At 54.4% G+C, this 139,602-nt stretch overlaps 1 protein-coding gene across 1 annotated transcript; it reads right to left on the bottom strand.

Annotated features, from left to right (window-relative positions):
* Window positions 1–21,293: 21,293 nt before the first annotated feature.
* NKD1 (NKD inhibitor of WNT signaling pathway 1) lies at window positions 21,294–105,841 on the bottom strand. Its single transcript, XM_058527784.1, has 10 exons — window positions 105,741–105,841; window positions 105,575–105,607; window positions 104,747–104,880; window positions 48,617–48,683; window positions 33,250–33,356; window positions 29,856–29,951; window positions 25,614–25,761; window positions 24,998–25,082; window positions 23,643–23,770; window positions 21,294–22,863 (listed from the first exon to the last, which is right to left on the bottom strand). Exons 1-10 carry the CDS (start codon window positions 105,763–105,765, stop codon window positions 22,274–22,276), a joined length of 1,413 nt encoding a protein of 470 aa, XP_058383767.1. The 5' UTR covers window positions 105,766–105,841; the 3' UTR covers window positions 21,294–22,273.
* Window positions 105,842–139,602: the final 33,761 nt, after the last annotated feature.

Below are 139,602 nucleotides of genomic sequence, written 5' to 3'. Positions count from 1 at the left end.
TCCTCAGCCAGGCAAGCTGGAGACTAGAAATCATTGTCTGCTGTGAAACCTGCCACCGACCGCCTTTCCCACCTTCTGCTCAGCAAATCTTCGCAGGCCGTGTTTTAAATCCTCTTTCTCCTTTTGCTGTGATCAAAGGACTTGCTTGTTCCCCTGATAGGTGACAAAAGACGGCAGAGACACTAATGAGAGAACGTGGTCGCCGCCCCCTCCCCTTCTCCGGGAGGAGCGAGGATGGCAGGGCGGCTGGGGCTGGGTGGTCTTTGGAAGTTGGGCAGTGGGAGCAGAGACGAGGGCGGAGGTTCCAGGGAGGGGTGGAGGGGACCTCAGGCAGGCTGATAATTTGTCAGCCAGTAGCTGACACGGTTGGGTGGGCCTCCCAGAACGCATTTCCCCTTCTTCTGGGCAGAGCTGGCCAGCTCCGCCTTGTGGGCACCACGCTTCCGCCACCTCGTCTGGTTCGCGAGCGTCGACTCCAGCCCCAGCTGTGGGCTGTGTGTGGCTCGGCCCGGGCGCGGCAGGGTCTTGTGTTCTCCTGGCCCCAGTGATTGGTTTCGAGGTGGGTGTGTGAACCAGTCAGAACCACGGGGGAGCAACGCTGGGGCTCGGATTGGACTGACGGCTGGGCGAGCGGACAGCACTTCTGGCCATCTTGGTGGGGAAGGGAGCAGGCCTGGAGCTGCCAGGAAGCTTGCCCAAGAGGCCCTAAACCCGTGGAGCCAAAAAACGTAGGGAGAAAGGGACAGACTCTGAGTCCTGACGATCTCAAGCTCCTAGATCAAACCACACCTGGCTATGGAAGCAAACAACTCCCTTTTTTTGCTTAACCTGTTGAGTTGAGGTTTTTCTCTCATTGTGACAAAAGATGGCCATTTCACGCTCATCTCTTATCCCTGAACACGTGTCTTCAGGCACCTGACTCCCCACAGTGCCCCCTCCCTCTCCCAAGGACTTGGCAAATACCATTCCCTCCATTCGCCACGTTGTCAAGCACAATTTCAGCCCCTTCCAGGCTCATCACACACCGACACTGGAAGACTCTCTGTGAGAGGGCACAAGGCCAGATGGGGAAACCGGGGCCCACTCAAGTGGATACCACAAGGAGAGGTCCCGGGATGGGTCGCACCTCTGGGGCTGTCTCTGCCTGTGTACCTTCCCACCCAAGAGACAGCCCAGAGGAGTGGATAAAACGTCCTCACAGCCCTGTGACTCCTGCAACCTCTGTCACTCTCCTTGAACTTGACAGTCCCATTTTACAGGTGAGGGGACAAGGGACATCTGACACTCCTACTCTCATCTCCTCATCTTGACACACACTCAGCACTTAACCCTCCGCCTTACAGCTAGGAGAGAGGGAGGCTGAATGCTGACAACACTAATTGTGCTCCTGGATCCAACTGTGCCTGAAGGCGCTAGACCTATTTCTTGGATCCTTCAAGAGCCAATAAATCCTCTTTGGGGCTTAAGCCAAGTTGAGTTGGGATTCTGTCAGTTAACCAACCAACTGTCCTGATTACATAGCTGCCTTCAAATCTCTGAGGGGCTCTGTGTCATGGAACAAATGGAACAGCTGTATCCAGGCAGCCCCAGAGGTCAGGAAGAAGACCTGTCTCAGGAAGCTCAGGCATTCCGTGGACCTGCCCAGTTACCCAGGCCGTAGATGCCTCAGACCAATGGTTCTCAGAATGGGGTCTCTGGACCAGCAGCGGCAACAGCATCGCCTGGGAACTCGTTAGAGATGCAGATTCTCAGACCCCGCCCAGACCTGCTGAAGCAGAAACTGGGTGGGCCAGCGAACTGTGTTCTAACAAGCCCTCCAGGGGATTCTGATGCTGAATACAGCTTCAGCGCCACTGCTTTACACATTTAAATACATTAAATATGCGCAGTGAAGAGAGCAAGTTATTTACTATCGAGAAGAGATGTGGGGAGCCCAGAGCCTAGCTATGAGATTTCCTGCTCACACGTGTCTCAGGGACCCTCAGCAGCGATACAGGCTGGTTCAGGGACCCCCGTGCCTCTCCCGTGGGCCCACACCAAGCAGGTGGCAGGGCAAGGGACGGCCACCCCCTCACGCCCCTCCAAGCCCCTCTGCCTTGGCCTGTTCCTGGGGACCCTCCTCCTGAGGACCCTCCTCCTGAGGAGCCCCAGGCGGCAGCCTGCCAGGCCTGGCACACAGAGAGGAGACGGCCCACAGGGCGGGGGTTGACCAGATGACCTTCAGCCGGACACGCTAGGACCAGTGCCAGCCAGATCCCTGACGGCAGCCCTGTCCCTCCTCCAGGTCAGCAACTCCTCCTCGCAGGACTCAGGACAAGGCTGGGTTATGTGGCAGGAACAGACTAGCCTGACACCCCAGGGGCTTGATACATCACACCTTCCTTTCTGGTTCTCACACAGGCCAGGGCAAGGCGAGTGACTTTCTCGGACATTTTTCTTCCGTGCAATGTCTCAGCAAGCCCGGCCGCTCCTGCAGCTCTGCCATCTCAGCACAAGGCTTTAGGGGCAGAGAGAACTGGAGGACACACACGGGCTCCTAAATCCCACCCAGGTCACTTCCACCTGCAGCCCACTGGCCAGAACCTGCCTCATGGCCTCGCGTAGCTGCGAGGGGACTGGGACACGTGGAGACCACGCGGGGGAGCTGGTGATCGGTAGACATCTCTGCCATCTACCCGTTGGACACCCCCGGCTGTGGTCCACTCTGCCACCTCCCTGGTGGCAGGTCATGCCCTCAGCAAACACCTGCTGAGGACTGACAGAGGCCGGGCACCGTGTGCAGCACCGGGTCCCCTGCTGTGAACGGGACAGAACAGTCCCGGCCCTGAAGGAGCTCACACCAGGGGCTGGGGGACGGTGGAAGACCAAGCAGACCCTCACCAAAGCCCCCAGGCCCCCATTCCTGTGTCCCCTCTTTGTCACAGCATCACTATCCTTCCTGATGCACCAAGTTTAGTCAGCTCTCAACCTTGAATGAGCCTCAGTTTCCTCATCTGTATAATGGGGACAATAAGAGACTAACAGAAGTCACCAAGGATAGCGAGAACAGTGAGTCTCAGGGTGGTGAAGCCTCACAGCCGCGAGCAGCAGAGCCAGGATTCAAATGCCATCCATCTGATTCCCATGTTTGCATCTCTTCAATGGCCCTGCCTCCGCCTCCCTGGGTGAGTGGCCCCTGCAGAGTTTCCCTCAACCTTTTAAGCTTTCTATAAGAAGGAAGCGATCTGAGGGCCCAGCCTTCCAGCCACAGCCAAGTTAGCCAGGCCTGGCCTTGAGCCAACTTGGTCCCCTGAAGACAACTTGAGCCAGCCAGACCTGATCTCCGAGGCATCTCTGGAACCAGCCCCTAGCTCAGGTTGCTCCAGGAGGGCCATAGCAGCTCTCCTGCCACCCGGGACGAGGACAGGGCCAGCTCCAAGCCCCTCGCCCCCCACTGCCCTTCCTCCAGACTTAGATGTGATTGAAAAGCTTACCACGGGGCCAGTAAGCCCACCACCACCACCATTAGAAACCCGATCCCGAGTCGCTGATTAAAACCAGGAGGGGGTTTAATCAGCCGGGGCCATACGCTATTTAGCGGAAGATGAAAGCACAAACGATAAGCATCCTCTCAGAAAGAATGTCGTTAACAGAAGAGCAGAACAGCGAGTGGCATCTTTCATCATTACAGCAGCCCCGCGCAAAGCTCTCGTCAGGGGCTGTGAGGACCATCTGGGCCCCGTCTTTCTTCCGCAGCGCTGATGGTGTCATTGTGTTTGAGGGCGGCTCCCGAGCCCGCACCACGCTAAACTCCCAAATATACAATTAATGCCCGTTAATTACAGTTTTCAAACCGGCAAAATGATCCTTCATTAACTTAATCGCCTCTTCTATTTTATCAGGAAATTGTATTCTGTCTTTTCATAATCCCTGCATCTGAAGCCACCCGTGGGCGGGTGGCACGTGATGCCCGGCCGACTGTTTATGGGAAGGCCTGCCGGTCCTCTGGCCATCTCAACACCCCTCCCCCGCCAACCCTCAGCCATGAGAAGGGGAGCCAGGGAGGCTTCCAGAACATTCCACGAGGTTGTCTGAGCAGGCATGGAGTCGGGGGGATGGCGGTGGAGTGGGGCCAGGGCGGCTGCCATCCGTGGAAACTGGTCGAGCTGGACCCCGGGTCAGATGGAACTGGCTGTAAATCAGCGCGGGGGAGTGATGTGGAGTCACGGCCTTCCGCATGGCTTTCGACTGTGCGCGGCCCCCCTCCCATCGGCGGCCCCAGAGGCCACCCTCCCAGCTCACACTAGCCGGTGACTTACGGCGTTGTTAACCCCCTTGCGCAGATGGGGAAACTAACACCCACAAAGGGGAAATGATTTCCTCAAGACGGCAGAGCAAATGGGCAGCCGGGCTGGGATCACTCAGTTCATCCAACGCCCAGGAGCGGCCTCCCGCCGAGTTCCCACGCGTGACAGACGCGCGGCGGGCCAGCGGATTTTCATCCCCCGCCCCCTTAGCGTGGAGCGGGCTTCAGCCGACGGGATGGGAGATGTGAGGCTCCCATGGGGCGTGCGTGGTCAGGAGATGCTCAGGGAAGGAAGGGAGGCGGGAGGGCAGAGGAGAGAGAGAGAGAGAGAATGCCACAGGCCGCGAGCTTTGCGACCTGATTGGGTCAAATGCCTTAGAGAAATCACACGTCCTCCCAGCCTTACCTGGCTCCTCTGTGAAATGGACGTGTAGGAACCCACCCCAGAGAGTCGCTGTGAGGGCTCAACCAGCCGTGCTTTGCCTAAAGCGCCGCTTTGCCTCCAGCAGGATTTTGGCCCCGTGGCTTCTCAGAGGGCCCAGAGCACAGAGGAGGCTGCTTCCTCACCGCGACCCCAGGGCTCCGCAGGCCCCTCTAGACTGTTACTGCCCCACGACAGCTTTCTATAAATGTAAAGCATCGCCACGGTGCCCTCCCTCTGCCCCGACTTGGCTTCCACAGCCTTACCTGCAGCCCTATCACCTCATCTCATCTGTGCCTTAAAGCGGTCACAGCCAAGCAGGGACAACAGAGAAGCGGTTGTGACGTGGAGGACATGCGGGAGGCCCAGGAGGGGCACCTGCCCGGCCGTGGGGGTCAGGGAGGGCTTCCTGGAGGAGCTCGTCTTGAAGCAAGAGTGCGGCAGATGCACCGCAGACCCACAGCCGCCTGCAGCTTCGGCTCTGGCTGCCAGGGACCATCCAGGAGGCTCAGCTCACCCCGCCCCGGCAGAATCACATCTCGTGCTGTTCCCTGTCTCCCTGCAGGTTCGCAGGGCCGTCTCCAGGCCTGCAGGAGCCTGCTGGCAAGCACACGGGCCCGGAAGTGAGGAGGCATCAACACCCCTGGCAAGGCAGCCAGGAGACACAGGCTGGGAATGGTGAACACATGCTCCCGCCTTCCGTCCTAGGTGGACCGCCCCGAGCGCTCTGCACACATCCCAAGCCCACCGCCTCCAGCGGCAACCTTGGCAACACACCTCGTGTCAGCTCGTCCCTTCCCTCCCACTGCCCTGCTCCCCCCCTCCTCTTCCGGGCATGGCTCTAACAAGGCACCAGCTGCCCCGTGTCCTTGTCTCAGGGTCCGCCCTGGGGAAGCCAGGCTAAGACCAGGGGCACGAACAGGTTTGCAGGGAGAAGGAGCAGCATCCTCTGGGGTGGAAGGGGAGGCGGAGGCCTCCATATTTCAAGGGCCACCAGGTGCGGCAGGGCAGACAGGGAAGGTGGGAAGTGCCGGGAGGCGAGGCGGGAAGTGGGCAGGGGCAGTCCACCGAGGGCTGGGAGTTGGGACCTTGTCCTGAGGGCAACGGGATGGGCTTGCAGCAGAGAAGTGGCCTGGTCAGACTGGTGTTTGAAAAAGCACCTTCCGTCTGCAGTGTGGGGACCGAGGGAGGGAGAAATGCTGGAACAGGAGGTGACCGGGCCAGGGGACAGCTGCCAGGCTCTCCACCAGGGTCGGTGCAGCTGGGATGGAGGGGCTGGGTAGAGGTGAATTCTCTTCAGGGTGTAGACCCTGGTGACTGGATTAGGGGTGAGGGAGGGGAGGCATGGAGGAGGACACCGGGCACCAGCTGGCCTACTGGGTGCACTGTCTTGCCATGTACTGAGCTCGGACAAGTTCTGGGGCGGGAGGACACGCTCGCTTCGGGACCGGTAGTTAGAACTCCTTGTCAGCAGCCTAAGACGGTCATCGAGGCCACGGCGGTGGATAAGACCAAGGAAGTGAGTCCATGGAGAAGACGAGGGTGCCAGGACTGAGGTCAGAGCAACACTACCACTTCAAAAGTTCTTTATTTTGAAATACTTACAGATTCTGCAAAGACAGTACATAGAGGTCCCATGTACCCAGGTTCAATGCTGCAGTTTTTAAAGGAGGATTAGGCAAAGCCGATGGCTTAAAGTGGCCCAGGGAGGCTCGAGAAAATCCAACAGGGCTGGATGTCAGCAAAGCAGTTTCAGTTAGGATTTAGTTTGGCTGCAAGTGAGAGCGGTTTAAACAAGTGAGAGGCTGAATTCTACTTCATTTAGTAGTCTACATGTAGGCGTCCAGGGCTGGAATAGAAGCCCTGTTCCTCTAAGCCCTCAGGGACACAGGCTTCTTTCAGCTACTCCAACATCTCTAGGGTATTGTCCTTGTCCTCGGGGTCCAAAATGGTGGGTAGAATTCCAGCCATCGCATCTGCTTTCCAGGCAGCAGAATGGAAGAAGGGATGGAGAAGAAAAGGGACAATGGAAATAAATAAGCTCTCTCCTAAGGAAGAGTCCCAGGAGCTGCCACGTGACACTTCCTGTTGACTAGAATTTAGTCACAAAATGTAGTTGCAAAAGAGTCTGAGAACTATAATCTTTATTCTTGAACTCAGAACCAGAGGCTCTACGACCAAGAACAAAGGGAGAATGGATACAGGGGAGAAACTAGCAGCCTGTTCCCAGAATCCAAGGGCAGAGCGTGTTCTGAAAGGGGGGATATGCTCCCCACCGTGAAATACAGCCAAGAAGTCCAGAAAGGCAGCTACTGAAACACCCACTGGATTTAGTGACAAAAACGCCAACGGCAACTTGGCAGGGATAAAGACAATTGTCCATCTGACCACACAGCCCCGGAGCCTGAGCGCTCCACTTCTTCCAGAGGGCGCTTTGGTCAGGTGGGTGGGACGGAAAGAGGAGGTGATGGAGGGGAGGGTCTTGGTCAGAGAGCGGGGGACCCAGACCACGGGCTACCGCAGAGCAAGCAGGACGTGGAGATGGGGAGCCAGGGGGAGCTGGTGTGCTGGGAGGAGCCAAGAGGGGCTGAGAAGATCAGGAGTGAGGACACAGGGAGGTGACAGTGCTTGTGGCTTCCGAGGGGGGCACTTCTGGGTCCACAGAGGGGTGAGGCGGGGATGGCTAGAGAGGAGAGGAAAAGGAGGTCTTTGGAGGGGGGAGGTGACAAAACCGAGAGATGGGGTCCAGGCAGGTGCTAGCCCCCAGGAGGCCCGCAGGATGTGGTGGAGGCAGACCCCGGGCTTCCTGAGAGCAATCCCAGGCGCCCCCAACACACCCCGCTCTTCTACGTGCTCGTGGTCCTTAGGATGCAGCCTAAAACCTTGAGTGGGTTCCCAGGGAAATGTCCAAACCCCGCACCCTCCCCTTGAGCCCTCAGTGATCACCCGGCCTGGATTAGGATGCTTCTCGCAGCAGAAACCCCGAGGCACAGTGGACGGCAGCGTCCGGCCGAGTCCCGCATGGATCATTCCTGCACCTGCGGGTCCACCTTGCTTTCCACGCTTTGGGGAAGGAGGGCTCCAGCCAGCCAGCAGAGCCCGCTCCTGCGGGTGCGAGCAGCCCTCACCCAGGGCGGGCAGGGAAGGGGCACAGATACCCCGGCTCCCTTGCTCGCAGGTGGGTAACTCAGGGGTGCTCCACCTGGGTCCCCGGGGCTCCCATCGGGATCAGGCTCCCGTCGTCCGCAGTTCCTCCTCTGTCTCTCTTCCTCACTCCCCTACAGCCTTTCCCAGTGGACCTCAAAATAAACGCCTTGCTCTCGAATCCTCATCTCAGAATCTTCCCCCCAGGAAAGCCAGGCCACTGGAGCGCAGACGCCGAGTGGCTGCCAGCTGCCCTACAAGCGGCAGCTCGAGGACATCCTCTGGGACGTGGGGTCTCTGCGCACCTGCGCTCTGCGGTTCTCGGGCAGGGAGCAAGATGGCGGCCACCACGACGCCTTCAAGGCCCTTAACAGACAGCCCTTCGGGTCTCATTGGCCAGAATAGGGTCACATGACGTTCCTTGAACCAATCACTGCAAAGGGGTGGCTTTGCCCGGACTGGCTTAGGCAAACTAAAATTAAGAGAGAAGACGTCCTACTCCTGTGAATTTGTTAAAGAAGGAGGAGGAGAAAGAGGAAGAGGAGGAAGAGGAAGGGGGGGGAGGGAGAAGAAAAAAAAAGAAGAAAAAGAACCCAAATTTGTAATGCCAAAAGAACAACTTGATAAGCTCAAAAATTCATATTTGGTTAATTTGTAAATATTTAAACCAAACTGTAGTAAGTCAAAAAAAAAAAAGACTGGCTTAGACTAATCATCTAGGGGCAGAAAGGATGTTGGGGTCAACCACAGGACCAAAACATGCCCTGCCTTCCCTTCCAGTCTGAATCTTCCACCGCAGACAGGTGAAATAGTGAAAAGAAGTGCTGGTTGACCCTCCATGCCATTCATTCATTCATTCATTCATTCAACAAGCATATATTGAGGGTTTACTCTGTCCCTGCCCTCAAGGAGCTCACAGGCTACTTCTGGGGGGTGAGGCCGGGGAGACGAGGAAAGCACAGAGCGCTGAGTGTGGTGGGGCCTGAGTGGCAGGCATAACCCCAGGGATCCCGTGATTCAGCCGTCTCACCGTCTAGAATGCCCTCACCCCAGGATCATACCTGCCCCATAGAGCCACTCCCCTCCAGGAGATTTCCTGATGTACCCAGGCTTCCAGGCTCCGCCCTGCCCTGAGTCCCCTTGGACCCTGGATGGACCTGGCCCTGGGCTGGCTCTGCAGTGTCCTTGTGTGCGTTTGTCTCTTCTTCCCCACGAAGGGTGAGGGCTCCTACCGGGACAGGGCTGTGTCCCCAGCCTGGGCTGACCAGCTGGGCCCCAGGCCCAGCCCCAACCTGCCTCATGGCCTCTCCTCCTCCTCCCCTTGTCTCTCCCATCACTTTCTTATTTCATGAAAATCAATTTCTGTCCCGTTTTGGCCGTGTACATAAAAGACTGTGGCGTCAATTAGCCTTCGTTCCCTCTCTCCCCTTCTCTCTTTTTCTTCCTCGTCTTTTTTGGAAACCTCTTTGTAGGGAAAATCTCATATTTCAGCAATTTGCATTATCCACACACTCAGCTTTGAAGTTTTAAGTTATGGTAAGAAAAGGACCCACTTATCTGCCTATAAAAAATGTTCAAAGCTTATAAATTCCCTGAAACAGATGTACATTATCATTGGATTTGCCTTTCTTTTTGCTAGAGCATGCCTAATAGAGTTTCAGCCGCCCCCTAGCCCCCTTCCCCCGCCCCCGTTAGCATCTTGTCTCCACAGAAGCCCGCCCCCCACTGGGTCAGGCCGACTTCAAAGGTCCCAGGCTGTCTGTTAGAAGCCAGGCACAAAGTGGGAACATAGGGGCCTTTTAAATCCCCAACGTTTAAGTCAATATCATGCCTCCCTTCTCTCCCTTCTCCTGGCAGAGGCACAGAAGTCAGCGGCCCTTTCCTGCCTTCACGCACGCCAATTCAGCAATTACCAGAGAGGGGAAATGGAAGCCTCTTTCTCCCTCAGTCTCTGCCCTCTTGTTCTGTCCAACTTTGCTTTCTGTTCCTTCCTCCACTTAAGATGTTGTTCAACACAGGGAAGGTATTGCTGATCCCAGGTGTAGACAAACAAATGGATCCTTAGCACTTTTATGGGTAAGAACGTTCTATCCATCAGGCCGCCTTTGTGTCCTATGATGAGAGCCCCCTCTCCAGGCTGCTGTTTCCAATCTCTTCTCCATGCAGTGGCCAGGGGGGTCACATCTTGTTGTCCCCCTCACCCCCCCAACCTTCCAATTTCTTAATGTGTCCTCAGGGTCGTGAGCAAACTCTCTACCATGGGCCCCCTACCCGGGCCCTGACCGCTCTGTCTCCCCCTTTCTGTCTGCGCTCAGCCTCACTGGGCTCCAACAGTTCGTCCAATGGCCCACCCTCTCTCCCACCTCAGGGGCTTTGCACGAGCTGTTTCCTCTAGCTTTTCACCTGGCTAATTCCTCCTCATCCTTGAGATTTCCACCTAAATGTGGCTTCCTGGAGAGGCCCTCTCCAACCCCCAATCGCAATCATATCCTCTGTTATTCCCTCACACGTCTCCCCAGAAGTTATCACAGTTGATTACAATGTTGTTTTTGTGTGACAGCTGTCTACCTACTAGACTAAAAGCTCTGTGAAGGGAGGCGGGGGGATGTCTGTGTTCCTTAGTGCTGAGCATGGTTCCTGACACATAGTGGTTGACGAGTAACTGTTTGAGAGTACGAATGGACAAAGGAATCTGGAGATGAACCTGGGACAGGTGTGGGCCAGGGAAGGGCCAGCTGGCTTGAGAAGGAACTCCTGAGCAGTGAGTACCAAGTTTGGGTCACCCTTTGCTCTGCCCGAGCCTTGACCAGGCTCAATTTTGGCAGCTCCCTGTCACCAGGTAGAGGTCAGACCCAAGACTGACTTGCAGTAACTAAACTGCACAGCAGAACTGAGCGAGATACTCAAAGGCTCAATTCTTTCTCCGTGATGAAAGAAGAAAGGAAGGAGGGAGGGAGGGAGGAAAAAAGGTCATGTGGACCACACTAGAATATTCTGGCTAGAGACTTCTGAACAAATCACAATCAGATGCTGCTGTTTGAGGACAGAGTCAGAGGAAATGGAATCAGGTGACCTTGGTTAAGATGGCCAGGTGCCCCTCTCCATCTGGAGGGGATCTGGGCGGGGGACTGAGCCACCCAGAGGCACCCAGGGCCCGTGTACCTGGACTGCGCTGGGAGCCTACAGGCCGAGCCCCATGGTGCTGCCCCTTTCCTCCACGCCACCCAGAGCATCCCCAGTGCATTCCTGGTTTTCAGTCTGTCCAAATGCTGCTACCCCTCCCTGCAGGTATGATCAACATGTTAATGAGCATGAGAGTGACCCTGCGAGAGGGGATGCTGCCCCTTCATGAACCCAATCAACAGAGACGTGCTGAGTGCTCAGGGCAGGCCGTATGCTGGGTCTCCCGTGGGGCTGGGTCTGGAGGCCAGGAACGTGCTGTTGTTCAGTCACTCAGCAGGTATTTAACAAGCACCTATCTTTGTGGGTCTTTGGGATTACAAAACAGTCTTTGGGGAAGAAGGTAGTGCTTTGGTGGAAACAGATGTTAACCAAATAATCAGAGGCATAAGCAAGTATATACAGTCGGTTCTGATTATTCACAGAGTCTTTATTTATGAATTCGCTTATTCACTACAATTTAGTTGTAACCCAAAATCAATACTCATGGTGCTCTCACGGTCACGTGCAGAGCAGCAAAAATGTGAGCCACTCGACGTGCGTGGTCCCAGCTGAGGTCAAACTCAGTCTCAGCTCCCACATGACAAGTCAGTGTCCTTTTCGTGGTCTGTTGAGCGCCACGCTTTTTGCATTTTTGTGCTTTTTGTGGGTTTTGCTGCTTAAAATGGCCCCCAAGCATAGTGCTGAAGTGCTGTTTCGTGTTTCGAAGCACGAGAAAGCTGTGACGTGCCCTACAGAGGAAATACGTGTTAGATCAGCTTCGTTCGGGCATGAGGTATAGTGCTGTTGTCCGTGAGTTCAATGTGAATGAATCAATGATACATAGTAAATCAGGTGACTTGAAACAGAAACTCACACAAAACAAGGTTATGTCTTGATTGGTTGATGAAAACGTTGTGACTGGGGGCTTGTAGGAACCTAACCCTGTGTTTCGCCTAGGAGCAATGGTTCAGCAGGGCTAATTCAGGGTTAGCCACGACTTTATAGAACATGAGACTACCACAAATAACAGGACGACCGTAATTACGGATGTGATCAGCGCTATGAAGTAAGGGGACCGGCTGGGCACCACGAGAACTTGGGCACCATCTCGCTGCCATGGAGGCCTCGGGCCAGGCCGGTGGTCCCATCCTCCAGAGCTTCCTTCAGTCACTCATATTCCCCTGGACTTGCTGGGGTGATGGTGGAGGAGGAGGTAGGACCGTCCTTGCTAATCTTTGTCAAAGCCTGCAGGATCCTGGGAAGGGAGGGCCGGGGGCTAACAGCTTGTCCCCACCGACAGGTGTCAAGCTTATGTTTAACCCACGACACATTAACCGTGACCTTGGCAAGTGGCTTAGCTGAACTGTAACTCAGTTTCCCCACAAAGCTGTTCTAAAGACTTCAGCAAATGCAACTGAGCGTACAGTAGGTGCTCCATAAGTGGAAGATATGGCAATTTAGACGCCTCAGCAATCCTAGGGCTGGATTCCTTGAGGACAAGGAGAGTCCCAGATGCAGGGCAGCCAAGAACTGTTCCAGGGGCTTCCCTCCTCCCCGACTGGAGGGGGAAAGAGCTGCTGGGCATGGCTTTAGGCTGCCAGGCCCACCACTGCCCCATCCTTTTAGGGCATAGAGCTGCTACCCCATAGCCTGGCTTGTCAGAGCCAGAGGCAGCAGTCTCATGGGAAGGTGACATTTAAGGCCCAGAGAGGATGAAGGCTTGCCTAAAGCCACACAGTAGGTCAGGTCTGGAAGGACTGGAGTGACCCCTCTGAACGGGGAAGGGAAAAGCAACAAGGCAGGAGGCGTGGCCCTCGAGGGTGCAGCAGAGGTGGCACACTGCAACAGCTGTCCCCCGGGGGGCTCTGCAGCTGGGGAGGGGCAGGGCACCCTCCATCAGTCAGGACTGCGCCTCCTTCCCCATAACCTTGTGGGGTCAGATTCTCATAACAGCAGCTGCCATTTCCTGAGGGCCTCCTCTGTGCCAGGTTCTGAACTGAACACTTCACACCCATTGAGATTACTTAATCTGATCCTCACAACAGCCCGGTGAAGGGGGTACTCTGATTAGCCTCATGTTATAGAGAAGGAAACTGAAGCACAGAGAGGTCAGGTCACTTGAGCAAGGTCACACAGCTGGGAAGTAGCAGAACCAGGACTCGGTTCGGGTCTGCCTGACTCCAACGTCCATAGTCTCAATCACGGGCCATTCTGCCATCTGAGCCGAGCCCCACGCCTGCATTCTGTGGGCCGGCTGCCAGGCCCCATCACCTTCTCAAACTCCATCCACTAAGCCGGATGTGCAGGATCTGGGAATTCAGAGCCACGTCCTCCCAGATCTGCAGATGGAAGAGGACCAAACTCTAACCTAGATAGCGAGATGCAGCCCATTGAAGGGGGAGTCCCAGCCGTGCCAGGCCTGGACAGGGCAGTGCTGGGCTTCCCCACGGGCCCACCTTGAGAGCCCCTCCACATCTCAGCCTTTCTGCCCCCCTCCAAGAGAGCTGGGGGCATTTGTCCAGGAGATTCTCACCTCACTTACATCTCCAAAGATGCTGGAGCCACAGCAAAGCAGGCCACACTAGGCCCACTTTACAGAAAGGCAAACTGAGCCGCCGAGAGGTGAAGTCACTGGCCTGTGCTCAGCAGCTCAAAGTAGCAGAGCCAGATGGAATCCAGCCCTGGACTTTCGAGCTGGGGCTCTTCCCACCACCTTGTCTCTTTAAGGAGTGTCAGACAGGGTCTCACAGGCTGGATCCTTTGCCAGGGGATCCCAGCCAACCCCACCCCACCTAAAGGAGCAATGGGTCCATGTGGTGAGGGAGGGTCTCTGGGCCTCAGTCACCAGCCCGTGACTGCCCCAAAGACCTCCCCACGAAAGACCTACACACCCACCAGCATCCTTCTCTATAAAACTCTGCCTTGAACAGACCCAGGATTTAATTGGCATAGCTGACCCCCAAAGGTGAGTGCTTCACTGTCTTCAGGGTCCTGAGCTGAGATGCTGCAGGGGCCGGCTAGGGACGGCGTGAGTGCAGCAGGTTGAGAGGGGTGCACTGGGGAGCATGCACACCGTCCGAAGTGGGGGATGCTGTCAGCTCCTGCAGATTGTTGCTTTGTGGGAATGCGGGCCTGACAGGATCACATTTTTTGGTCTTTATGAGAAAAGTCAAAAATCCAGATTTTCTAGGTGAAATCTTCAAGTTTGGGAAATTAATTCAAAGTTTTTGAAACCCCAGAGGGGTCAGACATGACGTGTTGGTGGGCCAGGCTGAGTATGGTTCCTGGGATCAGAGGGTGGACTCCTGGAGGCTCACAGTGGACAGGGAGCAGGAAGGACGAGGGGGCTGGAGTTCTGGGGGAGTATCACTCTGAGCAAGTGGGCTCAGCCCCACCCCGACCCCTCCACCACACTCCGGGGGCACAGCACGTGGCTGGACCACTGGACTGGCCGTGACAGGCCTGGAACAGCCTGGCTGCAGCTGGGCCCTGTCCAGACAGGCAGGATCACCACAATGACCCCCACAGAGTCACTGGCTGGTGACGGAGGCCGTGGAAACCCCCCTCCCCAGATATCACAGATGCCAGCCCATGCCCATGCCGCCCAGCCGGCAGCCGAGGCCACAGACGGAAAAGGGGCCTGAGTGCTGGTCTGGACCCAGCTTCTGGAACAAGCGTCCATTTGGACGACACACCCCCTCCTCGAGTCTGCCTTCTCTCGTCTCTAAAGTGGGAGAGTGATTCTGCCCAACCACAATTAGTTCTTGAACACAATGAACATTTGGCCACATTTCCACTGGTTTCCAAGGAGGAAGAAACACAAAGCAGTGAGAGTGTTTTCTTTTTAAATAAACCTAAATTATGTTCTTTCTTTTTTCAATTTTTCTTTAAACAGTAAGAGACTGCAGTTTTCTTTTTCATTCTCATTTAGCAAAATTAAAAGTTGGCGATGCTGTGTTGCTTTCCCAAACTCCTATTTGAAATGTTGCTGCTTTGTAGAACTCCACAATCAAGGACTCTAGGGATGAGGATGCCCTGAATCCTCCAGTTGTGGAGCAAAGGATGTGAAATCCTCAGTCTTCTCCCTCCTGCCCTCCTTTATCTGTCATTCCCCCTCTTCCGTTTATTGAGCACCTACTGTGTGCATGCCCTAAGGACACAGCAGTACAGAAGTGCCTGCCTGCGAGACTTCACAGACGGAGGAGGAAGGATGCTGGTGACCACAGCTGACGGCCCCGCTGTCTGGGCACCAGCGAAGCTGGCTCCGGGAAGTGAAGCCTTGCTGGAGAAGAAAAAATAGAAATGGTCAGCTTTGATGAACTTATCCAGAATTTTGCAACCGGAAATATCTAGGAAAGAGTTCCTTTAGTGGAGCAGGAGGAAGTGAAAGCTAGTGAAAGCTTTGAGTGAAGGTGGGGGTGGGAGTGGTAATCCTTTTAGTGTTCAGGGGCCCTTAAGGTCTTGATCCTGCTCTGCGTGTCGCCCTGAGATCTGAGCGGTGGTCCAGGGGCCCAGGACTGCTCTCCTCCTTCAGTGCTCGTCCTGGGACCCCGGCAGGTATGCCGAGGCTGCTTGTACCTTCTTCTAAGTCCTTCTAACGCCCCTCCCTGCATACCTCTTCCCTCCAGAGGTGCGGGCTTGGGAAGAGCCCGCTGACATGACATGACAAAGGAGACCCTACTAAGGGTGGGGCAGGGCGCCCGTAAGCTGCAGAACCAAGCCTGGGCTTACAGTGCAGCCAAGCAGGACAGCTGGTGGTTGCAGCAAGCCCCCATTCCCCAAGACAGGCCTTGAGCAAGGGTGCAAGGGCCTCCCCAGGAAGCAAGGGCCCCAAAGCAAAGCGGGAAGATTGGGAAGAGGCCACTCGCCTCTCCCTTAAGAGCCAAGGGAGGAGAGAACATGCAGTCGACACGCCAGGGGTCACTGCCAGTGGACCCGCCCTTGTTGGAAGCATGCTTGGGAGTCTTACTAAAGCTGGCTCTTTGGGTGCCTGTAGTTTTATAAGGGGCAGGGCTGGAGGATACTGAGGCCCCGGGGGCAGGGCACTAGGAGAAGAGTTCAGCGCACGCCGAGGCTGGCAGTGAATTCTCCAGTCCCGTCCTCCGGTGTGGTCACGGCCACTTGCTCCAACATCATGTGTGGAGGTTCCTGGTGAGGCGGGGGCGTGGGGCCTCTCTCTGCCTCCCCTACACCTTAATGCACATGCTCCTTAAGGCAGGGCCTCTAGGGCTCCCCTCTGCTTGTGCCAAGGCACAGGCCACTGGGCTTCTCACACTGTGGTCTGTGGGCCCAACAGCAACACCATTTCCTGGGATGGGGGGGCGAGGCAGGGGGCTTGTTAAAAGCACTGATCCCTGCTCCCACCCCCAGAACCAAGTAGTCTCACTCTCTGGGGGTGGGCCTGGGTATCTGCAGTTAACATGCCACTCAGGGAGATTCTTATGGCCCTGAAGTTAGGAATTTCCCTCAGTGGGGCCCTCTGAGGTCATCCTGGGGAAACGTGGAGTCTGGGTTCTCAGCCTGGCTGCACAGGAGGTCACCCGGGAGCTGGGAACATCTTGATGCCTGGGCCACACCCCAGACCAGGAATCAGCATCGTCAGAGGTGAGGCCTGGGCACTGGTGTTTTTAACCATCTCCCCAGGCGATTCTGAAGCACTCATGGGATGAGAATTACCAGCTGTGAGCATCTCGCTCTGCTCGCCCCCACTCCCCACCAACAGGCTGGTCTGTGCCCAAGTCACGTCTGGAGGGTCCATATCGAGGTCAAGACCCTCTTGTCTCTGCCGGGCCCGGGGAATGAATGCACCAGGATTCTTCCCCTTTGCAGGGAGAGAGTGGAGCGGAGAGGAAGCCCATGGGTGGGTCAGCAGCAGATGAGGGTCTAGGCCAGCCTCTGCCATTCCTCCCCAGAGTCACCTTCTGCTCCAGAAAATGGGTCTCACATCCATTCCCCCTTCTCATGCCAAAGGAAGCAGCCGGGTGGTAGAAAGCGCTTTACGGGGACGTGCATTATCAGTAAAATCACTGCAGGGCGGGCGCCCCTGAGAAGAGGGGTCGAGTTCAGAGGTCTGCTGGTTTGGGAGAAGGTGACAACACCAAACACCAGATCAGAGCCCCAAACAAGGGGCACGACTTAGGAAGTGATCAAACTTTAATGATCGGGGAAGGGTGCCCTTGGACAGCTTTTATAAGTCAATAAGGCATTTGGCTGAACCACCTGCATGGGGGTCTGCAAAACACAGCCCCACACATATCGGGAGAAGAGGAGACACTGGGGCCATGCCGCGAGCCTGGGGACCAAAGGCAGAGGCTGGGATGGCCATGCTGGGGCTGATGAGACAGGGCAAGGCCGCCTGGGGTCTTTCGGGGCATGCAGTCCCAGGCATCTGCTGGGTGGCAGGCTGCCCTACCCTCAGTGAGGTGAGGGCGGTGGGGGCGGCACAGCCCGCTGGCTCTGAGCACATCTCAGGGGTCCCTTTTCATTCCCGCGAGCGCTGACAGGCCTCCCAGAAGCTGGGTCATTAGTGCCGGCGTCTGACAGAAAGGGTACCTGAGGTGCCAGCAGCCTTCCCCCTCCTCTTGCCCGCTCCGAGGCTGCCCTCCCTCTGGCCCAGAAATGATTTGAGATCCAAACGCTGAGAGAAAGGTGGGGAAAGCAAAAGACTGCTCCCGGCTGTTTCCTTTGCCAAAAAGTGTAATTGGCACAGCTGGCCGTGAAGCCACGAGCCCCCAGACTCCCCGACCCGTGGCGCTGGGAGACAAGAGCAGGCCACAGCAGCTGCGAGCCTCATGGGCCGGCTGCCTTAACACACCAGTGCTCAGTGCCCAGGGGCAATCAGCAGAAACGGGGCATCCTAGCGACCAGCTAGTCCTCGTGCACACGTGTGCATGAGGCCGGAAAGGCCGGGAGTCCAGTCACCCCTACAGCTTCTCCAGGCCCCAGAGGAGCGCGGGGCTCAGAGCTCAGGGTCTTGGGGAAGCTGCAACAGGTCCTCTGGAATGAGCGTCAGGAGATGTGCAAACAAGACAAAACTCACCCACAGCAGCCTGCAGGAATGTGCTCAAAGCCTCATCAAGGAGCATGGTTGACTCCTTCTAGTGTGTGTTTCTTTCCTTCCTTCCTTCCTTCCTCCCTCCCTCTCTCCATCTTTCCTTTTCTTCCTTCCTTCCTTCCTTCCCTCCCTCCCTTTCTTCTTCCCTCCCTCTCTCCCTCCCTTCCTTCTTCTCTCCCTTCCTCCCTCCCTCCATCCTTCCCTTCCTTCTTCTCTCTCTTCTTCCTTCAGCTTCTAGTTATCTGGTACAACTGCTCTTGGAGGTCATTTACAATAGCATCGACAGTGCAATCACATGTGCTCCTGAACTCAGCAGTTCCGTCCGCAGCCTCTGTCGCCGGTGCTCCGGTTGGTGGGCACCGGGACCAGCCAGGCACAAGGGCCCACTGTGGCCTAGGATGAGAGACCCACACGCCTGTCGGGAGCGGTGGGGCAAGTCGGCGACAGCGCCTCCAGCAAGAGAAGGCTGAGCAGCTGTTCCAGAGAAGGGGGCAGAGCTCTGTGATGAGGGGAAGATCTCCAAATGCATTAGGTCACAGAGGAGAAGGCCCCAAGTATGCATACTATGCTACTCCTTGGGTAAAAATAAAGGGGCGGGGTGGGAAGGGGATTAAGCAGTAACCGCAGTATTTTCTTTCCTAAAAATAGACCTGAGATAAATATTGCAAAATGCCAGCATTTGCAAAATCTGGGTGGTGAGCTCGCAGTTACTGTTACACAGTTTTCCGTTTCAAACTTTGAAATATTTTTAAAAATAACACAATTGGAGGTGGGGGAGAGATGTCTAGGCCGAGCACAGGGGATGTTCACGGCAGTGGAAATAGTCTGAATGATGTTATAACGATGGATTGCGTCACTATACATTTGTCCAAACCGGTGGAATGTACACCCCCAGGAGTAGACCCTAAGGTAAACTGTGGACTTTGGGTGATAATGATGTGTCAGTGTAGGTTCATCTTTGGTAAAAAATGTGCCATTCTGGTGAGTGATGTTGATAATGGGGGAGGCCATGCATAAGCAGGGGCAGGGGGTTTGCGGGAAATCTCTGTACCTTCCTCTCAATTTGGTTGTGAACTTAAAACTGCTCTGAAAACAATCAAGTCTTTAAAAAATAAGAAAATTGAAATGGGGAGCTCTTATATAAATGCGTTTATTCACGTAAATAACGGCAGCTGACACTCATAGTGCTTAGACGGGCCAGCCACATTTTTAACTGACGGAATTCTCACGACAACCGTCTGAGTTAGGTTTCTTACGATCCCCCTCTATACAGGGGAAACTGAGGCTGGAGAGGTACAGTTTTTCAGGTGCAGCACAGAGCTACTAAGGGAGAGGTCGGCATTTGAACCCAGGCAGCCTGGCACCAAAGTCTGTGCTCACAGCCGTCATGCACACTGAACAGCCCGGGGAAGGCATCCAGGAGGCTGGAGTCAGGGGGGCTGAGGGAAGTGTACTGTTGACTGCACCTTTTTTGTACTATTTGAATCGTTTACGTGTGCACATGGTACTATTTTTTTTAATGATTTTTTAAAGTTAGGTAAATCCCAGTTACCACAAAATAACAGAATCCTGACAGGCGTGGGGCTGGGGGAGACGGCTGGGAATCTCCTCTCAGGGGCTGAGGGCTCTAAAGCCACCAGGCCACAGAGACGCTCCCGGCGTGGACCCAACTCCTGGCTCGTCCCCCGAATCGTCCCCCCAGTCGCAGCAGTTCCGGGCCCCGGGGGCCCTCAGCTCCCGTCTGCTCAGCATCTCTCCTCCCCTTTCTTCTGACACAGACCCCGCCCTCTTGCTGCAGGTTGGACATGTGACCCCAGGTGGGCCACGGTGATTGGTCTAGGGGACAGGCACCGGATCTGAGCCCAGCCAATCAGAATCCTTCCTTGGCTTCCTTTAGTGGAAGCTCCTTTTCCTTGGTGGCAGATCCTGGTTGTGCAGCCCAGGGTGCCAGCAGGTCCCCCACCACGACGAAGTATGTGGGGCAGAAGTATAAACCCAGAGAGGGAGGGGCAAGAACCAGCCAGTCTCAGCTTCATTCACATCCTGGATGCTTCGTCTCAAAGCCAGCTCCCTCCCTGCCTTCCCTGGGTTGGTTACATTCCATCAGTTTGCATCAGATCCTGACTGACAGAAGCCTACAGCCCAAAACTAGGGAAGCCCAAACCTGATGGTGACGGGATCATGGGGAAGACGAGAATCCCACCCCTGCCACCTGCTGTGTGGTCTCAAGAGAGTTACTTAACCTCTCTGAGCCTGATGCGCTCCCTGAGCTTCCACTGGCCACTCATAATCCTCAAATGTAAGGATTAACTGTACTAATCCAATCCTAGGCACACTGGTAACTAGTAAAATTAATAATATGGTGACAACAACTAAGTCCACTATCTTCAAAAATAAGTCCTCACCAACAGCATTCAACCAAAACCACAGGCCGTGGAAAAGGGGATGCCAGCTGGGAGACTGAGCAGCAGAAAGGCAGGCAGCTGGCATCCCTTTTTCTTCTTGTGTCCCTCCAGATTCACCTCCACTCTCCTCTCTGCCCTGGAAGAAGGATGTGTGACCTTCATCACCAGCTCCCTTGCCCTCTGGCTCCCGGGGGCTTCAGCCAACGCGGCCTCAGTGGGATGCAGGGTGGGCAGGGAGTGAGGCCAGGATGTTGATTTCCCTGTAGGGTCCCCAAGGCTGGCTGAGTCCCTGACGCAAATGTCACGGCTCCTTCAGGTGCCCTCCCCGCCCCCACCCCTCTGCCTGCTGATGGGTCCCCCTACCCCGTCCACCCCAGGGATGCAAGTGGCACTCACAGTGCTGGCCCAGAATTCTGCACTCTTTCAGGAGGCTTTGCCCACACTTTGTAAATATTCCCTTTTTAAGCTCTCCTCAAATTACCCAGTCGGAGTGTGCGGGTCATCTGTTTTTCACGGGGTCCCCGAATGGCTGGTGGTCCTTTTCCTGGTCTCCCCAGGTCCTCATCAGACAAGATCCTGTTCTGCAGAGGACACTGCTCTGGGGTCCCCACTCTGGCCACTGTCCCCATTTCCCTTCAAGCTTCTGTACTCCAGCCAGCCTCTCCAAAATCTATCAGATCCCAAAACCCGAGAAAGGGCCCTGATGAGAAGCAAGTGGCTGCCAGCACCTGATGGACAGCGGCCCCAATGGGAGGCACGCGGGGTCACGCCTGGGCTCAGGAAGTGTCTGGGGAAGCAAACCACCGATTTCTGTACACCAGAGAAGGTACCTGAGAGTGTATATTTATAGAAAGATACATAGAAATGGACAGATGGCATCTACCTATCGATACAGAGAGCTCTGCCGGAGAACCATGTAGGTACGTAGCTACGTATATATTTGCCAACGGTAGAACACGAGGTTTCCACATCTTCGGTCACAACCGACAACACACAATTGCCCGATCTTGGAAAACCACGCTTGTTCATGTGGTTGGTTCCCTCTCCAGAGGTTTCCAAAATGGGAAGGCTGGCTTCAGAGGCAGTCTTTAAATATATGTGTGTGTGTCTTTCTAAAGAAGAGAGGAGAAGGAGGGAAGGAGGAGAAGTGTATTTTCGTGTTGTACATGGCAGAAAGATGGGGCTGGTTTTGGGCAAGGGCATGATCCCACTGGAAAGGCGTGAATGATAACTCCAGAAAGGATAGCTCAGGTTTCTAGGTTGGAACACAAAAATACAACAGCCGGGGAGGTCGTGTGCCTGTAGTCCGCTGAAATGCCTTGTAGCACGTTACAAGTTAAGGGCAAAATAAAATCAGAATAATACTAAGAGGTAGTAGCTGTTTGTCTTCTCGGAGGTTTCGAGGGTCTCTGGAAGCTGGGCCAGGTGAGGGTGTTCTCCCGGAAGAGATAGGGGTGGGCAGAGTTCTGGCGGAGGGCTCCCCAGGGCTGGGAAGGGTGTGGGCCCTCCTTCATGGACACTGCAGCTCCAGAGCCCAAGGGAGCTTCTGCCACTTAGAGGCCACTTCCACACCCAGAGTCATTTCTTGGGTAAGTTATGCAGTCCCCACAACATATAAATAAAAGTTTACTTCTGTGTTTCCATATATCTTCTACATGGAGGCTAGCTGAATATTAGTGGAGTAACAATAATTATTAATAACAATAATCGTCATAATAACAATAATTAATAGAATAATAATGCCTTGGGGGTGTGGGGGGAGGGGGTCCTTCATATGGTGGGCGGGGCTCCGGGGAGGGACTCTATGTCTGGTAGAAGTGGTGGTAATGGTGGTGGTGTTCGTGATGATGGTGATGCTCGTGTCTCTGGACCGCCTGGCCGGCCTGGCTCTCGTACACCACCACGGTGGGCAGCTCCCTCACATGGTCCCGCCCCATGACAGCGCCACCTGGGGCCAGTGGCGCCTGCAGGCCCCGGCACCCCTGCTGGCTCTCCTTGGCTCGATGCTTGGGCTTCTTGTGCCCGAGGGGTGCCAGAGTGGGGAGGAGGGCCGGGCTGGCAGCGAGGTGGGCAGATGGGGACACCGCAGGGATGGTGGGTCCCAGAGGGGGTTTGCTTCTTGCCCCTCTGGCCATGTGGCCCACACCCACACTCTTGCCCTGGGCCTTGGGGGACCTCACAAAGTGCTTGCTCCCGTCCTGGGTGCCCCGGAGCTGCTGCTGGACCTCCGAGACCTTGGCGAATGGGGTGTCAAGGAAGTGGAAGGAGCCAGGGTCCATGCCATGGGGCTTGCGGTGGGGGACATGGAGGACTTCCGGCTCATGGGAGCGAGATCGAGTGGGGTTGGAGATGCGGGAGGGCAGTTCTGACTTCTGGGCCACTGATGGGGAGCCTAGGAACAAAATGCAACAGATATTTAATGAGCACCTACTGTGTGCTGGTGTGCCCCGTGCCCCAGAAATCACCCCCGCCCCTAGTACTCCAAGACTGATAAACACCAGCTGTTCCTCACTGGCACTCCCCCTGACTGCTCCTGGCTGCCTTGCAGGAAACCTCTCCGGAATGGAACTTGGCCATCTGCTAAGTGAGAAGAACTGTTTCTCTGTTAGGTCGTAAAAAAATGAATTCTCTTTCGAGAGAGAAGCGAAAGAGAGAGCCAGAGACATTGATAACTGTCTGAGGTCACTGGGCACGAAGGAAATCTATAGGCATGTTCCTTCACCCATGGAGGGAACCCACAGAGGAATTAACACAGGAGGAGGAAGGGGAGAAGGGAGTTGGGGAGCGAAATTCAGTGGGTTACGTCTTCATTTACCTTAGCAAGAGCTAAGATGTCAAGAGCTCATAAAGACAGAACAGCGTTTTGCTTAGCAAAGCGGGGGTCCTCATCGGAAGAAACGGCCAGACAGGGGGCAGGGCGGGGGTGGGTTGGGGTGCAGCAAGGACCTGTTGTTTTCCATTGTAATATAAGCCCTCAGATGCTATTTGATTTGGTTCAACTTTGTGCACATATTAATTTTTAAAATGTTTTAAATGTCATCTCCTCCAATAATATCTTTAACCTGTCTAATAAAAGCTCCATCTTCCCCCATCCCCCGGGGAACAGCGACCACCACCTGCCCACCAGCCGCGCCCTGCTCTCCCCGTTCACAGGGGCACAAGGCGCCTTACCGGGCCCAAACTGGGACGTGTAGTTTTCTATCCCGGCGAGATCTAAGTAGTGGTTTCTCCTCTCGATGTTCTCATCCACGCAGTGGTGGTAGCAGCCAGGCTGCTCCAGACGGCTGTCGCCCTGGAACCTGGGGTGGGAAGGCAAGTGAGCGGGTGGGCATGGGCTCCTGGGAAGACACCAGGACAAATCCTTCTGGACCCTTCGGGGTCTTGGGAAGGGGGTGGGGAGAGAGTGGCCATCTCGGCATTCTGTGCCTCCATTTCCTTCCCTGCTGATGAGACACAGACCCCTGCCGGCTGCCCTGGGTCTCCCGGAGGACTGGATAGGCCACAGCCAAGGAGAGGGGTTACTGGTCAGAACTTAAGGATGCCCCAAAGCCAGCCTTCGAACCCTGGTTCCCTGGGGGGTGCAGGCAGCAGAAGCCCCCAGACCACTGGAGTCGAGGCTGGCAGACTCCATAACCTGCCCAACGGCCGGAGTGGGCCTTCCCAGTGTGTGTGCAGAGGGGGCGGGGAGAGAGGCTCTGCCAGAGGCCACCATTCTCCCCCTGCAGGATTCTGGGCTCCCTGCCCCTCCCCTTCAAGGGCCTCTGTGAGCTGCCCCCTGACCTCCCTGCCTCCCCACTCACCCCAGCACAGCCCCACATCTGCAGCCAGCCTGGGGGCCCCTGGTTCTTAGCCCTCTCTCTTCCCCCATAGCTAGTGCTTCTCCAACACCCGTCACTTCCTTTCCATTCTCACGATAGGTTACCATATCCTCACGCCTCCTACGTTACTGTCATTGCATGTTGCTGTTTGCTCAATGCTTGTCTTTAAACAGTCTCTCTCTTTTCTTCCTTCCCTCCCTTCCTCCCTTGTATTTAAAGAAATAACAACAGGTGAAAGGTAATTGCAGCCTTATAATCGTTTATCCACAATTTGGAAATCCACAAAGCCTGAAAACAAAGATTTTTCATAACCCATTTGGCAGTCCTGCCCTAAAAGGACGTGACGGTCGCTCGAGTCTTCATGTCGTGTGTGTGAACAGGCACACGTCTCCCTGCAGAAATACCAACGTGCTAAATCCTGAGGGGCTGACAGATCCCAGATATAATGCATGAGAAATACACCAAGCACCTTCCCCAACTCCACAAATGCTGAATTCCAAAGCAATCTGGCCCAAAGCGTTTCGGAAGAAGCAAGTGGACCTACATTTAACCATTTTTAAAAACTGAGTTTGATTTGTGAGCCAGTCTCCCTGAAGAGACTGAGGACTGGAACCTCCTGCTCAGAGTCCCTCAGATGCAGGTAGACAGCTGGTGCTCAAGACGTGCTCAGCTGCGCTGGGCCGCTGCCGCCGCCCGTGCCCACCATACCTGAGGGGGGCGCGCTGCTTCTTTTCCCAGCTTCGCAGCTCCTCGGCGGGCTTGGTCTCCGCTCTGGGCCTGGTGCTCTGTAGATCTGAGTCCCGCCCGAGAAACAGCCCCGTGAGCAGCCTGCTCCTGTGCCCACCAGCCTCCTGGTTTTCCAGGTTTGCCCTGCCCAGGTTTTCCAAGCTGCCTGGCATGCAGCCCTGGAAAGCTGGCCCAGAGCAGCTTCACAATGGCTCTGTGTGAGGGTTCACAGAGCCAGGACTAGAGAGAGGGGTCTCACAGCTACCTGTACTGTTTACCTCCTCCCCCAGACTCACCCCCTCCCCCAGACTCCTTAGCTGGCCCTCAAGGCCCTGTGCCTCTCCACCCCCATCACGACACAAGCCTTTGCTGTAGCCCATGCCCACCTCCAGTGCTTTGCTTATGCAGGGCCTTCCATCTGGAACCCCCTCCCTACCCAAACCCTACTCCTTCAAGGACCCGCTCCAGTCCCACCTGTCCACAGAGTAGCTCCCGGAGAAAGCCCCCAGGACTGCCCTCCACTCCTCCCAGGTGGGGATTTGATCCCTCCTGAGAGCTGGGGGAGGACCGGCCCCTGGGATGCCCTCCAGCCCCTCACCAGGGTGACTGAGGAGGACGCTCTTCTTGCCCTGGCTGCCATCGGGGGCCACGGTGAGCTTCACCCGCAGCGTCCTGCTCGACGCAGGGGAGTGGTTGACGGAGGAATCGACCACCTCGTAGATGGTGTGCAGCAGGCTGGTGATGTCCTGGATGGGGAGGGAAGCAGAAACCCACACATGTGCACTTAAAACACGGGTATCAGAGGGCCCGGTGAAACCCCTCTGGTCCCCCCAGAGCTGAGCCTAAGGCCAAAACTAGGATGTAAGAGGTCCATTTGGAAGGGAATCTGAGGATGTAGGAGTGAGGAAGCAGGGAGAGCGAATGACCTGGAAGTCCCGGCACGGCCGCGGGCAACCAGGCTCAGGCATACTGGGGCCCTCGGAGGGACTGTGAGGACCCCGCCTCAGGGAGCTCTCATCCCTCGCTGGTTGAGAGCTTCCCCCAGGGTCCCTACATCCTCCAGACTTCTGGGCTGTCCCGCAAGGCTGCACCAGCTCCCAGCACCAGAGAAAGCCCCTACGGTGGGCACTGTCCCCCAGAGACACAGGCAAACTCCGAGGTGGGCAGGGGGTATTGGGGGTGGGGCAGCCACAGCATCTGCTTCAGGTCTGATGAGCACCTTCTGAATGAAAAGTGCAGAAGTAGATGTGTCCCTAAAGATAAACCATTCTGTGAGAACCTGACCAATCTCATCTTCACTCCGGCCTCAGTTACCCCTCAACCAGAACAGTGGTGTCCAATCCGTGCTCTCTGAGGCGTCTCAAAGACTTCTAACTGGGGGATAGAGGGGTGACCGGGTCTCCCGGCATCTGCTAAGGTCGTTTGTCTGAGGGAAGACTTCCTGCTTTAAATGACGTTGGAAACCTCTGGAAAAGGTATTTGTTCTCTATAGGTCAGGTCCATAGATGGCCAATTATCTGCCCAGCAACTCTTCATGAACACGGATGGACTCAGCCATCCCTTGATCCCCACCCATAGCTCTTAGAGGTGACACTGAGCACTGCCGTGGCCAGGCAGGTATGTGGATGGGTGACTGGGAACGGTGGGGCCAACTGGAGCACTGGCCCCACCCACAGGAGGTGGTGGCCACACAGCTCAGCTGACTTCCCTGTGGCAACGTGGGCTGAGAGTCATCCCAGAGAAGCCAGAGATCCAGAATCTCTTTAAATCTTCAGAGTCTTTGGTACTGGCAACTACATTAATTTTTTTCAATACTATTCCTCTCTCCCCCCAGCCCCTGGCAAGCATCATTCTATTTTCTGTCCCTATGAATTTGACTACTCTAGGAACCTCATACAAGTGGAATCATACAGTATTTGTCTTTTCGTGACTGGCTTATTTCACTTAGCATAATGTCCTCACGGTTCATCCATATTGTCACGTGTCAGAATTTCCTTCCTTTTTAAGGCTGAATAATATTCCACTGTAGAGATATACCATATTTTATTCATCAACCTAGTGTCCATTCATCGATGGACACTAGGTTGCTTCTACCTTTTAGCTGTTGGAATAGTGCTGCCATGAACATGGGTGTACAAGTATCTCTTGGAGACCCTGCTTTCAATTCTCTAGGGTATACACCCAGGAGTGGAATTGCTGGGTCATGTGGTAATTCTGTTTGATCTTTTGAGGAACCACCATACTGTTTTCCACAGCAGCTGCACCATTGTGCATTCCCACCAACAGAACACAAGGGTTCCAATTTCGCCACATCCTCATCAACACTTGTTATTTTCTTTCTGTTTTGTTTTTATAGTAGCCATCTTAATGGGTGTAAGGTGGAATCTCATCGTGGTTCTTATTTGCATTTCTCTAATGATTAGTGATGTTGAACATCTCTTCATGTGCTCATTGTCTATTTGTATGTCGTCTTTGGAGAAATATCTATTTAAATCCTTTGCCCATTTTTTAATTGAGTTGTTTGGTTTCTTGTTGTTGAGTTGTAGGAGTTCTTTGCATATTCTCAATCTCAATCTCTTATCAGATAGATGATTTGCAGATATTTTCTCCTATTCCGCAAGCTGTCTTTCACCCTGTTGACTGTGGCCTTTCATGCGCAGAAGTTTTTCACTTTGACGTACTCCCATTTATCTACTTTTACTTTTGTTGCCTGTGATAACTTAGTTTTTAACAAAACCCTCTAGGGGGCTGGGCCCGAACATCTGGGGGCTAGATTGGGATTGTGGGGGCCGCCAGTTTGAGACCCAGGCTCCAGCCACTCACTTGCTGGCTCGCTCAGCAATCCTGGCTCTTCCGGCGAGGCCCACAGATGTCTCCTTTTCTCCCTTCCTCCCCTTCTCTTGAGCGGCTCTGCACAGCCACGTGTGCCACTCTCTCCCACCATCTTAGGAGGCCCATGAAGGTCACGTCATTATCTCCATTTTATGGATGAGGAAGGTGAGGTCTGCCAACACTGCCCACCAAGCATCATATACCAGCCTGGGGCCCTGGTGTGTGGTCCCAGCAGGTCCCGGCTGGCTCAGGGCAGGAACAAGCGTGCTTTGGCAATGCCAGCTGGAAAATCAGTCCAGTACAGGGTTGCGCACTGGCACACAGGACGAGGTGCTAGTGAATGCACGCTGCACGAATGAACGCCTGAAGACGAACAGGTACTTCCTCCTGGGTTGGGAGATCGGCCCAGACACCAGCTCTGGGCTGCGGCTGCAGTGAGCTGGGGGCCCACCCGCCCTAGCACACAGGAACATGCATGCCGACGGCCAGAGAGCGCGGAGGGGAGCAGTATTTATAGCCAGATTTGAGGAGTGGCTTTGGGGCTAAAAATAGACCAGGGGAAACACCAGGCTGGGTCCTCCCTCGACTGGAAGCCAACTTTCCCGCTCCTGGGCAGGAGGAAGACACGATCCAGGGAAGGCTTTCTCCAGGGTGGGCTAGGGCACCCTCACTTCCTTGTGGGTTCTCTCGTGGCCAAGGGGTAAAGGAGGGCGGATGCAGAATCAGAAAGCAGTGCCTGCCGGCAGGCTTCCACGAGGCCTCCCGGGTGGGGGCACCCCTCTGTGGTCAGCGCGTGAGGCTCCTCAGCATGTTCTGCACCAGAAAGAAGGGAGACGGCAGCTCCCAGAGGCGGCGTCTTGGCCGCTGCACGTGTCAGAAGAGAGGGCAATGCCCCCACACCCCCGAGAAGCCCAGCCTGGCTGTCCCCCGCGCGGCCTTCCCAAACAGCCGGGCCACCCCAACCCAGCTCAGTGACTCAGGTTTCAAGTCCGTGACATGTTTCTCTCTGAAGACAATGGCACCCCAGCTGCCATTCCCAACAGGCTGGGGAGGAAGAGCGGCTCCTCGCTCTGGAAAACAGTAACCCCTCCCACAGAGCATCACAGCTGGAGGGGACTTGGGGGGTCACTTAAACCAGCCCCCATCTCTGTGGGGTCCCAAACCAGGAAGGGTCTCCACCGCTTCCCAAGCACCAGGCCCCTCTGGGGCTTTGCCTGTGCAGAACCCACCCCCTTCCCCTAATGACTGTACCTTGATTTTATTTTGGGAGCCAAATCTATCCCCTTGCCCACTTTCAGTCCATGTGGCTCCTGTATCAAATAACTTCCCTCAGCTCCAGAATGAGCACATGACCCAGAATTGGCCACTGAAAGCATCACAAACTCATGGCAAAACAGTTGGAGACTGTGTCTGTGCTGTTCCCTGGTGTCCTCACCCCTAGTACATAGTGGATGCACACAGCAGGTGCTCAATATGAAGGGGGGGGGGAACACAGGGAGGAGAGACGTGGGAGGAGGGCTGAGGGCAGGGCGAGGAAGAGCAGGCCGTGACGAGGCCATGGACAGAGCGGCTGGCCGCGCCCTGAGGGCTGGGGTGCTCATTCCTGTAGCAGTGGAGGGAGCCACTGCCTGGCCTTCGCGTGCCCACCCAGCCGGGGCAGACTGGCTGAGGTGGGAAGGAGCCTGGGGTGGTCCCAGCCTCGCCCCAGAGCTCCGGGACCACAGAGAGCCCTCCTCCGGGGAGGCCTCGGGGCTCTGCGCCTGCCTCCTGCCCCTTCCTCTCTGTCACCTCTGCCCACTCACCAGCAGCTCTGGGAGCCCCTGCAGGTCTCCCTGAAGCCCCAACAGCCTTGCTCCACCCTCCCTCCCCATGGCTGCCTGTCACCCTGCCCTTAGGAGCAGGACCCACTTCAGGAGAAGGGGATGGGGTAGCCATGGCCAGTCTCACGATGAATGTTCTTGTGCCCAAGGGCGTGGCCAGCGGCCGGAGGCCAGGCAGACACACTCACCTCTCGGGTGACCTTGCCATTGTTGTCAAAGTCATACAGGGTGAAGGTCCACTCCTGCCGGCTGTCCTCCTCCACAGACACGTCACACTGTAGCTCCTGGACACAAACAGACAACACACGGGCGTGGCTGGTCACCCAGTGGCTGTGACACCCAGAGGCCAGGTCACGGGGCTGCCCTCCCCCGACCCTGCGTAAGGAAGAGCACAAGGAACAAGACATGATGGGCCAGGTAGAGATGCCAGGCCGGGCAGGGGAGAGGAGGGGAGGGGAGGGGAGGGGAGGGGAGGGCAGGGGAGGGGAGGTTTGGCCTGGGGAGAGATGCCTGCAGGGGTGCCAGACAGTTCCTGGGTCTTCAAAGGCAAAGGAAACACAAGGGGGAGGGGTCTGAGGCCTCAGGAAGACTGAACTTGGACCAAGGGCTAGAAGCTCCTGGAAGACACAGGGAACAGTAACTTGGGAAGCTGTGGGGGGACCCCCAGGGTGGCACCTGACCTGGAGGCAGGTAAGGGTAACCAGTAAGAGCCAGAGTCAGCCCCAGGTGCCAGCCCCTGCATGGCCCTCCACAGCTGCATGACCCTGGGTGTGTCTTTTCTGTGCCTCAGTTTCCCCTCAGGTAAATTATGGAAAACGACAGCATCCACCTCATCGTGTTGTTGGCAGCATTAACTGACCTACCCCATGTCCATCCGGCCCACCTCGGCATTCCCCCGTGGCTGTGGTGGACAGATCCTGACCTCCTGCTCCGAGGGCAGCCCTAAGGAGCCGGGGACTGAATGCCCAGGCCAGACCTGACCAAGGGAGGGGCCGAGCCGCTAGATAAGACCCCAGCCTCCTCGCCCCCATAGGGACAAACCTGAGCGCGCTCTGCATGGCTCTTGGAGGGTCCCCAGGAGACTGAGGCCCAGCTGCCCTGGTGGTGATCCCCTCTTTAACCTGTTATTGGCTTCCCTCCTTCCCTGCTCCCAGCATCACCTCCCAAGTCCTTGTCCCGGGGTCTGCTCTGGAGGAATTGGAAACAAGTACGGAAACTGCTGGGCAGAGAAAAGCCCGATCAATGGCAGTAGCTGCTACTGTCTTTGCTGTCATGATTAACAGAACAATGACTTCATTACCATGGCTCACACAACCCGAGGTGTCCAACCACAGGGACTCTGGGAAGTGTGAGCTAAGTCACCAGCGTTACGTATGCAGGGGCCAAACACCAGACAGAGAGTTCTAGAAAGGATGGCCATTTGGGGAAAGAGACTCCACAAAGGGCCATTAAGATGCACGAGATTCTACGAAAGCAAGCAAAGATGCTCCCAGACCATTCTGTTCCACATCTTGCCTCGGCCCACCTCTCCTTTCCCTGTGCCCCGGCTGGCCCGGCATGAGGACAGGCTCAGGCCCCGAGAGAAGATGGAACCTGGCCTCTGAGCGCCGGCGGGCGTGTGCCCGAGCACGGCAACCCTGCCCCGGCTTCTGCAGCTCCAAGCCAGTTCCTGCCCGCAGCTCTCGGGCGGCCCACGCTGAGTTCAAAGTCAGCCTTCCTTCGGTTGTGACATGCCCGTTGGTGCCTGCCAAGTGCCCACTCTGCTCTCCGAGGCACCGTTTCATGTGGCACAGCACTTGCCCCGTACACACATCTGCACACATGCTCCTGCACACACACACACCCCCACCCCACCGTGTTCACCTGACTCGCTCTTCCCGGCCCCTCCGCTCGGCTCCACAGACAGCTGGGGTTTGAAGTTCAGAAACTCTCCCCACCTCCCCCACTCCTATCACGCGCGTCTTCTTGCCCCCCACCAGGACCCCTCAGGTGAGTCCTCCTCATGGGCCATGGAGGAGTCCCAGGCAGTGAGCCTGCCCCCTTCCAGAAACAGACCCACTCGGGCTTCCAGGGAAGTGAGCCATCCAGTCTGGGCCCTCCCTCTGCCGCTGGGCTCGGGCCTCGGCTTTGCTAAGCATCCCGAGACGACCTGCAGGGACCCGGGTGCACTCAGGAAGAAGCCAGCAACTCTGATCCTCAAGTGGACGCTGCCTGCCCCTCAGCTCCTGCACTGAGGGCCCTTTGTCACCCGTCTTACTCCCTTTCCAGTGTCACCTCCCCCCACTCCCCACCCTCCATGTGCCAGCCACACAATGCAGCCTGTTATTCTCACACAACATGTGGGCACTTTGCTCCTGCTGTTCCCTTGGCCTGAAGTGCCCTCCTTATCCCAAAGGTGCCCCCGTGTGTCTCCTCTCCCAACTCTTCCTCTTCCACTCAGAGGCCAACTCAGACACTCGCCCTCCCCAGACAGAGAGTCTGGAATTGCCAAAGTGTCCATCATTCACACCCCTCCGCCCTGACTTAGGTGACCGCCCCCACTCCCATGCTCCCAGATCCCCGTCACATCACCAACTGTGCAGTTTCTGGGTCCGGGTCACTCATCTGTCCCCCTCACCACACTGTGCTCCGCGAGGGCAGGAGCCACCCCCAGGTCACTGCTGGGTCCCGTGGTAATGAGCAGGTATCAATCAACATTGGTTGGAAGGAAGAAGGAAAGCGCTTACTCGGTCCTGGACACCCCCGTATGCACTTCACATGCATCAACTCATCATGTTACACCATCCCGATGAGATAGATATTGTTACTGTCCCCACTGCACAGGGGAGGAAAGTGAGGTGGCGGCATGGCTGGGATATGAACCCCGGCCTGTGGCCCCAGAGCTGCACCCCAATGGTCTCATGAAGGAAGACAGGGGAGGAGGGTGGGAGGGAAAAGGAGAGTGGAGAGGAGCCGGCAAGCTCCGGCGGGCAGGTCTGGGTCTCGCTCTCAGCATGGGGCCCTGTGCTCAGTGCACAGAAGGAGCTTAACACACTGTTCAGGGGTGGGGCGGGATGGACAGTGAGTCCTGGGAGGTCACGTCCCTTTTGTTGTTAACCGTGTGGGGAAACTGAGTCTCAGACAGAGTCAGGGACTCGCCCAAGGCCTCCTGCCTCCTGGCTGTCCACCCACCCGAGAGCCCCCACACGTTCCCCAGAACAGCCTCGGGAGCTGGAGAAAAGGTTTATTTCACCCACCAGGAAACTGAGGCCCAGAGAGGAAGTGGTCACCGGGTACAGTAACAGCAGCGCCAGGGCCAGAGCGAGGTCTCCCCTGTCCACTCTCACATCCCTCCCCCAGACTACCGGCCACAGCCCCGTGGGACACTCTGGCCACCACCCCACGTTGAGAGGCTGGAGGCCGGGGCTGACGGGGGCAGGCAGCAGGGGTCCTCAGGGCTCGTGCTGAGCCGAGGCGGCCCCAGCTGGGGCAGGAGGTGAGGGGCCTTCCCACCCAGATGGGCCTCAGTTCCCGCCCTTGAAAACCACCACCGAGAAGAGAAACTCTCCTCTCCAGGGCCCGGCGCCAGGAAATGAAACTTACTTCAAATTTCAGCTGCTTCTTGGAGCCCGGGCAAGATTCGCTCGACTTCTCCATCCTCTTCTCATCTCCGCTGGCCAGCCCGTCCGTCTTCTCGGGCGGCAGGGCCACTGCGGGGAGGCAAGTGAGGCAGCATGAGGAGGAGAGTTCCGGGCCTCCCCACGCCCAGTCCCCGGGCTGCGGGGCCATCACACTCGCTGTGGCTTTGTCTGGACCTGTGTGGAGGACCACCGCCAGGGCACTGGGGCCCCTTCCTGCCCTGCCCGTTTGCTGGAGTCAAAAATTGCTCTGCTCTCCGGCCTCTGGGAATGTCCAGGCAGAGCCCTTCCCAGGGGGTGTCCATGCTGGCCACTCAGGTTACCCTAGTGGGCCTCTCAGGCCTCCGTCCTCTGCTCTGACTCTGCAGCCCAGAGAAGCAGCCTGCGGCCCCCAGGGCAGTGTCGGGTGGATGAGGGCAGAGGGGTGCTCCTGGAGGCCCGAGAGGGAGCACGTGGACCACGGTCGCTTTCTGCAGAGTCTCGCTGCCTTCAGTGCTGTCATTTTGGCCTCCTCGAAGACTCCGGCCGCCCAGGCCCAGCATAGAGCACATCGGTGGGTGGTTAGGAGTGGGGACAGGAATTGAGTTCAGCTGAGATGGTGAAGGGCATGTGTGTGCACCAGCACGTGCACATGCACGTTCACACACACACACGCACACGCAAAATGGGATCTGCAGGAACAAGCTCACCCATGCCTTTCATTCAGACTCTGCTCACCCAGGGGGTCCTCCCCTCCGCCAAAAGTCACGGCCCTTTGTGTGGCCTTCCAGGAGCAAAGGGAGGGAGGGTGTGACAGCCCGTGACCTACGGACACCGTTTCCCACAAACACCCCCAGGAGGAGCCAGGTGGGCAGCCCAGGGTGGCAGCCGTCATCCCGACTGAGGGCCCAGCCTACAAAGCTCCATCAAATCTTGAAATGTCTCACCAGACTCCTGCGGCCCCTTCTGCCCCTTTCATCTCGGCCTGATAAGGGACCTCGGGTCTCCCCGGGCCATGCTTTTCCAGAACACGTTCACAGCCCCTCTCTCTTTAGATCCCTCAGCTCCCCAGGACGGTGATCCCATTGTCCTGCCTCACAGGTGAGCAGACGGAGCCCGCCTCCCACTCAAGGGGCCTCCCCCGATGCCCGACCTCAGGGGGCCCAGGAGGGCCAAGTGGGGAGCTGAGACGCCTGGGCAGTGGCCCCAACCATGGGTGGACTTTCTTGGGAAGTCAGGAGCCTGGAGAAAGGAGGCCACCAGGCCAGGAAACTAGGCGGGGGCTTTGCATCTCCCCCCAGCCCGTCCCCCCGACACTCACACACCCCAGCTCTGCAGACTAGGACCCACTGCAGATTAGGAGTGGAGCAGGGGAAGGTATGGTAGGGGCTCCCCAAGTCGGGCCTGGGCCCACGCTCTCCCGCTTCGCTCCTGGCCCTTTCCGGCAGTTATCTGAAGCACTTCCCATGGCGCCCCTCACACCTTGGTGGCCTCCCTGCATAAAGACGAGGCGGTGACCTCACGCAGGCCCAGGCCTGAGGCAGTGCTGACGAAACACCTGCCATCCATCGACTCGCTGGGTCCTCAGTGCAACCCTGTGAGGCAGGTACTGCCAGTAGCTCCACTTCCCAGGTGGGAAACCGAGGCACAGAGAGGCTGAGTGCTTTGCTAGTAAATGGCGAGGCTGGGATTTGAACCCAAGCGGCCTGACTCACACCCACGACCCCTCCGCGAGGCGGCCCCTGGTGCTATTCCTGGCATCGTTTCTTTCAGCCAGCCTGGGAGGGGGTGGTCTCTGCTTGGGTCCTGAGCCTCCCTCCACCATGTGTGGTCCAGAGCAGGTCACATGACTTCTCTAGCTGTCTCAGTTTCCCCAACTGTAAAATGGGCATGACAGTCCCCTCCCCAGAGGATTCTATGTGACCCAAGGAGCTAAGACTGGAAAGGGCTAGGAACAGCCCCGGCCACTAGTAGGAACAGTCAGGGAGTGAGGTCCCCTCCGCATTTGATTTTTTGGGAATCAGGACATTTGGTCTAAAACCTGAGGCCTTTGGAATACAAACAGACACAAAAGCATCATATCACATACGGCAGCCCAGGGTGGGGAGCAGGACAAGGGAGCAGGAGATAAAGATAAGGATGCTCCGGTCACCAGTCCAGACAGGCGGGGACAGGAAGGCCACGGCAGCCACTGGCTGACCCGCCTCCATCCTCAGCTGCCCTCTCAGCTGGGCCTGGGGGCCGGGGCAGCCATGCCTGTGTGCCCCCTTCCTTCTCTTCATCCAGGGCACACCCAGCAGGATGCGGGGAGCGCCCAGCCCACGGTGCCCCCACAGCAAGGCAACAACTCCCTAGAGCTGTCAGGGGCTCTGACCAGAGACCCCGTCACCACCACAGACCCCAGCTCCTCCCTGGTGGTTTCACAGAACGAGGCCAATGAGCACAAACCTAAAAGATCTGGCTCCTCGGAGACCTCCAGGGTGGCCCAAGGCATCCTCCCGTTGGGGTGGCTGTCGGGGGAAGGTCCTGTTGCTGACCACTTCTGACGCAGCGGATAAAACCAAATCTGGCGCTTCCTGCTTCTCCAAAGCGAGCACCTCGATGGCCAGGAGGTGTCTCCAGGGTGACGCCAAGCTCCGGGGAAGTCAGGTGGGTGATTAGGCAGTGACCCAAGCATAGCCGAGCATACAGCCTGGGCCACCCTGACTCCTCCATCCCAAATCTACTGGTGTCCTGCTGGGCCAGAGCTGTCACCATCATGGGACCAGCAGGGTGTGATGCGCAGTGTGTCCACCAGCCCACAAAGCAGTAGGTACCTCCGTCACCCCCATTTGAAAGATGATAAAATGAGACAAAAAGGTCCAGAGGCTTGTCTGCGCCAGTCAGGAAGCCGGGTCTCCCCCCGCTCCCAGCATAAGGGAAGCCCTCAGCTCTGCAAGCCCCCAGCAGCTGCAGTGGGCGCAGCTGAGCTCGGCGGGAGAGGCCCAGTGGACAAGCACATCTGGACTCCCATCCTGGGCTCATCTCCCGACTCTACCGCTGATTGGCCTGGGCGGCCTGGGGTAAGGTGCCTGACTCCTCTGGATCTCAGTCTCCTCATCTGTAAAATGGGGGTGCGACGGTCTGTCCCTCATGTGGCTACTGGGAGGGCGATGAGAAAAGTGCCTCTTAGCACCGTGGCCTGCACGCAGTGGTGTTCAATAAATGCTGGCTTTGCCAAAGATGTGGATGAGCCAAGCTCCCAGCTGACGGTGCTGTCAGGGCCTGCAACATCCTCTATTCACTCCTCCCCCTCCCCGGGGTGGGGAGAAGAAGAAGACAAAGAAGAAAGAAAAACAAAAGCCAGCTCCACCTTCACAGCTGCTGCCTGCCTCCGCAGAGGTCCTGGCTGGAGGCATAAGCAGGCCAGGCTTATCGCAGCCGAACTTCAAGTTCAAAGGGAAGCTATCAGAACACCAGCTTCAGGTTCCATGCTGCCTTTCAAGTTCCACTTGATAAAACCCAAAGAAAAGAAACCTCTGTCCCTGCTCTCTCCTCCTCCGGGGCACCCTCCTCCACACACGCATGCGGACAGCCTGTCCTCCCTCAGGTCCTCCCTGCCTCCCTTCCTTTCTCCTCTCCCAGGCAGCTGGAAAACGTCCCCCTCGACCCCTCACCCTCTTCCTACGTCTTCTCCAAAGACCAGGGTGGCCTGGATGGTCCTCTCTTCACCAGGGGGTCCCTCATTCCATCTCAGCTCAGAAAACCACCCAGATGCCCACAGGGGGCCCCTTCCCAGCGTGGGGCTGGGCATGAGGACAGTCAGCACTCCTTTGCCCCCACAAAGAGGGCCTTTCACCCTCTCACTGCCCCTGCCCAATGGCCAGAGAGGCGGCAGATAATCGATCAGAAAGCCACGCAGACCCCAATGCCAGAGGCAGGGGCTGGCACTCTGGGGCCCTGCTTCTACATCCACCTCCAAAACCAAACGATGTCAAACCGCCACCGGCCCCAGCCATCCCTGTGCAGAACAGACCCCCTGTTCACGGGCAGCTGGGAGAGGGGTGAACGGTGCTCGCTGCTGGCTGCCCAGGTCCAGCCAGCCGGCAGCGAGAAGGATACTTTGTCGAGACCGGCTTGGCACCAGGGCCCGAGCCCATTCTCTCTCTTCCATTGCTCAGCCCAGTGATATTCTTCCCAGAGCTGGTTTTTGGGGGGCGTAATCTCAGGGGACTCTGATCACCCTTCAGTTGCAAGTCGCAGTAACAACAGGAGATACTGCTGATTTGAAAGAAGAAAGAAAAGCAGGGGGAAAGGTAGGAGAAAAAGGAAGGGAAGGGAGAGAGTGAGGAGGAGGCAGAGCCCTGCACGGGCCTCTGAAGGATGTTTGGGTGGCCTAGAGCAGGGGTCAGCAAACTGCCCCGTGAGCCAAACCCGGCCCACCACCTGTATTTGTAAATAAAGTTTTATTGGGACACAGTTATGCTCATACGCATCGTCTGTGGCTGCTTCACTCTACAATGGCAGACTTTAGTCACAACAGAGACTATATGGCCCACAAAGCCTAAAATACGTACTCTCCTGGCCCTTTACTGAGTTTGTGAACTGCACTTTGGTAAATGCAGCCCTCCACCCCCACCAGGGTACACACTTGATAAGCAGGGTGCAGGCCGGATTTCACGTGCTGCTCACCTGCTTACTTGGAAACCCTTGTGCAGTACACAACCTGCCCAACCCTACACAGTAGCCATGGAAGAAAGAAAATGTCAACTCTGCTTTCTTAACACCAGTTCTCAGCCCAGATGAGCCTGGGGCAGCGTACGGAGCTCCTTCTCTTTGGAAGCTGCTCCCTGCCCCTCCTCACACCCCAGCCACGAGGAGCCGGAGGGCTGTGTTTACCAGATGATGGTTCTCTCCCACATTAGCTCCCAGCCTGGCATCTCTCCACCCCCAGCAACTGCCAGATTAAATGCATTACTTGACCATCTTCACCCGGCTCCCTTTGATGTTCCCTTCTCAAGCTTCAAAATACCTTTTGGAGGGAGATCAGACAGCATTAAACAGAATTACTAATTAATTAAGCAAAGTTAAATTTTAAACACTGTTTGTTGTGTTAGCCAAAAGCCTGAACAGAACAGACTTTTTTCCTCCGCTGAGATCAAAGACAGTCTCTTCCCTCTCCCCTCCCCCAGTTTAGAAAAAAGAGGGAGGGGTGGGGAGGAAGACAGAGAAAGAAGACAGTGCTTGAGGAGGACTGGGGAGAGGGGGCAAAGACCTGAATGGTGGCAACTCTGATCAGGGGTCTAGACTCCCATTGCCATGCCCCCACCCCGGGCCCAGTGGGAAGCATCCCCGGCTCACTTGGGACTCCAAGCTGGGAGAAGCATGCCACTTTCTCGGGACTGTTTACCCTGGCAAATAGCAGTGACCCAGGGCGCAGGGTGGCACAGCCCACCCAGCCGGAGCCACTGACAGCTGGCGCCACCCAAACAGCACGAGAAGAAGGACCGTCAAATAAAACAGACCCACCCTCCCGCAGCCCCCCCTCCTGAGCAGGATGGGCACCTCAGGCTCTGCCCCTGGGCTTGGGGTCAGGGTCATTTGGGGTCACTGGGAGGCGGGCTCTGGGACACAGGCTGTGCTCTGGACAACTCCAGGAGGCGCTGTTCACGTGCTGGACATCACAGGATGGTGTATTGCTTACATTTTTCTGACAGATGGCAGAAAGGTGTCAGGAGGAGGGGCCCCCTCTTCTAATTTGCACAAGGGTGTTTGTTGCTAGCAGAGTGCTGTCTAAACCCATTCAGTCTAGCACTTTATTCTGTGCAGTCCTATCTGGGACCTTCCGATTGACCCGCAGGAGCCTGCCACATCCACGCAGCCAGGACGTAAGTTGCTTGATTGCTGGGACCCTGCTGGCTACCGGCCGCGGGCTGCCCACAGTATACAGCACGGACCATACGCGCACAGAGCAGATATTCCAGTGCAGCGTGCGAGGCTGCAGCAAATCCCCCAGGGAGACACGAGGAAGGCCGCACGACAAACACACCAGAAATTCTGGAGGGACTGAGACTGGGAACTGGCAAGGGAGAGGGGAGGGTTGACAAGGGGCAAGTCTTTTCCCGCATCCCAAATTTGGCTAAAATCCAAACCCTGGATGATACTGGCAAATGCCAGCTTGTTTTAACACGATCCAGAAAGGCCTGGTTGATATTAAACTTTGGAAGAAGAGACAAATTTGAAACACAGTTATGACTAAATCAGCCCCACCAAAAGCCTGAAATGACTAACACTCCAGGGCGTAGCAGACACCTCTCTTAGCCCAGTTACCTGACCAGTTCTCTGTTGATACAGCAGACAATTTAACACAAGCCAGAGCTTCCTGGCTGGAGCTTGGACGCTCGCCCTAACACATCCACAGGCCTTTCTCAATTGTCCACGTACAGATTATCTCCCGCAAATATTTTAGTCCCAGGGTGGCTTGCCAGGATGTTTCTGACTCCCCAGCCCTCCAACAGCAGCTGCTGAGGGAATGCAGATGAATTTTAATATTAGCCTAGCCAAATATAATTAGGCGGGTAATCTGCTGCCAGTGAAAAGAGAAAGATATCATATGTGCATTCCAGCCCAAATGGTTTCTTGCAGTATCTGCAGGAGGCTCTCCTTAGGGAGCGAGGGTGCTAGAGATACACGAATGTGTTTGTCAGCGCACACTGCAGTGGGCTGTACTGGGGACACTGGTGAAGTTAGTGTGTACATATATTATTTCATTAAGTCCACTTCCTAACACCATGCGGGGTGTGTTCCTGTTTGTATTTTACAAAAGAGGAAACTAAGCTTAAAAAGCAAACTTGATCAAGCCCTTCCCCTGCTGAAATGATCTGCCCGCGGCTGTCTCTCAGCCCAGCCTCTCCACGGAACTGCTTTTCATTTTTTGACCCTGCCGTGCTCCCACGCTGTTATCCCTGCCAAGAACACTCGTTCAGTCTCGCCAACTCCCGCTCATCCTGCAGGTCTGCGGCTTAAGCCTCACCATCTCTGAGAAGAATGCCCTCATGGCTGGGTTAGGCTTCCCTTGCACAGTGAGCCTGTAATAACCGCTATTATCCTGATTCATTTAATTGACTCCTCCTCCTGTAGCCCCAACACACAATGCCCGGCACGCTCTATGCAGGTGCACTATCATCACGAAACAACAGTAAGTAGCGGAACCAGGATTTGAACCCAAAAGGTGCAGAAACAGAAGAACTAAAATCCCAGTTTCCTGACTACCCGGCCACTGTTCTCTCCTCTCTGTCCTACCACAATAGTTGACAGCTGTCCCTGCCTGTCTGCAACCATTCTCCTTCTCCTGATAATAGCATCTGGCTTTCCTTTGGCGGGCCCCCCGCCCCCACCTCAATCCATGCAGTTTATGGAAGGCTGAGTCTACTCCAGCCTCGGGGATACACCCAGCACCAGACCCCACCCAGCTTCTCTCATCCTGACGGCCACTGGGGCCCGTCCTAGTCAGTACTAGGGAGAGGTCACCGTGAAGCCAATGAAGCTATGGGCCCCTCACTTGCACAGGCCCCGCCCATGCTGGAATGGGCCCTAGCAATGGTTCACATGGTTGGTTGTTTTTGTGACACTTTCAATATCAGGTATTTTATCCTCAATCGGTTAAGACCACCGTCTCTTTCCATTCTAACTTCTCATACGTCCCCTCCTTGTGTCATGTGGTGTTGGAGTGAACACAGGCATTTCTGGAATCAAGCCAAAGGGAGGTTGAGTTGGGGATATATTTATTTAGGTTTAGCGGGATATATATATATATATATATATGGTTGACAGTTATAAAACAATTGTGTATTCTTCTTCTTAAAGAAGACCCCCTAAAATTGGAAAAACTTCAAGTCCCACAAAACCTAGATCCACCTCGACCAGGAAAGTAAGAATCAAACTTTTGCGAGAATATTGAGCCTCGGGAGCTCTCTTGCAGCTGCAGTGGCTGAGCCCACAGCATGTGGATGCCTGGAGTTGGGTAGCAGGAGAGACTAACCAAAGGGCGGCGGCGGGAGAGATGATGGGGAGGGAGAGAGAGAGGGAGAGAGAGAGGGAGCGAGTGAGTAGTGTGTATGTGTTGAGGACACGGTCTGAGCTCTTGGGTCCAGCCAGCCCTTTTTAGGCAAGATCTACCCTAAGATTTTTCAATTTCATGAGCCAAAGCTTAAGCGAATTTGGGTTGAGTATCCAAAAGAACCAAAAGAATCCTGACTTAACCATCCATCACTCTGAGCCTCTGCTTCTCAGGAAAGACAACATCCATCACCAAATCAATAATTCACCCGCTGCAGTCCTCTCTAGGGTGGCTTCTGGCAGTTTCCTCCAGCAGGTGTCTACTCATTCCTGAGATCGGAAATGCCACTCAGGGCCTTTTTCTCCACAACCCTGCCTCCCCGGGCTGCATTTTACTCTAAGTAGATTTTATTGAAGGACCAGTTGTGACTGAGGGGAAAGAGGAAAGGAAAAAAAAAGAGAAAAAAGAAAAACCCTTCCCAACAAATAGCCTTCTGGCCTTTTCTTCTCATCCGAGTACACGGTGGATGGCCACTCTGCTCTGAGGTTTGAATAGGATTGAGACGAAACATCTGTTCAGGGACAGAGGGGGAAACACCGGGAGAGGGAGAGGGGAAGGGAAAAAAGCCTTCTTTGGGCTAAAAATATCATGTCCCTTCCACCCTCCCCCCGTCCCCGCCCAAGTTAAAACATGTGATGAAATTCAACTTTTAAAATCTAACCCCGAGCTACTTGAAACTACGAAAGCCTCCTCGGTATCTGACACAAGTCAGAGTTTCCACTGTTCAAGCTGAGCCTTTATGAGGAACAGACTTGAGAGAAACTGCTGTCACCGCTGAAACCGGGCAGCCGGGGGACTGCAGTGGAGCGGAGTCGGAGGCTGACGCTGGTCAGCAGGACAGGCTCTGAACTGAGGGAGGGACGCCAGCGGGCTCCGGCCCGCCCGCCCCTCCGTCTGGGGGTCCCTGCTGCTCTCCAGTGAACTCCCTTCCTCCCCGACTTCCAGGGCACCCCCAGCCAGCCCCGCCGATTGACCGGCCTCGCCCGGGCGTCGGGGGAGCCGTCTGCGAAGTCCTCTCCCTCTCCCTCTCCCTCTGCCTCTCTCCCTCCCCGAACTGCTCCCTGAACCGCAGACTCAGGGTCCAGCTGTCTCCTTGGCATCTCTACCTGGATGTCACGCAGGTATCTTGAGCGCAACATGTCCAAAATCGAGCACCTTGATTGTCACCTGACAAAACCCTCAGCTCAGAAGTGACACCCCCCATTTCTTCAGTTCCTTAAGCCAAAGTCAAAGGTGTGTCTGGGATCCCTTTCTTCCCCTCATCCACCCCCACCCCCCAGACCCGCCCACTTCTCCCAGCCCCACGGCTCCCCACCAGCCCCGCCATCACCTCCGTCACCTCTCGCTCTGCCTCCTTCCTCCCTCCGCCATCACCTCCGTCACCTCTCGCTCTGCCTCCTTCCTCCCTCCGCATAAGCCATCCTTCCCAGAGGCCACAACCATCCCGTTAAAATGGAAGTCAGCATCTGGCACTCACCTCCCTAACACTTTCTAGCTGTTTCTCTTCAAAAGCAGCATCCCACCCAAGCGCGTGGTCCCACCCTCGCTGGCTGGCCCACCCGCGTCCCCCACATCTCCTCCTGCACACGGGCCTCCTTTCTGCTCTTCCCTGAACCCCAAATTCCTTCTACTCTGGGGTTCTGCTCGCTCCTCCTGGCTGCTCTCCCTTCACATCCTCCCATGGCCGGCTTCTTCCTGGCATCTGCATCTCAGCTGAAATGTCACCTCCCCAGAGAGGCCCTGTCACACTCGACCCTTCCCTGGGTGTCACCTCTTCGCAGAGCACCACTACCTGAAACCCGCGTGCTCACTCCCCAGATTATTGATTCACTTCCTGCCTCCCTCTCAGCAGGGCCCGCCCACTGTGTCCACGGCTGGGAAGCCAGGCCCAGGCAGCCCCACACCTGCAGCAGGTACTCAGTAAATACGTGCTGAATGAGGAGGAACTGGAGGCCTGAGTTCTGTTCTCGTCTGCTGTGAGACGTTGGACAGGTCACGTCCCCTCTCTGGGCCTGTTTTCCACCACAAATGAAGGAGACTAAAGGCTTCCGAGGGCTCCTCACCTCTGTGAATGGCTGACATCTCACACCTGGGGAGGGACCGGCCTGGGCTCCAAGGGGGTATACGGGACCTGCTGGGCGGCCCGAGGGAGGGGGTGGCCTGACTTCAGTGACTTGACTCTTCTGGTAAGTATTTATTGAGCACTTATGGTATGCCAGACTCTACGTCACACAATAGAAGCAGTAGACATTCAGAGATTCTAAGAGGATTAAAGAAGCTTTGACAATGGGCCTTTGATCTGGACTAGTAAACAATTACAAATACCAGTTGGCCCCTCTTCAAGAAAGATAGACCCATGAAACACGAATCACGACAGCTCACATACATTGGGCACTACTCTGGGCTGTGCTCTAGGCTTTCATAAATGACCTCACCATCTTCACAGGAACACTGAGGAAGAAGTGCTATGAAACTGAAGCACAGAGAAGTTAAGTGACTCACCCAAGGTCACACAGGGAGTTGTGGTAAAGCCAGGCTGGATGTAGGGTCTGACTTGCAAATTCCCAGAAAGTGAGAATAAAGGGAGGAGGGTGACTCTTGTGGACTCTGATGGGGTCGAGGGAAGACAGAGTTCGGGGCCCATGCATATTAAGACAGGCCCTGAGCTCCCAGTGGGGCTGCTCGGCGCCCCCAGGTCTCAGTCCCGACACCATTGCCCTGCTTGGCAGGACCAGCTACTCCAGGGACATGCACCCTCGGGCTCCACGGGCCCTGCCAGGCCAACCTGGGCAGGACCAGAGCGAGGCCTGCCTGGCGGCAGCCCCAGGAGCCTGGAGGGAGAGCCTGGTCCCAGGAGGGGCTGCCTGACTTCAGTGGCCTTGTAGGCTCCTTTAGGAGGGGCAGGACTGCAGGCTGCACTGGGTTCTGTGCAGTCAGCCTTCCGCAGGAAATGCCAAGCAGGCTGCACCCTGCCTGCTTTCACCCCCAAGCAAAGAGGTCGGAAGACAAGAAACAGACACGCTGTGGAGGGTCAGGGGGCAGAGGCCAGAGGGCGAAAGGCAGGAGTGAGCCAAGAGGCCGGGCGGGGGCAGGGACAGCGCTAGGTGGGAGGGAGAGACGGGACTGGGAGAGAAGGGGCCTGTGACCATTTCTAGGTCTCTCTCTTCCGATGGACACAGAGCAGAAGCTGCAGCCTGTGCCCCGGTGGGGGGATACCGCCAGACACAGCGCTTCCTGGAGGCCACTTGGTGACACGAGTCTGCCAAACAGGCCTGGCACCAGTTTTCACCTTGGACCACAAGCCACGGGCTGCCACCACCTGTCGTCCTGCCCAACTGGGGAGATGGGGAGGTCAGGTGGGTGCTGGAGGGAAGCGTGGGGCCGAGCCTCCCCTGTCCTCAGACCCCTGCTGGGTCAGCAGAGGGTCCCTCCCCACTTCTCCCCACTACAGCCGTGTGTCCCACCCCCACCACGCCCAGCCAGCTCCCAGAGCGTGGAACTTTTGATGTTTACTTTGTTCTCTCCCCAGTTCAAAAGGAGCTCCGCAGCCCCAGCCCTGCTCCAAGCCCAGCCTTAATCCCCCATCCCGCGAGCTCCCAGCTGGCCAGTTAAGGATTAGGGCCGGCTTTACATAACAACGCAGGAGCTAAAGCCATCCTCTCCTGGGATGGCGAAAAGACTTCTTTTTATCTTCGCGCCTCAGATGGCCCTTTTTCCCCCTTAAACAGCCCTCCAGTCCGCCAAGAGGCGATGAACTTGGCCAAGAGGAAGACAAAGGAGAGATTCAGGCTTCAGCTCGTTCTCGTTGGCCGGTAGCACGGAGGGACGCCCGCAGCCCCAGCTCCAGGCCAGGTGGACGCGTCTCCGGCCAGGACTCGGCAGCACTCGCCCTCACCGGGCCTGGCCGTGTGGTGGCCTGCGTCCACGGCCACGTCCGCCGTCCTGGGGTGGGCGACCTCGGACCTTGACGCCAAGGGTGGCCAGAGAACCACGGACAGGCCACTGGGTCCAGCATCCCTCCAGGGGTCTCAGGGCCTCGCAGGCCCAGATGTAACTCAGAGCAGCCCCACTCTCACTGCTTTCTTTACTCACTGTTCTCACTTTTCAATTCTGTTATTAGTCCTTCATCTCAAAGGAATATAAGATTACATTCTTCTTATAAAAGTTAAAACATTGATTACAGTTAATACTACAGTCCTCTTTGATCTCTCTGCCCAATTTGAGTCCCCTCCTCCTATGTCCAGAGGACCTGTTTTTGTCTGTCGAGGCCTCCAGATAGGCAATGATCTAAGTAGCGTTCAGTGTACTTTTTTACACACAAGATAACCTACTGTCTATAACGTGCTGTATCTTTCTGCAACCTGATCTAACTGGTTTACATTCTGTGCCTCTGTGTAAGCTTTTGTTTGAAGAAAGAGGCTGAAAAGCTTCTTTTCACCAACAACCTAGTCCAACCTCCAGTCAGGACACTGAGGCAGGCTAGTGGCTCCCAACCCCTCCCTCGTCAGTGGTGGCACCGATGTGCCTGGACACCATCAGTGACTGGCAAGGCACCCAGACTGCCCTCAAAGCCTGACACGGTGGCCCAGGGGGTCAGAATGAGTGCCACCGACCTCACACCCTGTCCCCAACAGGAGCTGGGACCCTCGGGCATCTCATATTTATCCTCCACCCGTCAACCAGTGTTTGTAAGTGCCGCCCACAGCGGTTCATCCTCTCTACAAGATGCCCACATCATCTGAGCACCCACCAAGTCCAGCTCCACGTCCCCACACATCATGTTACAGAGGGCGAGGGGGCCCAGAGAGGGAGCACCCTGGCCAGAGCCACAGCAAGTCACTGCTGGAGCTGGGAGGGGCTCCTTGCCAGCGTTCCTTCTACTTCATTACAACAGGGCTCATGCTCTGAACACAGACATTGAACAAAGCGACCCTCCCTATCAGAGGGAGGTGGATTGCATGGGCAGGTCATTTCATGTCTGTTTGCAGGGAAAGACATCTCATTTGAAATCAATTACAAGATTTCAGACTGAGCATCAATGGACAGAGAAGTGTCTCATTTTTGGCAGTAACCAGGGACTCAATAAATGATGGATAGGGGGCCGGCCCGGTGGCGCAAGCGGTTAAGTGTGCGCGCTCTGCTGCGGCGGCCCGGGGTTCGCCTGCTCGGATCCTGGGCGCGCACCGACGCACCGCTTGTCAGGCCATGCTGTGGTGGCGTCCCATATAAAGTGGAGGAAGATGGGCATGGATGTTAGCCCAGGGCCAGTCTTCCTCAGCAAAAAAAAAAGAGGAGGATTGGCAGATGTTAGCTCAGGGTCGATCTTCCTCACAAAAAAAAAAAAATTTTAAAATTAAAAATAAATAAATAAATGATGGATAGAAAGACAGATGGAGAGTTAGACGGATGATAATTGGAGGACGGTTAAATGGATTAAGGGATGAGTGACCGATGATGAATAGATGGGCAGAGGATGATTGGCTGTAGGTGGGTAGCCAGGTGATAGGTAAGGGCTGGCTGGCTGATAGATGGGTGACAGCAGAGTAGGGAGATGAATGAAGAGGCGATATATGGAAGGATGATGATGAAGGTGATCGGTGGAGCAACACATGAATGGATGAGTGTTGGGTGATGGGTCATGGATCACTGGGTGGGTGGGTGATGGGAAGATGATGAGTAAGTGACAGGTAGGTGAATGGATAGATGAGCGCACAGGCGGGTGGCTGGATGGATAGTGAGTGGGTGATGGATGGAATAGATGGAGGGATGGATGAACCAGAGAATGAACTTGCTAAAAAGTTACCACGTGAATGAGCAAATGAATAGATAAATGGAACGAGTGCTAAAGCCCACATAATCAATATCTGGGGTCACCTCAATCCCCAGGGCCTGCAACTTTTACCTGACTCCCCAGATCTTCTCTAGGCACAGCGCTGGCATCTCTCCACAGAGGCAAGGATGACAGCTGAGGCTTGGGAGGGCCAGGAAATGATGAGAATCAAAGCCACTAAGCCCCTGAGTGCAGCCACCAGACCCGCAGACAACACGCTCCAGGGAAACACCCCACAGCCCGGCAAAGCCTTCCGCCCATGGGGCTCCTCCCCCTTGATTCAGGACCTGTTCGTATTTGAGCATAGTTTCATAGATACCTGGGTCCCCAGCCTGCCTCCAACTCCTGAGCAACTAAGTGAATCTCTTAACAGAGGCTTCTCAAAGTGTAATGTGCATACAAGTCACCTGGGGAGCAGACTAAAAGCAGACTGGATTCAGCAGGCCTGGGGCGGAGCCCGAAAGTCTTCATTTACAGCAGCCTTCAGGCCGGATGCGGCCACAGTCCTCAAGTCCGGCCCAGGCTCCCCTTGAGGATCCCCTGACACTGTCTGCTCTCCTCTCAGGGCCCCACAGGACCCCCAAGGCCTAGATCCCCCCGAGAGACCCTTGGACCCCCAGCTTTCCTGCCAGCTGCCGGCCTCACCTCAGCAGAGAGGTCCTCGCTATCCTAAGGCTGCCACGGTTCAGCGATCCTCTTCTCTGAGTGTAAAATGGAAACGCTATCCCACTTAGCAAGCGCTTTCAGATACCCTTTGTTCCTTGAACCAGCTCAGGGAGTCAGGCAGGGAAAAGGCCTCCTGCCCACCCAGCAAACATGGAAACAAAGGCTCCGAAAGGTGACGTGGCTTGCCCCGGTAGAGTTAGCACTCCAGTGGCCCGCCGGCACTCTACTCTAGTGTCCTAAATCTTTCTACAACACAGTGCTTCCCCGTGAGGAAGGAAGGACTGAGAGCTCAGAGGAGAAGGGGAGGGGCCAGCAGCGCGTGTTTGTATGTGGGGGTGTACTCGTTTGTGCTCCAGGTGAGTGACAGGAATGGAGAAATGGGGACATGTAACAGCTCCTTTTTGTAGTGTTGACTATGTGCCTAACACAGCTTGAGGAGCCCATGAGTAGCTACTACATCACCCCCCAACGGGCAACTGAGGTAAAACCACCTGCCCAAGGTTCCACAGCTAACACAGAGCAGGGCCAGGCAGCGACCCTCGGCAGTCTGGCTCCACCCTGGGCTCGGCCCCATGGAGCACCACACATCCCTCCTGCTCCTTACCCCCACCCACCCCTCAGCCCACCCCCCACGAGAGTCAGAGTCCTGTCCTCTGCTTGGTCTACAGACTTTCTAGAAGGTACATGGGCACACGGTAGACCAGATGGCCCCTTCCCTACCTCATTGCTCCCTGGGGGAAGAGCAAGGGATTCTGGTACCTTCTAGCCGAAAGCCTTCCTCTTCCTCCTCGCTGAGTGTTTCTCTGAAAACTTCGCCCACGAGCTCCTAGAGGAAGACAAAGCAGGGGCATTAAGGAAGTATCGGGGTCAGGTAGGAACCCAATGTTGGGTTGGTAAAGGTGGCGTCTTGAACATGTGCCTGGCTGGTGGCAAGGAAGCAGGGACCCTGTTCTGCTTCTTCCGATGGGAATTTAGGTCAACTGAGATGGATCCTATCACACTTGAAAAGTGAATTCTCACGGTGCTTTTTAGGAAGTAACTTTTTCTCAGCCTACAGCCCATCACGAAACACTACACAGGACCGTACTTCTCCCACAGAAAGGAAAGTCCACCCTCCACCCTGGAAAAAGACAGAGACAAGATCAGAAAACGTCCCTCATCTATCCTTTCGAGCCAACTTGATGGACTCAGGACCAACAAGCCTCCCTTGTGGGCCCCAAGAAGAGATCTCAGTTGGGATCCTTCCTCCAACAGAAGGTCCCCACCAGTCAGAAGGCAGGCTGACCCTGTGGGTTTATCAAGAGGGCCTAGTCTGTACTAGAGTGGGTCCCTCCCGCCCTTACCATAAACCCAAGTCTTCAGTATAACAACCAGAAGTGTGCGTGCTCGGGCTCCAGCTGATCTTCAGCCATGCCTCCTGCGTCTCCCCAGCACACACACCTTCCGGAAACTAGCCTGATCCTTGCACATGCCTTGCCTGGTCCCCGCACGTGAGTTAAACACGTCTGGAAGCTCATCCCATATGGCAGAGCTGCTCCCAACCAGCCTAGTCAGGCTGCCACTCAGGTGTCGTCAGGTTGGCAAGGTGAGTTTGGTTGGACCCCAGGCTGGGAAATTCTTGGGATGTCAACAAAGGTCCCATCTATCTGACCCCACCCCAGCAGGAGGACTCTAGATATGGAAGCGGCTAGACCAGCACTTGTCAAACTGTCTCCTGTATGTATTGGTGTTCTGCCAAGAAGAGTTCTGTGATCAAAAAAAGATTGTTTTAAACAAAGTACAAGATCCCTTACTGCAGGACTTCCTATGATAACGGACACTGTGAATATCCAAGTATAGCTTATGTTACATTCCTCAAACCCGTTTAGACCACGGAGTTTTGTTTTTCAAAAGCATCACATGCGATTCATGTTCCAAGGAACCTACTTGGGGAAATGCTCCTCCTTTCGGGGAAAGACGAGGTTTGTGGGGTTGCACTGCATTATCTCTATTGATGTCCACAACGATGCTGTGCCAGCGCTTCTCGAACCACAAAATGACCAGCCATCAAGAAGCCCAGACTCAGCAGCTGTCACCAACTTCTCTTTTTGAAAAAAAGCAAAGAGAAAAAGAAAAAACATCCTCTCCTTGAAAAATTAGAAAAAAAAAAAAACTGCATCTTAGATGCTTAAGAGAAAAACCATTGCTCTCCTTGATTAACAAGAGAAGGACAACGCTTTGTATAGCTGATCTTATCAATTAGACACAGCTGGGGGTAAGTCTTGTGTTGTTCTTTAAAGATAAACAGCTAACATTTTATGGATTAGGGTTGGTCTGCTCTGTTCACTTTCTTCTCTCAAATCATTCTGGGGCATTACACATTCTTTCTTAAAGGTTGTCACAATGTGGTGGTGCACTCAGACTCCTGGTGTCCCGCTGACTTCAGAACTTTATTCCTCACTCAGGATGGTTTCTTTCTCCTCCTCCGCCAATTATTATAATCACCGAACATTTCCGGGGCTTGTAAACTGGCTGCTTGCGTTAAAGGAGCTGAAGATGACAGGGGAACTGGGAGACGGTGACAGGAAAGGGATGCACTCAGGTGGCATCATTAGATGGCTGGGACGCCCCAGCAGCCAATTAAAGCCGATCTTTCATGCCAGAGGAAGACGGATGCTGCCTCTCTCGAAAGGCTGGCAGGCAGCACCTCCTCACAGGAGCAGGCGGCCGGCTTCAAGAGAACCACACACCTCGTCACACTGAGGGCTACTGGAGAGCGGACTCAGCGCTGACCCCGGCCCGCCACCCTGACCCCTCCCGGCAAGGCTGACAGCATCTGCGGGACGGATGCTTTTGAGCCCTCGCGTCTTCTTACTAGCACACCGGAGGAGTTTCAAGACTCCAAACGTCAGCGCCAACAAAGCAGCCGTCTGGGACCCCTGCAACGGTGCCTCGCAGTGTATATAACGCACCCACTCATCGCTCTGCTGACGGCTTCAGCGCTCTCTGAGAGGAGCTGTCTGCTGGAGGACCTAGCTCTCTGACATATTAAAGGAATGTCTCTGCATATTAAAGAAGAGTTCTGGCAGGTTCTGAGGTCGGCTTCTTCCCACTAAACCAGACCCTGCTCTATATGACACTTCGAAAGCTCTTCAGCACCATGCTCCGCTGACACCCTGTGCAGTGCCAGTGCTCAACTATGGCAAAAATCCATTTCATCCACTCAGCTGGACAGCCCACGGCCTGTGGAGCGCAGCGTCTGTGGTTCTCCAGCTTTGAATCACTAGGTCAGAGGCAACGCAGAACGCTAAACCAGTCACGGGATCACAGCTGGCTCCATTGCCTCCCTCGCCCTTGGCCCTGGGGCCAGCCACTGCCTTCTTGGAACCTCAGTCTACTTATCTGTAAAATGGGCACAGTGATAACCCACCACCACAACAATAAGACAACTGACACTTACTGTGCATCCCTATGTGCCAGGTGCCCTGCTAGGCACTTTATCTATATATATGTATATATAATCTTCCTTAATCATCACACCAGCCCTGTTCCTTCCATCTCTCAAGGAATAAATGTTCATAAAAATGATTTGCAAATTGTAAAGTGAGAGGTATAATTGTTCTCCTTTTTTCCTACAAAGAAAGTGCCCCCAACCCTCAAGGACCATGTGAGACAGGAAAATAATGCCGATGACAGCCTCACATCCTTCCCCAGCACCCACGGGGTACGAGGCGCTGACTGATGGAGTCCTCGCAAGAGCCCCGGAGGACGGCGTTTCCACTAGTCCTGTGTTTAAAGGAGGAGGAGGCTCCAAGAGGCCAGGCGTGCGGCTCTGATCATAGCAAGTGAGGGCAGAGCCGAGGTTCAAGCCAGCTCCTTCAATGCCCAGCCTGAGTTTGTCTGTAGAATCAGGGTTCCTGTGGGCATGGGGACAGAGGAGGCCAAGCGTGCTGGCACTTGCCAGGGACCAAGGATCACACTTAGGGAGGTGCAAGGGAAACAGCATGGCCAGCAGGTCCAGGGGGTCAGCGGCCAAGTCCTGCCATCTGTCCCCGGGACTCAAAGGCCCACAGCTCCTTGCCATAGGTTTGGGACCTGGCCGAGCCATGGCCACGAGCCCTGCACACAAGGTGTGGGGCCAGGTCCTCAGGACCATCCTGCAGGAAAGCTCTCAGACCCCTCAACAGCCAAGAGCCCCACAGGTGCAGGAAGGTACAGGGCATGGAAATGCAGTTGGTCCAACCGTGGGTCAAATCCCAGCTCTGCCTCGCACAAGCTGCGTCATCTGGGCCAGTGTGCCTCAGTCTCCCCATTTGTACACAGGGACGCTAGCACTCATGACATCTCTGGGTGGGTGTGAGGATTAAGTAAGCCACTGAATATAAAGTGCTTACCATTGTGCCTGATACCACAATTGGGGCTCAAAAGATCAGTAGTTAGTGTCTATGACTTTTTATACTATTGTCAGATGGCTACCAGAACACTGCTGGGAGAATCTAAAGGGCTCACCAGACCCAGGCTGCCCCACAGACATGGAGAACGCTGCCCTCCTGCCTGGCACACTGTTTTTAGTGCTTTGTATCTAATCCTAGAGGGAATCCCTTAAGGTAGTACATTATCCCCACTTCACAGATGAGAAAACCGAGGCACAGAGAGGTCAATGACTTGCCCAAGGTCACACAGCTAGTAAGTGTCAGAGCCAGGATTGAAGGCAGGCGGCCCAATGCAGAGCCCACACCCTTCCCCAGTGCCCTGTAAGAAGCCCAAGTGTGGGGCCATGCAGTGACTTCCCTTCACTTCCCTTGTCTACCCAGCCAACACTCTGGCCCCCTGGTCCCAGGCCCCCTCTCCTCTGGCCTCCAGGACAGTCAGCCTCAGCCTCTGCTCCAAGTTCTGATGCCCAGACCTCCTGCCTCTTCCAGCCCGGTGTCAGGCTGCTCCCTGCCCAGTGGCCAGGCTTGGTGGCCTTTCAGGCCACAGGCCCCTGACTTGCATCTCCTGATTTCCAGCACTGCCCCTCGTGTGCCCCACACTGGGCCCCAGGAAGAGAGGGCAGCTCCTCCGGGCCTGAGTGTGTGGCCAGCACCAGCCCAGAGCCCAGAACTGCAGGCACAACGCCTTATAAGGCCTCCGGGGACGGGAAACCACATCAAAGCAGGGCCTGGGGGAGCGGGCTGCAGTTCGGTTGGGGTTTTTCCTCTTTGTCTTTGAGACTTCATACTCCTGAGCTTAACGTCTTCCCCCACCGCCTGCCCCAGCAGTTCTTTGTCAATCTTCCTGTTCCCTAAGTGCTAACAGATGTTGGTGCCATGGGTTTCAAAGGAAACTCCTGGTGCCCACGGAACACGGCACAACTTATAGATTCCAAGAATGCACAGGGCTGGGACAGACGGCGGAAGAAAAGGGTGGGAGGCAGGACCCAGCCACCCCGTAACCCTGAGATCCGAGCAGTCTGCCCTCGAGCTGCCCCAGGAAATTCCTGGCGAGCTCCCTCTTTCCAGCACGCTGTACAGACACAGCCCGGCCGGGCGTTCCTGGGGCCCGGCGCCGCCGTGGGCAGGCCTCGCAGGGAGCAAGCTCCGGCCGTCCAGGGCAGGGATGCTCCATTCCCAGAACTCGCCGGACCGGGAGTCAGGCAGCTGACTCCCCTCTGGCCATCACTTGCTCTTCTCTAAAATGGGGATTTAGATGTCAAAGAGGAGTCAATGAGAAAATGCAGATGAAACACCCAGGATGGCATCTGATGCAAAGGTGGGGAACACTAAGTATTCCCCCTCTGTAGCACCCTACTTCCACCACGTGCTCAGAATATTCTCACGTTTGGTCCTTGCACAAACCCAATGCCCAGTGACTCAATGCCTCAGTGTCCACCTTGGGACAACACTCACATGTGTGCACCAGGGAGGCACGTTCAAGTTCAGTGATGTGGAGGGCAACACTGTTCCTACTAACCAACAGTCAGAAACCTGCTGAATGCCCAGTGAAGGAAACTGTGCTAGAGCCACACAATGGAATACCACACAGTGATTCAAAAGAACCAGGCAGATCTGTAAACACTGACACGCAGAGCGCCACGCCCCATGGAAGACACACAGAGTACGATGCTGCCTGTACGTCCAAGAAAACACCCAACACACACACGTACCATAAGATCACCAAGTGTACGCAATACCCACGGTTACCCACAGGGAGGGGAGGGGGAAGAGAGATGGGGGAATGGGGTTCAGAAACTTCAGCCTTATCAGAATTGCTCCTTTTTTTTTTTTTTGGTGAGGAAGATTGGCCCTGAGCTAACATCTGTTGCCAATCTTCCTCTTTTTGCTGAGGAAGATTGGCTCTGAGCTAACATCTGTGCCCATCTTCCTCTATTTTGTATGTGGGACGCCACCACAGCATGGCTTGATGAGCAGTGCGTAGGTCCGTGCCCGGGATCTGAACCTGCGATCCCCAGGCCGCTGAAGCAGAGTGCGTGAACTTAACCACCATGCCACCAGGCCAGCCCCTCCAGTTTTTAAGATGAGTACATTCATATGTTACTTGGGCCATTAAGACCTAATTTAACAAAACCCCACACAATAACCCACTTTACAAAAGGGGGACCTGAGGCTCAGCCAGGAGATCAGCAACTGGTCCAAGGTCACTTAAGGAGAGAAAGTAGCAGAGCTAGGTTAGAACGCCCCAGGCCCCAGGCTCCTCAACTCCAGAATGGGGCAGCAGGCCAGGATGATGTTCATTGTCCCCTGGGGAACAGACCTTCAGGGCTCCAGCCCCCCTCCCAGCAATGGGGCAGACCCCCTCTCTAGGGCTACAGCCAGGAATTAAGAGTGGGAGAAAAAACAGGGCCGTCTATTTTCTGGGCCTCAATGACCTGCCTCCAACATGCACCTCTAACCTGTGGACATCTGTTACTTCTGCCCCCCAGGGCTTTCTCTGGCCTCCAAAGCCCACTCAACCCACAAGCACGGCAAAAAGTGCAGGGAATTACCCACCCCACCCCAACCTGTACAACACACAAGCTGGCATGGCAAGGTAACCATCAGGAAAGGGTGGGGCATTGGTGGCAGCGTTAGTGGGGCCCCTGGGGGCCCTGGCTCCAGTGACAGGCCCAGAGGGGCTGGAGATTCCCTCCTCCCCAGGGATGGGAGGGAAACAGACTCATTCCTCCTGGATATTAGCAGAACCTAGACCTCAAGGGGCTGCTTCCAAAGAGAAATGCATCTCTTCTCAAATGTGGGGCAGGACCCTCGGCCACTCCCCTGAGGACACTGCAGCCTCCCACAGCCACAGGTCGCCCAGTGCCCAGCACCTGTCCCCGTGCCACAGCTAAGCCAACTGGAGTGGTCCCCCAGGATCACGTTCACAGGAACTGGCAGGAAAGAAGTCTTCTCTGGTGCCAAGGCTGCGTCTAATCTCATCTCTAGCTGCCGGAGACGGCTCGCCCCAGGAAAGAGCTCACACAGGACGGGGACGGAGGCAGCGCGGAGGAGAGGGCCCTCATCCAAGGCCTCAGGCCCAGTCATCTCTAGAAGTGGGCTCCCGAAGGGCAGGGGTCTGGGTCTGTTTTGCTCTAGAACAGCATCTGATACAAAGCAGGCACTCAATAAACATCTGTGGGGTGAACCTGGGGCCAGGACCAGCCTCACCTGCCTTTCCTGGGGATGGGACAGTTACAGAAGCCATCAAATCGCCCTTGCTGCTTACGGCAATTCAGGTTGGGCTCCGTACCTGCAGCTGGAAGCTCTGACCCCCACAGCCCCAGAACCCAGCCATAGTCTCCTCAAAGCCGAGCCCAAGATTCCCGGCCTAGCTTGCAAGGCAGAGGGAGGAAGGTGCTGCGCTGCTATGCTGCCAGCGGGCACCTCCACCAGCGTCCCCCAGCCCAGCCGGGAGCCCACCGAGCCAGCGGAGGAGGGGACGGGGCTCCGTGGCCGCGGCCTGCAGAGCCGGCCTGCGGGTTTGGCCCAGGAGGACCAGGCCTTCAAGACGCCAAAGACGTGCGGTAATTAAAATTCCTTGGATTTCTCCCTGTTTTTATCTGCTCGAGATGTAATCCCTGGGCTGGTACCAGGATCTGCCCCCACACCCCGGGGACTGCAGCTTGAGGTTGCTCTCTGGACTGGAGGGACTGCTGATCAGGAAGGTGGATGGCGGGCGGGCAGTGGGACAGTAGAGCCGGAAGGACTTCCGACCCTGGGGCCTGACTCTGCAGCCACTGAGCTCCCTTCCGCCGAGCCTCAGGCCCTAGACCCTACAGGGTACAAATAATCCTCACAGATGGGTTTGCCCAGTCCTGGAGACACTGCTGGCCACAGGCAGCCACGGGGCAGCAGAGTCCACTCCGGGCTGTCACCCCAGCAAGCCGTGGGCATCCACACGCCATCGTCCCAACCTCCCCAGAACCCGTCCCATCTGGGCTACTATGAGTACTTAACGCTTTTCTTCAAATTGATGCTCTCTCTTTTTTTAAACCTAGTCTTGCCATAAGCAGTAAGATCCCGTGAAGTCACAGGTGTGACGTCCTAGTTACAGCTGGGGTTTAAAAAAACATAATGCATATTAAACAAATACACAACCATTAAGATACGAGACGCCCACCACTTCCCTCAAGCCCATCCCCCCAGCAGAGTATGGATCATGCTTTGGGAACCACAAGGTTTGACGAGCCTAAAGTTCAAGTCCTCTGCCCCCCAGCCCCACCCTGAGCGATCAGGCTGGTTCTGACATGTGGGAAGGGGTGGGGGGAGGAAGGGGAGACACCAGGTGAGGCGAGCACCTGGTGAGGATGGACGAAAGAAGGCTCTCGCGGCCCGACAGGTGCTCCTCCCACCCGGCCACAGGCCCTCCCCTAGGACTCAGGGTTTTGGAACGTAATTTCTGGGCATGGAGAAAAATGGCTAATGCCAACAGAAAACGGCAAAGTTTGGCATTACCCAGAATCCACCCTAATCTCCAACCCTTGGGATTCCAGCGCTCTCACGAGGAGATGACCCCACACGAGGCAGACTGTTCGAGGCTGGGCAGGGCAGGGGTTTGGAGAGGTCGCTGCTGGCGTGACTGGAATTTTCCTACTAGACAGTGCTCAAAGGAGTTTCTCCAGGAGAAACCAGGATCTGACGGGCCCGTCAGGCGTGGGAGTAACTGAGATCACCAACAGAGAGGACTCCCAACCAGCATTTCTTTCGTAAGAGCCTGACATATGCCCAGGGCTCTGCTCACCGGTCAGGTGCACTGCCGAATGCCCAACCCTGTGGGCGGGCGCCACGGTCACCCCACTTTAGCCACAAGGCCACTGAAGCTTAAAGAAGTTAAGTCAGTCACTTGACAGTCTGATTTTAAGCCCCGGATCCTCCGCTTTATCCTGTGTGACCTCATACAAATGATGTCACCTGCCTGTGCCTCTGTTTCCTCACCTGAACGTGGAGGCGACAGCGCTCACCCGGCGGGGCTGCCGTGAAGGGGGGGGGAGAGGGCAGGCGAGGCGCTCAGCACACGCCAGGCAGGCAGCACGACACGACGCAGCCGTCACTTCTGCTCCCTCTTAGCCCCCGTCTCTCACTCTCTGCCCTTCCAGCCTCCCTTCCACGCCCCCGTCCTCAGGGACGCAGTGCAGCTGATCAAAGCCAGACCCGCAGGGCCTCCACCGCCCCCACGAGGCCTCGAGCAGCCTCCCGGGCAGGCGGCCTGCGCTCAGCACTTCTCAGTCTCTGCCTCCCGCCTGGCCGCGGGCCGGCCATGCCACTGCCGGCCACACCGTCCACCCCGCCAGGCCACTGCCGGCCACACGGCTAGCCGGCCACACGGCTAGCCCGCCACACCGCCGCCCTGCCACACCGCACAGCCAGGCGCTGACGACAGGAGAGGCCGAAGGGGCTGTGGTGCGCCTCTGATCACAGAGCAGCCGGGGCTGCCTCTGCCAGCAGCTCCTGGCCTCGGGACAGGCCCCGGCTCTGCTGCCAGCGTCCAGCGCGCGTGCCCTGCCGAGCAGGGTGGCTGTGAGCCAGGCCGCTATGACACACAGCACTGCAGCTGTCGACCAGAGAACGGTGCCCCACAGACCACGGGCCACCTCGTCGTGGGGAGAGGATGCGCACCCCTGCCCAGGCGAGGCCAGCCCAGCGGGGAGCCCCGTGCGGCCTGGGGACCAGAGAAGGGGGATATTTCTCTCAGCCTTGGGAGAGCGGGGTTTGGGCTTCTTGCTTCTCCTAACTTAGATAAGGAGATGGAAGAAGATCCTCTCCTTCTGTATATCCCAGGAGTCCTCACCATCACGAGAGAACAAGAGAACGACGGTTTGGGCCAGACTCTGGGACCCTCCTGTTACACACATACACACACTCACACTCTCGTATAACACACACACTCAGTCCACCCCATCTGGCCCTTAAGCTCTTGCCGAGTCATCTTCCTGCCCCTCTGATCCTGGGCCCCGCCGGCCTCCCTCCCTCCCTCCCTCCTGGCCCCCTCTTCCCCGCCCCCACACCCCAGCTGTGAGAACCTCACATCACCCCTCTCACAGGCTGGACCCCCCGCCTCGGGGCCTCCAAACCCGCCTGTGCCCTCTCCTCTGCCGGGAGAGCCCCCTCCCTCTGACTGCCGGGTGAAGCCGTATCCCTCCCCCACCACGTGACTGCTGACTCCCTACATCCCCACCGCACCGGATTTGGGCAGAATCAAGGGTGGCACCTCTGCACTCCCAGAGGACTCAGTGCTTTTGGAATCTTAGCTGTGTACGTGTCCCCAGATCTGGGCCTGGACATCTCAGTGTCCACGTCTGTAAAATGGGCCTGCGACACAGGAGTGCCGTGAGGGTCACATAAGCAGGTAGACGTGAAAGAATAGAGAGGTTAAAGGCGCCATTCGGGGGCAAGGGCCCAGGGGCTGCCGGGCCGTCAGGTGGGAGAGCAGGTGAGGACCAGCCAAGAGCCCGGCTCCCTTGTGTTAATAAACAAAAGAGGAGTATTCTCCAGAACGTTTCTGGAAGCACACGCTACACTGCAGTAACAGTGGCTTCCCTCTGGGGCAGGAACAGGGAGCTGGGGGGCCGTCCCCTTCAGCTGCCCAGCTTCCTGGACTATTTGGATTTTTGTTGTCTCTCTTCTCTTCTCTCTCTCTCTTTTTTAACCAACAACATGCAATGGTTTTATACTAAAAATAAATTAAGCATTTAAAGTGGCTGTTCCCTTAAAAAAAATGATGCGGGGGTTCGCAGGTTCAGATCCCAGGCACGGACCTACACACTGCTCATCAAGCCATGCTATGGTGGCGTCCCACATATAAAATAGAGGAGGATTAGCACAGATGTTAGCTCAGGGCCAATCTTCCTCACCAAAAAAAAAAAAAAAAAGATTGGTGCAGCTCCACTACCAACTGAGCATGTACACCCAGCTACTCAACAGGCGTCTCAAAGTTCACGCGTCCACACTGACTCCTGCGACCTAAACCTGTCCTCCCTCTTGTCTTCCCTGGGTCCAACCAAGGCGGCTCCCTCCTTCCTGCCACTCAGGCCAGAAACCAGGACTCATCTTGCCGCTTCTCTTTCAACCCTTCCGTTCAATCCACAGTACATCCTGTTGGCTCTACTTTCAAAATATACCCTGAAACCAACAGGTCCTCACCGCCTCCACGTCCCCCACACGCTCCAGGCCATGGAGAGAGGCCGTCCTCTCTCACCAAGACGATGGCATTTGTTTTCTAGTCTCTGCCCTCGTCTCCCCACCCCATTCTCCAAAGTCCTACTAATGCCCTACAAAGCCCCACCCAATCTGTCTGCCCCATCTGCTCCCTGCCCTCCTCTATTACTTCCCCAGCCAGTCACTCTGCCCCAGCCACCTGTGCTGCAAACACACTTGGCACACTCCCACCTCAGGGCCTTTGTACATGCTGTTCCCTCTGCCTGGAATTCTTTCTCCAGCTACCCCCTCCCTTCTTCCCTCCTGCGGGTTGTGACTCACGGTCACCTCGTCACCTGGGTGAGGTCTTCCAAACCCCTCTATTTAAAATTGCAGGCCCTCTCCCACACTCCCTCACCCCCTTCTCTGCCTTAGTTTTCTCTGGGGCCCTTACCACCATCTGACATACCACATATCAAAGCCTGACAGAGGAGGCACTCAGCAAATATGTGTTGAACAACTAAATGTGGCTCTATATTTACTGACTCAGAAAAACATTCCCCGCATTTTCTTGAAAGAGAAAAACAGTTGCCAAAGAGTAGAGAGAATCCGATTGCATCCGCTAAAATTATCTGCATGTGTTTCCATGCGACATAGTCAGAGAGGCCCATCTGGAGAGACGGGCACCAAAACATCCCCAGAGGTTGTGCCTGGGCGCTGCGTTCAAGACCATCAACTTTTTTGCCATGAACACACATGATTATTTCTATAATCAGAAATAACAGCAAAGCATTTTGAAGAAAACAGATTACAGCAAACAGAAATGGGCACCCAGGTTGGTTCCAGGAGGACTCACACACGGAAGTTCGTTAGAAGGGTCTTGGTCCTAGCAGGTGGTGAGGTTTGCAACTTTCCAGTGAAATGGGCAGTTTTCTGATTCCAGCTGGGAGGGAAGATGGAAGCAATGGGCTTCTCCACACCCCAGACCCCACCGCTCCCTCCCACAGCCACACCGTGCACAGACCACAAGGAGAACCCGGCCAGAAACCTGCCTGCTTCTCATTGCTCTCGGCCGTGCATGCATAGGAAGCCAGGGTGGGGGGCTGGCAAGACTCCTTTCTGTGGTCATGTAATGCAGACAAGACTTTGATTCCAGAAATGGCATGAGGCCAGCAGAGCATGTCAAATCGGGCTGTCACTGGGAGCGGGGGAGGGTGACAGCTCTCTCCTCCCCACCTCAACCCCTGCACACCAAATCCTACTGTTTCCATTCTCAGGCAAGCAAAGAGCTCAAAAAAAAAAACGGTTGTGGGGATCCAGAAGGCAGCTGCCTGCCCCTGCAGGTCTAGTCAGCAATCCACGTCAGGGACTCCTGTCGTCACAGGGTCCCCTGGGAAGCCAGGGAGGTCTGGGAGACGCTGTGTGGCCAGCATCCAAGATCTGAGCATGCTCTCGGGCCTGGGGGCAAGAAGACATTCACGGCAGTGAGTCCATCTACCACACTGTACCTTGTCCCACTGCAGTCCTTGGGCCATCTGCCTCCGTCAACACCTTGACAGGTCAACAGGGAGCTCTCCCCCCTTTACAGGTGGGGGGACGGCGGCTCTGAGAGGAGAGGCAAGAACACGATGCAGCTGGGGGGACCAAGGCCTCCTGAGAGGAAGGCCAGGGCTCTTGGGAGGCGACACCTGGTGCGTTCCTCGACGTAGAAGAGAGGCCTGCAGCACGTGCACACACAGCCCTCAGACCACAGGTGTCGGGGCCAGACCAGATCCATCGTTCAAAGGTCCTGATCCGTGGGAACGCCCAAATCCCTCTAAGAACGTCCCCAGAAAAATGCCACACGAATAAAATTGCACATTGACCCTCTCCCTACAAGCCCATTGCAAACTTTAAGTTAAGAACCTCTCAGGGGGGCCGGCCCCGTGGCTTAGCGGTTAAGTGCGCGCTCTCCACTACTGGCGGCCCGGGTTCGGATCCCGGGCGCGCACGGACGCACCGCTTCTCCGGCCATGCTGAGGCCGCGTCCCACATACAGCAACTAGAAGGATGTGCAACTATGACATACAACTATCTACTGGGGCTTTGGGGGAAAAAAGGAGGAGGATTGGCAATAGATGTTAGCTCAGAGCCAGTCTTCCTCAGCAAAAAGAGGAGGATGAGCACGGATGTTAGCTCAGGGCTGATCTTCCTCACAAAAAAAAAAAAAAAACAAGAACCTCTCAGGGTACAGATGGGGAAACTGTCCCTCAAAAAGGGACAGGACTTGCCCAGGGTCACAAAGCTAAAGAGTGGCAGAGCCACAATCAGAGTCCAGAACTTCCAAAGCAGGCAGTAAAAGAGCCAGCAAAACCAGTCCCCACAAGAGCCGGAAATCAAGGCCGGACGCCCTCACCTCCCCTGGAAGCCAGGACACACGTGCTCAGACCCTCAGGCTGGTGCTCCCAGGAGCAGGGTTCTGTGGCCCACGTGGTTTGGGGAAGATCCCGGGTTCTTGGCTGCAGGACTTCTGAAGCCTTGACAGACAGTTTGCATTAGGAACCCCCTCGAGATGCTCACAGCATGTGGATTCCCCGATTTCTCTAGGCCCTGCGATGGAGGCTCCCCTAGGGTCTCTTACCATTTCTGTGTGTCCCCCACTTCCACGTTCGGTGTGCGCTCCCCGCCAGCAGCCCACACCTGTGCGGTCTCTGCACAGGACTGTCCCAGGGCTTTGTCTGCAGCTTCAGAGAACCCAAGCCCTCCCACCCCGCCCCCCTGCCAGGCAGCCTTGAGCCAGTGACAGCCTGGAGCGGGATAAGGAAAGCCTAGCTTCCTCGTCTCCAGTGGGGACCAACTCTGAGGCACACTTTACCCTCCAGAGCTCCCTGCAGGGTTAGGCTGACGCCAGGACTTTGCCTGAAATCACATCTTGCTTGCCTTCTTGCCCTCCTCTGCCCTGCTCCCTCCTCTCCCTTACTGGTCTGCCCTGGGAGAACGGAGCCACCTGCGCAAGATCCTCGCCTCAGGCTCTGCTTCTGCAGGACCAATGGCTCTGCACTGAAACTACCTGGGTAGTTGAAGGAATCCTGACATTTGGTGAACTCACAGGGAGCAGACAGGCTGATGGACAGCAAGCTGGTTAGTTTCAGACAAAGGCACAGGTCACCCCACGGCCAGTCCCACAGGGTGAGGGGCCAGGGGCCCTGATGTCAGGGCTCAATGTTCTCCCACCTCCCACCCCGACTTCAAGAATGCCTCTCCCCATCTTTGGGGGCTAATTCAAGTACAGGAAGCCCTTTCTGGGCACCTCGTCCCCCAGGGACTCCCCTCTCACTGAAGATCTGCAGCTCCCAGGGCTGACTTCACAGACTGCACCTTCAGAGGAATCCCAGCTGAAGGAAGGCTCTTTGTCCCTCTGTGCCTCTGCAGTGGGCACCTGTGATGGACACACAGTCCCACCCCAGCATCCATCCTCCTTCTTCTGGAAACACTGTGATTTTGCTTGGAGAGGCACCCCTCCACAGGCTGGCCAGACTTCACAAATAAGAACACAGGACTCTCAGTCAAATTTGAATCTCAGAGTCACTAACTGTTTAGTATATCTCATGCAGTATTTGGGATATACCTATATAAAAAATTACGTGTTATTTATCTGAAGTTCAAATTCAACTGGTTGTCCTGTTCTTTATCTGGAAACCCTACCCTTCCACCACTTTTATCCATGAGGTGTGGACAGGGCTGATTGCCCCCTCTAACCACGAGGGTGGACACATGTCCCAGGCCTGACCAGTGAGAACTCTGCACCTCCCTGCCCACAGGGACTGATCAAGACTGGGCACATGACCCAGGCTGGACCAGAGAGATACAATCCCAGGACATCTGCTCTCTTTCTGCTGACATTAATGAGATGTGAGGGAGGGAATCTGACACTGAGGAAAACATTTTCTCTCTTTACAGGGAGATTCTGTCTAAGAAAAAAGTCAACACAGAGGAAAACAGATCCAGGAGGTGAAGCAATAGAAAAATGGGTCCTGACAACATTTGCTGAGCACCTGGATCAAACTATACCTGAAGCTAGTTGTTTCCCTAGACTTTTCAATTACATGAACCATTAAATTGCCCCTTTTTACTTAAGCCAACTTGAGCTTGCTCTCTGTCATGGGCTACTGAATGAGTCCTGCTCATTCCAGCCTTCTCTCACACCACCCACCCCTGGCACAAGGCTGGGCAGAGTCCACGCTCAGAGAATACTTAAGTTGCGTATGTCTATGACTTTATACTTTACCATGGCAGGACGTGTGGGATTGTGGGAAAGCCTGGGCTTGCGAGTCAGACAGGCTCTGTTCCCATCCCAGCTCTCTCCCGTCCCCATCCCAGGGCCTTGAACAACTAACACAAGTCTCCGTGAGCCTCGGTTTCCTCATCTGTAAAATGAGGATACTACTGCCTATATCTGGGGTGCCCACATAATCTTACTGCCCAAACTACGACACTTTGGAGAGTGAAAGCAAGCCCTATTAATAACCAGGCGGGACGACAGGAGGGATTGGAACCGTCATGGGTGAACAGGCCAGTGGCAGCCCACCTACAGCTCATCTTGCCCACCTCCCCAGCCCCCAAGGTCAACGCCTTCCATCCTGTCCCTCCAGCCCCTGCCCATCACTGCCCTCTGGCCAGGCCACCCCCACTCTCTCCTTCTAGCTACCTCCGAAGCCCTTCTCCCAGCTCAGCTTTAATGCCCCCTCTTGGAGAAGCGTACCGGGACCCCCAGACTCAGCGTGGTCCCCCACTGTGCGCCCGGCCGCCGGCGATGCCCCCATTCTAGTCCTTAGCACTCCGTCTGACTACTCCAGTCTCCCACTGGGCCAGACAAACTCATGGAGGACAGGGACCGCACATTCTTCCTCATTACTGAAGGCCCTCCAGACCTGGCACAGCGCCTGGAACCCACAACACAGCAGCCAAAAAAGTCAATGGCTAACCCTCCTTTTCCTCCCCTCCGCAGGTCCTCTGTTTTCTCCGCGCTGATAAAACCATCCTGGGTGAGACGTCAAGCATCGATGAAGGGGACTATGAATCAGGGAGTGGGGAGGGCGTGGGACAGGGTAGGACCTGCCCCGGCAGGCTAGCACATGCTGATAATGTTCTCAGAGCCAGGGACTCTGGGGACAGGGCCCCGGGGGGCCCCACCCAGCTCAGAGGCCCCCAGGCAGTGGTGGCGGCAACGCACTGGCCCTGCGACAGCTTTCACTGATCTGGAGCCAGCGTGCACTGGAGCTGGGCCGGGCGCCTGTCCCAGAATCCAGCTCTGGCTCCCGCTCAAAACACAAGCCCGGCATCCCCCCCCCCGCAGCCTCCGCCAGCTCCGTCCTCGGCGGCAGCCAAGTGACGGCCCAGAATGCAAATTGGGCAGGTGCAAAGGGCCTCCCCAACCTGAGACCAAGGCCACGACAGGCCACACACAGCCGGGTCCTTAACTCAAGAGCAGAAAGCGTCCCCCTGGGTTGCACGGCCCCCTCCCACACAGCTCTCCTGGCCCACCCCAGGGCAGCCTCCCCGCCTGATTTCGTGGTTCAGCGGGCTCCCAGCCTGAGGTCAGCCATCTGGAGAGCGCTCTGCCACACCAGCTCCTTGGCTCACACCCCAACCCAGATGGCCACTGCTTCTTTATGTTCACAGGGTCACTCTCCTGCTCTACAGCCCTCAGTGGCTCCCTACTTCTGACCACCTCAAATCCCTCTGTAGCCTTGCCCTACCTTCCCAGTCCTGCTCACTGGAGGACAAGTGGTTGTGTTAGGAAGAAAAACGCTAGCCTGGGAACCTCATATTCTGCCTCAGTTTATCTATTTGTACAAAGCGGGGAGGCAGGGCAAGAGAGTGTCTCCAAAGGTTTTCCTGCTACAACAGTCCATGATCCCATGGGCTCATGATAGGGTCCACTCAGCCAGGACCTCCGTCCTTCCTCTGGTGTCTCCAGGCCAGCCTGAAGGGCCACCGCCCACTCACAAAGCCACTGGTCAGTCTCTCAGGACTGCCTGTCTCAGGAGCAAAAGTGCCTCGGGAAGAAGGAAAGAGGTCTGTGGGATGTGAATGCGTCCCTCAATCAGATTCGGGATCAGCCCGGCAAATGGCTCTCCCAGGCCCCAACACCCTGCCCCAGGGGCGCTGCAGTGGCCGCAGATGGCGAGACATGCAGCTCACAGACTGAGAAACAGCAAACACACAGCTACCCCAGCAAGGACCCCAGAGCCTCAGTACGACAATGCGCGGCTCGAAAAATAATCATCATCGGGTTAATTTTACAATAGTTTGAGTCCCAATGGCCATGAGCTCACACTGGTGCCACAAGGAGCCAGCAGCATCACTGAGCAGGGTGGGGCCCCGATTCTGCCCCACACTGCCTGGAGTTTGGGTCTTGGCTCTGCTACCTACCAGCTGTGTGATGCTGGGCAAGTTGTTAACTTCCCGTACCTCAGTTTCCTCCTTTGCATCACGGAGAAATAACAATATCTACCTCATGGAGTTGTTGCGATGATGAAATTAATTTTGCAAGGCACTTAGAGCAGTGCCTGCCTCATGAGAAGCTCTATATAAATGTTTGTTCAATAAATAGAAATAAAGATTAATATGAAGTCCATAAAGATGTACTTGCAATAGAAAAGAAGAATGACCCACCCTCCACACAAAAAGGATGTCTGTTGTGAATATCTATAGCATGTGTTGGTTTTGATGTAGAGGAGGGTATGAATGTATGTCAGTGTTTTTGCTTCTTCCTTTGGTCATAAGCCAGTCTTATATGAGGTATGGATATGTCCTTGTATTATCTGTGCAAGCACAGAAAGATCAATACGGGGAAATGAGGTTGAGCCCATCAGTCCTGGAAAGGGTTGGGCCTCTTCCAAAAACAGGAAGGCTGGACTGGCAGGAGAGGTTGCCTATGGGTCAATGCTAAGGTCAAAAGAGGCCTCAGCAAAGGGCTCCCAAGTGATCCATTTGCCCTATCCCTTTATAGGGGAGCAGGAACTGTCCAGACTCAAGCCACCACCTCCTAGGAGACCAGCCCTAGGGATGGTCCCTCTAACTACAGGACATGCTGGCAAGGCACAGCCCTGTCTCACAGTGCCCCTGACCAGGCCAGGGGAGCAGGCTGTGAGCAGCGGCCACATGGGGCTTCCACCAAACCACGGGGCACGCTGGACTGCAAAAACACAAAACCAAACAAAAACCCAGGAGTTTCTTGTAGACAACACATAGCTGGGCCATGTTTTTATCCATTCAGCCACTCTATGTTTTTTTTTTTATCATTTTATTAATTTATTTATTTTTCCGCCAAAGCCCCAGTAGATAGTTGTATGTCATAGTTGCACATCCTTCTAGTTGCTGTATGTGGGACGCAGCCTCAGCATGGCCGGAGAAGCAGTGCATCGGTGCACGCCTGGGATCCGAGCCCGGGCTGCCAGCATCAGAGTGCGAGCACTTAACCGCTAAGCCACAGGGCCGGCCCCACTCTATGTTTTTTGATTGAGAAGTTTAATCCACTTACGTTTAAAATAATTCTTTTAGGGAAGGACTCATACTGCTATTTTGTTCACTCTTTTCTGTTTGTCTTGTAGTTCTATTCATCTTTTCCTCTCCTGCTGTCTTCCTTGGTGTTTCGTTGATTTTTCGTATTGATATGCTTTGATTCCTTTCTCTTTTTCTTCGTGTAATTTCTGTATTTTCTTTGTGGCTAACATGGGGGTTACCTAAAATATCGCACAGTTACAACAGTCTACTTTAAGCTTAAGTTCAATTGCATACAAAAACTCAACACTTACTTTCCCCCTCCCTGCTACATTTTATTTTATTGTTCTCACAATTTACATCTATTTATACTATGTATCTATTACCATATTTCTAGCTACAGTTATTTTTAATACGTTTGTCTCATAATTTTTACAGTAGAATTAAAAGTGATTTGCCCACTGCCATTACAACATTCTGTGTTTGTCTACATATTTACCCTTACCAATGAGTTTTATACTTTTTTATGCTGTCGTGTTGCTGTTGAGCACAACTTGAAGAATTCCCTTTAGCATCTCTTGTAACACAGGTCTGGAGGCCTCCCTCAGCTATTGTTTGTCTGGGAAAGACTTTCTCTTTCCTTTTTTCTTGAAGGACAGTTTTGCTGGGTATAGTATTCTTGGCTGGCAGTTTTTTTCTTTCAGCCCTTTGAATACATCAGGATCTCAAAGATATTATTACCACTCCCATGTTCATTGCAGCACTATTTACAATAGCCAAGGTGTATAAATAAGCTAAATTTCCAACAATAGATGAATGGGTAAAGAAAATGTGGTATACACACACAATAGAATATTACTGAGACTTGAAAAACAAGGAGAGTAGCTCTGTTTTGGAGCCCCATGGACCCTAGAAGCCCAGGGCGTCCGGCTGAGGCCCCCGTCTGTGGCCCGGGCTATCCCTGCACAGCCCAGACCCAGGGACAGATGCCAGGAATTCTGGAGGCCTACTCATGGCTCCCTGTTTGGGTCCTGGGTCGGGTCCAGGTGGGGATGGGCCCAGGCACAGGTGGGGGTTTCTGGGGGACACACCCTGGTGCCAGGGTCCATCTCGAAAAGCAAAAGAAAAAAGGAAAGAAATTCTGCAATATGTGACAATACACACGAACCTGGAGGACATTATGCTATGTGAAATAAGCCAGTCACAGACAGACAAATGCTGCCTGATCCCACTTACATGAAGTATGGAAAACAGGCAGGTCATAGAATTGAGGAGTAGAATGGTGGGTCCTGGGGGCAGGTTACAGGGAGCTGCTAATCAACAGGCATAACGTTTCAGTTAAGCAAGATGAACAAGCTCCAGATATCTGCTGCACAACACTGTGCCTACAGTCAACGATACCATATTGTGGGCTTAAAAATGTGTTAAGAGGGTAGATCTCATGTTAACCATTCTTACCACAGTAAAATAAAAATAAGAAGGTTTTTTTTTTTTTTTGGTGAGGAAGATTGGCCCTGAGCTAATATCCACGCCCATCTTCCTCTATTTTGTACGTGGGACGCCGCCACAGCATGGCTTGATGAGTGGTGCGCAGGTCTGCGCATGGGATTTGCACCTGCGAACCCCGGGTGGCTGAAGCAGAGCATGTGAACTTAACCACTATGCCACCGGACCAGCCTCAAAAAAGATTTTTTTAAAAGCATAAATAAATAAATAAGAAAACCCACGAAAATGGCACAGGCTTAAAAAGCTCCATTATGAAGTGGAGTTGAACACTTAAAAAGGAAGTCAAGACAGCTGACTGGCCGTTGTACCTGAGTGACTGGTTCAAGGGGACTCATCCCCATAGTCTCTCTACTTTTGTGTATGATTGAAATTTTCTATAGTAAATACTTTTTAAAAGTTGGGGGGTGGCGGGGGGGAGGCAGCTAAGCCAGAATATCAAGAGCTTAACCTTGAATCATGGGAGAAGCAGCGAGGTCCAAGGCTCACCAGGAATAACCAGTCGACAACCAGCATCCTGTGACGTCAGGTTCTGAGAAGATGCTAGATTTCTTTTAGCCACAGTGAGATCACAGCAAAACAGGAGGGGGCCCACTGTTGTGTGGCACTGACTACGGGCTGGACACCATCCTAAGTGCTTCACATCTACTAACTCATTTCATCGTCACAACGACCAGGAGCTAGACATTGCTATCTTCCTCACTCTACAGATGAGGAAACTGAGGCACAGAGTGAAGAAACTTGACCAAGTGGCTAAGAAGTGGCAGCCCTGGGACTCAAACCCAGGCCACCTGGAGCACAAGGCTGTGCTCTAACCACCATGCTGAACTGCTGCTCCGCTTCAGCTCTGAGCAGACCCCAGCCCAGCGGGGTCAGACACAGAAACTACGAAACAATGGGTTCAAGCTATAACATTAACACCACAGCTTTGGACCGGGTTTAACTGTAAATGCAGTGATTTGTTGATAACTATCGCATCTGCTGCTGAGGTATCTGATCTGTCATTATTTCTCAGTCCCCCTTGTCTATGGGAGTTCAACTTGAAACTGGAGTTTAAATCTTTAAGAACAATTGGTTTGTCTATTGACATATAATTCAATGGACTGAGCAATGAAAGTACGATGGGCGAAGATGCTCCTCTCCCCGCGGAGGTCGTCTGGAGGTCAGGGAATCGCATCAGCACCAGCCGACCCATCACCCACCAGACCCGCTCCACTTACTACGCGCTGTGCTTGCCGCCCCTGCCCTGAGGGAAATCTGCTCCACAGGACCCTCTGGGGCTCCCCTGATTGGTGTAGCCGTGGCTTAGTCATGCGATACATCCCAGGTCCAGGAGCAGAGGGAAGTCCAGGGGCAAGGCACGTGTCTCAGAGACCCTCGGGTTCTCTCAGATCCATCAAGGACGTATGCAAACTGCAGGACAATTTTTCCATAAATCACTGATTCGGACTCAGAAGCCAGAGGACAAAAGCTACCTTGATATCCCAGATAATACTTTTCCCCCCTAAGTAACACAACGTTAGGCTGCATTAATAGAAGTATTATACCTTTATCATGGGAGATGATAATTCTACTATCACTGGGACAAGATTGACCCCACCTGGAAAATGACGTTTCAAATGTAAAGAAAGACATGGATATACCAGCCTTGCTATTCGAAGTGTGGACTGCGGGCCAGCAGTCTCCACAGAGCCTGGGAAGTTGGTAGACGTGCAGAGCCTCAGGCCCCACCTGACCTTCTAAGTCAGAACCTGCATTTTTACCTGATCTCCATGCAACTCATAAGCCCATTCAAGTTTGAGAGGCCCCAGCCTTGGGAGGACCAGAAAGACGACTGCATCATTAGAGCTGATCTTTATTTACTGAGCAGGGACCAAGCCCTGTTCTAAGTACTTTACACGTATTAACTCATTTAACCCTCACAAGAGGTCTGAGGTAGGAACTATCGCTATCCCCAATTCACAGATAAAGAAACTAAGACTCAGAGAGGCTACGTAACCTACTCCAGGGCGCCCAGCTTCAGAGTGGTGGAGCTGATAGCACATGGTGAAGGCGCGGGAACTCAAGGAGCAGCTGAGGACCCTAGCTGACCTGCAGGAGAGGGTAGAAGAGGCCGGCTTCCTGCCTTCCCGCGGGGAAGAACAACCCCTCAGCAGAGGAAGAAGGCCAATTCTGGGTGCCTTTTGAAGGCAGAGCAGCACTCATGCCAGGGAAGGCCCAAATTCTCTCTCCTTCTGGCAGCCGGAGCCATTCAACAAAGGAAGAGGCCACTCAGGATAGTGAGCTCCCCGTCACAGGAGGTATCCAAGCAGAGGCTGAGTGGCCGTCTGTGCAGGATGTACTGGACCGGATTCCCGCTTCATGAAGAAGCCAGGCTTAAGGGCTTGGACTTTCCTCTTTAATCCCAAGGCCAGGAAGATGTTTCCTACATTTGCTGTGAGGACAGGAAGGTGAGTATTGCCTCCCTCCCCACCAACGGCTGCTCTGGATAACAATGGCCCTTGGGAGCCTAGAAGTCTCTGTGGCCTTAGGAATCTGAACAGATGAGGGGGCCTATTTTTAAACTTCCAGCCCAAACACCTTCCTCATCCTAGATTCCAGACATGTTCTGGCACAGGTGGTCCTCAGGGAACAAGCAGAGCTAAGTGACCCCTGGCTGGGGACAGGTGGGGAGACACCCTCGCCCCCTCTGAAGCAAGGAGATACCTCTCTGGCTCAGTGATCCAAGCTCTCACAAACAGTGACAATCCCCAGGAGAAGTCCCCCTTCGCCCACCCATGGGCCAGCGCCTCCCCTAACCAGCCCCACTCCCTGGCGTCTTCAAGTGACTGCAATCTGTGCTCGGCTCACAGAGCAAGGTGAAACCAGCAAACCCTGATGGGCAACCTGTCCTCTAAAATGTCAGACCCCGGACCCATTCAGAGGGACGCAGACCCGGAGGTGGCGCGGCCGAGGGTCAAGTCTGACAGCGGGAGTCGAAATCGCAGCTTGACATGTGAACTGACCACCCCGGGCCTCAGATTCCTGACCGGAACATGAAGATGATAACAGCACCCGGCTCACGAAACACTCAGAACAGCGCCGGGCACACGGTAAGCACTGGATCTGATCAATAAACACGGAAAGTGGACACAAACGTCCTCGTGATACAAAAGAAGGGTGGGCTTGACTGGTCACGCTCAACAAGCAGCGCCAAGACTCAAGGAAATAACGAACAGAGAGCGCTCGCTCGGCACGTCTGCGGCTCACGGAGCCTCCATCAATGGGAGCCGTTCTCCCTGTCGCTCCTGCTGCTACCGTGTTTATTACTATACCAGCTTCTAACTGGAGAGAAGAGGAGCAAATCGACACAGACCACACCGTCCGCCCAGGGCGCCGAGGCACAGAGTAAAGGACGTGAGACTGAGGGCTGGAGAGGAGCGCTGGGGAGGAGGGGCGGGCCCGGCCTGGGTAAAAGCTTGGCGGCTGGATCTTGGAGGCAGCGAGGCCTCTGGAGAGCCAGCTCCACAAGCCTCAGAAGTCAGGCCAGCTTTCAGTTCCCGGCATTCCGGCCCCAAGTCCCCAATCGGGCTGGCTGCCCAGGGCACTCAGAATCTTCCAGGGCCCGGGATGTGCTTCCAAAGTGGCCTCATCTCAGACTCGGGCCCAGAATTCCTTGGCCGGCAGGGACCACAGCTCCGCAAGGCTGACAGGGCCCAGCTGCTGGGCGCCTTCTCCTGCACTCCCACCAAGGCCCTGTCCAGCTCCTGAGTGGACAAACCTGGAGCTGCCAGTGTCCCGAGCCCCTGCCCCCACCACATGTTTGGTACAAATGTCAGTGAGGGGCTTTGGCCACCCCTCTCGGTCCTTCGGTGCCTGAATGGTGGCAGGCCCCACCTGGTCAAAATCTGAATCTAATGACAGGTTTCCCCACCCTGGAACAAAATCCGTGAAAGGCCAAGTTTTGAGAAAAAGAAAACAAAAGAGAATCTTTTCTCTTCTCCAGAGAAGCACATCCTGAATCTAGTAGCATCCTTGACTCTTTAGGGGGGCCAGGGAAAATGCCACCACCTGGGCCCCACAGAGGTCCCTTGATCAGGAGCTCTGTGCAGCCAGCCCGTGGCACCCAGGCCCACGTCTGGGGACCCTTGGTCTGGGTGTCTGGGACTTGTCACAGACGACAGGCCAGAGCCCTTGGGAATACACGTGCTGCGGGATGGAGGCTGGGGTGTCACAAGGCCCCTGCTGTCCACAGTCAGGGAGAAACGAGCTCAGCAGGGGCCACCCTAGACGGAACAGACGGCTTGTTTATCAATGGAGGCCAAAGAAGAGAAACTAACCAGCCCAGTAGCCACCAATTACCATGTGCCTGCGACCCAGGGTCACTTACAAGTGGGCTGATAATTATACCAATTGCCGACATTCACCAAGCATTCATTCTGCACCAGGGATCATGCCACACGCTTTACATTTACCTTCTTACAACATCCCTCCTATTATTATGCCCATTTTATAGACGAGAAAACTGAGACACAGGGTGAATAATGACAAAAGTTACACATTTGGAAACTGGCAACTCCAGGACCTGTAGACAGGAAAAAGATCCCTCAGCCCAGCTGTGTCACGCCGACTGCATTAAAGGCCCTGATTTGTCCACATTTCCTGCACCCACACCCTTTGGTGGTGTCCGCCCGCACTGAATCTGGGCTTAGCCACGTGACTGGCTCTGACCAATGGGACAGCAGCAAATGTGATGCTAGCAGAGACCTGATGAGGCATCTGGGACTTCCACTTCCTCTCTTAGATGCGGTCACTGAGACCAAACGTGCCCGGCTTGCCTGCTGGGAGAATGTGAGACACACGTAAAGGAGGGTCAATTTGTCTCAGCCAACTATCTTCTAGACCAGGCAGCTGCCAGCTGACCTGCCAACTGTCCTCAGAACCATGAGCAAGCCCAACCCAGATCAGCCCAGCCCAGATCAATGAAACTGCTCCAGCCAATCTGTAGAAGCATGAGGAATAACTGGTGGTTGTTGTAAGTCACTAAGTCTTCGGGCGTTTTGTTATGCAGCAACAGCTAACTATTTACACACTCGTGCTGTTTTGGTCAACAACAGACCATACCTATAACGGTGGTCCTGTAAGATTAACACCATACAGCCTAGGTGTGTAGCAGGCTGTATCATCCAGGTTTGTGTAAGCACACTCTGTGATGTTCATAGAACAACAAAATCACCCAATGACGCATTTCTCAGAACATATCCCTGTCGTTAAGCAACACACGACTGTGCGTGTGTATATATATAAAATATATATATACACACATACACACACACACACACACACACACACACTCTCTCTCCTACTGCCCATTCTCTTTTGACATAGGAAATAAACCTTTTGAGATTAACAGGGTGAACAGTGGTAGTATTTTGAATGAGAAACCCATTTAAATCAAGGGGTCTGATTTAAATGAGGGATTACCAATGAGTTTCTGTATTCAGAACAGGCTTTGAACCCTAGGACTCTTGACAACACCCACGAAGGGCTCAAGCCACATCTGCAGTCATGACCCTAGTCACTCCGTCACACCTGTGTGCTGTGTCCCTAAGGTGGAACCATTTATTGCTCTGCCCTTGCTCTCTTCTGTACTTAGGAGGCAATGCTCTGCCACATGCCAGGGACACGATATGTGTCTTCCATGCAAGCTGACATTAACTACACCTCTGTTTTGGTCATCTACTGTTATATAACAAACCACCCCCAAACTTAGTGGCTTAAAACCACCACATTATAGTCTCTCACGATGCTGTGGATGGATTGGGCTCAGCTGGGCGGCTCTGGCGGCAGCACCCCACAGAGGCTGGGGCACAGTCATCGGGAGCTCGACTGGGCTGGTTCACTCCATGTCTGAAGCCTCGGCAGGCATGGCTAGAAGACCAGGCTCAGCTGAGACCCCGGGATAACTGGGCCTCTCTCTTGCTCCGTTCTGTCTCAGAGCCTCCCTCTCTGCATGTGAGCTCTCCACGTGGTTTCTCCAGGTAGCTGGACTTCTCATATGGCAGCTGGGGGCTCTGAAGGGCAGAAGCTGCCAGGCCTCCTGAGGTGTTCCGTCCAGTGCCTTCTACTGGGAAAGCAGTTACAGGGCCTGCCCAGATTCAAGGTAGGAGAATAAACTCTCCTCTCAACAGGAGGGTGACAAAGCGGCTGCAGCCACTTCAATCCAGCACAACCTCTTGCCTCCTACACACAGCGCACTCAGCCTAACAGCCAAGTCAGCAGCAGCACACATCCTGGAGTGCAGCAGGAATGCATACCTTAGGCCGAGGACAGGTCTGCAGTACACGCATTGACTAAACAAATGCGTGTTCCTACCGGAACCACAGACAGTTCTGGGATGAACACCCAGACGAACGCAGCAGCCTTTGGACCCCAGAATACCTGCTGGGTCAGCAGAGGCCCCTAAGGCCCCTTCCAGAATGAATGTGTGGAATGACCAGTGGATGGCGCTGTTCCCACCCCTGCATATACACAGGGACATCTGGAAGGTGTGAGGCCACCACGCTCTTCACAAAGACATCAGTCGGAAATGAGCGCCTGCAAGATCTAGCCTCCCTGGGGCCCTGGGAGGGGGCAGTTCTCTCCCAGGACAGAAAAGAATCTCATCTTGGCGAGAGCTCTAGGCAGAGGCCCGAGGGACGGCAGCAGGGAGGGCAGCCCGGGGAGAGCCCTTAATCGTTTAACTAAAATCACATTCGAGACATAATTAGAAGACAGCTCCAAATTCACGATCTGAGGCCCATCGGCTCTAATGGACTAATTAGTTGAGACAACTTTGGGCAGGCAACAGACTCTGGCCTTCTCGGAAACATCCCAGGGAGCTCAGCGGATCAAGGCTGGCATCTGTCCATGAGCTGCCATACTACGGCTGGGCAAAGAGACCAACGTGTTCCCGGGCTGGAAATACACCTTACAGCACGCACAGCTCAGGGAGGTCAACCAGGCAAGCTCCTACACACACGATTCCGCCCTCCCCAGATCGCACTCTTCAAGCCCTGTAGGCTCACAGCGACTGACAGCTGTTGCAAAACAGCCCAACATCATCCTGGATCAGAAAAACAAGTCACCAGCTCTGTGGAAGCCCACAAAGTACCCAGAGCCACAAATCGACCACAGAGAGCGGGCACAGGCTGTTTAGCCAGCTCTCTCAATCCAAGTCGCTTCTCAGCAAGTGGCAGAGGCCCCACACAGCAAGGAGGACTCAGAATCTCAGTGAGGAGCTGGCAGAAGACAAAAACCTTGCAAAGGCAAAGTCTGCATCTCTGGGAGCCCTCAGTGCGTCTGGCGTAAGAGCAGGTACACACAGGGAACGCAATACGCGTGATCAGTGAACACGAGAGAGCACCCAAGACAGCGAGAGCACTCAAATCCTATAGCACTGTCTTCCAGAGGTCCCCCTGGCCAGAGACACTTGGGAAACTGGCTACCAAATTGAAGAATCACTGAGTTATACTAAAACCCCATATTCGAGATGCACAATGCACCTTAGCACAATAAAGGCTCTGAGAAGTCCTGCAGTAAAGAAACTTGTTTAATTGGTTATTGTATCTATTGTTTCCCCAACTTACTTTAGCATAGAATCTTTTCCCAGCCAGAATATCTAGTGGGATACTATATTTGAGAAATGCTGTCCTGTAGAAAGCACTACATCAACATAGGGCACATGTCACAGCTTCAATCCTACAGGAGCTAGGTTATTGAAAGAAGTGAAGTGGACCAGGTTTAATACTTGCATTGGGAGCATACAGAAACTTTCATCTCCATGAAGAAATACGCTCTCTCTCATTTTTCTTAAAACAAAGAAGCACCTTGGTTCATCTTTTCTCCCCATCTTTGACAGCAATATTTTTTTCTAGTAGAGAAATAGAAATATTTATTTAAAAGAAAGATATCTCGGGGCCCTGCCCAGTGGCACAAGTGGTTAAGTGCACGCGCTCCGCTGCGGCGGCCCGGGGTTCGCCGGTTCAGATCCCGGGCGCGTTACAACGCACCGCTTGTCAAGCCATGCTGTGGCGGGGTCCCATGTAAAGTGGAGGAAGATGGGCATGGATGTTAGCCCAGGGCCAGTCTTCCTCAGCAAAAAAAGAGGAGGATTGGTATCGGATGTTAGCTCAGGGCTGGTCTTCCTCACAAAAAACAAAAAAATAAAAGAAAGATATCTCTATAAGAAAACGTATGCAAGAGCAATGACGCAGGGCCACGGAGAGAGAAAGGATTGGGGGGCACCGTGAGAGTCTGGGGGTGCACACCCTGTCCAAAGGGACAGCCACACGCAGCTCCAGCTGAATACCGCTGGCTAAGAAGTTGACGCCAGTGTTACCAGCTTTTCCAATTTTTAAAAAGAAGTCAGAAAACCGGACTTCTAAGTGAAATCCCCCAATTTTAAATATTTCAATTTTTAAAAAATTGAGAGGGTCAAATAAAACATTCTGGGGACTAGATTCAGGCCACCAATTTGCAATCTCTGTCAAGGGAGTAAAACACTCATTAAACTGGTGTGTCCCCTGTTTCCCAGGTGTCTCTGGGCAGGGGGCCCTCTGGGAACAGTGCTGTAGGGTTCGAGTGCTCTCGCTGTCCTGGGTGCTGTCTCTCGTGTTCACCGATCACATGAATTGCATTCCCTGCACGTACCTGCTCTTATGCTGGACGCATTGAGGGCTCCCAGAGATGCAGACTTTGCCTTTGCTAAGGCTCCCCCAGCTCGACCTGGCATATGCGGGAAGGGGTGAGCTCTGAGCCCAGCACACAGTGGGAGCCGGAGTGGCCAGGCCATTAAGGGGACCTGTCACGGTATCACAACACTAAGGTCCCTTCCAGAAATGAGAGCCATTCTCAAACCAAAAATAAAACCAGAAGACCCACCTGGAGAGAACTACAAAGGAAGGCATAGCCCGCAGGACAGACAGAATGCCTGTGCACAGCAGGTTAGACTACAGGAGTACTCGTATGACGATGGGCTCACTAGATCCTCATGATGGCCCTCGTGACACGCAGCCAGGGCTCTATCTGAATGTTTATTTATTTATGTTTACAGATGAGGCCCATGGGTGTCAAGTGACTTCCAGGGGGACACGGCCACAATTGCATTCCCAGTGACAAAAGCAGCCCCTGACGAGATGAGGCATCACAAAAGAAGTGACCCAGCCACAGCCCAGTCTTGAGCCCAGCCAGCTCCCAAGCTGCCCAGGAGGACCACAGGACTCCAGGAGGCCTCCTGGGCACTTTCAGAACCATAAAGGATGGTTCTCAGAATCTGATAGACAGCCAGAGCAGCACGAGATATACACGCAGTGTGGGCATCCCATTGGAACCTGGGTGTGAGTCTCTCAGCAAAGCACTAGCAGCCCCCCAGGGGCAACACCACTCCACATGGGAAATGAGGCAGGAGCTTCTGGAACATGGAGCTAGACATGGCCAGCTGAGGAAGCAGAAGTCAGCAGAAAAGAAGGCCCAGGAACCAACAGCCTTTGCAAAGGGCACAGGGACTCAAGCAGGGGCTGTGGCAGAGAGAGCTACCTGCCCCCAAAGCTTCATGCTCCCTTCCGCAGTGTGGGGTTGTCACCTGGAGGTGGCTGCCCAGACAGGACTACATTTCCCAGCATGCCTTGCATCAGGGTGGGGTCATGTGATTGCATGCTACATGCCATCTCACAGCCAGGGATCTTCAGAGTTTTTCCATTTCTCGCATTCCCCTTTCACCAGTTGGAAGCTATGGAATCAGACAACCTGGCAGATGAACGAGCCACAAGATGGAAGGAGCCTGGGCCACTAAATCACCGTGTGGGCACAAGTCACCTTCCAAGCAAGATACTGTGTTAGACTGGTACGTGAGTGATAAATAAAATTCCAGTGTGTTGAGTCATTGCAACCTCAAGGTTTATTTGCTACAACTAGGGTTACTCAGTTTAAAACAGGAGAGAAAAGAAAAGAAAATGCCACGGGTCAAGAAAACAAATCCTCACCAGGGTGAGCAGCTCAAGGCAAAAGCAATGCAGGAAAAACACACCTTGCTAAGTCAGACAAGCCACCACCTCCCACTTGTAGCCCACCTGAGTGCCCCCAGATAGTGGTCAACTTTAAGACCCCTGGGTCCTTAATCATGCCTACTATCTTGATTAAGAACGACTCATGAAAAGTCATTTTAGAAAAAAATTAGTTATTTATCGAGTGTATTCTGCCCACCCAAACAACCTGCTGGAAAGGTATTCCTACCACCTCTGTTGACAAGTGGGGGCCACGGGCTCAAGAGACTCAGGGCTTGTTCAAGGTCACGTGGCTGGGAAGGGCAGAGCTGGGTTTTGATCGAAGCCCCTGTTCCTCCCACCAACCCCTCTTGCTCTGGAATATTTTACACCTTTTCCCTAGTTACGGATATTGAAGCCAGGAATTATTATCACCGGGGGTCTGCATCTACTTTGCTGCCTGCGGGGGGGACTGGCCAAATGCCCTCCTGTGACCTGACCTGGCGGTTGTGAAAGCTGCTCCTCCCAGCTGTTCTGGGGCTTGCTTAGCAGCACACACATCTGCCAGACACCAAGCATCCATTTTTCCAGGGCCTGAGCAGGGCTCTGGGAGGAGTGAGGGCAAATTAGCATCAGTCCCAACTTTGAACAAAAGGCAGGAATAACCCCAGAAGCTAACAGGAACTCAGAATCTTCTAGAAGCCAGGGGTGAGCTTGGTGGGACCGCTGCAGCCAAGTGGTGCCCATATGCTCCCCTACAGCAGGATGGCACAAGTGAGGCCAGAGAAATCTTTGTTGTGGGGGCTGTCCTGTGCTCTGTAGGATGTTTAGCAGCATCCCTGGCCTCTACTCCAGATGCCAGTAGCACTCCCCCCAGCTGTGACAACCAAGAATGTCTCCAGACACTGCCCAATGTCCCCTGCTCCCACTAAGAAGCCCCACTCTAAACAGTGCAACCCAGGGCAGGCCCGGTGGCGCAGCGGTTAACTGCGCACGCTCCGCTTCAGCAGCCCAGGGTTCGCAGGTTCGGATCCGGGCAAGCACGGATGCACTGCTTATCAAGCTATGCTATGGCGGCATCCCATGTAAAGTAGAGGAAGATGGACACGGATGTTAGCCCAGAGCCAATCTTCCTCAGCAAAAAAAAAAAAAAAAAAAAAGAGTACACCCAATGGTGGCCACGCCAAAATTTAGACTTCGTGTTTTCAGATCTTCCATCCTCTCATATCTGGATTTTTATGTGAAATGTCCCAATTTTCAAATTTTGGTAACTAATTAATTAAAAATTTTCTATGCTGTGAGAGCCGAGAAACATGAGTGCAGGTCAGCAGCTGGGCCTCTGCTGAGTCCACAAGGAAAACAAGAAAGGACGTAACCCCCTGCCCAACGCTGGACCCCCTGAGATCCCTGAAGGCCCAGCTCGGACCCCACAGCCCTGGGAAGGAGCCCTCGGACATGAGACTCATACAGCAAAGGCAGAGACGGATAAGGAATCCGAGTTATTTCTAGGGGGACAATGTCACAACATCAGCAGCTTTTCAAATGCCCTCTCCAAAGAACGCAGGCTGACAGACCCACCCCAGAAGCCAGGACCGGATTCCCTTGGCAGGAAGGCTGAGAGATTTTCCTTACCAACGTCCCCACTCCCACTTTGCCCCTTCTCCCCCAAATACAATTACCCTCCTGCTGGCGTTCCTAAGGCCCAGGCCCTGCGCGGGTCTGGCCCAGAAGCGAATACTTGTGAACCGCCCTCCCACAAAAGCAGCCGGCCTCGGGGCCCTGTGAATCTCTCAGCGCCAACATGTGCCCAGAGGACTGGTCTCCGCGTCTTCTAGCCCCTAGTTAAAGAACTTGTTCTGAGCAAGTTTCCTTTACTTCGAGCAAAAATCTGGGTTACTAGGGGGAGGGCAGTGGAGAATCTAATAAATCTTAGAATATACTTCTTGGCTAAAGGAAAAAGAAAAAACCCTACTTACTGGTGTCATGAAACAAGTTTCCAGCTCTCTCTGAAGAGAGCCGGGTTCAGAAGTTACTATTGTATTCAAGCTGTATTAAATCAAGCTGTGAGCTGCACCAGGGTTACGCTTTTAAAGAATGCCCTGAGCCAATTCTGCTGTTGAAAGGGAAAAGGAAAAGTTGCCAAGGCTTTCATAAATTCCAACGAGAGGAAGTTTCAAACCTGGGTGTTCACAGTCCGGGGCCCCCACATGGAAACAGCTTGGTTTCATGTATTTGGTTTTACTGTTCAAACTTGAGGGTCTTTTAAGTTTTTATTTTTACAGGGCTCAGAAGAAAAGGGAGAGGGAGCCATTTGCTCTCCAAGTGCCAAAGAAAACCCCAGAGCCTCCTCGGAGGGCCTCTGCCCGAGGCGGCCGCGAGGCCGGGGTGCGGGGAGGGGACCCCCTGGCTCCTGGCATACCCCAGGCCCAGCGCCTCTGCCCACGGGAGGCCAGGCCTGCGGGCCCAGCTGCTAATTAACTCCAAGACCAATTCAGGCCGGAGCGTGCGAGTGCAGAGCAGGCAGGACGGTCACTTGGCTGTAGCCCGGCCTCGGTGCCCGCAGCAGGAGGAACAAAATGGAGACTTTCCAAAAACAAGAAGAGGCCCGGCCAAGGGCTGAGGAACCCTAAATTTAGTCCCTGGGGGAAGACGGCTGTGTCTGCTCAGCCAGGGCACTGGTGAGGCCCAGCATCCCTTGGAAATGTCAACCAAACCAAACAGGCCCTCCCAGGACACCTCAGCCCCAGCCCTGACTTCACGGAGCTCACCTCAGACGGGAGGGGTGACTCACACATGCCAGTCTCCAAACCCCAGCCCCACTCTCCAAGTGCCATCCACCCAGGTGGCGGTCGAGGCAAGTGCAGTGTACCCATGTGACAGGCAGGGAAACTGAGTCCCGAGAGAGGTAGCAGTGAGGTGGAATGAGCACAGGCCGTCCTGAGTCTGGAGCCACTATCAAGTTCCATCATTCGATACTCATGTGACCTGGAAGAAGGTACCCTGTCACTCAGAGCCTCTGTTTTACCATCTGTAAAATGGGAGTGAGAATGTCTACTTCAAAAAGTCTCGATAAGGCACAATAAAATTTAGAAATGTACATGTCTATATACACATGTATTATACATACACACACATACGTGTGTACGCGTGTTAAAAAGAGACTCCTGGGCTGCCCCCAGACATACAGTCGACAGCTGTCACTGTTCGGCCAGGCTCCCCTCCCCCATCTGTGACAACACCACCCTGATGGTCGTTGCGTCACCAGCCCTCCCTCTCAGTCCCCGTGGCAGAGGCGGCCTGACCCACTTCTGTAGTGTTCTCAGACACCTGGTGAAGCAGAATCGCCAGGGGTGAACCCAGAAGTCATTTATTGGTTTCATTTCCCCCAATTATTCGGATGCACAAGAGGCGGTCTTAGGAACAGCTGCCAGAAAGACTCGAGAGGGCCCAGAAGCTGCACTGAGAGCACACGTTAACCCCCCCAGGAAGCTGCACATCTGCAAAGGGTCTCAGATTCCCAAGGGCTGTCAGGACGGGACCCTCTCCCAGCCCTGAGCCAAGAGGGGAGTCCACGGGGGAAGGTCCTGCGGGGCAGAGATCAGGCACCCGCCTTGACCCTGCAGGGCAGCTCGAGGGGACGATGGCCACCCAGAGTCTCCAAACGGAGCCTTCTTGTGTCCCCTTAACCCTTGACCGCAGCCCCTGGGCCTGAGGGGTGAACAAGATGTCCACCCACCCACAGGGCAATTTCAGCAGACAGAGGCCTCCACAGCAACCTCCAGCTGGAGTAACTGAGTTACCTGGTGACCAGGCAGGGTGCAGGGGGACAATGGAGGGAAGGGGAGAGGGTGGTACTGAAGGGCAGACGTGGGGCTTTTCCAGCAAGGAAGGAAATAACAAAGACCTTTCCACTGGGGGAACAATTTCAGTAAGATTTTCCTTCTTCTATCTCCTTCTCTCTCCCAAGAAGCAATCTTGAAGGGAATAATTACTAGTCATAATAAGAGTAGCTTTCCCAAGCACCTCGTCTACGCCAGCCACGGGGGTTCACACGGAAGATCTTACTGAATCCACACACCAGCCCCAAGAGGGAGGGTCAACTGGCGGTCCCACTTTACAGATGGGGAGACTGAGGCCTCAGAAAGATTAGGAAAGTTGCCTAAGGTCACACAACCGGTAGGCAGCAGGCCCCAGACCAAGCCCATCCAATTCCAGAGCCCAGTCTCCACCCTCTTCCGCACGGCAGGCCAGCACCCCTTCTATCCTCAACACTCCCTGGGCTCAGCGGAGACTGGCTTTGGACCAGCTCTGCCTGACCCAGAGGCCACTCCAGCCTGACGCCATGCTGCCTCTCAGCTGCACAAGAAGAGGAACCACAGGGGTGTCAGGGACCGGCTAGTCGTTGCCCAGAGGATTGCTCTGTTTCCAGGGTCCCACAGCAGACCCCTAGAGAACAAAGGAAGGCGGCGGGGCAAATGACCCTGCCACACCCAGCCTTCCAGCAGGCCCCAAGTAACACATGGGGTTAAAGAAAAGGCACTGGTTCATTCCAAAACATATCCAAGATGGAAGCAATGTAGAAGTGTCTGAGTCCAACCACCCCCACCCCTACTTACAGACAGGACAGCTGAAGCCCAGAGAGGGGAGGGAACTTGTCCAAAGCACACAGCACAGCAATTTCATTCTGCAAATATTAACGGCCTGCTATGTGTCAGGCGCCAGGCTAGGCCCCACGAGTTAGTAAGAGTAACGGCCCCTGACACCAGAGTCGCTGTTCCTGTGGGAGGCGAGCAGTCACTCAATTACCATGTGAATAAATGGCTAATAACCAACGGTGATGAGCACCCCAAGGAAGTGGAAAGAGCAGGGAGGAACAGTGAGGAAGAAGACCGGTTCTGAGTGGGGCCTCGGGGAAGGCTGCTCTGAGGCCATGGTGTGGAAGTTGAGTCCTGAAGGGTGAGGAGGGAGAACGAGGCACAGAGTATCAGGAAGAGCACCTCAAGCAGAGGGAACAGCATGTGCAAAGGCCCTGAGGAGTGAGCGTGATGGGTGTGTTCAAAAGAGGACCAGAGTGGCTGGGACAGAGGGATTGAGGGGGAAGGCAGTAGGAATGAGAGGTGGGAAAGGGGCAAATCGTGCTCAGTCTTATAGACTACGGGAAGGATTCTACACACTCCTCTAAAGGTCGTGGGAAGTCACGGTGGGGATTGAAGTAGGAGCACGATTCTGTAAAATGTGCTGCAGGACCAGCCTGGCTGAAGTAGAGAAGATAAAATCAGAGGCTGCTGGAATCCTCCAGGTGTGATCTGCTGGTGGCATAGACCACGACAGGGGTGGTGGTGAGCAGCGGACAAATCTGAGGTTCGTTTAATCAGAGAATGGACAAAAGTTGTCCATCTGTCGGCTCTTCAGCTGAGGGAGGGAGGAGGAGTCAGGAGTGACCTCTAGGTTCTGACCTGAGCAACAGGTGAAGGGAGGGCCATCACGGGGCCCGGGAGGCCTAGGGTGCTCATGGATTTCACGAGAAGATGAAGAGGACAATTCTGGACAGGTTATGTCTGGGTGTGCGAGCCACATCGAGAGGAGGTATCAAGTCAGGGGCCCGGGTCTCCAGACCACCTGAAACTCCCAAGGCTCCCACCCAAGCCCCGTGCCACCGAGACCCAGGCTGCGGGGCCAGCCAGTCGTCCTCATCCTGGCTGCGGTGCTGACTGCCTCTCCCCACCACCTCCTCCCAGAAGGCAGCGCCTCAGCACCTGTCTCCACCATGCTCTCAGAAGACGGAATCTGGTTTTGCTATTGGAAGGCTGCCATCTGCAGTCCCCAGACCAGGGCCCGTGCCACCGACAATTCCAAGGCCTTGAAAGGAACCTTTAATCCAATTGTCTGTGCGAGCAGCAACGGGCAGCCCCTCCTGCCCTCCACCTTCCTCCCTCTGAAGGCAGCCCCGAGGAGGAGATGCCCAGCACAGCTCCGGCCCGGCCCTGACAGCTAGACACCCAACAGTCAGGGGGGCCTGCCAGGAGCCCGGCAAAGGCCGCCAACGACCGGCCCTCGGTGTAGAAACCCCTGCAACTGGCGCGGTGCTGTGTGGGTGGGGTGGGGGGCGCCCATCATCAGAGACCCCCAGCCACACGCCACACTCAGCACGAAGTGGGGCACAGCCCTCCCAGAAACACATTTCCAGGTAGAAAAACAGAGGCTAACATACATTATGGTCACTCTGTCAATTCTGGAAGCGGAAGGCCTACGTGTTCTGCCCGCAGAGGCCTCGCTTATTACATATTAATATGAATAACAATAACTGCCCTGTTTATTGCCTGCTTTCTGTGTGTCGGGTATTGAGTGAAGTGTTTCACAGGCATTCTCATTTAATCTACACAACAGCTCTGTGAGGGAAGGACCATTTCTCCTCCCATTTTACAGATGACGCAACAGCCGCACAGAGAGGTTAAGGAACTCGCCCAAGGGCACACAGCTAATAAGCGGCACAGCCAGCATCTGATTCAGGTCTAGCTGTCTCTGCAGCAGCATTTCTCAGTATTCATTGTCTGCCCCCTGCCCCAGACAGAGCCTACTTAGATTTTTTTCCTAATCACCCCACCATGAAATTTTAATACCATAGATATATTGTATATTTACGTAGGTCTATATGTATGTCTGTGCTTTATACCGAAAAAGAGTAAGATTTTTTTGTGCCCCCCCAAAAAACCAATTTTTGCATCCTTGGGGCAATATCCTCATCACTGAGAATGGTCTAGAATCACAACCAACGCTGCTCAATAGAAATAGAATGCACGCCATTTATGTGATTTCAAATTTTCTAGTAGCCACAAAAAAAAAAAGAAACAGATAAAATTAATTTTAATAATGCTATTTAAGCCAATATATCTAAAATGTTGCCATTTCAAAATATTATCATTAATGTAATCAGTGTAAAAATTATTCATGAGAAATTCTACATTCTTCATTTTCATACCAAGCCCTTGAAATCTGCCGTGTAGTTACAGTCCAGCCCAGGCATATTTCACAGGCTCAGCCGTGTGAGGCTGGTGGCTACCAGAGTGTTCTAAGCACTCTGCTAAAGCAATATTGTTTATCTTACCCCAAAGCCTTGAAAATCAAGCTCTGAGGGACGTTTTCCACCCGAGGAACACTTCGGAGAGTCACTGCCACTCCTAAGCAGCAGGTTCCACTTAGTCTGTCCTCAGGGCCTGCCGTGGACAAGACAGCACGCTAAGACGCTCTCAAGGAGACGCAAAGATGAGTAAGAACCGGCCTCTACCCACGAGCAGCTTATCATCTAAGGTGGGGTGCCGGAGAGAAAAGTGTTTACCAAGCCCTACCGCACACCAGGCCCTGAGGCTTCCCCTCATTATCTCCTCATTCTCAGACTCCCTCTAGAAGAAGGGTTCTATTATTTCCATCCCATTTTCCTGATGAGGAAACTGAGGCTGAGGGAACACAGATCTTTCCCAGGGCCCACCTATGTGACGCGGCCAACCCAGGTCAGAACACAGGAGGCGCCAGCAAAGCGATGTGCAGGCCTTTAGGAACAAGGCGGGCAGCCTCGGGGGAAGGATTCGGGGAGGCGGGAGTGAATGAGTGACGGAGGCTGCGTGAGAAGGAAGCCAGGGCTCGGAGGATGAAGAAGGGGCCTGTGTACTTGCAGGGAGCGAAGAAGCAATGGGTGGACTCCCGGGGGAAGGCACAGCGCACGTGGACCCTTAAGAGGCGGGAATGCTGGGTGCAGCACGTAGCCCACGTGCAGGGCACCACATGAGAAGAGTCCAAGTTCAATCGTCCGGTCATGGAAAAGCACCCACTGCCCAACCCACCGGCAAGAACGCCAGTGGAATCCAACTTCCCAAAATATTTACCAGAAGGCTCTGGGCACCAGACTCCATTCTGTAAACTTGGATACCATTCCGAAGCCGAAACGATAGATCTCCTGGAGAACAAGATAAACTCTCCCTCACATTCTAAATAATGAAAGGGAGGTGAGGAAGAGAATGAAATAAATCAACCCTCTCCAACCGCCGACTTAAAAGGGATTGTGGTCAGAAGCAAGAAGGGGCAAGGAGGCCGGCTCCTTATCAGGCACACGGCTGCTCCAGACACAAACAAACTGCTGGCAGGAGTCCTTCCTCCACATCGAGGGGGGAGGGGAGAACAAAGTCTTAATCCACAAAGGTCAAACCCATCCTCCCGGAGTACAATCGAGCCAATATTTTTTCCCCTAATTTCCAGGAGAGAAGAGTCCCTTCCGTGAACTGGACCGGAGCTCAAGGAATGAGGCCTGTAAATCTCCCACTTGCTGGGGTGACCCAGATTTCAAACCCCCACTGCGTTATCAGCCCAGAAGTCTTCACTGGAGCTCAGGAAATACACCCACTGCTCTGGAAGGCCCCAGCCAAGGAAGCGCAGGATGTCGGTTCTGGAACGTGGATGAAGGAAGCCCGTCTCCTCGCCTCCAACAATCACCACGGACATCACGGATTGAGTAAACGAGGAAGCGCCTGACATAGATGATCTCATTCAATGCTCATAACAAGCCCGTGGGACGGATAACTGTGTTACCCCAATACACAATGGAAAACGGGGGGACCCAGAGCCACACAGCTGGTCGACGGCAGAGCCCGCTCTGACCCCAGGCCTGCCGGCTCTCCGCTGGGGCCTCCTGCACTGGAGTACCACTCCCGTTTCTGCCTCTCTCGGCCCTGCATCCTCTGGTCGAAGCCCAGCTCCGAACACCTCCCTTCCCTGCTCTATGACCTTAGGCTTCCTTCCGCCTGCAAAACAAGCCCCAAATCCCCAGGCAGGGTTAAGAGAAGGTGGGCGCGTGCTCAGGGGCCCCCAGGCCCAAACCATCTCATGTCACCCACTCCCAACTCCAGAAACGCGGGCCGGCCTCTCCAACAGCCCCTCCAAGAAGCAGGCTTACTAGTATAATATTTTCCTCCCACAGAACGTGAGAATAAAGGGCTCTTTGCTTGTCTCCTAAAATAACTGGCTCTCACCATAAAGCAATCTTCTGCCCAGTAAAAATATTTCTGTAAAACTTGGTAACTCTATCTGCGGTTCCTTTTCTGAAAGTCAAAAGTCTTGGAGAATGAAACATGGCAGGGGCCGACTTTATGACAAGCTCATGAAGTCATGTCTACCCAGACAGTCCCTCCTTAACTCTGTGATTAATTTGCTGTTAACCGCAGGGGCTTGGTGTCTTACTGCTCTCCAAGCACCAGTTTGCATTTCCACAGAACAATACCCACCACCCTGGACCTGGTGTCCAGCCAGGCGGGCAGCGGAGACACCGGCTGGGGCTCAGGCGCCGGAAAGTACTCACCAAGATTGGGGAACTCCTTCAAGTAGCCTCACCTGTGGCCTGTCCTTGGCCAGGCAGGAGGCACAGTTTATAAAATAAGTGAGGAGTGTCCTAAGATCAGAGCGTAAAGGCATCATGACTAACCCAAACTAACCCCACGATGCCTGGATAAGTCACTGAAACCTCCCGGGGCTCAGTGTTCCCATCTGGAAATGGAGAAGCATCCCTGGGGGACTCCGGAGCGAACAAAGATGTTCCCTCTAAACCTGTTCATTCATCCAAGAGCTACCAAGCCCCTTCCAGGCGCTGCCTTGGCCCCGGAGAGACAGAGTGGGTTTACTGGGAATCTTCCAGAACGTACCAGCAGCTCCAGAGGCCTTACCGGGCTACTCGGTATGTTCACTGAGCGCTTACTGCATGCCAAGCCTTACTCCTTTCCTATTTTACAGGTGAAGAAACTGAGGCCCAATGTCAACACAGTTCAGTATAAACTCAGATTTGAAGTCCAGGTCAGAGCTCTGTGCCCCTGGAATTGAGAAAAGACCCAGAAAGGATAAAAAGTTAAATAATGAGGTAAAAAAATACTCATACAAACTAAGGCAGGCGTTCTTAACCTGGGAGCTACAGGAGCCCTGAAATTGGAGGTGAAGGTGTAAGGGCATTTCTCTGAGAAGACAGACACCATCAGGTTAGCAGATTCCCAAAACGGTCTTGCTACCTACCTGAGGATTAGGAACCATTGACCTACGATCATCGGGAGGAGCTAGAAGCTTGAAAGGAAGGCCGTGACCCACATGGGCTGCATGGAGGAGGTGGCAAACCACACGGGGTCTTCCAGATTCCAGTGGCAAGAAGTGGTTCTCCCCAGATGGTCAGCTAACTGTCGGGCTGCCCTCTGCCCACCCACACTCGCCAGCTGCCAGTGGAGCTGCAGTCTGTGAGTCTCACTCCAGGGGCCAGGCCGTGCACAGATGTTGGTTCCATCTACCCAGTGTGCATTCTGCAGCCTTCTCCTCACAGGCGGTTTTTCTTTAGGGAACTACCCACCCTCTCCCTCCCAGACGTTGAGGTTTGGGGTGGGAGACTGATCCTAGCCCCCAATCGAGGGTGGCCACGTGACCCAGGACCACCAGAGGCACAGGGACTGGTTCTGGGCTGGGCATGTGACCCCAGTCAAAACAATGGGAGCCTAGCCTGGACTCTGGCTGGAACCCTCTCTTCCAGCTGAAGATGGAAGCCCAGGCTGCCAGGGGCCACACTGGGGAGAGTCCGCCCGAGAATGAAGCCAACCCACAAGGAGCCAGAGTGGAAGGCACAGACCATGGACCTGGGACAGAGGTGGAGCTGTAGGACCCAGCTGTACCTGAATTCAACTCACCTTCCGAACTTTCCAGGCACACAGGCCAAAAACGTGCGTTTGTACAAAACGGTTGAGATGGGCTTAAGACCCAAAGCATCCTGACTAATCCTCACAGAAAAAGGTCACACTTACTTAACCACAAACCCCCCCTGAAGCTGCTTCCCTCCCAGATTTTGAAGGCACTAGCCTGGGGAAGAAACTCTGGCTTTGCCAGAAAAGTGGTAGAGTCACACCTGGAGATCACATCCGGGCAGGTGGCGTGTGCCTCTGGGGCAGGGGGATGTGCACAGAAGCACAGCTACAGAAATGCACACCGTTGAGCTAAAGAAGACTAAAGACACAAGCTCAGAAATAACCTAGATGCCCAACGATAGGGGATCAGTGCAATAAATTATGGTCCATCCTTACAGTGGAAGTCCTGAGAGCATGAAGAGCAGTAAGATTACATGTACAGATATGGAATGATTTCCAAGATACACTGGTAAGTTAAAAAAGCAAGGTGCAGGGGCCAGCCCCATGGCATAGTGGTTAAGTTCGGCATGCTCCACTTCGGTGGCCCAGGGTTTGTGGGTTCAGATCCCAGGAGTGGACCTACACCAGTCATCAGCCATGCTGTGACAGCAAGCCACACACAACACAGAGGAAGACTGGCATGGGTGTTAGCTCAGGGCTAATCTTCCTCAAGCAAAAAAAGAGGAAGATTGGCAACAGATGTTAGCTCAGGGCAAATCTTCCTCACCAAAAAAAAAAAAAAAAAAAAAAAAACGGTACAGAACCAGATGAGAACATGCAAATGAAGTTAAAAGAAAATTTTTACAGTCTCTATCACCTTCTTATGATTCTCCATCTTAAATGAAGTTTTCAATTGACCTACAGATACCAATGCTTCCCCGTCTTGTTGGCCAGGAGTTTGCTGTCTGTAGTGGGATAGGTGTGCATAGACACAGAACACAGTGAGAAGCACCTCAAGGAACTGGAAACAGCAGATGCCTTGGAAGAGGGGCACAGGAGGCCAGGGGTCAAGGAGGGTAGGAGGCTTCCTTTGATTACATACTCTTTACTGTTTTGAATTTTTCCTTTTTATTTTGTTTTTTACCACGTGCACGACTTCATTTACCAAAAGAAAAAAGGAGACCCTTTCTGAAGGACAGGGGAGAAGTAAGCAGAGGCTCTCCTCAAAGGCCCAGACCAGTGTGGCTCTGTGAAAAGAGGTGGGGATTTGGAGGGCAGGACCTGAATTCCTGCCCCTCTGAGGCTCTGTGCCCTCTGGCCAAGATGCGAGGCCCCTCTGAGCCTCATCCACCCAGCAAACGTTCCATGAGCAGCTGCCACGTGCCAAGCAGTGCCGAAGGCCCTGAGAATACAGTGGTGAGCCGCACAGAAGCCGCCCCATGAACTCTGCAGTCTGGTCTCAGTTTCCCCGTAGTATTAATATTGACTCTGGCCAGGTTTCTGCAAATATTAAATGCCTGACAAATTACTGAGAGGAAGGCTTTGCAAATCATAAAGCTCGGGATAAATACCAGCTCTTGCTACTGGAGAAAAGCTGGCTACTTGGTGCCACTGCCTCCAGCCCCACCCAGCTGTGCATTTGGCCTTCTAGCGCCCCAGACCAGAGCCAAGGGGACGAGTCCTCACCCAAGAACCCCAGAAGCAGCTGCCAAGCAGGACCTCCAAAGTTAAGAAGGCAGAGAAGCCCCCGATTATGGCACCAGGAGAAGGTGCTCCAATCCACCCACCCAAAAGGAACCCCACGATCCTCCCCATCACTGACCGCAGCCGTGGCCAGCTGGCTGCCTCCTCCAAGCTTTAGCGAAGCCAGGCCTCCAAGGAGCAGGCTCTGGAAATGCCCCAAGGAGGGTTTCACCAGCGCTCTCCCGGGGCCAGAGCTCTCTTTCCATCACTGCCTACTGCAAATAACTCCTTTGACGCCCCCTCAGGTTGGGGTTAGCCAGATGCACTGCACTGCAGGATCTTCTCCACTGGTCCAGAGCTGGGCTGTCCAATGCAGCGGGCTCCAGCCTCGTGTGGCTATTTAAATTAACTCAAATAGAATATATTTAACATTCAGTCCCTCAGTTGCAATAGCCACGTTCCAAGTGCTCAACAACCACAGGCAGCTAATGGTTCCCATGTTGGCCTTGCAGACAAAGCATTTCCAGCATCACAGCAAGTTCCATTGGACAGCGCTAATCCAGAGCGCTGGATTTTAACATCTCCATCCTTCCAGTTATAAAAGGAGGGGCCTGGCAGCCCTTGACAGAAAGGCCAAGTATCAGTAACTGTCCACAAAGTTCTAAATCCACTCGTAGGCTTAAGGAGCCACCGCTATGGGGGAGTACACAGAAGGAGACAGAACCATCGACTGAGAGCTTGTCATAAGTCAGGAACTGTGCCAGCTTCTCCAGAGGGCCACTACTTGATCCCCGCAATTCTACACGTGGGGAGTGCCATCTCCACGCAGCCCGCCCCGCTCCTGTGCCCTCCTTTATCACCTTTCCTACAGGGTCCAGGCAGCACAGTCAGCACTCGACACAGGGAGGCTGATTCAGGGGCTTCCCAGGGCCCTGCATCTTCAACAGGACTCAGGAGGCTCAGGTGCAGGTGGTCCTCAGGCCAGACCCGAGTCCTTCCCAACCCCACACCCCCTCCAGCTACTGGCCTCTCTCTCCACCCCTTCCAATCAAGATTCTCCATAGAGTTGCCTACACGTGCTATTTCCTCACCTCTCATTCTCTTTTAAAATGTATTGGCTTTTTGAAAAACACAAAACTTCTACATGCTCACTGAAAAATTAAAGTCAATCAATGCAAAAATGTATAATGTGAAAAGCAGATTTCCTTCTCTCCTCCCCACCTCCCACCACCCCAGTCCTCAGGGAAGCAGCCTTTGACAGTGTATCCTTCCAGAACTTTCTCAATGCACCTGCAATATATATAGACAAAGGCCTGAATAGACCTTTGTATATTGCAAAAAACAGGACCACGTTATACTTATGTCTGACTCTTGCTTTGCTCATTCAACAGCATTTCAGGGCCTCCCTTGCATCAGCATGAGGCGATGACTGGTTTTCCCAGTTGCAGAGAGATCCACGAAATGGCTACACCACCATTTATTAGCCATCCCCTAGCGATGGATATTTGAGTTGTTACAAATGCTTCACTCTTCCAAATAATGCAGCCATGTATGTTCTTGCAAGCATGTGCTTCTGCTCGCACACAAGTGTTCCTCGGTCCCTTCAGGACCCACCCCAGTCTCTCCTCTGCTGTCACTCCAGGACAGGCACCAGGATGGCTCCTGCCAAACCCAACTGTGACCACCAGGACCCCAGAGCCAATGGACACCTTTCAGTCCTTTTTCTACTCAGTTGCTCAGCAGTTTCTCGCCAGGAAACCACATCCTGTCTGGGAGACTACTTTGACGGCCCCCAATGACTCCTACCTCCCAGTATTTACAACCCCGTGCAGTCCCTTCTCCCAAACCTGGGCTGGACCTGCAACTTGCTTTAACCAAGAGAATGTGGTGTTGCCAGTTCCAGGCCTGAACCTCAGGGAGGCCTGGCGGTTTCCACTTCTGCAGCGTTGGGGAAGCCAGCCACCGTGTAAGAAGTCTCATTACCTCGAGGCCGCCATACTACAGGGAAGCCCCAGCTAACCACGTGGTGAGGCCACCTGGAAGAGAACTGAGGCCTCAGATATATGACCCGAGTGCAGCTGTTGCAGTCGGCCCTAGCTGTGTGAGCCAGCCCAGCCACGCCACATGGAGCCACAGACTAGGTGCCCCCGCCAAGCCCTGCCCAAACTGCATAATCTCAAGCAAATCACAAAATGGTTAAGTCAGTAAGTTTTGGAGTAATTTGTTACACAGCAAAAGATGACCCAAACACCCTCCTTTTCTTCAATACATTCTGAGAGGAGGAAGCAAGAGCCAGGAGGAGTCACAATAGACACCTACCAGCTAAGCCAGGGCCACCCCCAAGCCCAGGATTCCCAGCACAGCGCTCCGTCCAGCCCCCAAAGACTCTGCCCTGTCTTCCTCCCGGAATGCAGCTGCTGCTGTTCATGCTCAGAGGTTGGTTTCTCGGGTGAGAGGACACGGGGTCCCCAAAGGACACCTCATCCTCCTCACGCCCTGAGCGTAGGGAGTGGGTGAGCGAGAAAGCACCCAGCAGTCCTGGGGGAACGTGTGCTGACCAAAAGGTCGACAGACCAGAGGGCCCTGAAGCCGAGAAAGAAAACTCTGGCACAGAGAGGTTAGGGAACTTGCCCAAGGTCACACAGCTAGTGAGAAGCAGAGCTAGGACTTGAAAGCTGCCATTCAGGCTCAGAGCCTGCACCAGTGACCAGTGTTTTCCAACACTCTGACCATGACCCAGAGTAAGAATGACGTTTTATAATGGGCCCCTGAAGAGATGGGTTTGGGTACAGATGTATGTGTAGATATACACAGTTCTAGATCTATCTATCTATCTATCTATAGACATGGATATCCACGTCTATAAACTAAACAGAAAGTAACACAAAGCAATATTTACTCTTACTAAATGTGATGTTCTCTCACATTTTTATTCTTTTCTATTTCATTTTTTTAAATGCTGGTCACTACATTGATTTCATGAGCCATGAGTGGGATTGCAACACATAGTTTAAGAAAGAAAAAAACCTCATCTATACTGATTTAAGACAGTTTTAAAATCAGACCGACCTGAATTTGAATCTTGCTGGAGTCAGATTCCACTTCCAAGCCAAGTGACTTTGGGCAAGGAGGTAGACTTCTTTAGCGCCTCAGTTTCCCCATCAGTAAAATGGGGAGAATACTAGCACGTGCTCTAATGTGCTGTGAGAACCGAGTGGTGTGGACAGCCCTGGGCCCGGGCCCGGCACAGAGCAGACAATGCTGCACCCGTGGGTCAGCACAGGCTCGGCACACAGCCGGCACTCCGCAGCCACACTGAGGCTATAGCCACAGCACGCCAGAAAGGAGGCACGGACCCGGGAGTGCCCGAGGCAGTGGGCTCCTTTGGATTTCGGGGGCTGGGGACGGAGAAGAGAAGCAAAAAGTGTCCACAGAAAAAGCAACTTTGTTCCTGGTTTGTAGTAGATTTTTTACATCATCTTTCTGCTTTGCAAGTCTATCTACATCACCAGGAGAAGAAGGGTAAAACAATGGGGTCTAGGTCAAAACTGCCCCATAACAGGTCCCTCTGGAAGCCAGGCATGGCAGCCCCACAGCACCGCAAACCCACGGAGCCGCCGCAAGCCCAAGCCTCTGTGCCAGGGGCCCACCAGCCCACACGGCCTTCCGGAGCTAGACAACACCCTGGGCCTGAGGCCCCTGGGGCGGCTGTGGCCTTCCCCAGCCCTCACCTGCGGCCTGTGGTGGACAGGCCCACCCTGCTAACAGGGGCCCTCTATGCTCTGTCCCGCCCTCCCCGGGCCCCAGCTCCACACTCGAGGCCAGGGGCACACGGCACCCGGCAGGCCAGCACATCACCTCTAGGTTGATGTGACTCCTTGTGACCGAGAGGTCCTCCCCCTACCTCCCACCCGGCCAGAAAAGAGAGAAGCTAGAGCCAACAGGCATCAATAAGAAAATAAAATCACGGAAGAGTTGCAACCCAAGAGCAGGGATGACATCAGCTTTATTCACCCTGATCTGCCAGAGTGAACTCATCTCACCCTTAGAACAACTCAATGAGGCAGGAACGATGACTCCACCCATTCCACAGACGGGAAAACTGAGGATCAGAGGTAAGCCATCACGCGGCTCGAGGCCACCCAGCTGGGGAGAGGAGAGGTACCCTGGGACTTGGACCCAGGAGATCTGATTCTGAAAGCTCTGACCACAACTCTGGCGCCTACTTCATGCACTTGCTGAGCCTCAGTATAAAGAGGCCCAAACCACATCTTCACTGTACCCACCCCACCTGCCGCTCCCACCCTGTTCTCCTGCCAAACTGAAACACACTGTCCACGACTCCCCAGCACCCAGCCTCCGTACCCTCCACTGTGGATGCAGCCTGACTCCAGCTCTGTCCACTGGGCTCGTGACTTGAACTTGCTGAGCCTGTCTCCTCATCTGGACGTGGGGGATTAATACAACACATGGAGAGAACGCATGTGAAGCATTAGGCACAAAGTTTAGAACCTTTAGTACACACTTGTACGTAGTACTATCACTAACATACTCAGACCCCACCAAAATCTCATAGTTCTAAATCAGCAATCCACAAGCCAAGGTACAGGCCAAATCTAGCTATCTAGGTCCACCACCAAACAGGGTATTTCCTAAAAATTTTATTTGATTGACAAAAATCTTTTAAATTAGAAAGATTTCACATAAAAACCCAGATGGCTGGATTCTCTTAATGATCAGATGTGGCAAGACCAGGGCCACGTTCCTAATGGCAACAGTTGGCTGGGGCTGAGCGCCACTGCCCTCTTGAGACATGACGTGTGCTCCCCAGGGCGCCCCAGTCCCCACCCCTCCCAGGTGTCTCCCACCCAGCCTGCTGCATTCATTAATGTGACTTCTCTGGCCCCTGTAGGTCCTTTAGATTCTGACCCCTGGTCTCAGTCTTACCATCCTCCAAAGCCCTACTCACACACTGCCTCCTTCAAAAAGTCTTCCCCAAATCTCCATAGCCCTGTGTCTCTCTTACAGTTTCCTAACTTTAATAGCTAACTTGTATGGAGCACTTACCACATGCCAGGCAGTTATAACCAGTATGCAATCTCAGTCCTCACAACCACCCTAGGAAGCAGGCACTACTATCACCCCTGCTTTACAGATGAGGAAACTGAGGCACAGAGTTGGTCATTCTATTGCCATCCCCACCCCATCCATGCCTCACCCTCCTCTGTGCTGCTCTGGCCCTGTGGACCAGTTCACTGCGGCTTCCTGGGCTCTGGCTTGTGGATTCAGCCAACAGGAGGCCCTGGTGGGAAACTGGAGGGTGCAAGGAGAGAGAGGTTGGGGTACTTCTTCCCCATCCCCTCACTATTTCTGCACCATGTCTCTGACTACGGTTAATGCTCCATATTTATAGCTTCTGCTTGGCCTCCCCTGCTCCTCAGCTGCAGCTCCTACAGGGATCCTATCCAAAATATCCAACGCCACCTCCTCCCCCAGCCCTTTCTGCCCTAGGGGTGGTAACAGCTTCCCGTTGGTGCCAGGGACCCACCAGTCCCCGGGTGCTTTCCATGCCAGTGGAAGTCTTTTCATTTAAACTCTCTGGAGCACATCTATCACGCTGACTGACACAGAGGTTTGGCACTATGCCCAAGGTCCCGTGGTTAGAAAATGGTGCAGCCAGGATTTGAACCCAAGACATCAGGTCCCAGAGTCCTCACTCTTTAACCACCACCTTGTACTGCCTTATGCCCCCTTCTACTTCTCCTGGACCTTTGCCTGCCTGTGGCCTCCTCAAGGGTCCCCTGGACGACCCCCAGAGAACCAAGCGCTGTGCCTGGACCAATGCAGACATTCCAGAATCTCTCACTGAGCCCACAGAATACAGTCACCACTTGATTCCTCTTTATCCTCCGAAGTATTTTTACAACCGAGACCCCGTCCCCACATTCCTTCTTCCCCCGCACGAGAGCTCCCCCAGAGATCACAGGGCTCACCTCTGTCTATCCCACTGGCCCCTAGCACAGGGCCTGCCACTTGTCTCACCTCTGGACGAAGATAAAGTTCCATAACATGACTGGAAAGGCCAACTTCAACTGGCCTGAAGGCCAAGTTCAGGCTGACTGAACTTCAATCAGCATCTCAAAGGAACTGCCCTCTTCACTGCAGGGCTTTCTCACATGCTGCTGGTCCATCTCACAAACACTCGCACTGAAATTACACATCCCCTCCTCTTGCCTTGCTCACCACCGCCCCTCCCCCCATTCACTTTGGGCTTAAATCACAGCCGAGACCACCACTGATCCCAGACCAGTTGGCACTCCCTGCTCTAGACTCTCAGAGCCCCAGAGTGTCCTCTAACATTCCCTCAACATTGTCTTCATTGCTCAGTATCCATCTTCCCAAACCATGAGCCAACCTATCTGATGAATATAGAAGCAAAATTCCAAAGTAAAATATTAGAAAATTAAATATTGCCACATCTTAAAAGAGCAATCTATGACGACGAGGAAGGATTTAGTTTAGGAGTGCAGAGAAAGTTGAACACTAGGAAACCTAGTGATGTAAATCATGCATCCAAGTCATACATTGTATTAGCAAAGAATGACCAGTTCCTTCAACACTCCAACAGCATTTGATAAAATTCAGTAATTATTCCTAGTTTGAAAAATCTCAGCAAGCCACTAGAAGAAAGCTTTCTTAACTAGATAGACAATGAACATCATACTTAATGGTTATTAAACAGAGTATAGGCGATCTTAACCAATGCAATAAGAAAAGAAAAACAGACGAGATGCAACGATAAGAGTTTAGTTCCACTAAACTCTAAGTTCTGTGAGGCAGGAACTATGTCCTAGTCCTGATAGTTTCCATAATATCCTAAGCACCCTCAAATATTTGTGGAATTAATAGCCACCCAGATTAGGTCTGATCCCCATTAAAAGTTCTCAAAGTACCCAGTACTTCTCCTTTGAGACACATATCACAATTTATTGTGCAAATTGTTTTTAAAAATACGTATCTTTTCCTACTAGATTGTAAGCTCCATGAAAACAAGGACCATGCTCTATTGACAGAGAAAATGTATATCTGGCCTAAAGTAGGTACTCAATATCTATGGCACAGAGGCATGAACGATTTGAATAGAATGCACTCAATAGATAGTTGCTGAATTATAATAAACTAGTTTATCCTACTTTTCAGCTGGAAATCCAAGGCCCAGAGAAAGGAGGCACCTTTTGGCTGATGCCACACCACTGTGAAGCCCACCCTGTACCCTGGGGTCCTCTGAAAGGCGTCAGCCACACACAAGGCCACGCACACAGGCCAGAGTCCACATGGCTCCACAAGTAAGGAAAGTGAAGCCCAGACCAATTCCTTGGAGCCCTCTAAACAAACTCACACCCAGGGCGCACCCCGGTGGGCAGAGGCGGCTGGCGAGAGCTCGTGTGTGCTAAGGATGACTTCAGGAGAGGGACTGAAGGCTTTCCTCGCAAAACCCCGTGATGGGGGCCCACATGGATAAACAGGCCCTCCGCTTTCCCGGGAAGTTATCAAAGAATTACTTATGTCTCTGGAAACGCTTGTTTGGAAAAGGTTCTCCACCCCACCTGGGCTTGGCAGGAGCGACAGCATCACCAGGCCTGCCGTGGGGAGTGATCAGGCTTTTCCTCCAGCCCCTGAAGGAACGGGCCATTCTCCATGCGGAGAGTCTGAAGCCGGCCATAAAGAAGCAGGCAGCTTCCCAGGATAAACGGAGCCTGGTGACATCAAAGCCCGCCTTCCAGATTAAACAACTGAGGCCTTCAGCTCTCTCTGGCGTTTCTTCCAGGATATTCTGGGCTCCGGCCTCAGGTCTCCCTCAGATGGAATGGCAGATATTTTGTTTGTGAGAGTCTGAATTTTTTCCTTCCTCAGGGAGAGGGGGAGAGTGAGGAGCAGGGGAAGGGAGGGGGAGAGGGAGAGCGAGAGGAAGAGAAAGAATGTCTGTGAGAGACACGAGCCACAAAAAGAACACATGTGAGTGAGAGAGAGAGAGAGGGAAGGCGGGGAGGCAGCCGGAAGCGCCTGCTCTGGAATCCAACAAGCAACCTACAAATTCCTGAAGTTTCTAAACCAAAGCACATTGTGAACCTACAGCCAGTGAGTGAGGCCCCAGGAACGCCCGAGCTAGGAGGATTGTGGGGTGCCTGACACACCAGTGCCAGCAGATCTCCTCATGGACCGCTGCACCAGCCCCTTCACCAGAGGGTCACTTGGCACTCCCCTTTCTCAGACACACCTGGTAAACCAAGGCAAGGGGCCCTCTTCCTGCAGTTCGGGGCAGGATGGGCTCTCTCTGGGACTGGCTTGTCCCTACCTCATGTCCCCTGGCACTTGGGTGCCTCCCTCTGCCCTTGAGCAGCCAATCCCACCCCTCAGGCCTCCCACATCCCGCCACAGCTGGGCTTCTGGCCCTACAGCTGACCCCCCCAAACAGCTGGAGCACTGTCCCCAAATCCCTGAATAGGACACTCCACGTTAACCAGCTCTGAGGAGCAGGCTGGTGGCTGGGGCAGCGTGCTGACTGCCCACGCGGCTCCACCCCACACACCTGTCCAGAGGGACAGGTAGCTCGAATGTGCCAAGAGCCACTAACATGCAGTGCTTTTCAGAGACTGAGCACCAGGATAGACTTGCAGTCCCCAGAGGCTGCAAAGCCACTTGGAGCCCACAGGCCCTTCCTGACTGCCCAACCCAACCACCACCCGTTTTCCACAGACAACAGTGAGCCTGGGGCCTCAGGCAGCTCTTCCTTGCACAAGAGCCCTTCCCCCATCCACCTTTTCCGCACGTCTCTCAGGTCTGGGTGGAAATGCTGCCTTCACACGGCTTCTCACAGGCGTTCCTGTCTGTTCACGAGTCTATTTACGTGTTCTGCTGTGTCTGCTTGATTAGACTGGAAGCCACAGGAAGACGGGGACCACATCTCTTTTATCTGCCACTGTGTCTTCAACGGCTGGCACAGCCAGGAAGTTCACGGTTAATAACAACTCATTACTGATAATCATTCATCAAGAGCTGAGTGCCTGGACGCAAAGACCTAATTCCACCCTTCCCTTTATTCCTGCTTCTAAGTTCCATCCGGCTGAGGAGGACGCTCTGAGGGAGGAGGAGGCGGGCATGGGGATCTAGTCTATCTTCTATGCCTTCATTCTTTCATTCACTCAGCAAATAGACGGTGAGCGCCCTCTGTGTGCCCCGGGGCTCCTACAAGGAACACGTATCACTCGGAAAGTGCTTCTTCTGCTGCTGACAGTTCAGCCTTACAGTTGGAAGTGCTCAAGGGGACAGTGTGGCGCCTGAGCCTCCTGGCACAAGGAAGATTGCTCTCTGTCCATCCATCACCCACCTCCTCTTGTCATCCCTGACATCCCCACTGGGGGAGCGGATGACACCCCCCCCCCAAAGTCCTCAGACCTCGTGGGACATGCCGTGGTTGTGAAAGAAGCTTGAGTTTCTCCGGGTTGATTACAGTTAGTGCAACACGCGAACGGAGAGGGGCTGCTCCTGAATGCTGGGAAACGGAACACACACACAGCCTGACTCAGGGGGATCAGCGTCCCTCTCCAAGAAAAAGGGTATCCGAGGGAGGATGAGACCCTCTTCAGAGCCTCTACCAGAGACCACATCAGAGAGGCATGAAAGCTCTCAGAACACGACCCCCTTGCCCACTACCCACCATCCCGAGGGACCCAGGCCTATTGGAAACCAGACGCCACACCTGGCACATCGCCCAGCTCAAGCTTTCCCCGTCTCTCCCTCCACTCCCCAAGGGTGAAGAAAGCTCCCAGGAGGGGCTGAGCCACTGGCCCTGGGGGCCACGGCAAAGCAGACCCTCCATGGAGAGCTCGAAGATGCCAGCGAGTGGAGGCCCAAAGGCCTCCACCAGCCTCAAAGCAAATCATCTTTTAATTCCGAAACACCAAATATTTAATTTATGCCTTACCTCAAATGTCAAGTCCACCTCCCGGCACATAGCTTCGAAACCACGTAAGGAGGCCTAACATTTTCCATATGCTGAAGACATGAGGCCTTTTAATTGTGCCAACTGCTATCATTCAAGGGTAATTCCCCTGGAATCCGGCACTCGGGCAGCAGCTGGGCCAGCCTCCAACCACATCACCCAGCGTAATACGCCCCCATGGGCTCCAACCGGGCCTGTACCCTCCTAACCTTCCCCAAATATCAAAACACTGGGTGCCCCCAACCAAATTCCCAAACCGCCTGGTAGCCCCCTTTGATCCAGCCTCTTTCTTCAGGCAGCCCCGCCATAAAAGAACAAAAGGGCCACACAGGGGTGGGGAGGACTGTCTTAAACCTGGGGGTACACATACATATAAGCACATACGTACACACCACACGCACGTGCACAGAGCTGCTTTTCCACGTTTTCCTATCAATCTCTGTGTTCATTAGGCTAATCCATCCATCTCTCATGCTTTTTTTATTCCACCCATTATATTTTCCAGACCCAACATTTCCATTTGGTTTTCTTTTGTAACTGCCTGTTGTTGCTTCGTGTTTCCAATATCCTCCTTTATCTCTTTGAGATTATTATGCTTATTTTAATTTCTAATTCTATCCTTGTCTGGCACATAAATTGCTCACTTTTTTGGTCTTCTTTCGTGGCACTTGTACACCTCGCATTTCTTATTATTTTTCTCCTCTGAGCTCCTATCTCCTTGGAGTTCATCCTGTACCCACGGGAAGGGCAGAACCCCAGCCTGTGTTCCTCCAAGTGAGTCTATAATGTATGGGGGGCGGCTCTGGTTTCAAAGGAAACCCCTCAGGACCTTTCTTCCCAAGCTCTGCTCTTTTTGAAGAGCCATAACCCTGCCAGAGCTGAGAGGTATCGCACCCATTTTGCAGATGAGCTAATTAAGGTATACAAAGGTAAACTGGCTTATTCCAGGTGACAAGCTGTGGTGGCAGAGCCTGACCTCATTTATTTTTGTATTCAGGAGGGCAGGTTAGGCTAGTGCCAGTGAGGTTCCCCCCCTCACACCTCAGGATCTTGCTACTAAGCTACTCAGACCCCGTCTGGGAAGAAGAGGGCAAGCAGGGGCCGCTCCTGCTTCTGCCTGCCCCACGACCTGCCTCACCCTGAAGTACTCAGCAGCTGGTCGGCATGTCACCTCGCTGGGAATTAGTGAGTGCAGAACCCTCCAGATAGATGCTCTGGCACAGAGCATCACATGCATTGCTTCTGTGGTCCTAGAAAGTGCTCCGGAAAGGGAGAACATCAGAGTCCACACCAGCTTTATGGAGTTATGAGGAGGATTAAGATAATGTAAGCAGAGGGCCTGACACATACAGGCACTTAATAAACAGTAGTGATCAGGGCAATAATAATAATAATGCTAGCTGGATGCACCACTCATGCGTCCCCAGCCACTCTGGTGAAGGCGAGGAGACAGAGGCCATCCCCAAGATGGGCCTGGGGCTGGTGGGGGGACCTCTGTCAGCCCTCGGAACCCAGCAGACCTTGGAGCCCATGCCCTCCGACACCCTGATGATGTAACAGAAGGACCTGCAGCTACCCCTTCCGTGCCACTGGAATCACGGACATGCACCTAGACTGCGGGCTGCCCATTGCTGTGCTGTTCAGCATCTTGGTGTTTCCCAAACTTTGGGCATTCCATTCCCACATGCACAATTTTGACCACTTGTACTTAATATTTTTCTCAGAATTGACTTTAGACTATTTCTTTCAACTTAGCTTCATCCTAAACAATAATACTCCTGAAATCATGGGTTTGATGCCCTATTTTTTTTCCAGTACAAGAAATACATAACTATCAAAATAAAAAATATTCCTCCAGGTACCACCCGAAATCGCCCCACAGACCCCTGACTGTGCGGCCCCACCCCTAGGGCTCACGATGACTTCTCCCAGGGTGGACTGGCTGTCCCCACCTCTACAGACGCAGATGGGCCAGGGCTGGTGGGAACCCAGGCACCCAGGTCCCAGTCACCAAGCACAACTCTCAAGGAAGCAGAGGTTCCCTCCTCTTAACATTCGTGATGGCAGGGCCCACCCTCCACCACCCAACATATGTCACGCTGATGGCTCTGCGTCTCACATCTTCAAAAGTGCTTTGAACACACATGAACGGCCCCTCAGCACTTCTCTGAGAGAGGGGGCGCAGGAGAGAGGGGCATCCCGTGCTGTCCTCAGCTGGGGGAAGAAACCAGGCAACAAAATTCCGTGACTTCACCAAAGCTACAGACTGAAGCTGGGCCCCCTCCCCAGCCTCCCTCATTTCCCCCAATGGCAACTTTTACTGGCTCACATTCCTCTTGCTGGGAACACTACTATTTAATTAAAAACGACAGACTTTTGTTTCCTTCTCCTTCCTTCCTCCTCCCTCCCATCCTCCAGTACTGGATACCAAGGAGACCCACCAAAAACATGCGGGTAACATTTGTTATGGCTTTGAAGATAAAAGTCAATTGAAGTGAGCCCGCACTGTATTTCAAGTTTCCCCTAAAGCATGGAGCAAGCTGCCTGGCAGTTTAGGAAAGAAAAAAAAAGGGACTGCAAATAAATGTCATTCTGCAGGAATATTTTGTAAAAATAAACAGGCTAAAAAAACTCAAAACTTGATTAATGGAAATCCACTCAGTCGGCCTCTGTCTTGAGCCACAAATGCATTTGTTCATACGGCTAAATCGGATCATTTTCAGTGGGCTTTAAATAAATAAGTAGATCAAAAACTAGAAATGCTGGGGGAAGAAAGGGAGGTTTGTGGTTCTGTTTATAAAGGGCCCCCACGGCAGTGCCCCCCGCCCATCAAGTTTTGACCTTTACTAGGGGAGAGCAGCTCCAATTCCAACCCAGCCAACGGATGAAGAGAAACGGAGAGAGAAAGCGCCCGCGAAGCGGCGGTGGTGGAGGAGATGGGAGCGTCTCCAGACACAGAGGGTATCTCATACATGCACAGAGTCCCCCTCACCCGCAGGCTCACCTCCCAGCGCCGGCCCCTGCAACCGAGCTGTACCCAGCCCAGGTCCCACCACCCAGATACACACACATCTGAAAACTCCACTGGCCCCTCCCCAGCCCATGGGCAAGACCAAAGAACTAACCAGGCCTGAAACTCAGTCTGTTCCTCTCTAAGTTAAAGAAAAAAAATTAAATGTCACATCAAAAAGTTGATTCATCCTTTGATCCTTGGCTGGCTCGAGTTCCACGCAGACCATCTGAGAGCCCCGTGCGGAGTTCCAGAGCTCACAGGACATCTGTGAACACCAGGCCCAGGCCAGGAGCCAGAGTCGGACTCACTCACTCCCCTGTCACGTCCACCGCTCCCCCAGGAACAACTCCAACCTTGGAGACCCACTGTGTGAAGGCTCAGGGGTGAGCCCAGGCTACAGCAGAATGAGGCCCTCTCTCTCCTTGTGGGCCAAGCGCAGGGGTCTACCGGGTCTCAGTGCCCCCCAAGCTCTGCACCCAGACGGCAGCCTGCTCTGCTGGGGTTCCTGGCAAGATGGTACTGATGAATGCCACAGACACTAGGAATACATTTGGAGGCCAGCACAGGCCTGCCCTCTACCCGACACCCCTAGATGCCTTCCCTCTCTCCCCCACCCCCAGCCCCATCTCCAGAGCCACCTCTCAGTGCTGGCCACAGACACAAGGCAGAAGTCAGAGCAGGCCCCCCAATACCTCCAGCACAAACCAGCTTCCCCGCGGACTGGACCTGCACCACCTCCTCACCCAGGACCTTTCCCCCAGGCCACCCTCTGAAACCAACTGGACAGGAGACTGCCACCTGCGTCACCTGTAAGGTTCCCGGAGGCACGGGGGGTACAGAATCATGGTGGTGGGGCATGGGCAGCTGGAAAGGGGATTTCTGGACTTAGAAGCTGTGCCAAGAGGATGCTAAAAGTTGGGGTGGGTGGTATGGGGACTCATTTCCGAGGGCGAAAGGGGGGTAGTGGGGATCGTACCCGGGTTCCTCTGCCAGCGGTGCCCGCCGCCCGCAGCTGTCGGGGTCCGGAGCTGCCGCCCGGGCAGCGCTGCCTCCCGATCCACTCCTCGATGCCCTTCCGAGCCCAGGCGGCGCTCACGGCGAAGCTGTCACCTGGGGCGGGGACGACACGAAGCCCCTGAGTCTGGCCCCTGGGCCGAAAGTTACCAGAGAGAGGAGGGAAAGAGTGGGCGCGGCAGAGGCAGCGGGGGCCGGGAGGGGGTTGAGACTCGGGGCACACTCCGAGAGAGGGGCGCAGGTAGTCAGGAGAAGGGGGTTCAGCGAAGCCCCAAGAGCAGCGACCCAGAGGGGAGCGCGAAGGGGGAGCAATACCCCGGGAGGAAGAGCCGGGACTGCGGAGGAGAGGGGTGAGGGTCAGAAGACGGGTGCAGTGAGCACCGGGTAAGGGGAAGACGGGAACTGAGGGTCAGGAAAGGGGGCGCGGTGGGCGCAGGGTCCAAGATCTCGAGAGAGGCGGCTAACGGCCGGAAAGAGAGGGGGTAGGATCTTGGGGGAAGGGGCTTGGGAGTCTGAAGTATGGGCGCAGAGAGCGCGGAGGACTGGGAGCGCGAGAGGAGGAGGGGTTGAGGGTCAGAAGAGAGAGCACAGGACCGCGGGGAAGGGGTAGGTAGGACAGAGGAGGCGGCACGAAGGCTGCTCCGGGAACGGATTTGTGGGACCGGTGGCCGGAGCTGGGGCTGGGGCTAGGGGTGGCCCTGGTAATCAGATCCCGCGGGCTAGGCCATTCGGCCGCCGTCCGCGGTGGTTCCCGGTCCATCCCCCCGCTCCGCGCCCCGCGCGCCCCTACCTTCCGGGCTCTCCCTGCGCTTGCACACGGCGGCTGCAGGCATATCGCGCGCGGCGGCGGCGGCGGGAGCCGGAAAGAAAGGAGAGGCAGAGAGGCAGAGAGTTAGCAATCGCGGGGGCGCAGGCGGCTGGGGCGCGGGGGCCGGCGCGCGCGCGGGGACACTGACCCGGCTTGGAGTGAAGTTTCCCCATGCTGGGGCCGCGGGGGCGGGGGCGGCCCTAAGCCATGCGCCCGGCCCGCGGGCCCTGCGGCTCGCCGCGCCTCGCCTCGCTCTCCTCCTCCCGGAGCAGCCGCGAGCCGAGCGGAGACCGAGGCGGCGCCGGGACGCGCTCCTGCCGCCGTCGCCGCGGCCCGACTGACGCCCGGGCGCGCCGAGCCCCTAGCCCGCCGCCGCGGCCCGCGCCTCCCCGCGCGCCCATTGGCCGGGCGCGGCGCATCAAAGCCGAGGCGGGCCGCGGAGGGGGCGGGCCGGGGGCGGGGCCGGCGGCCGGGGGCGGGCGCGGCAAGGGGAGGCCCGGCCCGACACAGCGCCCTCTTCCAGGCTGCGGTCTCCGGCGGGGGGCTGGGGACCAGGGTTGGGGGGCTCCGGCCAGCAGGCGTATTGGGACAGACACCCTCTTGGGTCCTGCCCTCTCTAGAACAACCGCTCCTCTCGCTGACAGTCCTGTGCCTTGCCTCCGCTCAATTTCTCTTTGAAGCGGGCAGGGCAGGACTCAGAGGATCCAATGTACAGGTGATGAAACTGAGGTCGGGAGAGGAGACGCTGCTCGCGCGCTAGCATCTGCTGCGCGCCTGCTGGCTTGCTCCCTCCCAGTCTTCCCACGACCTGCCTTTTGCAGAAAATGTTCGCTTATTACCCGCCCCATGCCCCCCTGCGCCGCCCCTCTAGTTTTTGATTTGGGAGTCCAGGAGAAGGCCCCAACGCGCCTCGGGCCAGTGTGGTCCCAGCCCACTGCTGGCGGCCACAAGTTTCCGAAAGCCACGAGTTGCCAGCCAGTGACTCGGATTCGCTGATCCCGGGGCCCGTGGGTGCCCTCCCGGGTCGGGGCGCGCCGCCAGCTGCGCCGCCCGGAAGGGGGTAACCGCTAGGTCTTTGATCTTCCTTGGTTTCCGCTCCCCGCTGCCGTTCGCCAGACCCAAGGGCTTGTTTGTTTTGTCTGGGGAGGTCTCTGCAGAGGGGAGGGCGACATCAAGGGGTTCCACCCCACCTTTGTGGTTCTCAGAAAGAATGCGTGCTCTGCTGGGGACTCCCTTGGGTCTGTTGTTAGACTCGTCCTGGTACCGGGCAGCCTGGGCGTGGGAAGAGAAAACCCTGCGCTAGGAGTGAGGAGACCAGCTTTGCCCCGTTGACTGAATTCTCTGTATGAGTCTCAGTTTTATGATCTGTAAAATGGAGGCTCAATTCTGCCCGCTTTGCTGGCTCCTTAGAGCGGCACTGTCCATAGAAAGATAATGTGAGCCACATACTAATTCTAAACTTTCTAGTAGCCACATTAAAAAAAAAAGGAAAAAGAAACAGATGCAATTAATTTAATAATGTATTTTATTTAACCCAATATATCAAAAATATTATAATTTCAACATATAATGAGATATTTTGCGTTCTTTGTTTTGCACTAAGTGTTTGAAATCTGGTGTGTATTTATGCTTGGAGCACATCTCAACCCCGACTAGCCACTTCAAGTGATCAGTAGCCATGTGTGGCTAGTGGCTGCTATATCGGACATAACGGCTCTGGAGCATTGATATGTCTCAGAAGGACATCAGGATCGGCAAGGCCCTCCAGTCATAAATCTCTTCAGCCAGCAGTGTCTTACTTCCATCCTCCAAACTTCCTTTTTACGCACCCTTTTTGGTGGAAATGAAGGCTCATCTTACAAGCAGGTACATTAATACTGTTAGCAGGCTGGTTTCATTGAAGGAGGGCTGGGACCATAAAAAATATTAGTATTGTCTCTTTTATATTGCAATTCTTTATCCAATACCTTTATCCAGTACCCCAAGGCACATTTGGCAAGGTCTGAAGTCATCATTTGGCAAGAGGCGAGGGACGCTGCTAAACATCCTACAATGCACAGGACAGCCCCCAAAACAAAGAATTGCCCAGCCCCAAATGTCAATGGTGCCAGAGTGAGTGCCCGTGAGCTGTAGGAAAGGGGAAAGCCAGAGCAGGATGATGGGGTGGGGAGTGGGAGGGAGGTGGGGTTCTGAGGCCTGAGGCAGAGGGGGAGCCTTCCTGTAGACCCTCCAAAGGAAAGGGAATTGGCTGGGGTTGCTGTGGTCTCTCTCGCACGCACAGCCCCCACCGGTGCCCGGGAGCAGCTAAGTCAGACAGAACTCTGAGAGGTCTCCTCACAGAGCTCAGAAAGTTGGTTACTTCCTTAAACCGGTCATGGCTTTCTTCTTCCATGAGAAAAAAGCATCCCTTCTTCCCCTTGGGAATTTCTTTCTACAGTTCAAAAAGAGATAATAGCAAGAACTAAAACTCTGCCGTTACAGTTTGAGTCTTGGGAGAAAATCCCAAGCGTCCAGCCCAGACACAAAGGCCCCTCCACCTTCAGCCCGGCCCTCCCCAGGCCAGCAGGCGCCTGGGACTCCGCTGCCGCTGCCGCTGGTAACACCCTCACCCCCACCAACCTGGCCCTGGGGCGAGAAGCCAGAGAGGAGAAGCCTGTCCAGTGCTCTGAGGAGGGGTTCCCCAGGGGCCACCAGCCCCCCGTCCACCTGGGGTGGCTATTCGGCCTCCACCAGCTTCCCACCCCACAACCCACTGTCTTTTTATGTGTTTTAATAATTTATCTGGCCCATTTCTTGGGCTGTATACTTACAGTGACACATCTTTTTCTTTGAAGATTTCCCATCCTTTGGAGGAGGAGAATGGGAAAGGAAGGCAAGGAAGAGATAAGAGAGAGAGATTATAACAGAAACGAGTTTCATGGGGCTTGAGATTTGGCAAGGCTGGTTTAGGTGAAATCTGTCAGAAGTGGAGCTGGGAGGGTTTAAAAAAAAAAAAAGTACACATCACCCCGGTTGGCCGCCCCCACGCTTGTCCCTAAGTTAACCCATCTGATCTGGCCCCCTTCAAATACCACCTCCTAGAGGAAGCCCTACTTGACCCTCCAACCTGAAGAACTCTGACTGCTCTGAATACCCAAGGTCCCCTCTCCTCTCTCTCCACTTGCCACTCCTTATTTTTTTAATGCTGGAGCTAAATTTCCCTCCCAGAGTCTGGGCTCCTTGAGGAGGGGCTCTGGTGTGACTTGTGTGTCTAGATGCTGTACCCAGCAGTGCCCATAGGAGGAGCTCTCTATGGGATGAGAGGAACCCACCCAGCCCCACCTCAGCCCTGGCGTGTGTTGTGGTCAATAAACGGGTGGAAGGGCTCCAAGGATATGACCTGGGATATGCTAAAAAAAAATTAATGTCTCAGTCCCCACTGGTTGCTCCAGGTCCCGTGTTCCCTGGTGAGTTTTAGCATCGCTAAGCCGCCTGGAAACCTGGTTTGGGTGAGAAAGGGAGAGTTAAACTGTTCTGCAGAAGCAAGTCACAGGCATTTTGGAGACGGCAACTAGGAAAGGGAAGAAAAGGGCGTCAAGTGAAACAGAGAGTTTGAGAAGAGAGCGATAACTAAGGGCCTCAGAAGGGGCAACCCTGTGAGGTGGGGGATGGCGAATTAATTTTCAGGGCAGTGACGTCTAATACGTGATTGGCAGTTGTCACCTGCTCAGCTCTATGCCGGAATCGCCTCTGTCACTCCAAACCTCGGCAAAACCCTAACCACGTCTCTGGGTTAGTGGCACAGGACAGAAGGAAGGACTCAGAAAGATGGCCTGACACAGATCATCCGGAGGGCAGCAGGTCACCGTGGGCTCCAGGGTGGAGATGTGCATCAGGAGGGGAAGATGGGACCGCCATCAGGACCCAGCTGGAGCCAGCAGGACCGCCAGTCTCCAGTATCAGTCCCTGGAGCTAAGGCGGGGGGAGGCTGGGCTTCCCCCAAAAAAGGGGCAAGGGCCCCAGCCGCTCTATTCAGGGATCAGAAGACAGAGGCCCAAAGACAGCTACGTGAGCCTCAATGTTGGCTGAACTGAACTCAAGTTTTGTGCCACCAACTCTTCCCAGGTCTGGGGTGTTTAGCGAGTGCTGAGCACAGGCTTCCCAGGTGACACAGGAGGATGGAGAGAGCCAGCCCGCCTCATCTTGCTCCCGCTCTCCTCTGGTCCCTGCCTCTCTGCTCCTCTCCGGGCTCCTCTGAGGAGCCCTGCCGGGCACGGCACCCGTCTGTCTACTTCCAGACTTGTTTACAAAGGGAGACACAAACTCCCGCCTTTCTAAGCCTTTATTTTTCAGTTACATGCAGTCAACCTAGGCCTAATCACCACACACAGTCTGCCCACCCATAAAACGGAAAGAAGGGTCCAGCAGACCAGCGTTTCCCAAAGCGGGCTCCACCGAGCACCAGAGTTGGGAGATGCTGTACTTATGTGAAAGCAAGGGCTCCGTGGGAAACTCGGGGCAGCCCTGGCTTAGCCAAAGGGAGATAAGTTCCTCTTCTGCAGGATTTGTCAGAAACTTCAGGGAGCAGCCAAGCTTGTGATTCTCCAAGAGGAGGGCATGCTAAGAAGGATTTTTCAAACTCCCCCAGACCAGGGAACCCTTTTTAGGGAGTTCAAGTGAAAACAAATGTTCATGGAACACACTTCGGAAAATGCAGGGCTAGAGGGCTTCTAAGGTTCCCTCCAGTCTGAGATCCCCAGGCCTAAATCCAGGGACCTGGCCTAGGAGGGTGGCAGGAAGGAATGCCCAGCGGGGATGGGGCCGGGGGGGAAGGCTCCCTGAAGGAGAACACCCACATGTCTATGGCGGGCATCTGACATACTTGTCCACCTCCAGGCCTCTGAGCAGTCAGACACCGACTGTGCATAAGACTCCATGTGAGCGTTCCTTAGACCACAGCTCGGGGCAAGAAGGGAAAGCCACAGTGTAGCAAAGCTCGTGGTGCATCTGCTCACCTCACCAGCCTTCCTTTCTAGCTTAGCCGCCTCCTCCTCCGCATCGTCCTCCTCCACTGCCTCCTCCTCCACATCCTCCTCCACATCCTCCTCCACCACCACCTTCTCCGCCACATCCTCCTCCTCCAGCACCTTCTCTGCCACATCCTCCTCCTCCTCCACCTTCTCCTCCACATCCTCCTCCTCCACCACCTTCTCTGCCACATCCTCCTCCTCCTCCACTGCCTCCTCCACATCCTCCTCCTCCACCACCTTCTCCTCCACATCCTCCTCCTCCTCCACTGCCTCCTCCTCCACCTTCTCATCCACATCCTCCTCCTCCAGCACCTTCTCCGCCACATCCTCCTCCTCCTCCACCTTCTCCTCCACATCCTCCTCCTCCACCACCTTCCCTGCCACATCCTCCTCCTCCAGCACCTTCTCCTCCACATCCTCCTCCACCACCACCATCTCCTCCACATCCTCCTCCTCCACCACCTTCTCCTCCACATCCTCCTCCTCCAGCACCTTCTCCTCCACATCCTCCTCCTCCACCACCTTCTCCTCCACATCCTCCTCCTCCTCCACTGCCTCCTCCTCCACCTTCTCCTCCACATCCTCCTCCTCCTCCACCTTCTCCTCCACATCCTCCTCCTCCACCACCTTCTCCTCCACATCCTCCTCCTCCTCCACATCCTCCTCCTCCACCTTCTCCTCCACATCCTCCTCCACCACCACCATCTCCTCCACATCCTCCTCCTCCACCACCTTCTCCTCCACATCCTCCTCCTCCACCACCTTCTCCTCCACATCCTCCTCCTCCTCCACTGCCTCCTCCTCCACCTTCTCCTCCACATCCTCCTCCTCCAGCACCTTCTCCTCCACATCCTCCTCCTCCACCACCTTCTCCTCCACATCCTCCTCCTCCAGCACCTTCTCCTCCACATCCTCCTCCTCCACCACCTTCTCGTCCACATCCTCCTCCACCTCCACCTTCTCCTCCATATCCTCCTCCACATCCTCCTCCTCCTCCACCTTCGCCTCCACATCCTCCTCCTCCACCTTCGCCTCCACATCCTCCTCCTCCAGCACCTTCTCCTCCACATCCTCCTCCTCCAGCACCATCTCCTCCACATCCTCCTCCTCCAGCACCTCCTCCTCCACATCCTCCTCCACCACCACCATCTCCTCCACATCCTCCTCCTCCTCCACCTTCTCCTCCACATCCTCCTCCTCCTCCACTGCCTCCTCCTCCACCTTCTCCTCCACATCCTCCTCCTCCAGCACCTTCTCCTCCACATCCTCCTCCTCCACCACCTTCTCCTCCACATCCTCCTCCTCCAGCACCTTCTCCTCCACATCCTCCTCCTCCACCACCTTCTCGTCCACATCCTCCTCCACCTCCACCTTCTCCTCCACATCCTCCTCCTCCAGCACCTTCTCCTCCACATCCTCCTCCTCCAGCACCTTCTCCTCCACATCCTCCTCCTCCAGCACCTTCTCCTCCACATCCTCCTCCTCCACCACCTTCTCGTCCACATCCTCCTCCACCTCCACCTTCTCCTCCACATCCTCCTCCTCCAGCACCTTCGCCTCCACATCCTCCTCCTCCAGCACCTTCTCCTCCACATCCTCCTCCTCCAGCACCTTCTCCTCCACATCCTCCTCCACCACCACCTTCTCGTCCACATCCTCCTCCTCCTCCACCTTCTCCTCCACATCCTCCTCCTCCACCTTCGCCTCCACATCCTCCTCCTCCAGCACCTTCGCCTCCACATCCTCCTCCTCCAGCACCATCTCCTCCACATCCTCCTCCTCCAGCACCTTCTCCTCCACATCCTCCTCCACCACCACCATCTCCTCCACATCCTCCTCCTCCTCCACCTTCTCCTCCACATCCTCCTCCTCCACCACCTTCTCCTCCACATCCTCCTCCTCCTCCACTGCCTCCTCCTCCACCTTCTCCTCCACATCCTCCTCCTCGCCCGCCACCTTCTCCTCCACATCCTCCTCCTCCAGCAACTTCTCCTCCACATCCTCCTCCTCCACCACCATCTCCTCCACATCCTCCTCCTCCACCTTCTCCTCTACATCCTCCTCCTCCTAAACCTTCTCCTTACATCCTCCTCCTCCTCCACCACTGTCAGCTCCACATCCTCCTCCTCCTCCAACATCTCCTCCACATCCTCCTCCTCCTCTCCCACCATCTCCTCCACATCCTCCTCCTCCACCAACTTCTTCTCCACATGCTCCTCCACCTCCACCTTCTAGTCCACATCCTCCTCCTCCACCTTCTCCTACACATGCTCCTCCTCCTCCACATCCTCCTCCTCCACATCCTCCTCCACATCCTCCTCCACCACCTTCTCCTCCACATCCTCCTCCGCCTCCACCTTCTCCTCCACATCCTCCTCCACCACCTACTCCTCCACATCCTCCTCCTCCACCACCGCCTCCACCTCCACATCGTCCTCCACCACCTTCTCCTCCACATCCTCCTCCTCCTCCACCTTCTCCTCCACATCCTCCTCCTCCTCCACCTACTCCTCCACATCCTCCTCCACCTCCACCTTCTCCTCCACATCCTCCTCCACATCCTCCTCCTCCTCCACCTTCTCCTCCACATCCTCCTCCTCCACCACCTTCTCCTCCACATCCTCCTCCTCCACCACCTTCTCCTCCACATCCTCCTCCTCCACCACCGCCTCCTCCTCCACATCCTCCTCCTCCTCCACCTTCTCCTCCACATCCTCCTCCGCCTCCACCTTCTCCACATCCTCCTACTCCACCACCATCTCCTCCACATCCTCCTCCTCCACATCCTCCTCCACGTCCACCTTCTCCTCCACATCATCCTCCTCCTCCACCTCCTCCTCCACATCCTCCTCCTCCACCACCTTCTCGTCCACATCCTCCTCCACCTCCACCTTCGCCTCCACATCCTCCTCCTCCACCTTCTCCTCCACATCCTCCTCCTCCACCTTCTCCTCCACATCCTCCTCCTCCTCCACCTACTCCTCCACATTCTCCTCCTCCACCACCATCTCCTCCACATCCTCCTCCTCCACATCCTCCTCCACCTCCACCTTCTCCTCCACATCCTCCTCCACATCCTCCTCCTCCTCCACCTTCTCCTCCACATCCTCCTCCTCCTCCACCTTCTCCTCCACATCCTCCTCCACCACCTTCTCCTCCACATCCTCCTCGTCCACCACCGCCTCCTCCTCCACGACCTCCTCCACCACCTTCTCCTCCACATCCTCCTCCTCCACCACCTTCTCCTCCACATCCTCCTCCTCCACCACCTTCTCCTCCACATCCTCCTCCTCCACCACCTTCTCCTCCACATCCTCCACCTCCTCCACCTTCTCCTCGACATCCTCCTCCACCACCTTCTCCTCCACATCCTCCTCCCACCACGCCTCCTCCTCCACATCCTCCTCCACCACCTTCTCCTCTGCGTCCTCCACCTCCTCCTCCACCTCCTCCTCCACATCCTCCTCCTCCACCACTTTCTCCTCCACATCCTCCTCTTCCTCCACCTTCTCCTCCACGTCGTCCTCCTCCACCACCTTCTCCTCCACATCCTCCTCCTCCACCAACTTCTCATCCACATCCTCCTCCACCACCTTCTCCTGTGCGTCCTCCTCCTCCTCCACCTCCTCCTCCACATCCTCCTCCTCCACCACTTTCTCCTCCACATCCTCCTTCTCCTCCACCTTTTCCTCCACGTCGTCCTCCTCCACCACCTTCTCCTCCACATCCTCCTCCTCCACCAACTTCTCATCCACATCCTCCTCCACCACCTTCTCCTCCACATCTTCCTCCTCCACCACCTTCTCCTCCACATCCTCCTCCTCCACCACCTTCTCCTCCACATCCTCCTCCTCCGCCACCTTCTCCTCCACGTCCTCCACCTCCTCCACCTTCTCCTCCACATCCTCCTTCTCCACCTCCTCCACCTTCTCCTCCACATCCTCCTCTTCCTCCACCTTCTCCTCCACATCCTCCTCTTCCTCCACCTTCTCCTCCACATCCTCCTCTTCCTCCACCTTCTCCTCCACATCCTCCTCCTCCTCCCCCACCTTCTCCTCCACATCCTCGTCCTCCTCCACCTCCCCTCCACATCCTCCTCCTCCACCTTCCTCTCCACATCCTCCTCCTCCACCACCTTCTCCTCCACATCCTCCTCCTCCACCTTCTCTTCCACTTCTTCCTCCTCCACCTTCTCCTCCAAATCCTCCTCCTCCACCACCGCCTCCTCCTCCACATCCTCCTCCACCATCATCTCCTCCACATACTCCTCCTCCACCACCATCTCCTCCACATTCTCCTCCTCCTCCACCTTCTCCTCCACATCCTCCTTCTCCACCACCATCTCCTCCACATCCTCCTCCACCACCATCTCCTCCACATCCTCCTCCACCACCACCTTCTCCTCCACATCCTCCTCCTCCACCACCATCTCCTCCACATCCTCCTCTGCCTCCACCTTCTCCTCCACATCCTCCTCCTCCACCTTCTCCTCCACATCCTCCTCCTCCACCTTCTCCTCCACATCCTCCTCCTCCACCACCTTCTCCTCTACATCCTCCTCCTCCACCACCTTGTCCTCCACATCCTCCTCCTCCACCCCCGCCTTCTCCTTCCATCCTGCAGAACACAGCTCCAGGGTGCCCCTGCTGCCATGTTGTTACCACATGACCCCTTCACTCCTTGACCACAGCTGATTGGATGCCTGACCCACGAGCTTGACCAATCAGGATCTCTTTTCAGAATTTGAACAGAGAGGCCCAGGGCCTGGGGTCTGCTTGCTGGTTGCCTCTGAAGCTGAAGGGCGCCACCGTCCCAGGGGCTGGAGCAGCTGCTCGGGGTCCACGTGGGCTGATGTACTAGCCGAAAGAAGCAGGAAAGAGATTGGTCAGAGAGAAGCTGAGACAGTAAAATGGGTGGTGAGAGACACATGGACAGACAGTCTTGGTCCCTCGTTCTGCCTGTTGCCAGCTCCTAGCCTTGTTAGTTCCACCTGTATGTTCTGACTTTGGGTCCCTGAGAGATCCTTGGTCCCCCTTGCTTGGCCTGAGGTCAAATAGCCTAGATGAGGGTTCCTTGGAATTCAATGTGTGTATGAATCCCCTGGGATGGTGTTACAATGCATTCTAGGGTAGGACCTGAGAATCTGCATTTCTGACAAGTTCCCGGGAGAGACTGATGCTGCTGGTCTGCACACTACACGTTGAGGCTCTAGAAAGTTAAGCCTCTCAGCAGCTACTAGGATTGTATAACTTGCCTCTTCATTGAGTTAAGAAGCAGTACTGGGGAGAAGGAGGGACAGAAGTCAGGGAGGGGGGACCCAAGAAATAAAGTTGTTTCTCTTTTATTAATTAAGTCATTCAACAAAGATTTGTTGAGGGTCGAATTTATACCAGGCTCTTATGTTCACAAAACAGACAAAAATAAGTCAGCGAAATATATGGTGTGTCTAGGGGAAAAAATCAAGTGGAAAGAGGGAAAAGAAAGACCAGGGGCAGGGTTGCAATTTTAGGTAGAGGGGTCAGAGGGTAGCCTTTGAGAAAGGACTTGAGAATGAGGAAGGGAGCCATAAGGATGCCAGGGGAAAGCAGGTCCAGGCAGGGGAACAGCAAGTGCAAAGGCCCTGAGGTAGGGACATGCCATGAATGTCTTGGTAACAAGGAAGCCAGTGGCTCTGGAGCAGAGAGTGCGGGCTGGGGTGGGGGGCGCAAGAGGAGGAGAAGACGAGGTGAGAAGGTGACAAGGCTGGATCGTGAGAACATTGTGGGCCTTGGCGAGGGCTTCAGCTATACTCAAGGGAAATGGGAGCCATTAGAGAATCAAGACCTGGGCGACTGGGCTGCTGTGTTGAGAGCAGAGTGTGGATTAGGGGCTGGTGGCTGGAGACCAGGCAGAAGTGAGGAGACCGACGAAGAGGCGATTGCAGAAACCCTGGCGTGACATGATGGTGGCCTAGACCAGGCAACAGCGCGGAGGAGCTGAGAAGTTGGATGCTGACTGTGCTTGGAGGTTAGAGGTGACAAGATTCGCTAATATATTGGGTGGGGGCCGGGACAGAAAGAGAGGATTAAGGAAGCCGCCCGAGTTTTTGGCCTGAGCCGCCAGAAGGATGGAGCCGTGGTTAACTGCCATGAGGGGGCCTGCGAAGGGGGCTGTCTATGGGGCCGGGAAGCTCAGGGGCCCGGTTTGAACGTGTAATTTTGAGAGGCCTGTTGACCATCTGAGCAGCGAGATCAAGCAGGCAGTTGGATCTGTGAGCCCCGAGTTAAGAGGCGAGCTGAGGGCTGGGGAGACACACCTAGGTGTCCTAGTGCCTAGTTTAGGGGCCGGCAAGTGTCCGCCCATCTCCTCCAAATTTCAGCACCACCGTGACCTCTTGACCTTCACCCCGTCCTCAGGGGTCCCCTCCTAGAGAACTCACTTCTCTGTAAGTCCTTCTCATACCTGCTCACACCCCTGCACGCACACCCTCCCCAGAGCAGGCAGGATTCCTGGCTCAGCATCTGAACTCGCAAAGCTCGCCTTTGTTCAGACCAGCCCCAGAGATAAACGAGACAATGTGTGTGAACCGCTCAGAGCATCCAGCTCAGGCCAGGGGATGCCAGCCTCTTTGATGAGGTGGCTACAGCAGAGCACCCGCCATCCGCCTGTGGGCATGACCCCGAGTTAGTCCTGGCTGTGCCCGCCTCGCACCACACCGTGCCTGGCACACAGTAGGGACTTTAGAAATGTTTGCTGTAGGCAGGAATGGCTGAGAGACGGGCACATCTGACCAGAGGGGACTCTGTCCCCGACGGCGTCTCCCGGCCTTCTCTAAGCCTCCCCTCCCACACCGTTTTTGTTCTTCTGTCTGTGCCCAGGAGAAAGTCCCTGCACCCTATCGCTCCAAGCCCCTTTGGCCCATCTCACGCCCAACCTGGGCTGGGGCAGGGAGGCTCGTGCGTCCAGCTGCTGTCGTCCCCCGGCTCTGAAACCATCGCGATGAGTGTTTTCTTCTCCGCAGAACTGAGAATTCTCCATTTGCATCTTCCAACAGCGAGCTGGGGTACATCCTCCACCTGGCGCCTCTTTTAACATCATCATCTGCGGACTCGTCTGGGTGACAAGTATCTTTGTGCTGAGCCCCCTCCACAGCCCCTCCCTCTCCCCCGGGTTCTAACTCTCTCGCAGGCTTCCGTCTGCACAAAGGGACCATTGAGAGGCGGGCCGTGGGACGCTGCCTTTGATCTGGGGTTCTAATAACGTGTGTATGTTTGAGTCCCACAACAATGCAGCCGCCTCGCTGGATGGATGGAGGCGGGGGAGTAGAGGGTCGGCAGGACGGTTACAGCGGAGGCCTGGTCGTGAGCGTGGCCGCGCTGGCCGGCACACGTGGGGAGCACGTCCGCGGATTCTCTCTGGTGAGGCTCGCTCATTACACAGACAAATCCCTGGCACGGCCAGGATCTGCCAAACAGATACCTGAGGTCAGTGGCACTGCCCTGGAGCCCATAGAGCCGGGGGCACAGGTTCACCAGGGAAGGGCAGGAAACCTGGGGAGGGCTTGCGCCAGGTAGACCTGCGGGCTACGCCCAGCCTAACAGGACAGCCACAGCTCAGCACCAGCTGCCCCCCGAGTGCCCAGAGTTGCTAGATCTTTTGATTTTTCAAGAGTAGCTGGAAATCCAGGTTCCTAGTTGAAATCTCCAAATTTTAAAATATTGGCAACTAATTTAACAAATTTTAAGTCACGGTGCAGGCCAAATGAAACGCGTCCCTGCGGGACCCCAGCTGGTGGTCCCTGGTTTTGCCCTCTGCTTAGATAAACGCATCCAGAGAAAACGTACATGGGAGACAGGGGAGGTGGTGGGAAGGCACCAATTCAGACCAGGCCCCAGGCTCTCTCCAAAAGGGACAAAGAGGGGTGGTGATGCCAGACCAGTGCCTGCTGCCCCAGGGCCCCCCAAAACCCTCGCTCCCCACAGCGTTATTCCTCCAGTCCCTTGGCAAATGGGTACCAAGTCCCTCTAATGGGCCAGGACCAGGCTGGGCCGGGGCATGCAGGAACAAATCAGACCGGGCCTCTGTCTGCCCTCAAGTCCAGGCAAGGGGACAGAACTGTGAGAAGCTAAACTGTCCTGAGGGCCCACTGTTGCCAGGATCCGTGTGCAGGGCTATAAGGTTTTGTTATCTCACATAATCCTTACAACCCCCTGGGGAGAAGAGGCTATGATTACCATCCTCACTTTATAGACAAGGAAACCGGCTCAAGGAGAATAATGGAGCTTCTCAACCAAGTTGCAGAGACTACATTCCCCACTGCCTGCCAGCTGAGCCCTTGCGTGTGGCCACTACTATACATTCTCTCATGGGCTGAAAGACAGGTCACCCAGGTTTATGCTGCATAACTCTTGATGTTGTGCAGTGCGTAATCCGTGCAACTGTACATGCCAACCCCATGGTAGAACAGACAAATTACAACAAATTAAGTGTTCATCAAGGTATATAAAGTCCTGGGGCTCAGCCAAGGGATGTTGAGGCTGGGGCCTCCCCTGAGATCCTTCGTCTCAGCACAAATCTTGCTTCTGGTGAAGAAACAAGTTCTTACTTTGCCCAGATCTTCTGCCTCCCATGAGTACCTGAGAGAAGCAAAGACCATGCAGAACATGAGCACTTCCTGGCTCCCACATTACCCTCAGTTTTCTCATCTGTGAATGGGGATTGTAGCTAGGAAATGAATCTAACATACCTGAGACAATTGGAGAGGGATTCTGGGCTAAACGGGGTGGCTCTGCCTCCTCCCCTGCCAGCCGAGTGACCTTGGCCAGCTACTGACCCTCACTTCCTCCGCCTGTAAGGTGGTATACGTGGCCCGGTTCAGGGCGGGCACTCAGTAGGCATTAGGCATCGTTAATGGTGCCTCATTGTCATTATCCTCCTCTGCGTGACCTCCCACCACTGGAACCACACTCAGGAGGGGCCATGCCGCCCCCTGCATAAAGCCTTCCATGGCTCCGGCCTTCATCGGGCATCAGGCCAACTCTTTCCAAGAACTCACTGGGCTGCACAGCACAGCTGAGCTTCTGTGTTTGCAACACAGAAGCAAAGTGAGGAGCTCCCCTACAATATAGAGTGAAATGGGGCCCCCACTGCCTGCTGCCCTCCATCCCCAGCTGCTCTTTCCCTGAGGGGGGCCAGGGGCCAGGGCCGAGGATTCTCCACCCACTGGCCTGCATCTCTCCAGGGAGGGCGCTGGGGAGAAGGCCCTGGTCACAACACATTATCCGAGGTGGCAGGTCAGGCCCTAGGAGAATGGAGCTGGCCTCAGGAAGAAGAGGGGAGAGGAGGGAAGGGCTGGGAACTGGCCTGGGAGCCCCTCTCCCCTGCCTCCTGCTCCTCCCCTAAACCCTCACCTTCCTCTTTGTAGAGGATGCTACGGCCCAAGTGGTGCGGGGGGACGTGCAGAGGACTAGTAAACCTGCAAAAAGCTCCTCGGCCTCACTAAGATCCCGGAGAATGGGAACTAAACAGCGATAAGGTATCTTGAGAGGGTTTTCAACAGAGGAGGGCTGCAGGCCCTCTCGACGCTGGTGCCCCTTCGCTCACGTCAACGTGTTAACGCACACACATGTAACGTTCTGGGTATTCTAACTCCAGATGAAAAGAATTCAGATACTTTTAAATGCCAATAAAAATGCCAGTTTTTCTGATCTTGAAAACTAACAACATGTGCTGGCCTATCCAAAGCCCGGGTTGGGACGTCCCCTGCTCCCCGCATCTCGCACCCAGGCATCCCTGAGCTCCACCGTCTGGCCACTCCTCGGACGCTCGAGTGGCCTCCTGAGGCTATCCTCTCTCTGCTGTTCCCTCACGGCTCACTCTGATCCGGGCTCCTGCTCGTCCTTCAGTCCCAGCATAGATGTCACTTCTCCCTCCAAAGCCAGCCGTCCCTATCCTGTCTTAGCCCCTGGCTGGAGCCCTGGGGAGGTCTTACCTTCCACCCAAGTGGCTCAGTAGAAACAGCTCCTCGTCCCCTCTCTCTCACAGCCCCCAGAAGGAATTCTGGAGCCAGCTGATAACATACTAACAGGAAAAGAGGAGCCGAGGCTGGGCTCTGCAGGGTGAGCAGGACTGGGGAGCCGTCCACTTTCACGCCGCCACCCCCTGAAGATCAGTCCTCAGCCAACCCCTGGCCACAGGACTGACCATGTGGCCTGTGGAACCCATGTGGTGACAGATGGCACTGACCCTCTCGTTCACCTCACCCTGGACGCTAGGTCCAAGGTGACCCATTGAGGGGCTGCCATCAGGCTGCCCTCACCTGGTGCAGACAGTCATCCACTGGGTGTCTGGGCACCATTGAGACAAACCCAACCTCGATGAGATGAGCACACGAATAACGCAGGTGGAGGTGGGCCTTGAGCTGATGTGTGGAAGTACTTGGCACAGAGCCTGAACAGCAGACATGCAAGAAAAGGATCTCAGTGTTATAAAAGCACTGAAAAATAATGTTGTCTTTAGGATTTGGGGGTTGTAAGTGACAGTGACAGAAACCCACTAGCCCAAGCAAAAAGGAACTTTATGGGCTCACGTAACCCAGTGCTGGGAGAACCAATCATAGGCAGCGTCAGACTTATTAACCCAACAACCTCGTGTTGAGAGTGAAAGAGAATTACTCTTCCCCAGCCCGGGTGAGAAAAATCCTGGGGAAGGGCTCTGATTGGTCTACCTTGGATGATGTGCACATTCCTGGACCAATCACTACTGGAGTCTGATTGGTCCAACTTGAGTCGGATACCCACCTCTGTGGCCCCACCCCAACCACAGTATTGGGTGCGAAGGAGCAAGTCTCCAAAGGGAGGGAAACGGGGACATTATCTTACCTGAGGAAGGCAGAATGTCCTCATAACTCCACCCTCCAATGCACAGAACTCAGGACCTGTCAGAGACGTATTAGCCCCACTTTATGGATGGGGAAGCTGAGTCTCAAATCCATGAAATAACTTGCCCAAGCTTACAAAATCTGTAAGTGGAGACCCTGGGGCTCAGGCTAGTAGTGTCTGCCTCTGCAGTTTTCCTTACCTCTAATCCCTGTGCGCCTGGCATTCAGAAGGAAGAGAAAGATTGACCAGGTGCAGGCACTCACATTTCCCCAGCCAAGTCAGCTACCTGCCGGGGCCAGTCCTGCCGGATCCAGAACCAAGCTTGGCCATTGGAGATGTCCTTAAACGGATGAACTTGACCTCTTGGAACTGGCCCCCGGGAAAGTGAAAGGGCAGACAGGAGAGACACAGGAAGGAGAGACTGAGCAATTTGAGGAGAAAGTCAGCAACTGTCCTCAGCCCTGAAACACAGGTGGCGTGGAGACCAGAAGCCTCAGTGAAGGACAGCTGGCTTGGTGAAGGAACCAGAGGAAAACAAAATAGCTTAGTGAAAAAGAATAGAAAAATATATACCATACTCTGACTCGGGGCTGCCCTCCAGGGCCTGGTCTCAGTGTTCAGGAAGGTGGTTTCTGGAGTCTCTCCCTTTGAGTAGAACCGTAAGACCTCCTTCTCCAGCTGGCCCTGGGCCTCCAGGAATGGAGGGAAATTGTGAAGAAAGGGGGTGTCACCATTAAAACTGACAACCTGCATCAACTGACGCCGCTGGGAGGAGGCCAGTGCTGCCCCTGAGTGGGACTAATTCAGTCTCTGACGACGTCGGCTAGAGCTTTACTCTTCAGGGTAATCAGAGGCCCGTCTCTGCCCATCTGCCTGACTGGCTCTGGCTTCTGTAATCCTCTTCTCAGAGGAGCACCCAGTATTTTTCCTTTTCCACTTCCTTCCTATCAAAACTTACCTGTCCTGTGTCCTCTTCATGTAAAGCTCTACGAGAAGCCCGGCTAGTCTGACTGATGCCTGCTGGAGTGACTGTAGGTGTCCTGGCACCTGAAGGTGCCAATCACCTTTCCCAACAGGGAACAAGTTTAATACATGGCAAAGGGGCCATTCCATGTGGGAACCCCATAGCTGACTCCAGGGTTTGACGTGGCCACTCTGACAAAACCTCAGGGCGAGGCTTTCTGGGCATCCCATTTCTTCCTTCCTTGACCAACAGGGTGCCAAGTTCTGTCCATTCTTCCTCAATCTCTCTTAGATCTGCATCCCCTCCTTCCGCACTGCCACTCCCCAGGTGTGATTGGTTATAGATGGCCACACATTGCTTGTTGCTCTCCCTGTGAAGCAGAGGTGTTTATTTTCCCCCTTGAGTCTGGGCTGGCCCTGCGGCCACTGAACCAACAGAGTGTGGTGGGAGTGACGCTGTGCAAACTCTGGGCCTCGCCTTTAAGAGGATGGGCAGCTTTTGTCTTCTTCCAGTGGGGACATTCCCTGTCAGAATCCAGCTGCAATGGTGGAAGCCCAAGCCGCTTGGAGAGGTCACGTACGTGTGCCAGTCAACAGCCCCAGCTGATCTGCCAGCAGACAGCCAGCAACAACTGCCAGCCGTGGGAGTGCGCCATCTTGGATGTCTAGCATCAGAGAGTCCCAGATGACTGCAGTCCCAGTTGACATCGCACGGAGTGGAAGAACTACCCCGCTGAGCCTGGTCAACCCCCCAAATCACAGGAGATAATCAAATGGTTGTTGTCTTAAGCCACTGAGTTTTATGGTGGTTTGTCACACAGCAATAGACTTCTGAACACCGGGCTCGGTCCTTCATCATCTCTTCTGCTTCAGTTGCAACCATTTGCTCACTAACTGATCTCGCAGCCTCCACAAGGTCTTTTCCCAAAGCTGTTTCCCAAGTGCACGACTGATCATGTGGTTCTTCTGCTCAAAAGCCTTCAATGGCCTCTCATCGTCCATGGCAGTGGTACTTTCCCAGGGGAGGGCACATCAGAATCACCAGGGCAGCTTTTTCAAAATACACATATTCCACTCAAAGGCTTGGAATCAGAGTATCATTGAGAGAGAACACCCCTGATGTGGGAGATTAAATTATTTGTCCACAAGTCTTCCTTGTCCACTTCTCCCAGGAGTCACGGTGAGCAGAGGGGACTCTCCACACCTGTGATGTTGGGCTTGGCAGTGTGACTTATTTTGCCCAATTGGATATGGGCAGACGTGACACTGTGCCAGTTCCAGGCCAAGGCCTTAACAGGCATCGCATATTTCCTCTCCTCCTCCTCGCCCTCGTGCTATACGCCTTGAAAGAGTTTGCCCCACATAGCCACTCCCCTTTCAGCCTGGGTCCCAAAATGAGAGACATACAGAACAGATATGAACCCAACCCCCAGCCTGGCTCAGCCAATTCTAGTCGAATTCATCAAAGTCACCTCAGCTGATTTGCAGACCTGTGGTGAGAAAAATAAATCTTTGCTGTTGTATGCCTCAGGGGTCACTTGTTACACAGCATTATTGCAGTGATAGCTAACTAATACATCCAGCGATTTGAAGCGCATCCCTGACTAAGAATCACTGGCCCAAAGGATAAAGTCGCAAATGCCTAGCTTGGCATTCAAGACCTTCCTCAGCCAGGCTCCCATTTCTCTCTCTGGGCTCATTGCCTCGCTTCCTCTTCTGAACCAGCCAAGACTCTGCGTGCCAAAACAGAACCCAATCCCGATTAACCTCAACAGAAAAAAAGACACAGAGGAAGCTGTAAAATTGGACTGAGAAAATGGGCAGAAATCAGGAAAATTCAAGGAGCTGGAGCCAGGGCCAGAAAAGGCTAGTTCAGAGAGAGACCACCACTGGTTACCTGGGCTCTGGGCACTGGATCCACAAGCCACTGCTCGCAGGGACGGAGTGTTCGGCTCTCCTTGCTCCTCTGGAGAGGGAAGCACCCCACTGGCCCCGTCACGCCACAGCCAGGAGAAGGAGAGCAGGCATGTGGCTCCCGAAGAGGATGAGGTCAGATGCCAGCAGCCAAAATCCCCACAAACGTCCCTCGAACCTTCACACACTCTCTACAAAGATGAAATGAGTTCACGTTTGTAAGGCTCTCGAACTTGCCCTGCATGTAGTAGTGCCACACGAATGTTTCTCGAATGAATATTAAAATACACAACTTCTAGGCCATGGGCTACAAAAGGCCCTGTTGATTGCCCTTTCCCAACTCAGTAAGTTCGGAGCCTTCCGAGTCTAGCTCAAAAACCACCTCTTCCTGGAGGTCTTCCCTGATCTCCAGCTGGGAAGTGGCACCTCTTTGCTCAGCGCTGCGACACACTTGACCTGCCTGTCTTTTCTGATGCTGGGCAGGAGGTGGAGTCATCTGTGAACTTGTGAGGCGTGAGGGCTTCCCTGGCACCGAGAACAGTGGTGCTTAGGGAAGATGCCCGGTAGGTGCTTAGGAAATACTGGGAGAATACCTGAGCAAGGGAGCCTTTTGCCAACCGCGACATCCCAGCCTCCCTCTAAACCTCAAAATGTGAGCAAGAGGAAAACCACTTGAGCTTGGGGTAATATGCATATACACATGTACACACAACCTGGCCCAGCTCACGGCTGCTGGTGAAATGCCGCAGTGCAAAAGGCCTCCAGGTCGACATCCCTAATTCCTCAGGCTGGGATTTCAAACAAACACTCCCAGCTTTTGAGCTGAGCACATGGATTCTCCTATTTGGAAGTGCTTTGCAAATCGGCAGCTCCCAGAGGAGAGTCCTGGAGGCAGAGGGGGCCAGCTCTGACCCAGAGGAGGGAGGTTGCTGGGCCTCACCCCTGTGCCTTTCTAGCCCCGGCCCCTTCATTAAAATCATTCCCAGCTTCAAGTGCCAATACGAGAGAGCCACTGGGGACAGGGGTCCCTATCTCCTCGGACCCCTTTAGCTGACCCCTGGCATGTTTTGACCCCAGCGGCCAGCACCTGCCTCTCATTGTTGGAAGGCTGCACTCAGGTGACCAGAGACCTCCACTGATGCCCGGCGGCGTGGAGGTATCACTACCCCAGCTCCCTTGCTCCTGTTCGTGCAGCTCTGAGGTGTGACTCATATGTCTCCAGAACTCCTCTGTGGCCACGAGCCCTAATGACCCTCGGGGGGACTTCATCCTTGATAGCACATCCCTGCTTAGGTATCTGGACCCTAACTGGTAGCCCCCCTCCCTGGCCCCACTTTCCCACCTCCTACACATTTCCTTCTCTTGGAATCTGCTTCTGGGAACCAACCCAGGAGAGTAGAGAAGTGGGAAATTACAACGGTGAAAGTAGCCACCATTTATCGAATGCTCACTCTACTTCAAGATCCTTTCCTGCATTATCTCTCTCATTATCTCAACAATAAGGAATTTTTATCCCCATTTTAAGGATGAAAACATTGAGTCTCAGAAAAGTTAAGTTACTTGCCCAAAGTTATATAGTTAATAAATGCTGAGCAGGATTTTCTAACTACCGTATGTACTGCCACCCATTAGACAGACGCCATCGATAAGGTCTATACACATATCTATACATTAAGACTTGAGAATAAAAGCCATAGCCAATCCGTTAAATAAACATGGATAATGACCGAGTGCATCTATGGGGAGACAGAAAGTGTAACAGTGGTTGTCCTTCTCTGTCAGGCAGATCTCCCCCTCTTCACTCCATCTTTTCCTGGTCTCATCCGGGAGCAGGCACACAGTCAGAATTTCCTTCCCCAGACTTGGCCCTTGATCTCAGGGATGGAAGGTGGCTGCAACAGAAACATCAGGTGACAGACCCTCCTGTTGCTGACATCTTCCGAGATACAACTTCCAGATCCAGTCAGAGTGCATTTCTGCAGTTTATCAACAAGACGCCCCAAGTGATATAGAAATTAGTACCAGGAATGGGATGTTGAAAATGACCCACCCTAAAAATATGGAATTGGTGAGTATATGAGCCAATGAATCCCCCTCAATGTGCAAGCAGGTTTGCGTGGGATTTCTGCACCTGCAGCCTAAAGGATCTGAGTGACACATGAATGAAAAGGGGTGAAAAACTGCTTCCCTGATGAGCTCTCTCAGCTCCTGCTCTCTGCTTGTTCTTCCTTCTGACGGTGTGCTACAAGTTCGCTTCATTCCTCTCCTATTTCAAGTATGTCGGTGTTCTTCGAGGTAACACAGGGTAAGGCAGAGGGTGGTCAGCTCAGGTAGCGAGTCACCTGGTGTGTCCAGCAGGGAGCAGCCCGATGCATCATTGCAGAGAGATCTGTGCGGTCAGCAGGAAGGCCGTGGGCCGGGGAGAGGAGAGCTGGTTCTGGTGCCATCCCTGACTTGCTGTGTGTCATCAGGGAAGAGTCTTCCCTCTCTGGGGCTCAATCCTCTTTTATAGCATGAGGGGGCATCTCCAAGGTCCCTGCTTGATCTAACACGTTCTGACGTTTGGGGAAAACGTGAGGGCACGTGGCCTGGATCTCGTGTGTGGACTGACAAGGTGAGAGAGGTCGCAGAGCCCTGAGTCCGTGTGGGCCTCTCTGGACTTTCACCTGACAATCTCTCGGAATTGAGAGCGTAGAGGGGCCACACATTTGCTGGTCCCACATTTTTCTCTCCTGCTCCTACACCGCTCCCACTGTAGCAGGAGTTATCTCTGCCCCAGTATCCACTCTCCCCATAATCACTTTAGTAATAGAACGGCCACACAGCTGGACACTGCATTTTCCGGCCTCCCTTGCAGCCAAGTGTGGCCACGTGTGAGCGGGATGTGAGCAGAGATGTTTGCTTGCCCTTCACGTTGTCCCTTCCTCTTTCTGCGGTTGGAGCGTAGACACGGCGCGGAGATCCACTTCACCATGGGGACGGGCAGAGACGGAGATGGAAGTCTCTTGGGCCCCCGACTCACCCGACGGAATCAAGTTGCCCTCCACTCCCAGACCACCTGCTAACATGGGGTTTCAGTTGCTGCATTTGGGGGGACTATTCTTACAGCCGCTTACCCTGTGCCCTAACCGACCCCTCCTCCCCCGGCTCAATTCTCAGAGACTGCCAGCCTGGGCCGAGCTCGTCTCCACCAAGAAGAGAGGGAAGGGGCAGATGGGGAGGGGGAGAGCGGAAGGGTAGCATTTAGGGGACACCCGCTCTCTTCTGGGCATTTATCTCTATTATCCTGAAAGCTTGAATTTTATCATTGGCAACAAATAGCATCCGTTATTTTCCTTGAAGCGACAGACACATTTCATTCATTCTCAAGAAAATGTCTACCAGTACTCAAGTCTGAATAACCATAATTTCTCTGTTAGTCTTTTTTTTTTTTCAAGTAAAAACCGTGTTCAGCTAGGTCAGCTCACAACTCAAACCATTGCACCAGCACTTTTCCTTAAGACGACAACTGTACTTCAGGGGGCAGGAGAGACGCTTGATGCATTTGGTGACACAGAATATTAAATGGATCGTACTCGAGGGTTGAGAAATTAACAAAGTGATAAATTTTCCTGCTTCACGGACATTCTTAAAGTGATACTGTCTCTTTCTCTGTTTTCTCTTTCACAGCCTGATTGGTGCTGCTGCACTAGCAAGTTGACCCCCCACTGCTTTTGCACCATCAGTGCAAACGTCCACACAGTGAAAAGGGCAAATCGCATCTCAGTATTATTATGAAAATAGTTCTGACCTTGTAGACCCCCCGACAGGGTCTCGGGGACCTCCAGGCGTTCTCAGACCACACTTTGATACGCTCTGCCTTTCCCTCTTCTGCCTTTTCCCAGAGGCGTACAAACATGCACACGTGTGCACACACACACAGAGCATCTATCATCTGATTTTTGAAAGGGTATTTGAATATCAAAAAGAAGAAGGACGTCATCTCAGAAGAAAGGAGAGTCCATTCAACTGAATGCACTTGGGCTTGTGAACAACTCACTGCATTGTCCTTTCTTCTCCGGTTTGGCCAAGGCCAGGGGGCAGAGGCTGGCATGGAAGACGGGTGTGTGGAAATCGCCTCCGGCCTGGCACACCCCTTCTTGTTCAGATAAGAGAAATTGTGCCCTGAAGGGCAGAGCACTAGCAGGGGCACAGCTAGAAACTGTTTAATGGAGCTGGACCCTGGGATTGCCTCCAGACAGGGCACCAGCTGGCAGGAGGGCCCAGGGTGAGCCTTAACCCCCAGCCCACCCAGCCCAGGAGAGCCGGGAGCAGCAGAGCCCCACTGTGAGCCCCCAGTGAGGTGTGTGTGGCAGGGCGTTTTGTCTGTGGGGGGTGGAGATCTCACTCCCCTAATGAGGATTCTGGAGAATCGGTTTTATTCGTTCACTAGCTGACACTGCTTGGCCTCTGCCCAACCCCCTCCCCACCCCAGTCCAGCGTCCACGGCCTGGGGTCATTTTGTAGAGTCACACATCCTCACATACCTACTCATGTGCACAGCACCTACACACCTGTCACACACCCACGACTCACATGCTCTCCCCATGCCCCCACACCCTAATCACATTACTTGCATCCTCTCTCCCACCAGGCCACAGCCCTCTCTACCGACCCCACCACTCCCACTGCCTTTTGGGAAGACGCAGGAAGACCAGGGCCGGAGGGTCAGGGCAGCCACCCTGGGCAAGTCCCTTCCCCTCTCTGGGCCTCTTCTTGGAAGAGCATTCTGTGGCCAGCCCAGCAGCCCAGGAGGGTCGGGGAGAGAGTGGCCTCCAGGAGGCAGGAGGTGAAGGAGTGTCAACTGTAAGGTGCAGGCAGCTGGGACCACCCAGGATCAGGCCCTGGGATTGGACGTGAGGGTGAAAGGGAAAATTGGGAGGTGGTGGGCCTGCAGGGTAGGGCAAGGAGAGCACAACAATTCAGGGGGTGTGTGGGTGCAGTTTAGGGGTGCTGAGGGCTCGTCAGCGAGGATGGTGAAATGGGAGTATAGTCAGATTCACCCTAGACAGTCCGACAGTGGCCCACAGAGCGGCATCTGCCTTGGCATGAGCACGAACCTCTCCCCCACAATGCCCAGCCAGCTGGTAAAGGGGCAGGTCTCTACTCTTCTTCAGGGGGTCGGCCTCTGTAGGAGGCCCACGGCCAGGAGGATGGGAGACAGCTGCCTCCTTGGGAGTCTGCCTGTCTTCTTAAAAAGTCTCTTCTCCTGTCACTGAGTAGACAGGAACAAGGCCAACGTCCCCACTACATCTCCTCACCAGTAATGCAGAAGCAGTAGATGTCAAGTCATACCAAGTTAGTCAAAGCTCATAGTTAGAAACAGAAAAAGTAAAATAAAAGCTAAAGGCATTCTGTGTCAAGGAAAGGACCGTCCTCTATTTTGTGTATTATAGATAAATCCACACCGGGCCGGGCAGCTTCCCGGAAGCAGGACCCCCTTGCGGGGAGGGAGGGAGGGTGGCAGTGGTTCCTGCTGCCTCTGGACGAGGCAGGAGAACGTGCCGGACGACTTGGGTGCCAAAAGGAGGAAGACCCCATCACCCCAGGAAGCTCCTATTCAGGGGCCCTGCCCACGAGGGAGGGACAGACGTGGTCTGGGACAGAATCAACATTCTCTCCTGGGCTTTCTCCGGTGAATGGAATCACCAACTCAATAGGTTAAAAGAGCATGTCAGACCAAGTAGCCGGAAATGGAGTAATGATGACGGCAAAATAGCGTAGTGGGTAACACGGTGGGCTTGGAGGGCCCCGCTCCTTGCGGTCAAGCACCCAGACCTCTGCTTAGTAGAGGTCCTCGGGTGACTTATTTCAAGTCCACCCTCCCCCTCAGCTTCCTCGTTTGTAAGATCATTGTAACCACCGCGTCAGAGTATGTAAGAGTTCAGTGGGTTAGTAGACACAGAGCTCTAGGATAGTGTCTCCTCTTCCAGGCTGTCACTTTCAGTATTGTCTCCTGAGGTGGTAGCAGAAGGGCTTCAGGGCCAGCAGGATCCAGCTTAGTCATCTTGCTTGGGGGATATCATTCAATCCCTCTGAGCCTGTTTCTTCATTTGAGAACCAAACTGACTGCCTTGCAGCAGTGAAGAAAAATAAAATTATGGAAAGAGTCACTCCCTAAGCCGTAAATGGCATCCCCTAGGGTTGTGCAGTGCACAATCTGAGCAACCATATGTGGCAGCCCTGATGATGAGTGTCAAGCAGCTGGCATGTTGGAGACACCACCCCCGTGCCTCCTTGTGTAGGCCATTGACTTAGCTCCGAGTCCTTCCTGTGCACCTTCCTCCATCCTGAGTAGCATGGGTGTCAACGCTGAGGAAGAACGGCAGTCCCCCATCCACAAGCGTTCCTGCCCTCAGGGAACAAAGTTTCCTGCAGGAAACAGCCCGAGCCCTGCTGTCATGCAGGACCAGACTGCACGGCCAGACTCCAGAGAGGCAAGCAGCAGAGCGGGGCGAGGGGATAAAGGCAGGGGCGTCTTCCCGCCGGGGAGGTCGTTACTCGCAAGTGCTGAACGAAGGAGGGTGGTCCGTCCGGGCGGAAGGGGCAGTGTCTGCAAGGTGAGGAGGGGCCTGCTTCAGAAAGTGGGGTCATGCTGTCTCTTCTGGGGGCCCTTGTGTGCTCCCAGGAGCGCCCACCCCACTCAGCGCGGGGGTGAGGGGGAAGGCCGGGGGGGGGGGGGGGGGGGGGCCTGGGGACTGGCCCCTTGTCCTGCTTCCTGTGCCAGTCGGTTAATCCGCTTCAAACGGGACAGCGCAGAGCGAATCCCGAGTGACACCATTTTGCTATTACCCTTCATTACCGCCACTTAGATCTTTTATTTTATTACCAACATTCTTTCGCCCAGTCACGGGCTGATCTCCTAATTGGAGCTGCCGCCTCCGCCCCGCCCAGATCAAAGCCGCCCTGTTTGTTTGTGGAGGCCGGAGGATGGACCGTCTTGCCGGCCTTTGAACATGAAGGCCCCTTTGTCTCCCCGCTGAAGTCATCCCTGGCACCAGGCGGGGAGGGGGCGGCGGGTGGGGGGATCTGTAGCCTGCCAGAGGCTTGGACCAGAGTTGACTGCGGGAGTTTTCAGAGCGAGACCCCGACCTCCCCGCCTGCCCCTGAGAAGGGGTCTCAACTGGTCTTATTTGACCCCCAAGATGATTTTTGATTTAAATAATAATGCAAATATTAAAAGATTTAGAAAATATATCAGATGCTTAAATATTTCTAAAAGAATATTTCCTTTCTAATTTCTCTTTGAAAATCAGAATATCTGGCAATACTGGGCCTCTGTACAGGGAATAAGCTAACCGGTTTTCTGAAGGTTTTTTCCTGATCCTCGGAGCCTTTGAGTTTTCAATCCTATTCAGGGACCTTTTAATTTTTTTTTTTTTAAATGAATGCTGTAAACGATTGTTTCCCTTGAGGTTCCTGCTTTTGTCTCCCTGGGCCCACCAGAACTTCAGCCTTGCGTTGGACATGGAAGGGTTTAGTGGGGAAAAGATCGTGCCCATTTTGCTGATGGGAAAACTGAGGCCCCATGGCATTCAAATAACCGGCGTGAGGTCGCACAGAAGTTAATGATAGACTCGAGAAGTAAGAATTACAAGACAAAGGGAAGTAACACTTATCCATCCTCTCTTACTTAGATATTATGGTTAACGTAGCTATTTGGGAAAAGAAGAGCACGCTGAGGGTGCCCTCCCGTAAACTGGGGATGCTCTATGCTAACGGTAGGGGTCTATCGTGTGCAGGTTGCTGGGTAGATGTTACCTCCTCTTCACAACAACCCTGTGAGGTGGGTTATAGTTTCCATGTTTTACGGTTCAGAAAACTGATGGTTTGGAGGCTCAAGGACTTGCCCTTGGGGGGCCAGTTGAGACCCCTCCTCAGGGGCAGGCCAGGAGGTTGGGGTCTCACTCTGAAAACTGTCCCCAAGTCAACTCTGGTCCAAGCCTCTGGCAGTGGGGCCACGAGTCAGACCCAGGTCTGCCGGGCTCAAAACGCGGGCATTCTGGGCTCACCATGAGCTGGGGGTTACTTCTCAGAGCCTCGGGTTTTCCTGCACAGCATGGGGGCCATCTGCTCAGAGAGCCTCCCTTCCTCCAGGGCTGAACCCCCAGGACCCCTCAGCCTTATTTACCGCCCCCACACACACACCCCTTCCCCTGAAACAGCCAGTTGGACCAGCGGTGGCCCTGACCTAAGCTGGGCCCATCAGATGCTTCCTCCTGGGGGTGGCGTTGGGGTCCAGTCGTGTGAAGCTGTGCCGGGGTGACCAAAACTGGACCACAGGCAAGCAGGGTGATGAAATTCCTGAAAGGGAAGGAGGATGAAGAGGATGTGCAGAGAGCACCAGGACGCCGAGGCCAGATGGCCCTGGAGAGCCGGGAGAGCCCCAACTCTCGGCGTCCAGGCCTTCCTGAGGGCCGGCCTCACCCCGCCCTCGCCCTTTGACATCCCCCTGTATCCTCCCTCTGGAGCGCCGCTCCCTGTGTGACGTGATTCGCGGGGTGTTCTGTTCCTACAGCCCTATAATCCCCAGGTGAACCGTGAGACAGACCTGGGCTCTGATCCTGCCTTTGGCCCTGGCTGTGTGCTTTTACACAAGTGATCAGCCTCGGTTGCTCCTGTTTATAAAGGGGGAGTAATGAATTCCTTCTTCTTGGGGCTTTTGAGAGATTCCAAATAGAGATTCCAAATAATATGATTGGAGATCCTTGCACGTACTGCCCGATACAACCAATCCTCAGCGCCTGGTGAGGGCTTTATCGTGATGGCTGTCACTATTGTCACTAAAGAGCTTTAGCGGTCCAGAGAACAAGCAGTAATTTCAACCAAGTCTTGACTATTCCACTTTGCAGATTATCCACAGACTAATTTTCCTCGTCCGCTGACTTCTTTCCACCATCAGTTTCCGCATGCTCAGGAAAGACAGAGTTATTTGATTGTTGGCTAAACCCCTGCGATTGTGAAGACGGGTGCTTACAACTAAAAGCACGTATAGGAGGTGTGATTTTACTCCATGATCTTAGGTGTGTGAAAAACAGTCCTTATTTTGTTTTTCTAAAATCAAAGTAAACATGACCCCAAGCCCCCTCCCAGCGGCCTGACTAGTAATTTGTTCCTGGTCGCTGTTGGCGGGTCCCCTCCCGAGGCAGAGCTGGACCACCCCACAGGGTCCCTCGGAGGCTGCAGCTCTGGGTCCCCAGCCACACCCGGGCACGGGATCTTTGCTAAGGCTGAGTCTCGGGCCAGCCCCCTAGGTGTAGCCACTTCCCTCAGAGGGGCTGCCACAGCCATCTGCCCAGGTTCTGTCCTATCACTTTAGGGGTCTGAGAATTCCATGCACCCCTTTCCTCTCTGAGGGATTATAGTTTGCCTCTCACCACCTCCACTCCCTAAATCGACCTCCGCCACTCAGAGCCACTGTCCTCCCTCTCCTTCCCTCCGGGATGACCTAGGACAGTGGTCTCACAGCACGGTCCTGGACCAGTAGCGTCTGCGTCACCTGGGAATGTGTTAGAAATGCGAGTTCTTGGGCCCCTCCTAAAACCTACTGAATCAGATACCTGGGGGTGGAGCTCAGCAATCGTGTTGCAACAAGCCTTCCAAGTGATTCTAGCGCAGGCTAGCGTTTGAGAACCACTGGTCCAGTGTAATCCTCACAGTGAATTCATAAGTTTAAAACCAAAAGCCAAGAAGGGGGGGTTGTCTTGAGACACCTTCAGGTTCTAGTCTCTGCTACACAGCATCCCCCAACCTGCTGAGCCAAAAAATAAATACCTGAGCCCTGGGCTAGGGAGGAACAAAGGACCAGGCTAGCACGTATGGCAGTGTGGGCTGTGCACTGCACAATGGCAGGGGGCTTCATCCACATAAACTACCACGTGAATGGCACCACATGGTGGCCAGGTGGGGAATGTCAAGGGAGCAAGGGGCATAAGGAGGGGTCTTGTGGTTATTTGAATAAGTGGGTTTTGGGGATTTAGTCCCAGGCCAGGGGTGATTAGGAAGATGGGAAGAAAAGCAGTGCAAAACCTAAACTCAGCCCTAGGGGGCGCTGTCCATGTGGGCAACACATCACAGGTCAAACAGAGAAGAATGCATTATTCAGAGGGTCTCAAACTCAAATGCCTACCGGAGCCAGACTGGCATGGGAAAAGGCAAGAGGCTGGAGGACACAGCCCACGTGTGGATGCAGGCCCTACCCAGCCTCAGCCACTGTCGCCACATGGAGTACTGGGCTCAACCTTGCCAGATCTTCCAAATTTTTTTAACACCAGAAATCCAACTTTTACATGAAACCTCTTGGAATCTCTCTAAATATGACAAACAGATTCTGATTTTTTCAAAACATTTTGTTGTATCCAGAATATATAAATTACCCTTAAAACCCAATTAAAAACAAACTAAACAAAAGATTTGGACACTTCACCAAAGAAGATACACGGATGGCAAAAAAGCACAAGAGAAGATGTTCAACATCCTTAGTCATTAGGGAAACGCAAATGAAAACCACAATAAGATAACACTATGCACCGGTTAGAATGGTTATATCAAAAAAAAAAAACTGACAATACCACGTGCTGACGACTATGCAGAGCAACTAGAACTCTCTTACGTTGCTGGTGGGAGTGCAAAATGGTACCACTACATGGGAAACAATTTGGCAGTTTCTTATAATCATACACTGACTATGCAACCCAGCAATCCCACTCACAGGTATTACCCAGAGAAATAAAAATTTATGTTCACATGACAATCTGTATGTTTATAACAGCTTTATTTGTAATCGCCAAAAACTGAAAACAATCCAAATGTCGCTCGACTGGGTCGTGGATAAACAAATTGTGGTATATCCATGTAATAGAACACTAACCAGCAATAAGAGAAAGGAGCCACCTACACCTGCCACAAAATTCCTGACTCATATGCATTCTGCTAAGTTAAAGAGCCCCGACTTAAAAGACTCCACAGTGTTGGATTCCATTTCTATGACATTCTGGAAAAGACAAAACCACAGGGACAGAAAACAGATTGGTGGTTGCCAGGGGTTGGGGATGGGGGCAGGGATAGACTTAAAGGGGCATGCGGGGTTTGGGGGAGTGATGGAGATGATCTGTATGTTGCTTATGTTTGTCAAAATTCACAGAACGGTATATAGTCGTGCGTCGCTTAGCGACGGGGATACGTTCTGAGAAATGTGTCGTTAGGCAATTTCATCGTTGTGTGAACATCACAGAGTGCACTTACACAAACCAGGATGGCATAGCCTATCACAGACTCAGGCTATACGGTACTAATCTTATGAGACCACCGTCGTAAATGTGGTCTGCTATTGACCGAAACGTCGTTATGCGGCCCGTGATTGTACTATAAATGGTGGATTTTACTATACGTAGATTATACAATAAAATTCTACCTTATTAATAAAATATGAAAAATAAAGTAAAAATCACTCTGTGGTCCAAAGAAAGCACTGCGAGTTGAATCCAGCCGGTAGCCTGGCCCACACTGGGCGTCAGGTTTGGAAGAGGCGGCCCCTGCCCTCAAGGAGCACACCTGCAGAGAGGCCACACCTTAAACCATGTCCTCGGTGACAGCCCTTTTCTCTGTTTTCTACTTGGGGTTACAGGTAAGATGTCAAAAAAGACTCTTCCTTGCCTAAAATTTTTTGGAAACTGTCAGTGTCCTGGAAACAGAAGCAGACCTAAGTGTGATGACCCCGATGTGAGCCCACCTCTGCCTCTTCTCCCCGTGTGACCTGAGGTCCTTCCTGGGTCTTGATGTCCATTTCTCCAAAATGGGAAATGGACCCCTCCCCCCCGCTGCCTGTCCCCCGAGGCCCCTGGGAGACCGAGTGAGACAGGAATGTGGAAGGGCTGTGGCTCTGCGAGGGGCGAGATGGGAGAGTATGGGAGAAGATCATGGGGCAGCGGGGCCCCACAGGGCAATCAGTACCCGGAAAGGCGCCCATCCTCAGGAGTAACCAGGGAAGTGCCAACTGACCCAGCAGGGAAGAGCTGATTTTCATCCATCGGACTGGCAAGAATGAAAACGATACTGAGAGTTGGCCATGGTAGCAATGGGAATGTAAACGGGCACAGACGCTTTACGTCCGTCCTCAACCCCAGCTGCACAGCGGAATCTCCAGGGCAGCTGCCAACAACCTGGAGCCCAGGGGAGACCCGACCAACTAAACAGAATCTCAGGAGTGGCATTAGCATCCGAATTTTTAAAATAATTTTTAAGTAGGTGCTTTAAAAATGAAACAAACGTGTGTGTTATATATATACACACACACACATATATTTAGATAGATAGATAGATAGACAGCTCACAGATGATAGATAGATGTCAGAGAGATTAAATGGATAGAATGATAGATAGATAGATAGATAGATAGATAGATAGATAGATAGATAGACAGACATTAAGGGAAACACATGTGATTGCCTGTTACCAGCATTCACTCTTCCTCCCCATTAACATTTTGTTGGGGTCCAAGGTAAGGGGTTTTAGAGAGAGTCTGGACTCCATCCCCGGGATGAATCCTGACCAGTCGAAACCCATCATGGCAACTGTGTTCCTCACACCAATAACTGGTGTAGAACCAGCCTAGTGTTGTTCTGACCAGTGAGAGGCAAGGGGTGGGCTGAGGGTGCTTCTAGAAGAGGGTCTATTCACCTCAAACAGAGACACATGAAAGAAAGCGGCTGTTTCCTGCCCCCTGGATGGTGACACATGAGCACGTGATATTTAGAGGTGCTGCAGCCATCTTGAGGCCACGAGGATGGCCATGCCAAGAGGTCACGCTGATGCTGAGAACAGTGGAGGGGACCAAGGGACAGAACTGGGTGCCCAAGACACTATAGAGCCAACATGGAGCCACCCTGCCACTGGGCTTGTCTTAGGTGAGATAAGAAATGACCTAGCGGTCAAAGTCACTGCTGTTGGCTTCTCTGTTCCTTAAGGCTGACAGCATCTCCATGACCTCTTAGAGAGCGGTCCAGGAAAGCAGAGCGGCCAGACGGCAGCAGAACAGGCTGCCACAGGTGCCTGGCTGAGCAGGACTTCCAGCCCTTTACACGATCGGCCTGGTGTGACACTTTCCCAGGGCTCAAGGCCTCTGGTTGCTCCAACCTCCACATGTCCAGCTCAGCTGTACCTGTAGGGAACAGGTGAGCCTGTGCAGTCGGGGTCTTCCAGGAGCTCACAGCCAAGGGAAGCCCCAGAGCCCCCTAAGGGCTCAACCTCTTGAGGGTGGGGCAAGGACGGTTTAAGTCTCCTCTGACCTCGCAGACCCAGCAGGGTTGTGGGAAACACCGCAAGGGTGATTTCAAGGCCCAGGCTCTGTGGGGAAACCGAGGGACGCTCAGTTTGAGGGCAGAGCTGCTATAAGAACAGCACAAAACGCCGCAGCAGTGGCGCCGTCACTCTCCTGGGCCCCAGGCCTCCACGTGCTTAGAAGTCTCCAGTGCGTACAAGGGAAAGCCCTGGGCTCCTGGTCGCCTTCTACCTGGGACCCCACGGAGCTGGTGGCAGCCGAGTGCCTGCTCAGCCCTCGTGCCAGAAGGCACCCAGTCAAGGCGACAAAGGGCCCAGCTCCAGGCCTGGAGGAGTCAGGCTAGATGGACGCAGAACATCCTTAGGAAAGCGATTCTGGCAAATTGGACTTCACATTCCTCATCTGCAAAATGGCGATAAATAATATCAACATTATGGACCTTTCCCCAGGCTAAATGACTAACGAGTCAGGCACGTGGTTGTGCACAGAGATGCCGGTTTCCTTGTAGACACGCCCCAACTCTCAGCAGCCGTTAACCCAGGCGACAAGTCACCCAGATCCCTGGGAAGCTGTGCCTCTTCTCCCTCGGTCGATCAGCCAAGCCCAGAACAGGAGGAAGGGCCTCCGCCCCTGCTCTATGTCCTGAAAGGGCAACCACAGAGAATGGAGGTGAGAATGGGGAGCCGGGCTCGTCCTCCACTGAGAAATGAACCTGAGGACTGGGAAAGAACAAGTGTCCCCAGGAAGCTGCCTGGAGGAGTTGGAGGGAGGAGAGAGGGGTTGTGAGGGGCCTTGAAGGTCAAGCAGGAGCAGCGAGACTAGAGTTAGAGTCAGGTATAAATAGCACACTAAAAAGTGCCCTTGCACACGTCAGCCCCGGTGTGCATCAGCTCCCCGGGGGACTGTATTTATCCCCATTTTTCAGATGGAGAAGCCGGAGCCCCCGGACTCACACACACACCTAATGAGCGACCGACCTGGGATTCAAACCCGGGTCTCCAGCATCACCTGAATTAAGATCCCAGCTCTGCCGCTAGCTCATTAAGGCAGCTCGGGAGAGTCCCTGCTACTCTCTGGGCCTCAGTTTCCCCACGTTGTTGATGCTGCTAGTCTTCCCAGGTCCTAGAGCCCTGGGTCCCAGAAGTGCGTGGTGTGCCAGCACCGGCTCACCTCCACTCAGGGACTGGCCACTCCTGCGGGAACCCCCAGCTGTGCTTTGGCACTGACCCCCAGACTGCCCTGCCCTGGGCAAACAGTGGCCAGGACCCTCTGCCCCTGGGAGTTACCCCAGATCTGAGCGCTCAACCTTCTGGAAGAATGACCCCATTCTTCTTACTCATCCCTGGGGAGCCAGGCTCATCCCCAGGCCACTTCCTCCTCCCTGCCCCTGCAGACAATGCCCTGGGCCCAAGCTGGACCCCCTGCTCCCTGCCCAGCCCTCCCCCTTACCCCGGCACACACGGGCTCACTTCCCCCAGCCCTTCGGCATCAGGCATCTGCTGCCCTTCTGGAATCTGTGTCAGGCAGAGCAGGGGCGGGAAGGCCTCCAGCCCCAGAGGCCCAGGGCCCCTGAATGCCCTCTGGACCCCCAGGGTCTGCCCAGGTTGCTTGGGAAACCATTTCAGGTCATTTGAGACAATGAGGAGTCTTAGCTTTGTTTTGAGCTAAACAACAAGAAGAAACATACCCCTGTCTGTCAAAGTCCATCAAGCAGAGTTCTTCTGGGGGCTGGGGGGGTCGGCACACCTCACAGGGGCTGCCTCTTCTCTGCAGCCTTTTCATTCAGTTCCACAAATATTTGTCAGGAGAGCTCCTGCTGGGCCGGCTTTGGTGTCCAGGGAGAGGGGTGGGGGACGGGCAGGCCATGCAAAAGAGAGAAGGGACCCCCAAGAGGGAGCAGACTTAGTCTCTGCCCCCAGGGTCCTCTCAAAGCAAAGGTGTTTGCTG

The sequence above is a fragment of the Diceros bicornis genome, chromosome 32 (assembly GCF_020826845.1).
Source record: "Diceros bicornis minor isolate mBicDic1 chromosome 32, mDicBic1.mat.cur, whole genome shotgun sequence".
In the NCBI taxonomy this organism is placed as follows: Eukaryota; Metazoa; Chordata; class Mammalia; order Perissodactyla; family Rhinocerotidae; genus Diceros; species Diceros bicornis.
This window is presented reverse-complemented; position numbering and strand designations above follow the sequence as displayed.

What these genes read in the sequence shown, in the direction of transcription:
- NKD1 (XM_058527784.1), bottom strand. Translation starts at nt 105,765, where the DNA reads ATGGGGAAACTTCACTCCAAGCCGG. An exon ending in GAAACTTCACTCCAAGCCGG is followed by an intron (nt 105,608 to 105,740) that starts GTCAGTGTCCCC and finishes ATATGCCTGCAG; the next exon opens with CCGCCGTGTGCAAGCGCAGG. An exon ending in GGAAGGCTTTCGGCTAGAAG is followed by an intron (nt 33,357 to 48,616) that starts GTACCAGAATCC and finishes GCCTCCCCGCAG; the next exon opens with TGGCCCTGCCGCCCGAGAAG.